Source organism: Castor canadensis, chromosome X, assembly GCF_047511655.1.
Source record: "Castor canadensis chromosome X, mCasCan1.hap1v2, whole genome shotgun sequence".
In the NCBI taxonomy this organism is placed as follows: domain Eukaryota; kingdom Metazoa; phylum Chordata; class Mammalia; order Rodentia; family Castoridae; genus Castor; species Castor canadensis.
The window spans coordinates 54,940,455-55,084,633 of NC_133405.1; the positions used below are offsets into that span (position 1 = coordinate 54,940,455).

The 144,179-nt window shown below is 34.0% G+C and overlaps 1 pseudogene; it reads right to left on the reverse strand.

Annotated features, from left to right (window-relative positions):
* Positions 1–598: 598 nt before the first annotated feature.
* On the reverse strand, positions 599–119,111 carry LOC141419446 (peptidyl-prolyl cis-trans isomerase G pseudogene; annotated as a pseudogene).
* Between the last annotated feature and the right edge of the window lie 25,068 nt (positions 119,112–144,179).

A 144,179-nucleotide genomic window follows, 5' to 3' on the forward strand; every position in this document is an offset into this window, starting at 1 on the left:
TTGCAAGATTTGCTTCATCTTTTCAATGAATTTCCACCAGCCCATTTTTGTGTTCTTGATGATACCTATTCTGACTTTGGGGAGGTGAGTTTTGATTTTTATTTCCCTGATAGTTAAATATGTTCAACATTTTTTCATACATTTATTATCCATTTGAATTTCTTCTTTTGAGAACTGTTTAATTCATTGCCTTCTCATTAATTGGATTGCTTGCTCTTTGCTGTTCATTTTTGAGTACTTTATATATTCTTGATATTAATCCTCTGGCAGATGAATAGCTGTCAAAGATTTTCTTCCAATCTGTAGACTCTCTTCATTCTGATAGTTTCCTTTGTTGTGGAGAAGCTTTGTAATTTGAAGCTTTTTAAGTCCTTCTTCCCCATTCTAGCTCCGATTTCCTATTAGCTGTTAGAGGCCTAGTCAGAAAATAATTGTTTACACCTAGATCTTGGAGTATTTTCTTCCAATAATTTCAAAGTTTCAGATCTTACAGTTTGTTCTTTGGTCCATCTTGAATTGATTTTTTGCACAGGGTTAGAGATAGGACTCTTGTTTTAGTCATCTGTACATGGATACCCAGTTTTCTCAGCATGAGTTCTTAGACTGTCTTTTTCTTTTTTTCCAAAGGATGTTTTATGGCAAACCGAGTAACTAATCAGTATTTCTGGTATGAAACAGACTGGGAGTTTAATGGGTTCCACATTCTCTCTTTTTCTGTTTTTCCTTTCATTGTCATCAGGTTTAGGAAGAGTTTTTCTCATTAGGAATATATTTTCTGGTATAAGAGGAATCTTTTTTGTATGTACAGTAGACTAGAGTTGTGTTTTAAGATCTTAAGTCTCACCTTCACTAGATTCACTTTTCTTTTGCTTGTTTCTTCTGTTTTTAGAATTTTTTCTGAGTTTGTTTTCTTTTCATTTTGATTTCTCTTCAAAAGCATATTCAGAATTAGAAGACTCTGAAGATTAAGAATTACTTTAGCTATCTCAATCACTAAATGATGAGGAAGTAGCTGATAATTTGTGCTTTTTCTTCTTTCTTCACTTTAGTTTTGGGAATTAGCTCTCCGCAACTGAGGGTTTTCATACTTCAGCAAATGGTTTGCTAGTTGACTCTGATTTGGGGTTTTCTAGTTCTCTTAGACCTTATTGACCAGAGGTCACTTGTCCCAAAAGAACATGATGCCCCTCTAAATGAGCAATTGATTTTGTTGTTATGAAGAACTATGGACCATTTGTATCCTTCCCTCTGTTGACCTTTAACAAGAGAAATTGTTTGCTGTATTTAACAGCAAAGCTCTAATCTTCAAAAAATCTTCCATAGATTCCTCTCCTTATCCTTTTCTTGCCCTGAAGTCACCATCCTGAGCCATGAAATTCTTGACAACTTTGATAATGTAATGACTTCTGAATTGGTTTCCCTGCTCCCTTTTCACTTGTGTAAAGACAGCAAAAGTTCTTCCATGTTTAGGGGCATAAGTTGGAAAATAATTCAAAGACAATTTTCCAGCAGGCTGATTGCTAATGATGATGTCAAAAAAATCACTGAGTGGAGGGGACACTGTTTTCTCACTCGCTTCCTTGCTACAGCAAGTTTTCTCTCTTGCTCCTGGTTATTACTGAACTTAACTTGACTTAACTAGGGGCTATTGGAGTTTCAGAAAAGACACAGGATAGGCAGGCAGACAGAAAGTGGGGTCAGGTGTGTTGGAGGCTCAGGTGGAGACACCCAACCCTCATTGCTTCTTTTCTCCATCTTTGTTCTTTAAGGCCTTACTCCTTGCAGTTCTTTAAAACTTTGCTTCTAAAGTCTTCTTTAAAACCTTGCTTAAAACCTCTTTCCTGAGACTCGCACTGTCCTATGTTTTCTCTTAGCTTATCTTTAGCTTAACTGCTCTTAAAATCTATTGGCCCAGGCTCGCAGCTTTTCTTTAGCATTCTCTCTTTAGCTTTCTTAAAGCCTCAGTGCTCTCTGTCCTCTATCTTGCATGGTCCCATGTTCTCTGGCTTTTCTTTAGCTTCTAAAGCCTGTGTTAAAGTTCTTTGTGTGGTTTAGCTTTCTAAGCCATATGTTAAAGTTCTCTGTGCAGACTTTCTATCAACGCCTCTTTAGCCATACTTTTCTCTTCAGTAATTTTTCTTTAGCAATTCTTTTCCCTTCAGTAATTCTTTTCCCTTCCAAAATCTTCCCATGCCAAAAAGCCCAAAGCAAAAGAATCAAGCCAAAACACCAAACACCCAAAGCCCCAAAACCCTCCAAAGCAAAACCCGTGAAAAATCCTCCAAAGCAAAAAGTCAAAGGCAAAAAACAAAAGCCTCAAGCCTTCCTTCAGTGGGACTTTTATAAACAACAACAGGGTGGAGCAGAGGCTCTTGGGGAGGGGTGTAACATTGTAAGGGAAGAAACCTGTATTCTTGCTTCTCTGAACACAAGCAACTTCAAAGAAACAGCTGTTCTGCTTCCTGGGCTGTGCCAATCTCAGAAAAGCAGGTGAGCTGTATCTAGACTTGCTTGTGTCCAGGTCTCATAGGCTTTAATCCACAACTGAGGACTCAGAACATTTATTCCCTTGGTTCCAATGCATCAATCTTTAAATGGACTAAAGCAAAAACACCCAATTCAACTACTCCAATCCTTTTGTTTGTGTACTGCTAGTTTCTTCTTCCTTGGGCTCAGTCCTTTAAAGCTCTTCAAATCTTTTTCTACATCAATAGATGTGATTTTTGTCTCTGGTTCAATTTATGTGCTGCATACATTTATTAATTTGTGTATTTTCAACTGAAATGAGACCTACTTGCTCATGGTTTATTAACTTTTTAAGGTGCTTTGAATGTAGTTCTCAAGTATTTTATTAAGATTTTTGTCTGTACTCATCAAGGAAATTGCTCCATAATTTCTGTCTGTTTTGTCCTTGTTTTTTGTATCAGGGTAATATTGGCTTCCTAGAATGGGTTTGGAAGTTTCCCTTCTCTTTTAGTTTTATGGAATAGTTTGAGAACCAATGGTGTTAGTTTTTCTTTAAAGATATGCTAGAATTCATACTGAATCCATCTTGACCTGGGCTTTTTTTGTTGTTGTTGGGAGATTATTATGGTTTCAATTCAATTGCTCATTATAGTTCTCTTTAAATTGTTTATATCCTCTTTATTCACTTTCCCTAAGTCATGTGTTGAGAAATGTATCTATTTCTTCTAAATTTTCCAATTTCTCAGAATGTTGTTTGTCAAGCTATTACTTAGTGATCCTCCAAATTTATTAGTGCCTATTATGCTATTACCTTTTTCATCTCTAATTTCATTAATTTGGGTCTTCTAATATCCTGCTTTTGGTTAGTTAGGCTAAGGATCTGATAATCCTGTTTTTCTTTTTAAAAACCAAATTTTTGCTCCATGGGATCTTTGTATTGTTATTTTAGTCTCGATTTCATTATCTGCACTGATTTTTATTATTACTTTCTATCTAATTGAGCTATCTTTGCTTTTCTAAGACATTAAGGTACAATGTTAGGTTATTTATTTGAGATCTCTCAGATTTTTTAGCATAGGTACTTAGAGATATAGCTATAAATGTTTCTTTTAAAACTGCTTTTGCTGTGTTCCAAAAGTTCTGGGAAACAGAATTTGATTCTAAGAATTTAGAAACAGTAAACTGGATGCCTAGGTGGAAAATGGGGATGAGAAAGTTCCTCTTGGACAAACCAGAGCAGCCACTGAATTCTGTGAATGTGGTTCATGTGCTCACTCTACAGGAATGAATATAGAAATCTTAAACTGACTGGGGCCACCATGGAAAGGGAACTAAAAAGGACTGAAGAGGACTAGAAGAGATGAACCAATTAGGGTTGTAATACACATGTATGCATAGAAACAACACAAGGAAACTCCCTGTGTAGCTACCTTTTTCTCAAACTAGCAAAAACGTCATGCTTCTCTTTTTATCTTTTATGTTTTTTCTTCTACAAAATCAGAGAACAGGAGGGTGGAACAGGTTCTTGGTAGGGGTAGTTTGGTCTGGTGGGAGGGGAAAGGTGACAGGGAAAGGTGTAGGAGGATGAATATGGTGGAAATAATGTATACATATGTATGTAAATGCAAAAAGTGAATTCTGTGAACAGGGAAAAGCACATGCTCTGAAAGTGGCAGAGTGCATTCCAACCCACTAGCTATACTCAATGAACCTACAACCAACCTGCAATGACCACCTCGCACACCTGGAAATGCCTGTTCTCACTCCAACAACTGCCCTAATCCAGAGTTCCCCTCCCCCTCCTCCTGATTATACCTGGGCAATCCAGGGCCCTGAGAGGACACATGAGTAAATATAACAGGAGAACTGCAGACAAAAGCCTGAGGACCAGAGATCAGGGAGGAGCACCTAGTGTACTGATAAAGCACAGAAGACAAATGTTCTTCTCAACAAAGAAGAAATACTGACTTAAAAATTGTTTTAAGTTTTAATTTGTCTATCCTTCTTATATTTCCATGTTTCTCCTTACTTTTATATTTCTTTTCCTTTTTTAAAAAAAATTTTCCTTCTCTTTATTTCCTTACTTTTCTTATCTTTTGTTGGCAAACCATTCAAACTCATGTTTTATTCTACCTCTTTCTTATATTACTATCAACATTTCTATTCTTATGCAATCCCTGACAACAGCATCCTTCTCCACAACCACTGAACTGAACACTTCACACACCTTTTCTCTTTCTCCTCATCTTCTTCCTTATCTCTTCTCCCACCCCTTTGTTTTTATTACCTTAGTTTTAACTCCTATGCAATTACTGTACCATACAAAAACACTGGTCCCCTTCACATAGAACATGACTGGGTATGTAGATAATATCACCAAAGTTATTTTACTTCATGTAAATGTCAGGTTTGGTGTTGAATTGTTAAATTTGTTATTGCTAAGTTATAAGCCAAGGCCAGTGATCAGAAAGGACACAACCTTGACAATAACCAATTCTGCCAGGACACAGAAATTAATTGAAGGGAAAGACTTTATTTGACTAAAACCCCCAACCAATTTTCTCATTGACTACAGATGAGAAAATCTCAAAATAGAGGCAAAAAAATAGGAAAAGGCAGGGTGATATAACTTCTAAAATGTCAACAATCACACAACAAAGGATCTGATGGATAGTGAAGGGGATGCCTTTTATTTCTTTCTCTTGCCTAATCATTCTGCCTAAAACTTTGAGCCATGAGAATGTCATCCTTGTCTTCTCCCATATTTTAGAAGAAATATATCTCAGCTTTTCTCTATCCCATGTGATACTGGCTATGCATTTCTCAGATATAGCCATTATTGTGTTGTGATACATTCCTTCTGTATTTAATTTATAGAGGTTTTCTATTATGAGGAGGTATAGAATTATATTGAATGCTTTATCTGCATGTATTGAATAATATAATTATGCATTGAATCATGTAATTATAACCATATAATTTTTAATATTCATTATGTTGATTTGGTGTATATTTAATTTATTGATTTGTGTATAATGAACCTCACTTTATTCTGGAGATAAATTCCACTGGACCATGGTGAATGAAGGTTTTCATATGCTCTTAGATTTGATTTGTTGGTATTTTGTTGAGGTTCTTTTTTCTTTCAAATCTGTTTTCATTAGGAATATTGTAATATACTTTTCTATTTTTGTTGTGTCCTCTAATTTTGGTATCAGGGTAATGCTGTCTTCATAGAATGTGTTTGGTAGAGTTGCCTCCCTTTTAATATTTTTGAATATAAGGAAAAGTTTTAGTTCCTCCTTCAACATTTGGTAAAAGTTATCAGTAAAGCCATGTGGTCCCAGGCTTTTTTGTTATGATATTTTTGTTACAGTTTTGATCTTATTGCCAATTATTAGTCTGCTCACAGTTTCTGTCTCTTCTCGGTTCATTTTTGTTAGGTTATATATGTCCCTAAATCTACCCATTCTTTTAGGTTTTTCCAGTTTTTTGAGAGTTCATGAGACTCTTTCATGATTGTGTTTCTGTTAGATCTGTTGCAATGTCTCCTTTTTTATCTCTGACTTTATTTGTATCATCTATGTTTTGCCCTAACTAATTTTGCTAAAGATTTGTAGATTTGTTCATTCTCTCAAAGAAAAAAATCTTCATTTATCTTTTATAAGTTTCTGTTTTCATTTATTTATGCTCTGCTCTTTGCTATTTTATTTCTTTTACTAATTTCAGGTTTGGCTTGTTCTTGCTGTTTTACTAGCCTGAGATGTATCATTAGGTTTTTTTATTTGAAATCTTTCTACTTTGTGATCAGATGATGATTGATGTAAACTTCTTTGTACTTACTTTGACATATATACATGAGAGAGAGAGAGAGAGAGAGAGAGAGATGTTATCATGTTATGTTTCCTTTGTTTTGGTAAATTTTCAAATATTTCTTGATTTCTTCTACTACCCATTGTTCATTAAATAGCATGTTGTTCTGTCCTCATGAATTTGTATAACTTCTAAAGTTTCCTTTATTGTTGATTTCGAGTTTTATTTCAGGAAGACACATGATATGATTTTGATATTTGAATTGTGAGATTTATTTTGTGGGTTAATATGTGGTCTATTCTGGAGAATGTTTGTGGTAATGAAAATAATGTGAATTCTACAGTTGTTAGGTGAAATATTCTGTAAATGTCTATTATGTCCATGTAATATATACAGTTTTCTTTAACCTTGTTGTTTCTTTCATGACTTTTTCTTGATGCTCTATCTATTGGTGAAAGTGGAATGTTATCCCCCCATGCACTATTATAGTATTGGAGACTATCTCTCTTTTTAGATCTAATAATGCATCTGAGTATTTTGGTTTGACACTGCCTTTGGTTCCAATTGGGTGTCATGGTATAGTCTCCCTGTAGGTTTTTTGTTTGTAATTGCTGGATTTGGGCATGATATATGCAGTAGCAAGGTCAGATACCCCTTTTGTTTCTGGGAACTATGCATGACAAAGAGTACTTTAGCATCCCAATTTGATGTGATACATACATATATATATAGGACTAAGGCTGTAGTAACAACAGTGTGGACTAGGCTCATCCACTTGTTTCAGAAAGCCAGTCAAAGAGAGAGTGGTGATAAAAACAGATAATAATTTTTATTTTCAGTGTGACCACACTGGGAAGAACAGAGTTCTAGTAACCTAATATATGTCTTCAAAGTACTTATAGCAGTCTTAAGGTTACACAATAAAAGGAAAAGTTACACAATAAAAGGCAAAGTTTCAGGGGTTCTCATGGTCAATATTCCAGGTGGAATATTGCCATGTCTGATTGCCATCTGATTGATTATTACCTCATGTCATGTGGAGCTTTGTTGACACCAAAACTATTGCCATTCTTTGGGGGGTAGTTTTGTTCATTTGTCATAAGGGGTTCATCAATTAGGCCTATTGTTCCTAATATCTAAGGTAACTATAAGGGCAAATGAATAAGTAGAACTCAAAATGAAAAAAAAAAGTTAAAAAACAAGACTGAGTAAAATGGAGTCAGACAATAAAAATAGAGTTAAGTCAGTGACTGGGCCTGCATTCATGTCCACTCCATCAATAGGAATGGTGGCACTGGAGACATGTACTATGCCACATGTTTCCTAAGCAGTGATAGTAATGGAGATAGCATAGTGAGTTAATGCTCAGGCTGAGCAGAAGCACTCAAAATGGTGCCATGCTATAGGAGCCTGGGCTCTGGAGGTGGAGGGAAAGACAATGTAAATTCTTTCTTTGCAACAAAACTATGGTATAGACTCCAGGTAACTTCCATAACTGTTCTCCAAGTCTACAATAACTGTGAAACTCTTATACAGTAGGGTTTCTATTATCTATGTTGATGGGGCTCACTGAGACTCTCTTACTCACTCTTTCCCTTGCATTGGGAAATCCCCCTGGCCAGTGAACTGGGGTTGAAAGTGCCTATGTGCTTTATTCCATTCTCTTCTGTCATTCCATTTCTTGTTGCCTAAAAAGGCTTTTCTGCCAGTTGTTGGGTTTCAGAGTTCTTCTTCTGCCACTTACATGGAAATGCAGCTATTTTTCCAGGAGATGGTGAGCCCTGGGCAATTCTAGTTGGCTATTTTGCCAGAGTACGATTTTGGTATTTCATTACTTCTTGGTATTGCTGAGCTTCCCGCATATGTGGATTTGTATATGTGATTAATTTGGGGATTTTTTTTTTACCACAATTTCTTGAAATATTTCTTCTACTTCATTCTTTTTCCCTTCTGCTATGGATTCCAGTTACTTTCAACTTAGATTAATTGGTAGTATTGCTCTACTCATGGATACTTGCTTCTGTTTTCTCACTTTTTTTCTTTTTTAGTGGGACTGGTGTTTGAACTCAGGGCTTTGCACTTGCAAAGCAGGCACTCTATGTCTTGAGCCACACTTCCAGTCCTTTCACTCTGTTTCTTTAGACTTATCTACAAGCTCACTGATTCATTCCTGTCGTTACCAAGTCTACAGAAGAATCCATTAAAGACTTTGCTCATCTTTGTAATGGTATTTTTTATTTCTATTACATTATATATTTTTTTTTAGTTTCCACTTCTCTGCCAAAATGACACTTCTAGTCTCATGTATTTTTCACATTTTAGCTAGAGCTTTTAGTGCTTTTAATATATTAATCATAGGTATTTAAAATTCCTTGTAAATTAAGCAAGATTTATGTCACGTCCAGTTCTAATTATATTTCCTTCTCTCTTGTGAGTATGTTGTTATTTCTTACCATTTCTTATGCTTTATAATTTTTTGAAAGCCAAATATTTTATGTTGAAAGGTAGAAACTGAGGTAAATAATTTTTATGTATGGAAATATGTATGCCTTTCCTTTTGAGAAGTGTCTAGTTCAGGGGTTCTTGTTAATATAATTAGGTATTGAATTGGGTTTGAAGCTTATTGTTGCTGTGTTTACTCTAAATGTATCATGGGATATAAATTCTTCTAGTTTTTAGAGTAGGAGCTGGTTTGAAAGAGAGATTTTATCAATACATGTTCCACCCTCAACCACTGTCTTTCCTTAGTGCTGTTTATGAGTCTCTCTTTCGCAAATTGCATGTTGCTCCACCCTTCTAAGAAATATAGTGGAGGCTGCAAGACTTCTCTGTTCTGATTAAATCTCACTTTTAGGGTGCAACATGTCCTTGGGTTCTAGAGATGTGGCTTTCTTGATGCTACCTATTCCTAAGGCTCAAATTCTAAACTCTACATGCAATTTGTACCCCTCCCCAGTGGTAGAGTTGCTTTTTTCTTATTTCCTTCACAGTACCCTAAGGATGATTGTGTTTGTTGCTCTCTTCCACTTTTACTTCATGCAGATGAAATCTTTTGCTCTCAGGGCTGATAAGGGGAAAGTTTCCCTATGGAGTTTTGTGCTGTTTCTTTAGATTTTGATAAGTCCCTTTCCCATTTCTAGTGCAAAGGAGACTTTGCACTAGTAAATCTCTAGTGGAAGAGTAAAAGGAAAGCCTACCAGAGGGTGTTTGTTCCTAAATTTAAGGCATCAGGGAATTTTACTTAATAGATCTCTACTTATACTCTATAAATCACCTTAGGTGAACTTTTGCTGTCCTGCATCTCACTCACTCCAATAACTCAGGGCCTCATCTGTCTCTCCATGTAGACAAATTTTTCTTTTGACTTTGGGTCAGCTTGCTGGACTCCAACGTTAGCATTCTGAAGGCTTTAAGAAAAGTAGTAAACTTACTGCTTTCTGGTGTTGCTTCCTTTAAAAATTGGGAAAAGGGCTCTTTCTAGTTCTCTATATACCTCTTTTAACCTCAGCAGAAACATAAAAGGTAAAAATTGCCACTTTGAAGAAATAAAATCTTTTTTTCCTTCTTTAGTGGCAGTGTCTATGGGATAGTTACTTTCCTAGATTTCATAGACAACTGCATCATAATCACTTTGAATGCTTGTAAAGATTATTGCTCCACTTGAAACAATGAATCAGAAGCTCTGAAAGTGAGTGCAAAGAATATAAGTTTTCAAAATTTTCTCTTGTGATTATGTACTCAGAAGTTTGAGAATCTTAGTATAGAGAGTAGATATCCAAACATCAAACAATCTACCTGTCACTATTTTCAAATTTCTAGAATTATTAGTCCTGTCTAATTTTCGTGAATGTCAATGCATTTCTAACCATTGGATTTCTGCTAGAAGAGAATGTTTAGAAGGCCCTTATCTTTTGCACTACCACAGAACCCCCATAGACAAACAGAGTATCTGACATTGAATGGGTACTCAATAAGTGACTATTGAAAGAAAAATGATTGAATAGTTGGATAATTTGTTGTTCAGAGTACTAGGGAATATGAATAGATTTCTTTTACTTTGGCATAAGGAATACTTTTTAAATATAGAGCTAAAATTAGAATTTAATCACAAAGTTTCATGAAAATTTTATGACTCCTTTTAGAAGTCATCCTGTATTGGCTAAAGACACATGTTTATATTTTGCTATAAAAGTAAAGGAGTTTTGCAAGGAGGAAAAGTTCCAAAAGAAACTAACTAAACTCCCATTATTATGATTTTCAGAAGATGCAGATAGATGATGATGATTATGATGATAGTAATGATGATGATTGATGGGACTTGGGTTTGAACTTAAGGCTTTCTGCTTGCAAAGCAGGTACCCTACCACTTTAGTCACACTTCTAGACCATTTTGCCCTGGTTATTTTGGAGATTGGATCATGTGAACTATTTGCCTCAGTGGGCCTCAAACACTGATCCTCCCAATCTCAGCCTCCCAAGTAGCTAGGATTACAGCCATGAGCCACTGGTACAAGGCAAAGCAGATTATATTTCACCATCAATTAAATTTGAATTCATTACAATAAACAAGAATTTCCTATATCTTTGCCTTAGTTATTAGAACATACCCATTTCCCACAAAAGCTGTGTGGTCATGTCAATACTCCAAATTTCATGTAATTATGCTTCATTACTCCATTTGCTGAGAGAATCTGGGATAAAAAAGGTAGAATTGAGGTGAAGTTAGTGGTCCTAAATATTTCTTGGGCCATGTACTCTTATGAAATGTTGATCTGTTATGCACTCTCTCTTCATTTACACATATAGCCATAGTTTCTATGCAATTTCAGATTAAGAAGCCCTCAGAGCATATTAGTGGGTGTTTGTATGACTGAATGACAAAGCATCACTTAGTTTGTTCTCAACTGAATGTTATTAATAATCCCATCCAAAAGGATTTACACAAAACAAATCATCAAAGAAAAGGCTATAGTTTTGCAAATGAACAATGATTTCTGTTGGTTTCTTCCTACTACAACATGGGCAAAAAATGATGAGTTTTTTGTGTTATATTTTGGCAAAATTTAGTTCAATACCTCAGCACATCCCTGTCCATGATTTAGTCCCAGGAAAGGGCAGCTATTGATCCTCTTCTCTCCTTTTGGATCTGTATAGGTCGTTCACTGTAAGGCACATCTATGAAAATTAATGTGCCATTTCTTTCAGGTTGTTGCTTGAATTGTACCACTAGGAGCTAAGACTTTTCATGTAGAAAATTTGCAGTTTGTGCAGAAATAAATAGTAAATGCACAGCAATGCAATAAAGAATATCTGCTGTTTAGAAAACAGGAATTGCCCTAACATTTAGAAAGCTTGTTTTTGTTTGAGACAGGACACTTTGGTTTAAATTTAGCAACCACTTCTTGCAGCTTATTATGAACCAGACATTAACATCAACATTACCTTATTTAACATTTTGTAATGTAATTTAATTTTTTATAGTTGTGGTACAGGGAGTTGACTTCAGGGCCTCTCAAAAGCACTTTACAACTTGAGCCATATCCTGGCACTTTTGTTTTTAGTGTGTTTTCCAGTAAGGATCTCATGCTTTTCTCTGGGTTGTCTTTAGACTATAATCCTCATATCTCTGACTCCTGAGTAGATGGGATTAAAAATGGTCACCGCAATGTCAGATTATTTCTGTTATTGGAATAAGTTAATTGTACAAAAGAGTTTAATTGTGATATATGTGAATATATTTTATTTTGATCACATTCACCCCATTACTCTTCCTTAACTACCTTCCCTCCCTTCCATCCTTTTAAATAGTTGTTAGTAGATTTCAGTATGCTATTTTCATACATATAGAAAATTTGCATATATATATAATATACTTTGATTATGTTCATCTAATCATCCACTCCATTTCCTCTTACTCTTCATAGGAGTTCCCTCTTCACAAGTTCCCTTTTACAATCATGTCTTCTTTTTATTTTTCCTCTCCTCTTATTCCTCTTCTTCCTCCTCTACTTCCTCCTCCTTTCTTCTTCTTCTTCTTCTTCTTCTTCTTCTTCTTCTTCTTCTTCTTCTTCTTCTTCTTCTTCTTCTTCCTTCTTCCTTCTTCCTTCTTCCTTCTTTCTTCTCCTTATATTTATTCTGCTTATTATTTTGGTTTAGATTCCACATATAAGCAAAAGCATGCAATATTTGTCCTTTCAAGCTTGGCTTATCTCACTTAGAATGTGATTTCCAGTTCCATGCATTTTACTATAAATGGCAAAATTTCATCCTTCTTTGTGACTGGATAATACTCCATTGTGTATATGTACCACATTTTTTTGTCTATTTGTGGGGAACAGATTATGAAAAGCCTATGAGGACTGGACATAAGCAAGGTGAGATTCAGCTTAATTGCTTTCATCTATAGGCCAAGATAGGCACAGCCCCAGTCACAAAACAGAAAAAGCAGAATAGCTGAGTCTCCTAAGCTTGCTTTCAGAGAAGCAGGAACACAGGTTTCTCCTGTTACAATGTCACATCCCTCCCTCAGAGCCTCTGCTCCACCCTGTTTGCTGCTGTTTATAAAAGGCATGCTAAAGAGGGCTTGGGGCTTTTTTCCTTTTTGCCTTGGGGCTTTTGGGGTTTGGGTTTTGGGGAGTTTGGCTTGGGATTTGGCTGAATTTTTTGCTTTGGGTTTTTAGGTGTGGGAAGCTTTTGGAAGGGAAAAGAATTACTGAAGGGAAAAGAATTGCTAAAGGAAAATTGCTGAAGGGAAAAGTATAGCTAAAGAGGAAGTTGGTAGAAAGTCTGCACAGAGAACTTAAACATAGAACTTAGAAAGCTAAGCCACAGAAAGAACTTTAACATAAGCTTTAGAAGCTAAAGAAAAGTCAAAGAGAACATGGGACAGTGCAAGATAGAGAACAGAGAGCACTGAGGCTTTAAGAAAGCTAAAGAGAGAATGCTAAAGAAAAGCCGCAAGCCTGGGGGCAAAAGATTTTAAGAGCAATTCAGCTAAAGATAAGCTAAGAGAAAATATGGGACAGTGTGAGTCTAAAGAACAAGGTTTGAAGCAAGGTTTTGAAGAAAACTTTAGAAGAAAAGTTTTAAAGAACTGCAAGGAGTAAGGCCTTAAAGAATAAAAAAGGAGAAAAGAAGCAATGAGGATTGGGTGTTTCCACCTGAGCCTTCAACCCACCTGACCCCACTTTCTGTCTGTCTGTCTATCCTGTGTCTTTTCTGAACCTCCAGTCACCCCCAATTAAGCCCAGTTAGGTTCAGTAGTAACCAGGAGTGAGAGAGAAAGTTCACTCCAACAAGGGAAGGAGAGAAAAAACAGTGCCCCTCCATTTATTCAGTTGTTGGGTAATTAGGTTGATTATATTCCATTGGTCTACAAAACTGTTTTGGTGCCAGCACCATGCTCTTTTTTGTTACTATGACTCTGTAGTACAATTTGAAATCAGATATTGTGAAACCTCCAATATTGCTTGTTTTGCTCATGATTGTTTTTGCTACTCCAGGTATTTTATGCTTCCATATGTATTTTAGAATTGATTTTTCTATTTCTGAGAAGAATGGCATTGGGATTTTGATGAGGATTGCATTGAATCTTCAGATTGCTCTCAGTACTCTGTCAATCCATTAACATCGAAGGTCTTACATTTTAGTGTTTTCTTCAATTTTTTTCCTCAATGTTTTCTCATTTTCCTTGTAAGGTCTTTTAACTTCTTAGTTAAGTTTATTCCTGGTATTTTAGTTTTTGGAGACTATTGAAAAGGGGAGAGTTTTTATAATTTCATTCTCGGCCTATTCATTGTTGGCACATAGAAAAGCTACTGACTTTTGTATGTTGATTTGTGTCCTACTTCACCAACAATCTTTATCAGATCTATGAGTTTTTGGTGGCTCCCTTAGGGTTTTTTAAGTATAGAATCATAAAGTTTGCAAATAGAGTTAATTTGTTTCTTCTTTTCCTATTGTATCCCTTTTATGTCTTTCTCTTGCCTTATTGATCTGGCTAGAAATTCAAGTCAAATATTTAGTAAGAGTGGAGAGAGTAAACACACTTGGCTCATTCCTGACTTTAAGAGAATAATCTCAGTTTCTGCCCATTTAGTACAATGTTGGCTATAGGTTTGTTGAATATAGCCTTCATTTTGTTGAAGTCTGTTCCTTCTATTGCTACTTTCCTCAAACCTTTTATCAGAGATGTTGAATTTTGTCAAGGGTTTTTTTTTCTCCTTTTATTTTATTGTTTTTACATTTACTTACATGTGTATACATTGCTTGTGACATTCCACCCCCCATCCCCTGCACCACTTCTGGGCAGAACCTGTTCTGCCCTCTTATTCTCCGATTTTGTTGAAGAGAAAACATAAGAGATAATAAGAAAGACATCATGTTTTTGCTAGTTCGAGATAAAGGTAGCTAGAGATTCCTAGCATTGCTTCCATGCACTTGTGTATTGCAACCCACATTGGCTCATCTCTACCAGACCTCTTTACTACTTCCTGGTCCCCTTCCCTGGTGGCCTTTGCCAGTTTAAAATTTCTTTATTTGCTCCTCTACAAGTGTCAAAGGTTTTATGTACATCATTTGGGACAATCATGTGATTTTTGTCCTTGATTCTGTTTATATGTTCTATGACATTTATTGAGTTACATGTGTTGGACCATCCTTGCATTCCTGGAATGAAATGAACTTGATCATGGTGTATGGCCTTTTTCAGGTATTTTTGAATAATGTTTGCCAGTATTTTATTGAGAATTTTTCATCTATGTTTCTCAAGGAAATTAATCTACAATTTTCTTTTCTTTTTTTTGTTGTTTATTTATTCACATGTACATACATTGTTTGGGTCATTTTTCCACCCTGCCCTCCCCTTCCCCCCCTCCCCTCCTCAGTTTCAGGCAGGTCCTGTTCTACCCTTATCATTGATTTTGTTGAAGAAAGGATATATGCATAATAAAGAAGACAAAACATTTTTGCTAGTTGAGTTAAAGACAGCTGTACAGAAAGACTCCTACTATTGCATTCATGTACCCATGTGTTATGACCCATGTTGATTCAACTCTAACTGATCTATACCTTGGTTCCTGATCCACTGCTCATAATAACCTGTTTTTTTAAGGTTTCTGTATTAGTTCCTCTGGAGTGGGGACATCAAATGCTTTCATGTTTTGGGTTTTCTACCTATTCCTATATCTCCTGTATGTGCTCTCCCCTTTTCTTGTGATCCAAGCCCAATAACATTGCTGCATTTGCCCTAGATCTAAAGTCCACATATGAGGGAGAACATATGATTTTTGGTCTTCTGAACCTGGCTGACCTCCCTCAGAATGATGTTCTCCAGTTCCATCAATTTACCTACAAATGATAAGATTTCATTCTTCTTCACGGCTGACTAAAATTCCACTGTGTACAAGTACCACATTTTCTTATCCATTCATCAGTAGTGGGGTATCTTGGTTGTTTCCATAACTTGGCTATAGTGAATAGTGCTGCAATAAACATGAGTGTGCAGGTGCCTCTGGAGTAACCTGTGTTGCATTCCTTTGGGAATATCCCCAGGAGTGGGATTGCTGGATCATATGGTAGTTCTATGTTTACATTTTTAAAGAGGCTCCAAATTTTTTCCAGCATGGTTGCACCAGCTTGCATTCCCACCAACAGTGGATTAGGGTTCCTTTTTTCCCACATCCTTGCCAGCACTTGTCGTTGGTGTTTAGGTCCTTGATCCATTTTGAGTTGATACTAGTACAGGTGATTGACATGGATCTAGTTTCAGTTTCTTGCAGATGGGTAACAACTTTTCCCAGCAACATTTGCTTAAGAGGCTGTCTTTTCTCTGTCATATATTTTTGGCACCTTTGTCAAAAATGAGGTGGGTATAGTTGTGTGGGTTCATATCTGGGTCCCCTGTTCTGTTCCACTGGTCTTCATGTCTGTTTATGTGCCAGTACCATGCTGTTTTTATTGCTACTGCTTTGTAATATAGTTTGAAGTCAGGTATTGTGATACCTCCAGCATTGCTCTTTTTGCTAAGTATTGCCTTGGCTATTCACAGTCTCTTATGTTTCCAAATGAACTTTAGGGTAGTTGTTTCAATCTTAGTGATGAAAGTCATTGGGATTTTGATGGGGATTGCATTAAACATGTAGATTGCTTTCAGCAGTATAGCCATTTTTACTATGTTGATTCTACTGATCCATGAGCATGGGAGATCTTTCCATCTTCTGTAATCTCCTTGATCTCTTTCTTCAGGAGTTTATAATTCTCCTTGTAGAGGTCATTCACATCCTTTGTTAAATTTACCCCTGGGTATTTGATTTTTTTTGAGGCTATGTGAATGGAATTGTTTCCATGTATTCCTTCTCAGTTTGTTCATTGTTGGTGTATAGAAAAGCTAATCATTTTTGTAAGTTGATTTTTTTATCCTTCTACCTTGCTATAGTTATTTATGGTGTCTAAGAGTTTTTGGGTAGAATTTTTTGGATCTTTAAAGTATAGGATCATATTGTCTGCCAATAAGGATATTTTGACAGTTTCTTTACCTGTTTGTATTCCTTTTATTTCTTCTTCTTGCCTAATTGCTCAGGCTAGAAATTCCAGTACTATGTTGAATAGGAGTGGGGAGAGTGGGCACCCTTGTCTTGTTCCTGATTTTAGGTGGAATGGTTTCAGTTTTTCACCGATAAGTATGATGTTGGCTGTAGGTTTGTCATATATACCCTTTACAATGTTGAGGTACATTCCATCTATTCCTAGTTTTCCTAGAGCTTTTATCATGAAGTGGTGTTGGATTTTGTCAAAGGCTTTTTCTAAATCTATTGAGATGATCAAGTGGTTTTTGTCTTTGCTTCTATTTATGTGCTATATTATAAATTTATTTATAGATTTGTATACGTTGAACCACCCCTGCATCCTTGGGATGAAGCCAACTTGGTTGTGGTAAATGATCTTTCTGATGTGTTGTTGGATTCGGTTTGCATTATTTTATTGAGGATTTTTGCATCTATGTTCATTATGGAAATTGGCCTGTAGTTCTCCTTTTTGGAGGTGTCTTTGTCTGGTTTGGTGATGAGAGTAATATTGGCTTCATAAAATGAGTTAGACAGTGTTCCTTCCCATTCTATTTCATGGAACAGTTTAAGGAGAGTTGGTATTAGTTCTTCTTTAAATGTCTGATAGAATTCAGCAGTGAATCTGTCAGGTCCTGGACTTTTCTTTTTTGGGAAGCTCTGGACGGCAGCTTCAATTTCTTTTTGTGTTATAGATCTATTCAGTTGATTAATATCCTCTTGGTTAAGTTTTGGGTGGTTGTAAGTTTCCAGAATTCTGTCCATTTATTCAAGATTTTCAAATTTATTTGAGTATAGGCTCTCAAAGTAGTCTCTGATGATTTCCTGGATTTCTGTGGTGTTTCTTGTTATCTCTCTTTTTGAATTTCTGATTTTACTTATTTGGGTCTTTTTCTCCACATTTTATTCATGTTTACTAGGGGTCTGTCAATCTTATTTATTTTTTCAAAAAACCAGCTTTATGTTGCATTGATTCTTTGTATTTTTTTTTGTTTCTATTTCATTGATGTCAGCCCTTATTTTAATTATTTCTTTCCTTCTGCTTGTTTTGGGGTTTGTTTGTTCTTGTTTTTCTAGGATTTGAGATGTAGAATTAGGTCATTGATTTCAGATCTTTCTGTCCTTTTGATATGTGCACTCATGGCTATAAACTTTCCTCTTAGGACTGCCTTGGCTGTGTCCTATAGGTTCTGGAGGGTCATGTTTTCATTTTCATTAATTTCCAGGAAACTTTTAATTTCCTCTTATATTTCATCAGTGACCCATTCATTGTTGAGTAATGTGTTGTTCAGCTTACAATTGTCTGCATGTTTTTACAGCTGTTTTTGTTGTTGATTTCTAGTTTTAATGCATTGTGGTCAGACAGAATGCATGGGATTTTTTCTATTTTCTTATATTTGCTGAGGCTTGGTTTGTGCCCTAAGATATGATCAATTTTGGAAAAGGTTCCATGGGCTGCTGAGATGGATGTATATTGTGCAGATGTTCAATGAAATATTCTGTATACATCAGCTAGGTCCATTTGATCTGTGGTGTGATGTAGTTCTAGGATTTCTTTATTTGTTTTTTGTTTGGATGACCTATCTATTGGTGATGGGGGGTATTAAAGTCTCCCACTACCACTGTTGTGGAGTTTATATATGTTTTTAGATCCTTCAGAGTAGTTTGATAAAATTTGGTGCATTGACATTTGGTGCATATAGGTTGATAATTGTTATTTCATTTTGGGTGTATTTCCCCTTTTATTAGTATGAAGTATCCTTCTTTATGTTGTTTGGTCAAAATAAGTTTGAAGTCTACTTTGTCCAGCATAAGTATTGCTACCCCTGCCTGTTTTCTGGGACCATTGGCTTGGTAAATGTTCTTCCAGCCTTTCACTCTCAGCCAGTGCTTATTTCTGTCGATGAGGTATGTCATCTGTGGGCAGCAGATTGTTGGATCTTCCTTTTTAATCCAGGTTGCCAATTGGTGTCTTTTGATGGGGGAATTTAGTCCATTAACATTCAGTGTTAGTATTAATATATAGGTGGTGATCCCTGTCATGTAGTTGTCTTTGTTGATTAAAGGTTTGATTGTCTGTAGCTGAATCAGTGTTACTCTTTGCTTTCTTGCCTTTTCTTCTCCTGTGGTTTGGTATTGCCTGCCCTTTCATGGTTTTGTTTGCTTTCATTTTCTGTGTGCAGAATTCCTTGGAGAATCTTTTGTAGTGGTGGCTTGGTGGTCATATATTGTTTTAGTTTCTCCTTATCATGGAATACTTTTATTGTTCTGAATATTTTGAATGATAGTCTTACTGGGTAGAGTATCCTAGGGATGAAGTTATTTTCATTCAGTGCTTGGAAGACCTCACTCCATGCTGTTCTTGTTTTTAATGTTTCTATTGAGAAGTCTGCTGTGATTTCGATGGGTTTGCCTTTGTGTATTGTTTGTTTTTTCTCTCTTACAGCTTTCAATATTCTTTCTCTAGTCTCTGTACTTGTTGTTTTAATGATAATATCTCTGGGGTAGTTCTATTTTGGTCAAGTCTGTTCGGTGTTCTGGAGGCTTCTTGTACCTGAATGGGCATAGTTTTCTCTAGATTTGGGAAGTTTTCTGTTATTGTATTGTTGAATATATTATGCATTCCTTTTGCTTGCACCTCTTCTCCTTCTTCAGTGCCCATGATTCTCAGGTTTAGTCTTTTGACGGAGTCAGTAATTTCTTGCATTTTCTTTTTACAGGTCTTGAGTTGTTAAGCTAATAGTTCTTCAGTTTTTCCTTTAATTGCCATTTCATCTTCAAGTTCTGAGATTCTCTCTTCTGTTTTTTCTATTCTGCTGGAATGGCCTTCCATTGTGTTTTGTATTTCTGTTTCATTCTTTTTTCTGAGGTTTTCCATATCATGGGTTACTTCCTCTTTAATATTGTCAATTTTTAACCTTAATTCGTTTATCTCTCTGTTTGTGGTGGTCTCAGTTTCAGTTTGGCATTTATTTAGGGCTTCTATGATTTCATTTATTTGTTTTTGTGTTTTCTCATATTCTTTATTTTTGTCCTCTTGGAATTTCTTGAGTGCATCCTGTATGTTTTGGTTGACCATGTCTTGTAACATCTCTATGAAAGTCTCATTATTTACTCGTAGGATTTCTTCTTTCAGAATGTTCTTGTGGGCTTCATCTGATTCCTTGGTATAGTTTATCTTTGTTTTGTTGGAGTCTGGTTCTGGGTATCTGTTTTCCTCATTTTGCTCTAAATCTTGTAGTACTTTATTTTGGGGGGAAAAATGGTTTCCTTCCCTTTTTCTTCTTCCCATATTTCCACTTGTTAACATTTCTATCCCTGCACAATGTGTAGTTTAGTATTAGCTGGGTAACAAACAATATTGATACTAACAAAACCAAGAAATAAGGATAAAAAAGAGAGATGGAAAGATAAAAGGAATAGAAAAGTGAGGAAAAGAGAAAAAAAATGGTAGAGATGGTGGATGATCAAACAGTAAACCAGGTAGCAAATCCCTTAAAGAAGGGAAAAAACTCATGTGACTTTTGTCCTTGATTCTGTTTATGTGTTCTATGACATTTACTGATTTACATGTGTTGGACCATCCTTGTATTCCTGGGATGAAATGAACTTAATCATGGTATATGGCCTTTTTTGTGTATTTTTGAATTTTCTTTGCCAATATTTTATTGAGAATTTTTCATCTATGTTTCTCAAGGAAATTAGTCTATAATTTTCTTTTCTTTTGTGTCCTTATCCAGCTTTTGTATAAGGATAATAATGGCTTCATAGAATCAGCTTGCTAACATTCTTTCACTCTTTATTTTATTGAATAGTTTTAGAAAACTAGGTTTTAGTTCTGCTATAAAGGTCTGGTATATTTTGCAGTGAAGCCATCTGTTCCTGGAATTTTTTTCAATTTAATTTTCATTACAAATCTCTTAAAATGGTTTATATTTTTGGGTCAATTTAATTAGACCTTATGCTTCCAGAAATAAATTTCTTTCCTCTAGATTTTCTAGTTTATTACAATATATGTTTTCAAAGTATATCCTAATTATCTGAATTTCATTGATATTTTTTGTCATATCCCTTTTTATATCTCTAACTTTATTACTTTGAGTTTCTTTCTCTTTCTTTTGGTTAGTTTACTTAAGAGTTTGTCAATCTTGTTTGTTTTTACAAAGAATGAACTTTTTGTTTCTTTGATTCTTTGTATTGTTTTTCAGTCTCTCTCTCTCTCTAGATAGATAGATAGATATAATTAGTTTCAATCCTTATCTTTATTATTTCTTTCCACCTACTAACTTTGGGTTTACCTTATTCTCGACTTTCTTAGAGTTTGAGGCATATAATTAAGTTATTAATTTCATTCTCTCTAACTTTTTAATATAAGCTCTTATAGCTATAAACTTTCCTCTTTGCATTGCCTTTTCCATGTCCCAAAAGTTCTGGTAAGTTGTAATTTCATATTAATTTATTCTAAGGTTTTAAAAAAATTTCTTTTATTTTTTCAATGTTCCAGTGATTATTCAACAGAATGTTGTTTAGTCTCTATGTGTTTGATTATTTTGTACTTTCTTTTCCTGTTGGTTTTAGTTTTATTCCATTCTGGTCTGATAGCATGCAGGAGTTTATTTCAGTTTTCTTATATTTGGTAGAACATGCTTTATGCCCTAAATTATGATTATGTTTAACAAAGTCTCATGGGCTGCTGAGAAGAATGTTTATTCTGTGGTTTTTGGGTGGAATATTCTGTAGATATCTGTTACGTTCATTTTATCTGCAGTGCACATTTAATTCTTAAATTTATTTGTGGTTTTTTTTCTGTATGATATATCTATTAGTGACAGTGGGGCATTGAAGTCATACACTACTATTGTGTGGTATTATATATGTGCTTTTAACTAGTGTTAATTTATGAGGTTGGATGCAATGGCATTTGGTGTGTATGTTTATAATTGTTATATCATCTTCATGGATTATTACCTTTATGAAAATGACATGCCCTTCTTTGCCTCTTCAGAATAGTTTTGGTTTGAAATCTACTTTCTCTAAGTGTAGCTACTGCTGCTTACATTCAGACTTCATTTCCTTGGCATATTTTTTCCATCCTGTTACTTTAAGCCTGTGTTTGTCTTTGCCAGCGAGGTATGTTTCTCATAGACAACAATCATTTGGATCTTCTTTATTAATCCAAACATGTTGCAGGTCTATGTCTTTTGATTGGAGAGCTAAGACCATTAATATTTATAGCTATTATTGAAATATTGTAATAATTCCTTTCATTTTATATTTATCTATTGTAGTTCTTGAATCTTTTCTAGTCCTCATTTGCTTTTCTGCTCATCTAGCGTTTTCATGGTTGTGTTAATCTTATCTCCCTATTTGTGTATATGGTTCCTTTCAGTAACTTCTTTAGTGCTGATTTAGTTATCATGAATTCCTTTAGTTTTTGCTTATCATAGGTTTTTATTTTTCCTTCATTTATGAAGGATAGCTTTTCTGGGTACAGTAATGTTAAGTTGATGGATATATTCTTTCAAGATTTGAAATACATTATACCATGACCCCTTGTATTTAGACTTACTCTTGAGAAATATGTGGCTATTTTGATGGATTTGCCATTATATATTACTTGGCTCTTATTTCTTTCAGCTTTCAGTATTCTGTCTTTGTTTTGTATATTTTCCTTATGAAGTTACTTTTCTCATCTTTTCTCTGTGCTGTTCTAAAATCCTCCACATACCTAGATGATCATCGTGTTCTCAAGACTGGGGAAATTTTCTGCTATTATCTTATTGAATATGTTTTCTAAGCCTTTAGATCATATCTGTTCTGTTTTTCTTTGCCAATAATTCACAAATTTGGTCTTTTAATGGTGTCCCAGAGATCTTGCATTTTTCACTATTTTTTCTTTGTCTTTATCTGAATATTCTAATTCCACAACCTTATCTTAAAGCCCTGATATTGTGGGTTGACCTTGATTCATTATGTTTTCTAGGCTCTCCACTGGCTTTCTTAATTGACTTTAGATATTTTTCATTTCCAGAATTTCAACTTGATTCTTTTTCAGGATTTCTTTATCTTTACTGAAATTCCTCTTCCCAACCTGCATTGCCTTTCTTATTTTGTTTAGTTATTGGTTTGTATTTTCTTTTAATTTATTTGTTTATTTGTATTCAAACTGAATTCATTTTCTCTCTCTCTGTCTGTCTGTCTCTCTCTCTCTCTCTCTCATTTAAGTCCTTTATTGTGAGATTGTTATCCTTTGAGGAGTTATATTGCCTTGTTTCTTCATATTTGTTCTATTTCCACATTGGGATATTCACTGAGATCAAGTCATATGAAAGTTCAATCACCTATAGTCTTTTGGTTATAGTATTCATCATTGTGCCACAGAGCTAGGTTCAATTAAAATACTCTCCATGTTCTGGCTGGAGTGGATAGTCACAGGCTTAATGAGCAGTTTCTCCCTATTGGACTTGGGGTATATGTCAACAACAAAATCAACAATTCAAAACCACACCAGGTATTTAAATGAAGAAAGGAACCATTGGAAACTTCATTTACAACCTTAATAAAGTTATATACAAATGGAAAAAAGTTTTTATAGGGCAGGTTACGGTTTTATAAAATGTTGATGACATAGCAGTTAAGAATGAAGAAACAAAAAGAAGAGTGTGTGAGGGACAGAAAAGAAGATGTGGAGAGAGGATTGAATTATATGACATAAAAATGTATGAAGTAACAGAGAGTATGTGTGTGTGTGTGTGTGTGTGTGTGCACATGTGTGTGTGTGTGTGTATACAGTGTAATTATTACAGAGAAAGTCAATTAATAGTCAAGGAATGAAAAAGTATAGAAATATTTTAAAATAACCAAAAATGAAATTAAATAAAATTTTTAAAAAATTGAAAAATAAAAATGAAATGAAATTGAAGTTGGTACTTCTTGCTTATTGAGAAGTAGAGTGATTACCAGTTGTGCTCAGTCAATGCAGAAGTTACTCTTCTCTAATCTCTGACACTTTGTATTCTGTGTTTCTCATCATGTGTTCACTAATGATTGCCTGTGACTCTCCTCTAGGTGCTCCCTTGTATGGTGGTTGTAGTTGTTTAAGCTCTGGGATGGGGCAACAGCTGGATTGGAGGTATGATTAGTCCTGTGGAGTAGCAGAGGTTCCACTGCAGTGCTGCTCTGAGGGTAAGGCTGCTACCATCTTGTGTAGAAATTTTGGTGGGGGTTGGACTGTTCCAACTTGTGTGGCAGCAATTGGGAGGAGGTCTCTTCCATGTGTTAGTTGTGGGTCAGTTTGTATTCTGCTAAATTTGACCCCTCCTTTGGCCAGTCACTGGGCCTACTCCTCACTCTAGGCTAGTGACCAGAGAGACTTGTAAAAAGCAATGATTGTCACTGAGCAATTTGGCAGTGGACCCAGAGTCCTTTGCTAGAGGAGTTTCACCCTTTATGGGGAAACTTAGTTTTTCAGCAGTTAGCTGGTTAGTTCTTTGTCATCTGCTTAAAGTTTGGTGGGTATTGTATTTGCAACTTGGCTATGTGGCTAGCTCTCTCCACCCTCACTGTGGGGTTGTGGGTCTAGGGATGGAGCAGTGACTTGAGTTGTCCTCCCTTGTATTTAGTCTTTCCTTCAGCTCAAGCTGGACCTGTGCTCTGTGTCCTAGGGTTTTTTTCAGGTCTGGTGACACAGCTCCACTCCTGTGGTTAGTTCATTAACTCCTGATCATCTGCAGCAATGTTTGCTAACTTCTCCCATCCTGACAGGGTGCTCTCTTTACACAGTGCCACTTGACCTATGGTCTTTTCTCAGCTCTATCTGAGTGAATGTTTCCCTTTGTTTCTTTTATAGATCCAAGTTCTATATTTCTTGATTTCTCCTGTTCTCTCACTGTCTGTGTTTTTACTGGTGTCCTCTCCTGCCTTATTAAATTACTGACCTTTCCTTATAGACACATTCCCAAGGTTTTGTTTCAGGTTCATGGAGGTGCTGGAGGTTCATGGTGGGTATTTCTAATCTGCCATCTTGCTGTCCCCCATGGACTGTTTTGAAGTGGGGTGTCACTAACTTTTGCCCAGGCTGAACTTGAACTGTAATTCTTCTGTCTCTGCTCTGGAGACAGAAGAATGTAGGGATTGCAGATGTGTACCACCATGCTCAGCTCTTAATATTAATAACTGCATAAGGAAGGTAAAATTTGTTCTCGTTATTAAAATGAGAAGATAGTAATTCAGGATGTTGGAGCAAGCTCTTCAAGGGTACTTTGATTCCAGAACTCATGCTTTTTATTTTGTCCTGTTCCATTCTAATAGATAAAAGCACATATATTGGGTTGTTTTATTCTCTAGGTATAATATAGTCTATAGAAACTCATTTCAAAGATGTGAAGTCACTGTGAGACAATCCTTTCTGCTGGCTTTGAGACTTTATGTTACATTCTATAAGTTGCTTGGTAAGGAATATATTCAGAGAACAAAATTAGCTAATCATCATAGGATCACCACTATAAAAGGTTGAAGTTATATTTACCATCATTAGTGTGGGGCTTTGTCTTACAGAAAGTCAAATAAGAGCATATTTGTTACAGTGAGCCTTCTAGGAGTCTTTAAGAATGGCTTGGCTACCCAATTTCTGAAGAACAAGAACAGCAGTTCCATTTAGATGACGAGTAGTATTGAATTCCAGACTGAACAGCACCTCTATGACAACATACAGGGAAAATACAACAAAATTACATATGCAATTTAATAATTTGCTAAAATACCTAACTTTTAAAGTCTTCTATTCCTTAATGCTAGGTAAACTGAAGTCCATCATAGTTGTGCCTTAGATTCTGAATTATGAGGAAGCCTGTAAGTATTCTTGTCAATCACTTTTGTAAGGAAACATACTACACTTCTGGTTTATTTTTTTGTCTGTACTGGGGATTGAACTCAGGGCCTAACACTTGCTATGCAGGCGCTCTACCACTTAAACCACTCCATCAGCTCCCCCACTACCCTTCATAACAAAATGAATTAAAATAACAAGACTTTGTAATGTTACAACATTTCTCCCTAACATCAGTTCTTCAGTTCCACTTGTATCAACTATGTTGGGTTGCTTATAGTCACAGACTTCACTTTCCACTTTCTTCCTGGCTCTTCCACATTCTAACTCTGCTTGGATTGAAGATAAGTATAATTGATTAGTTCCGTTCTTTCTGTTAACCTTCTTGAAGTGCTAGTTCCATTACAATTCTATTTTTTCCATTTGAGTTACTGCATATTAATTCTAAAAGACTTATGACTATAGTCTAATTTTTATAATCACCAGACCTTCATTCAGCCCTGCTAACACACCTAAATTTCAGGTTCTAATGGAATGTTATCCCTTCTTCTGATAGAATAATTTTGGTCATGAAGTTTTGCTCATAGCTTATCACTATATAATATATAAAACATTGGTGTTTGACTTTCACAACATCTATATTACTTTTTAGAAAGGGATGATATTTTATGATTTTTCTCAACAATTAGTGAATGGAGTAAATGTTCACAACGACACTTTACTTTTTCCCAGATATTTTCTAGAATTTACAGATATTTCTCTTTAGAGTGTTGATTAGTGACAACTATTTGGAACTACCTGGGCTAACAAGCATAAGACCAAAAGAAGAAAATGATTTTATGTAAATTTCTTATAAGACTTTACTGATTCCTTGCCTCTAAGTACCCAATTAGTAATGTCTTTGCTTCTAGTGCAAAAAGTGTTGTAGCCCACAAAGCTACCTTTATCATTTTATAGCATTATTTTCTTTGATACTGACAGACAGAAAAAACAGTTGCAAGGTATCATCTCAACCTTTTTCATTATTGCTAATTAGTTTGCTTCTTTTAGACTGATATTAATTCTAGCATTTTGTGTTGATTCAATAGAGCCTAGAAAATTCACTGCATAATAATACCTAATTTGAGGATGAAGCACATCTGGATTTCCATGTACAGATATTCTGTAACTTTCATATATGTTAGTAACATAGATTACAAAACAAGTGTTTTGAATTTAAATGATAGAACTGATTATAAGCTAATCAATTAAATTTCATTCTTAAAATAATAAAAATTGCATATTAGGATATCATAAATAATTGAAATGAATAATGGAAATAAGGAGCAGAATAACAACAATGATTTTTTTCTATAAAATATTTATTAGACTATGCCACTATCTGCTCACTTTTACTTGTACTATTCTACAGGAAAGACACATTTAACTTAGTATCTATACATTGTCCCTGAATAGTTCAAGAGTGTTTATAATGATGATAGCTTAAAGAAATTGAGGTATTCATGTTTGAAAAGAAAAACTTGATGGTGACTAAAATTATATTTTACAGAATTGTGAAGGAATTTGAAAATTTTGACTAAGAGATCAGTTATTTTGTTTACTGTTCAAAAGGAGGAAATATTAACCACTTCAAGTCATCAGCCACTAGGTTCTAACACTTGGTAAATGAAAAACTTCCCAACTTGTAATCTACTGGAACAACTTGCAGACATAGGAAAATATCTTGAGAAAAAAGGCACTTATAGAATTTGAATATCAAATATTAAAATAATTTGTTTGGACTTTTGATTCTGTGCACACATCACTGAATCATACATTACCATGCTGAATATTCATTGGCATTTATTATTAAGATTATCAAAAGTCCTAGCTCTCAGGGCATTCTCCTGGAATCTTTATTCTCTGCACTTTAGTCACTGGCTATAGCATTTCATTATAGTGATTTGGAAAGATGTACACTGATGGGACATTATGTACATTTCAAGCTTAATTCTTCCAATTAATAGCTGTGCAACTCTGGACAATTTATTCTTTCTACAAGTGAGGTCAAGAAGAGTATATACATCACAGTTTTGTGATGATCCAGTATGTTAATCCATCCGTATTGTCAGAGATTAGATTTTATTTGCTTTATTAACTATTATTAGGAGGAGAATGAAGGGGAAAGTATGTGCACGCTCCTTTAAATTTCATAATGGCTGAAAAAGTCCAAGGAGAGAAGTCAAAATCTGATGAGAGTATTATTTTGCTTGTGTTATCTATCTTGGTGTATGCTAGTTAGGATGAAACATGTATTTCTAATACCTTTACTAAAAGCAAAAAGAGGTAACAGAATAAAATTAACTCCAAACCTACTGAGTATTTTCAAGGAATATTGTATGTATAGGTATATACACATTTTTTTCTCTAAGTGAAAAAATCCTGCATAGCTTTCAAAAACCAGAATTGAATTCACTGTAAAGGTTTATTGAAGAAATAGTTATCAGTAATTTCATCAAAGTTTCAGATTCTGTTCTTCTTCCCTCTATTTTTCAGAGATGGAATTGAAAAATTGAGCTGTTAAACTGGAATCCTAAATGCAATGATTATGGACATATCCAGAGGGCTTTACAAGAGAGCCAAAGAAAAACTCCTCTTTAGGGCCCTTAGTTGGAGGAAAAATGAGAAAGAAATAGAAGTGATTATTTGTCTAAATGAGCAAAATTGCAAGAGAGAAGATAAAAGGTACTAATCTTGGAATGACTTTCTCTCTGCAACCATAAAAAGAAGGAAGAAATGAAGAAGGAACAGCTGTATGATTAATCAAGTAATGGGAATATACTTGGCTTTTTAAAAAATAGTTCTGGATACCCTATGGGTACCATGTATATGTTCAGATTTTCAGGGTTACTGTGGTAAAGAGAACACATTTAGTTAGCATTGTGAAGTGAGATGCTAGAATAATGATAAGGAACATTAGAAATACAAAAGACCAATTGCTATCTACATCAATCCTCAAGAATTTGTGAAAGATTGCTCCCTTCTGTATATCCCCTAGTGCTTTGGCCAGGCCGATTTTAAATAGCTCCAGCAATAAATTTCTGCCATTTCTTCTGGGAAACTATTCCACTGTCTAACTAAATCTCTAAGTTGACAACTTTTTCTGACATTCAGACTAAATTTTCCCATGTTCAATTTCAACCTGCTATTTCCATTTCTGCAACACATTCTTGTATCAGTACAAGTAACTCTCCTGCTTACTTAGTACCTACAATTCTCAATACCTCCTCTAAATTTCAGTAGCCCCTTGTGGGGAATTTCTTTGTCAAAAATAATCATTTCAAAATCAGTGAATGTATATTTTTCATTATCAATGAAAAGCTAGTTGGCTCTGAAAGAAAAAAAGAGGAGTTAGTGAGTAGAGGAGCATGGATGTTAACAAGACCTATGGTCATTAAAAAAATTGAAACTCAGGACAGAAACAAATCATAGACCTTCTGCTTTCCTTCAGGTCTGGAAGGTCACTGATAAAGCATTGCACCTTTCACAGGAGAGACAATACTCCTTTATGTCTTTCTCTGGTATTGCTCAGTCATTATGTCTTTCTCTGGTATTGCTCAGTATATATGCCTATACTTCGGTTTTATAACAACTGATAAAAGTAGAGAGATAATCTCCTCTTAAATCAAGGGCATGTATGGGCTTGCTTAGCCTATGTATGGCTAAGAATCTAACAAGCACAACCTGACGAACTATTTTAAATTAAAAAAGAAAAAGTCTATTCTTAGGAAAGAACTGAGTCTTGGAGTTGTCAATGTTAGAATAGAGAGATGGGAATCCAGAATTTCAACACTGCTTATAAATGTGGAAAAGATATATTGATATTGTTTAGTTTTGATTTGTTATTTCCAAAATAGGCCAGTTGTGATATGATTCATGTATGAGTTGCATTTTAGGGATGAGTAAGGAATCATACTGTCCTTAAGTGGAATATCTTGGGTAATTTTTAAGCAATAAGATAATTTCTGAAAAAATATATGCAAACTCCACACTGTTTGGCAGAATGTGGGCAGACAGATTTCTTACCATTATGGAAAATTGCTTGGTAGGCAAGACATAGTAAAGTTAGAATATATAAAATTTCAGAGTGAAAATGGTTGTTAAATTTTGAAACTATGAAAAAGTAGGCATGAAAGTGATTCTAAATATTAATTTGGCAAAGCACTTGTGTTAGGTAATTTTTCCAAAATTTATCAGCATCATAATTATGTTAGTATATGTTAGAAAGTGTAAGTCGTTTGAAGAAAAGCACTGTAATAGTTATTATTATTAACATTTCAGAAAATTCTTTACAGACAAATAAGCTTTACCTCAGGCAATGTCTATTTTTCTTTATTATCTTGCAGATATATGTTGAATTAAAGAGTTAATCTGAATGTCCCACATGGAAATGTCAGTTATTACCCTTAAGAAACTTACGTTAGTGATATAGCAGTCAGAAATTGAAATTTCTAATAAGAAAAATGGTAATTAATCCTCTAAGCTATATAATTTTTAAGACATCTAACTCAAATTGTATGATTTTCATTAGTTGTTTCAAATATTCAATAAAATAAAAAACCAGAAAATATAAAACTGAAGAAAAATATTCTGCAGAAATAGTAGTATAATAGAGAAAGGAGGGTGATGAAAGTGACATATAAATATACTCACTCTGTAAGGGTGATACAAGCATTGTAGCTGACATATAAATGCTTAGCAAAAGATAGCAGCAATATTACCCAGGTAATTACAGAGGTACAAATCAGTGAGTGAAAATAAATCAGGAAATAGATGAGAGGGGCCTGAAATAGTTTAGAAGTTAAATATCACAGGTGTTAATCACTTAGTTATGGTTGTTATATCAGTAATATAAAAGTACATTTTATAAGTAGAATAGAACTTCCCCCTCTTAAATTATGTGAGATAGCAACTATTCTAAATATTGTTGGGGGGAGGAAGAAGAATGAAGCAATTGTGATTAAAATTTTAAAATTTGCATTATCTAGCATAAAGAGGGTGTGAGCATAAGATAAGAAATGCAACATCCTGTCATTTTGCAGAAGGTGACTTTGGGGCAGATATTGGTCGGTCTTTAGGCTTTGTAATTAATTGCATAATTATTTCTGTAATATTATGCAAAGAAATTTGAAACTTTAAAGAATATAAAGATTTCAGTGAAACAGAATGTAATTAAATGTAAAGATGGGATGGAGCAAAAGAGGCAAATATGATTAAGTAGGAATGCAAAGAGTTGTGTCAGCAACACACAGATGGATTTTAAAAATATATCTGTTAGAAAGGAAAATCAGAAGATCTATAAAAAGCAGAAGGAAGCAAAAGCAGAGAAAAACACATACATATTATATATACATATATAGAGACACATTCACACATCTGAACACTAAACTTCAGAGAATATTTAAACATTTATCAAATATATTTCCAAGGTGAATGTTTGTCAAAAGTAAAAATGAAAAATTAAGATTAAGAAGGTATCAACAGAGTTCACATAAAGCAGAGAGTTCACTTTTTATGAAAACTTAAGTTTAGTCATTAAAAAACTTTAAGGACAACTTAAAATTATCTTTTTCTTACATTTTAGTGTCAGTATTATCAGACTATGACTATAATGCATATATTCCTTAAGAATAACCAAGGACTTCTCTTCAGTGATGAAATATATATTTGAAAGTTTCTTAAAATGTTTCTCTGCTCCTACAGATAGCCAAGGGTACAAAGATAGTATGAGCTACTAATTATAACTATTGTTGGTTAATTATATCTAATTTTAAAGACACAAGGCTGACTTAGGTGAACTTATCTACTTGAAGATAGAAATTGTTGCAGGCACAATTTTCTTCTGCTCTTCCCATATCCAACAATCATTGCATTTCCTTTATTAATATATATAAACTATTATTCATAGGAAACTTTTAGAAAATTATTCCAAACTTAATGATATAGGGATGCTAATAGTGGAAGAAAAATATAGCATGTAAACTATATTCATAACAAGTCTGTGGTGATAATATTAATATCAGATAAAGTATACTTAATAAATAAAATTAGTAGGGATAAGAACAAATGGTTATTACATAAAAACAAAAAGGATAAGTCCATCAATAAGGCATAGAAATTTTAAATGTGTATGCATCAAACAACAGAGCTTCAAAATATATGAAGGAAATACAGTCAGAACTAAAAGGAGAAATAGACAAATTTATATCTGTGGTTGAAGACTTCAATACTCCTTTCAATGATTTAACAAGCAGAGAAAAAAATAGCAAGGATACAGAAGAATTAAATAACACCATCAACCAAAATAATCAAACTGAATTTTATAGATACTTCCACTAAATAAAGGGCCAAATACATATTATTTTCAAGAACACACGAAACAATAACCAAGACAGATTATATTCTGATTTATAAAATAAACCTTAACCAATTTTAGAAAATTGATGTAATATTGAAGTAATTATCTGTTAAAATGGAGTAAATCATGACATTAATAACAAAAACATCATAGGAGAATCTCAAAACACTTGGAAATTAAGCAGCATAACTTTTTAATCCATTTGTCAATACGTAATGCTCAAGAATTTGGAATGTTCAAAATTTGAAAATATTTTAAGCTGAATGAAAATGAAAACACAAAATGTCAAAATTTGTGAGGCAGCCAAAGTGGTACTTAGAGAGAAATTTATAGCAATAAATATTTTTATTTCAAAAAGAAGAAAAGTCTAAAACTAAAATCTAGCTTTTAATTTAAGCAAGCAGAAAAATAAGAAGAAATAAAGTCAAGGTAGGTAAGAAGAAGAAAATACTAACAGTAGATATTAATTAAATTGAAACCTGGAAATTGAAGAATTTTGTCTTTGTCCATTTTGTGCTACTATTAAAAGTACAACAAAGTAGTTATTTCATGAAGGAAATTTATTTCTCTTAGTTCTGGAGGCTGAAAAACCCAAGATCAAGTCACTAGCTGATGTGTTATCTGGTGTAGTCTTCTCTCTGCTTCCAAAACTGTTTCCTTGACTGCTGCATTCTCTTCAGGGCAGGTATGTTACATCCTAACATGGAAGAAGGTGTAAGAGCAAAAAAGGAACATGAATTAAAAATGTCTCAAAAGACCTCACCTCTCAATACTGTTGCATTGGGTATTAAGTTTCAACACATTAACTTTATAGTATATATTCAGACCACACCATTCCACCCATGTGTGCCACTATTCGTGTCTTCTCACATTCAAATTACCTTCATTACATCCAAATATCTTGACTCTAGCATCAACTCAAAAGTTTAAAGCCCAGTCTCATCTTAATATCATCAAAATCAGATACGGTTGAGACTGAAAGGTGAGTTTCATAATGAGAAACATTGTTCTCAAGCTGTGAACTGGTAGAATCAAACAGGTTATGTATTTACAAAATGCATTGGTGAGACAGACAATGAAAAGGGATATTAGGTCCAAAGTAAGTGCAAAATGCAACAGGGCAGACATTAGATTCTGAGGCTTAAGAATAATTTTTGGCTCCATGTCTTGCCTTCCAGATACGCTGGGAAGGAAGTTGTGTTCCTAAGGTCCCAGAGAATTCTACCTTCTTGACTTTGCTGGGCACAGCTCACTACATGTATTTCACAGGTTGGAGTCAGGTGCTTGTGGCTCTCCCAGGTTGATGTTGCAACATGAAGGTTCGAGAAGTCTGGAGTCTCAAGGGAGGCCCTACTTCCACAGCTGCACTAAACACTGCTCTGTGTGTGTGTGTGTGTGTGAGTGTGTGTGTATGTGTACAAATACTCACACAGAGGGGGAGAATTTTTTGTAGTGGCCTCAACCTAATTCCACATTTCTGCTGGTTCTGCTAGAAATTGCTACAGTGAAGAATTTCCACAGTAGTCTCACTCCAGTGCAAATTTTCTTCTTTGGCCCTGCAGCTCTCTGAAGCATCTTAGAAGTTTAGGTAGAGGTAACCATGCCTAGGCAGCTTGTACACTCCGTGTGCCTACAGAGATTGCACCACATAGATACCACCAAAGCTCATGGCTTGTGCCCTCTGAAGCAATGGTCTGAGTCATACCTGGGCTTACTGAACCATAGCCAAGGTGGCTGAGAAGTGCTATGTCAGAATGTTGGGAGAAGAGACCAAAGATGGCCCTGTTTATGGAGCCCTTGAGTCCAATGGGCAAGCCATGGCTCTTCATTTAATTTGTTCTGCTCTCAAGACCCTAGGTCTCTGGACCTGGGATAGGGATGGCAGCCTTAAGGATCTCTGAGATCAATCTTCAGTTGTCTTGATGAATAGAACCTTGTTTCTTTCTATCTATACTAACCTCCTCATCAAAGGGACTCTTGGCCGCACCCTTTCATTTCTTTCCTAAGCATGCACTATTATTCTTATGTGATAAGGCTGAGAATTTTTAAAATATTTACATTTTTTCCATTTTAATTATGAATTCCATCATTACATTGTTTGTCTTCTACATTTTACTGTATGCAGTTATAAGCAGCTGTGCTCCTTAGACATTTCTTCTGCCACATATCCTAGTTCATCACTCTTAAATTCTGCTTCTTACAAAGTCTTAGGACATGGACATAATTCATCCAAGTTCTTTCCCAATCTGTAAGAAGGATTGTCATTCTATCAGTTTCCAACAAAATAACCCTTATTTCCATCTAAGACCTTGCTAGAATGACCACTGTAGTCCATATTTTTATCAACATTCTGTTGATGACTACTTAAGTAATCTCTAAGTAGTTTCATCAGAATTGCTTTAATGTTCCATTCATGGTGTTATGGTTTGAATATAGACTATCCCTCAAAGTCTCATGCATTAAAGACTTGGTGCCCAACTTAGTAGTATTCAGAGGTGGGGTTTTGGAGAAGTGATTGAGGGATCTGACCTCATTGATATTTTGATACATCGATGCATTTATAACTTAATGAACTATTGGGAAGTGATGGAAACTTAGGAGGTAGAACCTAGTTGAAGGGGTGGTTTTGTGGAAGTGTGCCCTTGAGTGACAGCCTCCTCTCTCTCTGCTTCCTTATTAGATTTGAAAGAAAAGAAATTGACATTTCAAAAAAGCAAAGCAATATATATGTATCATGTATAAGAACTAAGTTTTCTTACCACAGAAATAAATGTATTAGCTGCTATTTCTCCAACTAATATGTTTATTTACAGGGAAAGTAAGATATGCATTTTGTTAGAAATATCTATTGAAGGCTTTTTACTTTTAATTGGTCTTTAATACTTTTCTACATACTTCATGGAATTCCAATATTCTATTAAAATACAGAATGAACATCTCTAACTCAAAATTTTAAACTCTGAAATGCTTCAAAATCTGAAACTTTTGGAGTGTTGACATTATGACAGGAGAGGAAATTCCACTCCTGATCTCATGTGATGTGTTGTAGACCCACTAAATACATTACATAAGATTACTTTTGGACTATTTTTATAAGGTGTGGTAGTCAGTTTCCCATCACTGGGACAAAATACCTGATAAAATATGTAAAAGGAGGAGAGTTTTTTCTGGATCATAGTTTCAGAGGTTTCAGTCTTTGGTCAGTTGACTCAATTATTTGGAGGCCTGTAGTTAGGCAGAATGTCATGGCAGGGAGTATGTAGTGAAGAAAGCTTCTCAACTCATGGCTGCTGAGAAGTCAAAATAGAGAAAGGAAGAGGCCAGAGTCCCAATATCACCTTCAAAGGCCTGACTTCCAACAGGTGTTACCTTCAAAGGCTCCACCACTTCCCAATAGCAACACAGCAGGTGACCAAGTCTTTAGGATATGGGCCTTTGGTTGATGCTTAAGATAAAAACCATAACTTCATGTATGTGAAACATAAATGAATTTCATGTGTGGATGCGGGTCCCATTTCCAAGATATCGTGTTTCTTATATGCAGTATTCCAAAGTTTAAAAAATATGCAAAACCCAAAAGCACTTCTCATTCCAAGCATTCAAACAGAGGATACTAATCATGTGTAATCTTCAGGAAGAAAAACAAAACAAAACAAGACACCTCTTCTGAAAATATAGAATGAATACATTACTATTTATTTTGTAAATGTGGAAACTTTGAGACAGTGAAGTTAGTTCAAAGTTTACTGAATAACAGGGGTTATATAATTCACTAGAAAAAGAACTCTGAAATGTTTGGTGAATTAGAAACAAGACCAGTAATTGACTACAGGGCAATAAAACAAGACCTTTGCTCTTATTTTTCTTAGCAGACAGAAATTTATTTTAATAAGTGACTTCATAGAGTCTGGACTGTAATCAAATAGTAAACTGCAATGTAAAACACAAGTACGTTGGCCTAAATAATTAAATAATATCAGAAATGTCCTAAATAATTTGTGAAAATATGCTACTTATACCATTCCTACTTATTTTCCACGTTTTAGATAATTTTTCTTAACCATACTGAAACTTGAGACAAAATATATAATTATAATTATCAAGTAATTGTAAGTTCAGTCTTTCATAAATTTCAACAAATTCGCTTTTAAATATAGTGGAACTTTTAAATACAATGAGAAACCCTAATATATTATGGGAAATACTAGAGCTACATATTGACACTGTAAATAACTTCTTGTTTCTTTATGCCTTTAAACAAAAATTCATAAAACAACTGAAACGTGAAAGAAAAATAAATGGTAAACAAGGACAGATATTAAGTTACCTTGCAAGTAAGTTATTCCTTGTCTTTTTTTCTATCTTATGAATAAAATGAAATGTGAATGCTGTCAAAACTTATATGCAACTGGATCATTCCAGATTTTTTAACAATTTAAAAATATTTTCTCTGGTAAATATTTTTATTTATTCCTTGTCAGTGTTTGAATTCACACTTTCCTCAAGTCTTTTTCCACAGGTATTTTGTAGAGAAGGATTCATTCATTGGTTTGCAACTTCCTTTGAACTCCTATCTTTGATACTGTATGACAAATATTTCTATAAGCAAGACTGCAACTGTGGCGTTTACAAAAGGTGACAAAGTTTATGGCCTTTGAAAGGAAATAGGGTAATTAGACATATTCAGCTGTTCAACATTATGACCTTATCAGCCAGATTTCTCTATTCTTTTCCTTTTTTACATGTAAGTGCTCATTCACTACTAATGGTGTTACAACTATTTTTTAACTATTGAATTGACCTTTGTTTTTATAAACATCAGTAAATCAACCATTAAAATGCAATGAAAATTTGTAGCTGCAATTCATCTTGAAACTTACAGGGACAGTGTGCAGAGTAGCACATTATTAATCACATTTGCAATCAGATTTTTTTATGGCATCATGTCTGCTGACAGTAGGGAGGCACTCTGAAACTTTTGTATCTCAGAGGCGAAAATTTCAAAGTTCTAAACTCACCAGTCCTCTCCCCCCCAAAAAAACCACAGTTATCACAAGAAGGAAGTGCAGCTAAGCAAATGAGTTATATATTCTCCTAAAATATACATTTTATCATATTTAAGGGTTATTTTTTAAGGAACTGGATATTCTTCTTTAGTGATACTGGAGTTTGAACTCAAGGCCTCATGATTGCTAGGCAGGCACTATACCACTTCAGCCATGCTCCTTTTGCTTTAGTTATTTTTCAAGTATGGTCTGCGTTTGTTGCCTGAGCCAGCCTGGATTGCCATTCTCTTATTTACGCCTCTTATGTAGCTGGGGTGACAGGCATGCACCACCACACAGCCCACACTAGCTTTTCCCTTGGCTGGCCTGGAGCCATAATTCTTCTAATCTCTACTCCCTGAGTAGCTGGGATTATAGATTGAACCACTGAGACCAGCCCAGAAACTGAATACTTCAGATTTGTTAATATTTCTCCCTTATCATGCTTAGTTCTGTGTTGACTGTAAACTAACCTCAGATAATGCAAGAATTCAAGCAGGAACTTACTAAAAACATTAGTAATTATATTCCATTTGAAACAACTGGATTTTTTCCCTCTTTTATTTATTTTTAACACTTTCAGAAAACTTTATTCAATTTCAAAAATATTTATTCTTATGTGTTCACCACTGTTGTATTTGGGTTAGACTCTATATAAGATGTTCATTATTTGCAGTATCATATCATTAATAATGTCCAGTATGAGCAACAGTATATATTTTTGATATGGCTATTATCTAGACAAAGTACCTGATTCTAAGTAGTAAGCAAAAACATGACTTATAGTATATTAATTTATAACCATTAATAAATCAACCATTAAATGCATTGCCAAGCTTGAAGAAACATTCCTGGTGCTGTATTGAGTCCTATCAGCAACTATCCGATTTCTGAAAATGTCACAAGAAGAACAATTGCCTTTTGTCCCTTCATTGCTCCTTTATACTTTATTTGTCATGCTTTCTCTTCCATCCCTCTCATATCCACTTACAAAAACCACCTGAAAACTACAATTAATTAATGGGTCTTTTTAAGTAATAGCTACTATATACACTATGTGTCAGCCACTGAACTAGACCTTTCATTCATTGTCTCATTTGATATATATTTTAAAGATATCAAACCCTGATATGCCAGTTTCCAAAACCAGTGCATTTTATACTAAATTGAGTTCTTGGTGATAAGGGACATTTTTTCTTTCTTTTTCCCTTTTATCCCTTTTTATTATTTGCTTTCTTAAATATCAGGAGAGGCTTCTATTAGGAATGAAAAAGTATGAAACTTATCTATATGGTAAAATAAATGCAACATCCCTTTGTTCACTGTGGTTGTTATGTTCATCTCTGCTTAAAAATAAATTTAAATGAATACTAAAAAGTTGGTGTTCAGATACAAAGTTTAACATGTGTCTTTAATTTTCATTTTTATTAGCATATAACAGCTATACAGGGGAGATACATTGTGACACTTACATATGCGATTACAATACATCTTAATTAGATTCACCCTCTCCACCATTCTCCCTCAACCCTCTCACCCCTTTCTTAGAACAGTTTCAACAGGTTTCATTGTTGTGTTTTCATACATGAATACGAAATACACCTACCATTTTCCTCCCCCTTCACCCTCTCCTTTTGCCTTCCCACTGGTACCCACCACCTGTTTTATCTTCCTGTCCTTCATTTTTAAGTGACTATTATTTGTTCAACAGGGTTTCACCTTGGTAATTCAGACATGTATATTTACATGGGAATAAGAGAGCAAATCAGGTTTTCATGGAAATATACATTAGTCAATCCCAATGGCAGAAAAATATAGAAAGTAACAATATAGAATACTTTGGCCTTAACATATTTTTCATCACAGCATTCCCAAATACAGAGAGAGAGAGGAGGGAGAGAGAGAGAGAGAGAGAGAGAGAGAGAGAGAGAGCGAGCTAGAGAGAGAAGAATGACCAATGACTCTCTATGCAGTCACATACAGCAGTACAGGAACTATAAGTCTTACTTTGCCTATTTAGAAGCTCTATTTATAAAAAACCAAAATGGTATGGTTGTGACTAATTGGAAATGAAATTAAAATTGCACTGATTTCATGTTCACTTTTCTGACTAACAAAGAAGCAAAGGTTTTTCATGTCTTTTTTTCCCTTGTAATGTTGTCACCTCAGGCAAGGCTCCATGGAATCAGTCACAAAAATCCTCCATCTCCGTGTGTTCACAGCCTCCATAATTCAATACATCTTGAGTGCCAATAATAGAAATAACTCTTTACATCATTATAATGATTATCTTTCTCATGGTCTTCGATGAACTTCTCTTACTATCTTTCATAGTTTTTTTTTCACATATTTTGTGATATGTAGTCCAGGTGGTACTTGAGCTCACTGTGTAGCCCAGGATGACCTTGAACTCATGATCCTCCTGCCTCAGATTCCCATGTCCATGTTGGGACTTCATAGTTTTGGTTTTTTTTAACCTTGAATGGACTTTAGAGATGATGTCATGTATCCCTCTTTTTGCCAGATAGAAAAACTGAAGAAGGATAGGATATTTCTTACATAAGGAATAGCTTTGCAAAAATTCTTTTCTGCACATTATATGGCATTTAATTCTTTCTCAACACCTTAAACATAATGAATAGAAGTTATGAATTTCCATTCATTCAAAAAATTTTGTGATATAAATTAAAATTATATTCTCAGTTTTACTTAGATTGTAATCATTCATGAAGGCATGTGGAATTTTCTTGCATACATTTTTTTGCTTATATATTTCTTATTGTTTTCTGAGGCATTTGTTTTAAAACTAGTACATACTCTTTCAGATTTCAGATTAAACATCAACGTGTTCATTTAATTTGGAAGGTGATTGTCTATATTATCATGGCAACTTTTAGCCTCTTAAGGCACATTATATCCCATCTTTCTAAGCTTCTTGACCACAGATTCTGACCCTTGAATAACTATGTGTCCTTTGTAGCATCCATCACAGCACATTGCATTGAATGGTTGAAAAATAAATATTTGTAGAATGAATTAATATATAAATGAATTAATTACTGGGAATTATCAGGGGTTCTTTGTACTTATTTTATGTGATGTCAGTATGCTCACATACTTAGAACATATGGATGAGTGACATCAAACAGTAAAAGATATGCATGATTAACAGAATTTCCTTACATTTTATCTGCATGCTTTGGCAGAAAGAAAAATTCTTTCAAAACCATACTATTACTTTGGTATTAGTTAAAGTATTTTTTCTTTGATTAAATAAAGAGCTTCAATTCAGAAAACTGAAACCTTAAAAACCTAATTTAAGGCATATCTATTAAAACAACATGAGTATTTTTCTTTTACAAATAGCATCAATCAAATCTAAGTAATGAATATAGCTATGTGTATGCATCTGTGAATATTCCCTTCCTATCTGTTGAAACTTTTGGCACTCATTGCTATGAAGCCCTATGCACATTTTGTGATTTTTTTCTTTTTATTATAATGCTCAGATGGGTTATGCATCAACCATCAACAATCTGTTTATGAAAGAGGGAACACTCTGGGAATTGTCAGTGAGATCATCTTCATATCAGTGCATACTAATGAACATTTGCTGTTCAATAAAACTGCTGGGATCTGCAAAAGTAGATACTTGATAATATATTTATTTTCCTTTTTAAAAAGGATTTGTAGTTACAAGAAATAGTAGAGGGAATAGATAATCATATTTTATACTACTCTGGGTAAATATTTGGAGAGAAAAAAGCATATAAAAGGGAAAGAAAGATTGCACGTCAAAAACATACTCTAATAATACATAAAGTATTATGATATATTGGAAAAGTAAAATATTAACAACTTTTCATGTTGCACATCATAAAACCCCTTCAGCAACTCTCTTTATTCAAAACTGCATTTTTCTTTATGGCTACTTAAGCTTATACATTGCTATAATTTCTTTAAAATATATTTCTAGTCTTTTAACTCTTTTGTGCGAAAATTTATAAGGTATGCTTACATTGTTAAAATTATAATGAGTATTTACCACAGATTTCTGTTTTGGTTCATATTAACAAGGGAGAATTTATGCCAAGGCTACAGTGCTTGAAACTTATATCACAAGGGAAGAATAAGTTTTTATTTGTGTGTGTACACATGTGTGTGTGTGTATAAAATTTACTTCATTCTGTCCCAAGTCTCCTTTGTAAGTGTTGACCATTGGTCCAAATTAGAGTTAATCCATAGCAAGATTCATACGGGCGTGTAACTTGTATTTTTTGTAAACGGCTAAATGACAAGTTCAATATAGATAGATTATGTACAATGCAGGATGAAATAGTGAACAAACTGTGCAGCAAGACCCCATCTCTGGTCACTTTGAAAATATCAAGAGTTTCCTAACCTGGTGATTGCATGGCATAAATCATAAGATAAAATAACATAACATAGCCCCCACAGTTACAAAGCTATGGCTGCTCTGCTTTTAAAATTTTGTTTCTTTCTTTATTTCATTTTTATTAACAGGAAATTACTGTACATTTTTATTGGATTCAGTGCAACATTTTGACACATGTACATAACATGTATTGACCAAATCATGACAATTAGCATTTCATTCTCCTTATCATTTCTTCATGTTTGGAGCCTTCAAGCACCTCTCTTCCAGTTCTCAAATATATATATATATGTATAAAATAGGTTATTGTGAGCTATAGCCTCCCCCTCTGTACTTTAAAAAAGTAGAACTTATTCCTTCCATATAACTGTGTTTTAGTACTGGTTATTCCATCTATTCTCCGCCTCTAGACTTTATTCACCACTGTTTTAGAATAAAATCAATCTGTACAGATCCCACATGTGAGAAAAACATATGGTAAAATTTATCCTTGTGCATCTTGTTTATTTCACTTAACATAATGTCCTCTAGTTCCATGCATTTTGGTGCAATTGACAGAATTTCATTCGTTTTTTGTGGTTGAATAATAGTTCAGCATGCATATAAACTATTTTGTCTTTATGCATTCATCCACTGATGAGCACTGAGGTTGATTCTATATCATGACTATTGTACATTATTTACATCGCCCCCATCGTCTCTCCCCCTCAACAATAATGTACAATATAAGTCTAATCGGAATTATCACTATGAATCTCCCCCGTATAACGAATATATCCTAACAAACATTTATTTAAAAAATTCTCTTTTCTCCTACATAGAATTTAATACGTTTTGAATTGTTTTTCTGCTGCAAACTTAAAAGTAGTAGTGCATCATAAAATTTAGATGTTTTCAAATCACTATTGTTGAAAATTTGTGCCTAATTTCTGGATCCTTGTAATACTCTTCTAGTTACATCCAAGAATGATACTAATGCACAAACACAGAGGTATATTCTGAAAGAAAATAATTGCCTGGTTTTCTTTTTCAAAAGCTTCAATTTTCAATTTTGTAAGTAAAACATTTTCAGCCTCAACAGGAACATGTATTTGAGCCTGACTTTGGATATTAGTTTTGCTAACATTAAATTTCCCAGTTTCTGATCCTTTACTGTTTCATGAGCATAACATTCAGTATTTCCTGTGTATGATATGTTATAGTTCTAATTCTCAGTTTTTATCTAAGATTTTACCATTTATTTAAGGCCTACTCCATGCAGACCTATTGGTATTAACTGAAAATTCATTGTAGTTTTACGTATATTTTCTAAATAAGCCATATGATAACACTGATTATATGAAACATCATTATCAACTTTTTACAGAAATATGCATATAATAATCCTGTTCTCCACTTCTACTTTTTATTCTTATTTACATGCTTAGTGTAATATGATAGGTTTCTAAAAATATGCACACAATTTTTCTGCAACTAAACATAGCATTTCTTTCATCAGCTGAAACACGACTTATAACCACTTTCATTGTTAATGCTTCTTGTTCCTGATTTTTAACATGATGAAATAATCACCAGACTTGATCAATTAACAGATGCATCATCTCACATAGTTTATCTTCTGTGTGTGTGTGTGCACATGCATGCACACAAGGGCCTCTGTACAGTCAGAACACTTAACATCTACTCTATTGGCAAATTTTAAGTACATTAGTGTAATATTTTAAGTACATTAGTATAATATGGTTATTAATATTAATCATGTTATACATTAGATCTCTGGAATGCATTCATCTTCCAAAACTGAAACTATGCATGCTTTGACTAACATTTTCTTCTTCTATTTCTTTTTCCTTTTCCCACCTATAAGGAAAGACAGCCTATTAAATTTCTGGAAAAATATTTTTTTCAATGATTTTATAACTGTATAATAGTTGTACAGGGGGTTTTGTTGTGACAGTTCCATATATGTGTACAATGTACCACAGCTTAGTTCATTCCCTCCATTAATCTCCCTCTTCCCTTTCCCCTTTGTAAAATGACTTTGACAGGTTTCAATGTTCCATTTCCATACATGTGTGGAAAATACATCAGCTTTATTCACCATCTTTTACCTTCCCCTTTCCACTAGTGCCCTCCCCTTAACATGACCTGTTTTACATTTCTGTTCGTTCAATGTTTAAGTGTTTGTTCATTGTTCAGTGAGGTTTTGCCTTGGTATTTTACCTATGAATATGCTGTAATTTAATCAGTCTAACCCCCTTTATAACTCATCTTTACCCTTTTTCTCTGTCCAGTATTGTTCAACAGTTTTCAGTGCATTTCCTTGTGTCTTATTCCTACACATATGCAATGTATTTCAGTATCATTCACATGCTTATTCTCTTCCTTACCTTCTCCCCCAGTCTCCTCTAACAGTCCCACTATTTGAAACATAAACGTGTGTGTGTGTGTGTGTGTGTGTGTGTGATAATGCTTGTATTTGTATTTGAAGCTATCTGCCTGGCATTCTTTTTTTTAAAATCTTCTTTTAAAATTGTGTCTTAATTTATTCATATATGCATACATTGTTTGGGCTATCTCTACCCCTTGCTCCCTACACTCCCCTGACTCCCCCTGTACCAAGCAGAACCTGTTCTGTCCTCTTCTCTAATTTTGTTGAAGAGAAGACATCAGTAATAATAAGAAAGGCATAGTGTTTTGCTAGCTTGAGATAAAGATAGCTATACGGAGAGATTCCTAGCATTGCTTCCATGCACATATGTATTACAACCCACATAGGTTCATCTCTACCAGATATTTTCACTACTTCCCGGGCCACCTTCCCATGTCTTCTGTCAGTTTAAGATTACTGTATTAGCTTTTCTAAATAAGTTTTGGGTTTCCTCCCTTTTCCTATTCCTCCTGTATGCATTGTACACTTGCGTGTGATCCATGTCCAACAATATTACTGCATTTGTTTTAGGTCTAAAGTCCGCATATGAGGGAGTACATACAATTTTTGACCTTCTGAGCCTGGCTAACTTTGCTTAAGATGATGTTCTCTAGTTCCATCCACTTACATGTGAATGACAAAATTTCATTCTTCTTTGTGGCTGAGTAAAATTCCATTGTGTATAAATACCACATTTTCTTAATCCATTCATCAGTAGTGGGGCATCTTTGCTGTTTCCATAACTTGGCTATTGTGAATAGTGCTGCAATAAACATGAGTGTGCAGATGTCTTTGGAATAACCTGATTCATGTTCCTTTGGGTATATCCCTAGGAGTGGTATTGCTGGATTATACGGTAGATCTATGTTTAGTTTTTTAAGAAGCCTCCATATTGTTTTCCAAAGTTGTTGTACTAGTTTACATTCCCACCAGCAGTGTATGAAGGTTCCTTTTCCCCCATATCCTTGCTAACATTTGTTGTTGGTGTTGTTTTTGATGGTAGCTATTCTAACAGGAGTGAGGTGGAATCTTAGTGTGGTTTTGATTTACATTTCCTTTATGGCCAGAAATGGTGAGTATTTTTTCATGTGTTTTTGGTCATTTGGATTTCTTCCTTTGAAAAAAAGTTTTGTTTCATTCAGTTGCCCATTTCTTTATTGGTTCATTGATTTTGGGGGAGTTTAATTTTTTGAGCTCCCTGTATATTCTGGTTATCAGTCCTTTGTCTGATGTACAGCTGGCAAATATTTTCTTAGCACCACTTGTTGAAGAGGCTGTCTTTTCTCTGTCATATGTTTTGGGCTCCTTTGTGAAAAATTGGGTGGCTATAGCTTCATGGATTTGTGCCTGGGTCTTCTATTCTGTTTCGTTGGTATTCATGTCTGCTTTTTTCCATTACCATGCTGCTTTTATTCATATGGCTATCTAGTCTGGTTTGAAGTCAGGTATTATGATACCTACAACACAGCTCTTTTTGCTGAGGATTGCTTTTGGTACATGGAGTCTTTTATATTTCCTCCTTACATTAGAGAAAATGGTTTCAATTTTTCCCCATTTAGTATGATGTTGGCTAGATGTTTTTCATATATAGCCCTTATTGTGTTGAGATACATTCATTCTATTACTTGTTTTCAGAGATTTTAATCAAAGAACATATTGAATTTTGTTAGTTTTTTCTGATCAATTAAGATGATCATGTGATCTTTGTCCTTTATTCTGCTCATGTGCTATAATACATTTATTGATTTACATATGTTGGACAATCCTTGCATCCCTGGAATAAAATCAACTTAATCATGGTACATGATCTTTTTAATGTGTCACTGAATTAGATTTGCAAGTACTTTATTGACTTTTTTGTGTCTACGTTCATCAAATTCATTGGTCTATAATTCTCTTTTTTGTCGTGTCATTGACAGGTTTTGGAATCAATGTAATACTAGCTTTATAGAATGAGTTTAGTATGTTTCTTCCCTTTCTATTTCATGGAAAAGGTTGTAAGTATTGCTATTACTTCTTTAAAAGTAGAATTTCACAGTGAATCATTTGGTTCCTGGGCTTTTCTTTGTTGGGACCCTCTTTATTACTATAATACATCTATTTAAATGGTTTATATTCTCTTGGTTCAGTTTTAATAGGTCAAATATAGCTATAACTTTATCTGTTTGTTCTATAATTTCCAGCTTACTTGAATATAGCTTTTCAATATATTTTCTTATGATCCTCTGGATTTCATTGGTATTTGTTGTGTTATTCCCTTTTTCATCTCCAATTTTATTAATTTTTGTTCTTTTCCTTCCTCCTTTGGTCAGATTAGCTAAGGGTTTGTCAATCTTATTTATCTTTTCCAAGACTAACCTTTTGTTTCATTGGTTCTTTGTACATTGTTTTTAATCTCCATTCCACTAGTTTTGGCCCAAATATTTATGTATTAGTTCTTTACATCTGATTATTTTTGAATGGGGTTATTTTTGTTTTCTTAGAAGCCTTGGGTGCATCATTAAGCTATTTATTTCAGATCTTGCTGTGGTTATTTACATAGTCACTTTCAATGAATCTTCCACTTAGCACTGCCTTTGCTATATCTCTAATGTTCTAGTAGTTTGTGTTTTCATTTTCAATAGATTTTAGGAAATTTTGATAACCCTATTATTTCTTTAATGAAAATTACTGAAATAATGAAAATGAAATATATTGTCGTTCAACAATATATTGTTCAATTTCCATGTGCTTAATTTTTTTCTATAGATTCTTTTGCTGTCGAGTTCTAGTTTTATTCCATTACATTCTTATAGAATGCAAGGCATTTATGTCAATTTTCTTATATTTGCTAAGACTGGCCTTATATTCTAAAGTAGTACAATTTTGGAGAAATTTCCTTGGATTGATGAGAAGAATGTATACTTTGTAGCTGCTAGATGAAATATTCTGTAGATATCTATTTAAGCCCCTTGGTTTCATTATTTCTGAGGTTCCTTTGTTGATTTTTTTCTGAATGTATATCTATGGTGAGAGTCTCACACTATCATTGGGTTGGTGTTAACCTGTGCTTTTAAGTCCAGTAGTGTTTCTTAAATGAATTTGGGTGCACTAACATTTGGTACAGATATGTTAACAACTGTTATTTCCTCTTGATGGATTGTTCCCTATATTAATGTGAATTGACCTTCTTTGTCTCTTCTAATTAATTTTGGTATGAAGTCTACATTATCAGATATGAGTACAGCTACTTCTGTATCCTTTTGGTATTCATTTACTTGGAAGATATTTTTCTACCTTTTCACCCTAACCTAATGTTTATCTTTGTTAATAAGATGTGTTTTTTATATGCAACAAATGGTCTACTCTTGCTTTTTAATCCAATTTGCCATTCTGTGTCTTTTTATTGGAGAACTGAGACCATTAATAGTATTAATGTTGAAAGGTATGTCATATATTATGTCATTTTGTTGTTTTTGTGATGTTTGCTATTTTCTTATTTTTCATTTTCTAATCTACTCACCATGTGGGGTGGGGTTTATATTTTCATGTATTTTCTTGGTTGTGTTTATGTACCTCTTATTTTTCCTTCAAGTATCTTCTTGCAGTGTTGGTTTGGTGGTCATGAGTTTCTTTAGTTTTTGTTTATCATAGAAGGTTTTTAATTTTCCTTCAGTTATGAAGGATAGTTTTGTTAGATACACTAATCTAGGCTGACAGTTGTTTCCTTTAAGGACTTGAAATATATCACTCAATGTCCTTCTCACATTTAGAATTTGTGTTGAGAAATATGGTGTTACTTTCAGAGACTTGCCTTTATACATGGCTTGCTGCTTCTCTTGAGCAATTTTTCAATATTTTTCTTTTTGCATATATTTAGTGCTTTAATATAATATATAATGGGGTGTATCTTTTTTTGATTTTTGTCTGTTTACTATTATGAAAGACTCCTGTACCTAGGGTCCTCTTCTTATCAAGATTGGGGAAGATTTCTGCATTTTTGCTTTTTTTTGTATATGTGATACTTGAGTTTGAACTCAGGGCCTATATGTCTAGCCAATCCACCAGCCCTTTTTTGTGATTTTTTTTTTTTTTTTGAGAAAGGGTTGCATTAACTATTTGCCTGGGCTTGTTTCAAACCATGATCCTCCTGATACGTGCCTCCTGAATAACTAGGATTATAGGAGTGAGCCCCTGGTGCCTGACATTTTTGTATTTAATTGAGTAAGTTCTCTATGCCTTCGGTTTGTTCTTCTTCTTCTAATCTAGATTCATATGTTTGATTTTTTTTTTTTTGGTGTTACTGGAGTTTGAAATCAGGGATTTATGCTTGCTAGTCAGGTACTCTTCTGATGGCATCCCAGAAGTCTTGCACATTCCATTCATATTTTCTTAGTAGTTTTTATTGTATTTGATTGATTGGTCTAATTCCTCCAGGCTATCTTCAATTCTTGATATTCTGTTTTTAACTTGTGCTGTTCTATTAGTTAGATTTTCAAATAAGTTTTTAATTTTGGTTATTGAGCTTTTCATATTCAAGATTTCAACTTGCCTTATTTCAAGATTTCTAAATCTTTATTAAATTTTTCTTTTTCTCTCTTGTATTATCTTCTTTATCTTAGTAAATTGTTTGTTTGAATTTGCTTTGAGCTCAGTTAGTTGTTTACTTGCATCCTCTTTGAATTCATTCAGCTGCTTATATATGTCTCTTTAAATTCATTGACAATTCTTGTTATTATTATTATCATTTTAGAGTTCATTGTTTGAATTTTCTTCCTCTTCACTATCATTTAAGTCCTTTATTGTGGAATCATTGTCTTTTGAAGGAGAATGGTTGCCTTGTTTCTTCATGTTATTTTTGTTTCTATAGGATCTGAGCTTTTAGTTGGGAGTTCCAATCTCCTGTGTCCCTTTAATTAGGGATTTCTCAAAGATTTATATAAGACTAGGTAGGGACTGGGTTGTGGTGTATTTTTGCATCAGTAACCTTAGGATTTGTAACTTAGTAGTTCAACATTCAATTTCAATGCATAAAACAATGGGTATAGTCCACTACTCTACTTGAGAAGAAGCTTAACTGCAGAAGCTCTCACATTTGATAAACCACAACCTTGAGATTATGGCAATCCCTAATGAATACCCACCCATCACTTCTATTGCTTTAATATCTTTAGATGAATAAAGGAGCAAAGATGAATCCCTGTGATCTAGGTAGGCCTTAGTTAATGAGGGTGATAATAGGAAGGAGATAGCAGGGAAAACATTAATGAATATTACAAGATGTATGTTCATTATTCTGACTTTAAATTTGACATGTTAAATTGAATACAGTATTTTTGTCTTCTAAGTCAAAATATGTAGTATTGCATAGCATTCAGTTGGAAATTTTCTCTATGTAGTTCAAGACTTAGAGCTAAGAATTAGTGTTCAAATTTGAAACTAAAATATCAATTTCATTTCCTGCTATAATGTGCCAAAATAAATATTTGGGGGGTCTCTAAGCAGCTCAGTAAAATAGTGTTAGTTATACTATCTTTCCCCCATTCTCTGGATAAAATTTCATCTTACAGTAATTAAATCTATTACTTTCTAGAGTAACCAAAGAAATCCTTCTTCAAAGATTGATTTAAGGTTTTAGATGCATAGCATATTTAATCTCAGAAGTAGATCAATACAAACTACTATGAGTTAAGAAGATACTGAAAATTTGTAGAAAACCCCAAAAATACCATTTAAAGTGCTAACACTTTCAACCGCAGAAACCAAGTCATAATAAAGAAAGAACTCCCTTATATCCTTGACTTAGATGCACAAAATGTACAAGGACTGGAATTTTCTGCTATTGTTTTTGTTGTTGAGTTCTAGTTTTAGTGCATTGTGATAAGCTAGAATGCATGAGATTATTTCTACTTTCTTATATTTGCTGAGGCTTACTTTGTGCCCTAAGATGTGATCAATTTTGGAGAAAGTTCCATGGGCTGCTGAGAAGAATGTGTATTGTGCAGATGTTGGATGAGATATTCTGTAGACATCAGCAAGGTCCATTTGATCTATGGTGTGATTTAGTTCTAGAATTTCTTTATTAACTTTTTGCTTGGAAGACCTATCTATTGGTGATAAGGGGGTATTAAAGTCTCCACCATCACTGTGTTGGAGTCTATAGGTGCTTTTAGGTACTTCAGAATATGTTTGATGAAATTGGGTGCATTGACGTTAGGTGCATCTAGGTTGATGATTGTTATTTCCTTTTGGTGTATTTCTCCTTTTATTAATAGGAATGTCCTTTATCTCAGTTGATCCATGTAAGTTTGAAGTCTACTTTGTCTGAGATAAGTATTGCTATTCCTGACTGTTTTCAGGAGCCAATGTCTTAGTAAATCTTTTTTGAGCCTTTCACCCTAAGCCAGTGCTTCTTTCTGTCAATGAGATGGGTCTTCTGTAAACAACAGATTGTTGGCTCTTCCTTTTTAATCCAGGTTGCCAAATGGTGTCTTTTGATGGGGGAGTTGAGTCCATTAATATTCAGGGTTAATATTAATAATATGTGGTGATTTCTGTCATTGAGTTATTTTTGTTGTTTAAGGGTTTGATTGTGTGCAGCTGAATCAATGTTGCTCTCTGATTCCTTGTCTTTTCTTCTCCTGTGATTTGGTACTGCCTGTCCTCTCATGGTTTTATTTGCTTTCATTTTCTTTGTACAGAATTCCTTGCAGAATCTACTGGTGTTTTTGTAGTCATATATTGTTTGTTTCTGCTTATCATGAAGACTTTTATTGCTCCATCTATTTTGAATAATAGTTTTGCAGGATAAAATATCCTAGGGTTGAAGTTATTTTCATTCAGTGCCTAGAATACCTCACTCCATGCCTTTTTTGCTTTTAAGGTTTCCATTGAGAATTCTGCTGTGATTTTGAAGGATTTACCTTTGTATGTGATTTGTTTTTTCTCTCTTATAGCCTTCAATATTCTTTCTCTATTCTCTGTGCTTGTTATTTTAATGATTATAAGTCATGGGGAAGTTCTATTTTAGTCAAGTCTGTTTGGTGTCCCGGAGGCTTCCTGTACCTGAATGGGCATAATTTTTTCTAAATTTGAGGAATTTTCTGTTATTATTTTATTGAATATATTATGAATTCCTTTTGCTTAGATCTTTTCTCCTTCTTCAATGTCCATGGTTCTCTGGTTTGGTCTTCTGATGGAGTTAGTGAGTTCTTGCATATTCTTTAAATGGGTCTTGAGTTGTTTGACTATCAGCTCTAGAGTTTTTCCTTTAATTTCCATTTTATCTTCAAGTTCTGAGATTCTGTCTTCTGCTTGTTCTAATCTGATGGAGTGACCTTCTACAGTGTTTTGTGTTTCTGCTTCATTCTTTTTTCTGAGGTTTTCCATATCATGGGTCACTTCCTCTTTAATACTGTCCATTTTCATCTTTAATTCATTTGTCTTTCTATTTATAGTGTTCTCTGTTTTACTTTAGTGTTTATTTTTGGCTCCCATGGGTTCATTTATTCATTTCTGTGTCTTCTCATATTCTTTATTTTTGTTGCCTTGAAATTTCTTGAGTGCCTCTTGTATGATTTGGTTAACCGTGTCTCGTATCATCTCCATGAAATTCTCAGTGATTACTTACAGAATTTCTTCTCTCAATTGGAAGCTGAACAACAGATTGCTCAATGATAAGTGGGTTATTGATTAAATAAAACAGGAAATTAAAAGGTTCCTGGAAGTCAATGAAAATAAAAGCATGACCTACCAGAACCTATGGGACACAGGAAAGGCAGTCCTAACAGGAAAGTTTATACCCCATGAGTGCATATATTAAAAGGACAGAAAGATCTCAAATCAATGACCTAATACAACAGCTCAAACTCATAGAAAAAGATGAATAAGCAAATCCCAAAACATGCAGCAGGAAAGAAATAATTAAAATAAGGCCAGAAATCAATTAAATAAAAACAAAGAAAAACATACAAAGAATCAATGAAACAAAAAGCTGGTTCATTGAAAAAATATATAAGATTGACAGACCCCTGGCAAACATGGCTATAATGAGAACAGAAAAAACCCAAATCAGAAAAATCAGAAATTTGAAAATCTTGAAGACATAGAGAAATTTCTAGATACATATGACCATCTAAAATTGAATCAAGAGAATATTAATCACCTGAATAGATCTATAACACAAAAGGAAATTGAAGCAGCAATAAAGAGTCTCCAAAAAAGAAAAGTCTATGACCTGACAGATTCTCTCCTGAATTCCATCAGGTCTTTAAAGAAGAACTAATACCAACATTCCTTAAACTGTTCCATGAAATAGAAAGGGAAGGAAAACTGCCTAACTCATTTTATGAAGCCAGTGTTACACCATCCCAAAACCTGACAAAGACACCTCCAAAACAGAGAACTATAGGCCAATCTCCTTAATGAACATCAATGCAAAAATCCTCAATAAAATAATGACAAACTGAATCTAGCAATACACCAGAAAGATCATTCAACACAACCAAGTCAGCTTCATCCCAGGGATACAGGGGTGGTTCAACATATGCAAATCTATAAATGTAATACAGCACATTAATAGAAGCAAAGACAAAAACCACTTGATCATCTCAATACATGCAGAAAAAGCCTTCGACAAGATCCAACACCACTTCATGATAAAAGCTCTAAGAAAACGAGGAATAGAAAGTGCCTCAACATTGTAAAGGCTATATATGACAAACCTACAGCCAACATCATAGGTAATGGTGAAAAACTAAAACCATTTCCCCTAAAATCAGGAATGAGACAAGGGTGCCCACTATCTCCACTCCTATTCAACATAGTTTTGGAATTTCTAGCCAGAGCTATTAGACAAGAAGAAGAAATAAAAGGAATATAAATAGGTAAAGAAACTCTCAAAGTATCCCTATTTGCAGATGATATGATCCTATACCTTAAAGGCCCAAAAAACTCTACACCAAAACTCCTAGATACCATAAACTGCTACAGCAAGGCAGCAGGATACAAAATCAACTTATAGAAATCATTAGGTTTTCTATACACAAATAATGAATGAATTGAGAAAGAATATATGGAAACAATTCCATTTACAATAGCTTCAAAAAAAAATCAAATACCTAGGAGTAAACTTAACAAAGGATGTGAATGACCTCTACAAGGAGAACTGGAAACCCCTGAAGAAAGAGATTGTAGAGGACTACAGAAGGTGGAACAATCTCCTGTGCTCAGGGATTGGTAGAGTCAACACAGTAAAAATGTTTTTACTACCAAAATCAATCTACATGTTTAATGCAATTCCCATCAAAATCCCAATAACATTCATCACAGAGATTGAAAAATCTACCCTAAAGTTCATTTGGAAACACAAGAGACCGTGAATAGCCAAGGCAATACTCAGCAAAAAGAGCAATTCTTTATGTATCATAAAGCAATAGCAATAAAAACTGCATTACAAACTACATTACAACTTCAAAATATATTACAAAACAATAGCAATAAAAACTGCATGGTTCTGGCACAAAAACAGACATGTAGACAAGTGGAACAGAATAGAGGACACAAATATGAATTTATACAACTATACCCACCTCATTTTTCACAAAAGCACTAAAAATATATGATGGAGAAAAGACAGCCTCTTTAATAAATGTTGTTGGGAAAAGTGGTTATCCATCTGCAAAAAACTGAAACTAGATCCATGTTTATCACCCTGTACTAGTGTCAACTCAAAATGGATCAAGGACCTTAATATCAGACCCAAAACTCTAAAGTTGGTACAGAAAAGAGCAGGAAACACTCTGGAAGTAATAGGTATAGTCAAGGACTTCCTCAATAGAACCCCAGCAGCTCAGCAACTAAGAGAAAGGATGGACAAATAGGACTTCATTAAACTAAAAAGCTACTATACAACAAAAGAAATGTTCTCTAAACTGAAAAGACCACCCACAGAATGGGAGAAAATATTTGCCACCTATGCATCAAAGTACTGATAACAAGAATGTATAGGGAACTTAAAAAACTAAATTCTCCCAAAATCAATGAACCATTAAATAAATGGGCAACTGAACTAAAAAGAACTTTCTCTAAAGAATAAATTCAAATGGCCAAAAAACACATAAAAAAATGCTCACCATCTCTAGCCATAAAGGAAATGCAAATCAAAACCACACTAAGATTCCACCTCACCCCTGTTAGAATAGCCATAATTAAAAACACCACTAAGAACAGGTGTTGGTGAGGATGTGGGGAAAAAGAAACCCTTGTATACTGCTAGTGGGAATGCAAGCTAGTGCAACCACTCTGGAAATAAATTTGGAGGCTTCTTAAAAATCTAAAGATAGATCTGCCATATGATCCAGCAATCCCACTCCTGGGGATATACCCAAAGGAATGCAACTCAGGTTACTCCAGAGGCACCTGAACACCCATGTTTATTGCAGTGCTATTCACAGTAGACAAGTTATGGAAACAACCAAGATGCCCCACTACTGACAAATGGATTAAGAAAATGTAGTATTTATACACAATGGAATTTTACTCAGCCATGAAGAAGAATGAACTCTTATCATTCACAAGTGAATGGATGGAACTGGAGAACATCATTGTGAGCGAGGTTGTCCAGGCTCAGAAGATCAAAATTCATATGTTCTCCCTGATATGTGGACTTTAGATCTAGGGCAAATACAGCAATGTTGTTGGACTTGGGTCACAAGAAAAGGGGAGAGCACATATGGGAGGTATGGGGAGAGGTAAGAAACTCAAAACATAGAAGTGTTTGTTTTCCCCACTGCAGAGGAATTTATACAGAAACCTTAAGGTGACAGAGGTCAATATGAGAAGGGGATCAGAAACTCGTGAAAAGGTCAGTTTGAGATGAATCAACTTGGGCTGTAACACATTTGTACATGGAAGCAATGCTAGGAATCTCTCTGTATACCTATTCTTATCTCACCTAGCAAAAATGCTTTGTTTTTCTTTAAAAAAAAGAAGAAGAAGAAGTGAGTTCTAGTGTTCCATAGCACAAAAGTTGGTTTTACATAAATCAGCTTTATTTTATTCTTAGGTAGGTGGAATAATGCTCCAACCTAAAGTTATTCATGTCCAGTGGCCAAAACCTGTGACTACATTACCTTTCTTAAAAAGAACTTTGGAGATTTGATTAGTTGGGAATTTTAGATTGGGAGATGAACCTGGATTATCTGGGTAAACCCTATATGTAATCACAGGATCTTTATAAGTGAAAAAGGAGGACAAGAAATTCAGGTACAGAAAGAGATTTGAAGATGATACACAGTTGACTTTGAAGATGAAGAAAGAGTGCATGAGCTAAAGAGTGCTGGTGATTTCTAGGAGCTGGAAAATGAAAGAGAATAAGCAGTTCTTACACTATCCAGAAGGGTTAGCACCCTTACCAACATCTATTTCTTGCCCAGCAAGATGTGTGATGGTTTGCTTCCCTACAGAATTGGAAGATAAAAATTGGTATTGTCTTAAGACACTAAGTTTGTGCTAATAGGAAACTAATGCACTTTCTATAATATTTTTCTACATTAATTGTTTCTCTTTTACCAGTTGTGATTTCTCAATTGGAAAAATTTAACAGTCTTTTACTTTTATTAGTACTGGGCTTTGAACTCAGGGCCTCATGCTTGCTTGGCAGGCCCTAGCAGTCTTTAAAGTAATGAATACAATGATCAAGCAATTTTTTTTAGTATGTCTGCAAATGTAGTCCTCATCTTTATCTAAATTTAGGGCTTATTGCATATTTCTCTCATTTGATACAGTTATAGTCCATTTTAAAAGGTTACTCAAATAATAGTAAATAGTATATTCACTAGCTTATAGTTCCACTACTAAAATTAACCTCTTTCTTATTTATGAATGTCTCACTAGAGGTTAGAAAATAATCTTTGTTCCCTAACCTATTTAGTTGTAATCCACCTTGGTGAATATTTGTTTGAGCCCATATTTTGAAGTGAATTGAAATTAATGAGGTAATGTTTAACAACATATGACTTAGAGAATATGACTAAGGAAATATTTATTTCCCAGAAAGCAGCAGTAGTACCAATGTCCTGAAGATTGGTCAAGGACTGTCATGTTGGTTTTAGCTTCCAACCAAAGGTACAAACTTCATTAGCTATTTTTCTTATTAGAAATAGAATACCTGAACTTTTTCTCTTAAAGTTGAGAAAGAAAATTGCCTCCAAGTAAAATACTATAAAAATTAAAATAAAATTTCCCTGTGAGGCATCATATATGCAGTTTTAATAATTTTATAGGCAGAGACAGGTGACCCAATGCTTAACTGATTAGGCACATAGAAGAACAGGCCTGCTCAATCTTGAAAAATACTCAACAAATAGAGGATATTAGAGAAATTTTGAATCACTTTAACCAATAAAGTATCATAAGTACCAATAGTAATATGAAAAATGGTGAGTATGAAATATAGACCCTTCTATGTTTAGTGCAATCATAACCTCATAATATATTATAGTAATGCTGCTAACCTCCATGTGTATCTGAAAAACAAGAGCAAGGACATAAGGATTTACCTTTCTTTCTCAACTGCATTAGCTGAGACCAGTAAACTTTAGCCAATTAACCGGCTAATGTATTTACTCTACCAAAATGAAAATAAGTTTTTGATCTAATAATAGAGTTCATTTGTTCAATACTTTATGGAATATCTATGTCTTGCAAGTAATAAGAGTTGATTTCTAAAAGCTTAAGTTTCCTTACAATCAGGGCATACTAAAAAGTAAGGCATAGAGAAATGTATCATTTGCGGTAAGAATTCATTGAATTTGATTTTATTTTAGAGTTATGATCTACAGTTGACACATAGGGAAGTTATCTGGGGTTCTTAATCTGGGGTCTTATTAACCCCCAAGGCTATTTATTAATATCTAGAGTGTTTTCATAAACATTGGAAATTACTACTGGCATTTAAATGATATGTTTGCAATGCCACATGCTATGGCAGTAATGCCTCTTAAGAAACATTTTTCCTGACCAATGAGAGCATCATCCCTTTATCTACTACTCTTACTCAGATGTTCTTCCAAAATAACCAAATTTATTATACAATTTTCTGTCCACATCTGAGGATGGGAATGAGAAAACAGAATCAAGAGTATAATGATGGTTAAAAAGCTTAAGGAATCAAGAGGCAAAGAATATCCTTAAGGAAGCACTGAAGAGAAAATCCAAATTAGAGAAGTTTGAGAGAAACAAAAATGAGGCCAAAAGTGTGGATGAATCCAAAATTCTTAAGATCTGTTATACCCCATCAGCTACCATATAGTGATACAAATAGACTAAAAACATCACTATTTCTTTTCTCTTTTTTTGACAGTATTGGGGTTTGAACTAAGGGCCTCACACTTGCTAGGCAGGAGCTCTGCCACTTGAGCTACTCCTCCAGCCCAAAATCACTGTTTTTTTATCCTGGAAGCTGAGTGGATGGTTAAGAAAAGATATATTTATATACCTTGTCAACTAGGTTCTCAAATGACTGGCTAAAAGTTGGACTTTTCAATAATATATTGTATCTTTATCTATGTTAAGGTCTAATAAGGAGATTATATTTAGATACTGTCATACTCTCCAGGTACTTTTGTTCAAATATTAGCAGTTGCCTTAAAATTTTATGACATCTAGAATAGAACCAGTGTGGAAAAAGTACATTTCAAATACTTTCATAAATGGACCTCCCCTCAAAAGCAGTATTTATACTTTTCTATATTAAACCAAAGCAAGAAATTCTCAGGATATATTTCAGTGTCTGTCTAGCTGATATTTTAGATGCATTCATTAATCTGGGCTTCAGGCAATCCAGATCCTCCTTGTTTCTCTTATGCTATTGCACATTGGAAACCAAGTTCACTGAAGCTGCTGTTTCTGGAGACTTTCTGCATCTATTTCGTAATTCTGCATAAGAAAATAAAATCATTATGTAAAACTTGCCATTTATATAATGCTATTACGGAATAAAATTTCATTCATAGAAACATAAATAACTCTTCTGTTTATGTATTTTCTGGTGGAGAAAATTATCTTTGGAAAACATAGACCCTAAATTAATTTTAAGGAACTTGGAAGAAGATAACTGCACTGGGTAAATTATCTTCTTTTTCATGTCTTCAAGTCTAAGAGAACTGCCTAATCTGTGCTATACTGGGTAGCTAAAATTCAGATAGATAATTTGTAGTTCTTATTGGCTTGAAAAATAGAATGCAGAGTTTGATACTAGCTTAGCAGGTGAAAAGTGAGGGGAGGAGTCCCATAAAGAGAGCCAGAGAAGAGTTCTCCAAATTCTGTACATGTAGATAAATGATAAAGATCAAAATTGTGATGACCAAGATGTTATAATTATCATGAAAGAATTTTATATAAGCTATTATAAATATACTACAGGTCTCAAAGGATAATAGGTATGTAATAAATAAAATGGTAGGAAGTATGAGTAGAGAAATTTAAAAAATATAAATTCTAGAACCAAAATATATAATATTACAATTGTTAAAAATCATTGGTGGGCTCAATAACAAATGAAAGGAAAAAATATTAATGAATCTGGTGATAAAGCAAGTAAATTATCCAATACAAAGAGCTAAGAAAAAAAGAACTGAAAAATCAATAAGGGACTTGAGGAATTGAGGGACAATGTCAATATTCTAACATGCATGCAATTAAAGACCTAGAAAGAGAACATTTAAGATGAAAGATATTTAATAATACAGTTTTGTCCAAATTTGTCAAACATATATAGATTCATGAATCTCAATGAACTTCAAGCAGAAAAAATACAAATATAACCACATAGGCATATTGTAGTCACAGTGGTAAAAATAAACCTAAAGAGCAAAGCATGAAATTCTAAAAAATGGAACACTGCATATTCAAAAAATTGATTCCAATGACTATAGACCTCTCCTCACAAATAATGAAGCCCAAAAACCAGTAGAATAACACCTTTCAAGAAATATCTAGCAATTAAAATTTAGTTAAGAATTCTATGTATATAACAAAAATGTACTTGAATAATGAAGGCAAAATAAAGATATCTTAAGATAAATGAAAAATAAAAATAATGTATTTCCATTTGACCTGCACTATATGAACTGCTAAGTGAATTTTTTTCTGGATGAAATAAGATACCAACTGGAAATTCAGAATAACAGGCAGGAATGAGAACCTGTAGAATGGAAACTATGTAGATAAATGTAAAAGAGCCATCTTTTTTCTTTAATTTCTTCAAAATATGTATAACTATTTAAAGCAAACTTTTAAAAACATTATATTGTGGGTGTTATAACTTATTTGGATGTTATTCACAAAGCAGTATTTGGCTAACTATGGCTCATGTACCATATCCAGCCTTCCATATAATTTTGTATAGCCTATAAGCTAAGAATGTTTTACATTTACATGAATTCCTGAAAAAGAATGCTATTTCATGACACATTAAAATTATATGAAATTTCAAATTTCAGTGTTCATTAGTAAGTTTTTATTGGAATGCAGCCACATTCATTTGTTTACATATTATGTATGGAATTCTGTTTAGCATTTCATATCATATCTAAAACTTAAGCTAATAATAAAGCAAAACATAATACTTGCATTCCACAATATCTGCAAAAAAAAGCAGTAATACATCTTTGTAACTGGGGTTGACAAAGGTTCATAATGCAAGGCAAAACCACAGTAATCATCAAAGAAAAATAGGCTTCATCACAATCTTAAAGATTCTATTCCTCAAAAGGAGAGAGTACAGGGAGCAGTTGGATAGGTGGAATAACTTCTAATGTTCTGTTACACAGCAGGAAAACTATGGTTAAAACAATTAATTGTATATTTCAAGTACTTGGTAGAGCAGATTTTGAATGTTCCAAATGCAAAGAACATTTGAGGTGATGGATATACCAATTGTTCTAAGCATTGCACATTATATTCAAGTATTAAAATATCACACCATTCCCCATGAATATGTTCAATTATTATGTGTGTTTATCACTTTCTCTACCTTAAAGGCCAGCAGTAAAACATCTTTAAACCAATCAGTCTCTCTGTCTCTTTCTTTCCCCCTCTACTTTCATGTCTGCCTCCATGGTCACATATTCTCTGACCCTGGTCCTCCTACCTCCATTATCAAGACCCTTATACCTGATTGACTACACTGGAGTAATCTAGAATGATCTCTTCATCTTAAGGTCTTTAAGCTAATCATATCTGAAAAGTTCTTTTCCATGAAAAATATTAGTTTGGGGTGATTAAGATGTAGACATTTTAGAGGGGCATTATTGTCTCCCACAAAAATAAACATTCCAATATTTTAAAAGACAATTGTTTCAACAGACACCTTACAAATGAAGATGTATTTTGAATGGACAATAAGCATGTGAATAGATACTAAATATTTTCACTAATTAGGAAATGTCTAATAAAAAGTACAATTAGATACCATTTCTCACAGACTAGAATGCTTAAAAATTAAATGTGTGACAACACAAAGTAGTAGTGAAGATATGTAAGAAATGGAAGCCTCATATATTGTTGTCATGTAAAGTTGTCCAGCCATTTTGGTAAATAGTTTAAAAATTCTTATTATATGATTAACAGCCTACTGTTAGGCCCATACTGAAGGAAATGAAAACATGTGTTCACCAAAAGAAAAAAACCTTCTACATGAATGTTCACAGCACCGTTCATCATAATATTCCCAAACGGGAAGGGCTCAGCTGTGGTACATTCTACAATGTGAAAATACTCAGCAATAAAGGAAACAGGCCACTGATAAATGTAATCACATGAAAGAGTCTCAGAAACTGTTATACCGAACAAAAGAAGTAATATATAGAAGAGTATGTACTGCATTTTAAGTTCTAGAAAGAATAAAATTCATCTGTGGTAATAGAAATTCTATGACTTCTCACCTATGTAGGCATAAGTACAATCTATTTCAAAGATCTCTGTTTGGCTTGGTGTTTATACAAATGCATACATTTGTAAAAATACATCCAACTTCACAATGAAAATGGCTGAATTATCTTATAATTATACTTCAATAAACTTGAAAAGTATATTTATGGTGTTTTAAGTGTTAAGAATAAAGAATAATGAATATAACTGAAGGTAAATGATCATTTGTCAATTTGAGTTTGACTAGAATTTAATGAACAAAAATGCAATATTGAGTACTTTGTACCTCATTATAGTGCATGATTCTCATTTTTTTTGTTATTCATTTATTCACATGTACACACATTGTTTGGGTCATTTCTCCCTTCTGCCCCCCGCCTCCACCCTTTCTCCCCCTCCCCCATCATGTATCAGACATGTCCTAATGCTCAGTATATAAAAAATAGATACAGCCCTAACTCTCATGTTGTAGTGGAAAACAATAGATGATAAATATATAAATAGAGTCGTTCAGAATGTGATAAGCACAATAGGGGAAATGAAATAAGAAATAAAATAAAGATGGGGTTCTTCACAACTTGAGCTACAATGGTCAGGGAAGCATCTTTGAGGAAATAATATTTAAACTCAGATTTATGTTTTGAGCAGTAGTCTGTCCAAAACACAGTACAAGGCAATGTTTGTTGGCAAATGATTGCTAAAGATAGCATAAAAGAGTGATTAAAAGGCTAGATTTTGTTTTCATGGTACCAGAGTTTGAACTCATGGCCTTGTACTTTCTAACCATGCACTCTATCACTTGAACAACATCTCCACCCACAAAAAGGCTTGATTTTTAAAGAAAGTATAACTTTAGCTGGGCCCTAAAACTTTGGTAGAATCACTAAACAGGGAAAAATGGGGAACCATTTCATAACATCTACTTTAACCTTCTCAAGTTTAACATACTTCAGTTCAGTTAATCTCTCTTTTAAATTGTCATGGTACTTGTTGCCCTATATGTTACTTCAAGTATTTATTGTCTTATCTAACTCTCCAGTTGGAAAATGTTATCTCCAAAACATAACTTGTATTGATCAGCACCTGGTGCCATAACTCAAAAAGTCTCTGAGTGTTTAAGTTAATGACCATTACGGTAGTCACCATACTGACCTTTGCTTTCTATCTTTGTCCCATCTACATCCCTTCTGAAGAAAACAACAAAATTCAACTTTTTAAAACCAAACAACCCAGAAAATTTCATGTGCATATACTATGCAGGGCCTCCAAAACGTGGGCTCCAAGAAAACATCTTTGCATATACTTCCCCATTGTTTCAAGTATTCACCAGAAAACAATGGGCAAATACTTTGAAACTTGAGAGGCATAATATCTAATGGTCATCTCCACTGTCCCTGGGTCCATTCTGTCTTTGTTCAAATCCTGATCTAGATTCAAGTTCCAACTTTACTAGCTGGGCAGATTGCTTAACTTTTCTATGCCTCAATTTTTATATCTATAAAATTAGGACAATTATACTATCTATCTAATAAGATTAAATAAATTAACACCTTAAAATGATTAGAATACTGTTTGGGATATTAAATGTTCATATTAAAATGTAGCTATCATTGCTATTCTTATGCTCTGATCACTAAAGAGAAATTCTGTAAAATGGAGCTTTATAGGTTGAGATAAAAACAAATGAAGAAAATAAGTTACATTTCTATAAAAATGAACATTAGCTTGCTTTATATGGCTACACTCTTTTTTCTAGTCATGCCACTGAATCACTTCCTCTGTTTATGTTAATTTTTAAATTTCCTAATTTAGCATTTCTTTTATGACTGAGTCTCACTGTGAATTTGAGTTATAATATGCTATATTAGATAGTGCTAGTATGAAAATAATTTGAATTGTTTTGTTTCCCACTTAAATCTATATCTAGGTAAATAGTTTTTTCCTTAATGTTCAAAAGATATTGTGAGCTTCAAATTGCCTTAGTTCTATATTCATAATTAGAACTTGATTTTTAAAGTAAGATCTACATTTTAAAGAGATTCTTTTATTTGAATATTTTTAAAACATTCTTGAATGCTTGGTTTTGAAAAATTAGTCTACATTCAAATATAATGAGCAGAACAAGCTTTTGAAGGAACAAAAGAGCATAACCCTTATGATAACCATTTGATTTTATAGTCTTCAAGTGTATTTCAAACCAGTATCTTATGAATGTTTATAAACAAAATTTTATATTTCAGTAGATGATTTTTCATTGACTTGCCTGGAGCAAATCTAAATGCTCAGCTAAAAATATGATGAAAAATTAATTTAAGCTGTAAAAACTTAATAAGTTTGCATCCATTGAAAAGAATGACCTTAAGAAATAGTTGAAATTGCTGAAAATCTAATGTTTTTTGTAATGATAATATGTTAAATATAGTTTTTGACGCATTAATATTATTTACAATGACATAACAGCAGAGAAGAAATTTGCTAAATCATTATTATAAACAGGTAAAAGACAAGTTTTTGATTTTTAATAATGTATTTCAATGCATTCTATGGTGTCTTTATAGACTTTCCAAATAATCATGCACTTTGTTAGCAAATATAAAATAATAGACCTTCATCTACAAACCCTTTAAATCAAGGCCTCATTAAGAATATGGATTTTCATTGTACTCTTCATAAAAAGCATATTGTATTCTAAAGTTCACATATTTGCTCCTAATCCAACTCATACTAACAATATGGACTTGAATATTAGCACTGCCTGAAGAAGCAACCATTGGTATATAGAAAAAGGCCAGTCTTTGAGAAAACCAACTCCCACAGAAAAAGAGCTTTCTTGTAGGTTAAAATGAATACCTTGGATTGCAGGTGATGACAAAAATTGAGAACAAAGATAATAAAAGTGATCCACAAAGCTAATATTATTAAATACTTTTAAATACTTTGTGGTGACATTCTGTTTGGTCTTGCAAACATAAAGTTTTCATTAACCCATCCTAAATCATAATTTCAGTGTTTTAATCTAAATATTAATTTTTCTTATCTTTATGAACTTTCTAAGTAACAAGGAAAATTACTACACACTATTCTTATCCCAGTGCTCTGTACAGGTTTTGTTTACATATTTGGTGCTTAAACAATCCATGTTGATAATTTTTCCTGCAGCAATATTTCAATTATTAAACATTTTGTTCTTAAGACATGGTGTGTTCTGCTGTACTATTCTACCAGCAGTATGTAAAAGGACATTATTTAAGCAACTATTAGAAACAGTGTTTATTTCTGTGTATACAGAACTATGCTTTTATATCTCAATCAATTTAATTTTATGATTATGGTAGATTAGTCTAAAGCTTAGCGAGGCAATATTTGATCATTCTCATGGTCAAAGCCAAAGCTCTATTGGAATCCGTATGTTTACATAAATTGAAGTCACAGCACAAAATGTTTAGCAACATACCAATCATGGCAAACATTTTTGAGCTATCAGTTTAGTTTATATAACTGTACATATATGTGTATATGCATATCAGATATATATGTAATCTCAGTGACAAGCAGTAAAAAGAATTGAATAATTTTAATTTATGGTAGTTTTAAAAGCTTTCACTAAAAATGTACTGTGTTCTATATCCTACATGAGCTATTATTTTAACAAATTTAAATACAATTTTCATAGTAGCTTATAATTGCTCCCAAATGGTTAACCTATTCAAAAACACTTTGTAATATTTTGCAACAGTAAACCTTTATCCACAGTTACATTTTCCTTTCTTAACATTATCTCTTAATTCTATTATGTGAACAATCAACACATAAAACGTTTTCTCCATATTGTTCTTGTTCTAAATTAAATCAACATGAAATGTACAGCACTTAATTTTTATCAGAAAATAAAAGCTTATGCAAAGCAATAAAAAGTGCAACCCAGAGTTAAGTAATTAAAGTTTCAGCTCACACTACTTTGACCAATCACCTGTAAATAGTGATATTTGGCAGAAGTCAATTAGTATATCCTTAATAGACTAATTACTATGTATTTAATTATCATATCAATAATACCAACAGACTCCTACAGCTAACTTGGTAGTTATTATACCAACTAATTAAAACCAAAGTTAAAAGGCAATTTGATAAGTGTTCTGTTCTTGAAATGGAAATAAATAGAACAAAATTGATTTAGATAGTTCATTTTTGAAAATTTTGCTTTCTTGCAAGACTAACATATCATGTCACTGTCTTTAGATGTGAATAATCTAGAAAAAGAAGTGAATTTCATCAATTTACATATTTATAGATAATACAAAAGTAAGTACATGCTATTAACTATGAATAAAAGAATAAACATCCCTTAAGCTCTTGGGTTTTGATTAAAATTTATTCATTTAACAAAAACTTATGACTCTGAAATGATGGAGACAAAGCTGAATAAGTTCTCTGCTTCAGAAAGTCCACAATATAGTGGAGGGAACAACCTAAAATCAAACAGATGTTAGGTTGTAAATGCTATAAGAAAGGCATGGGCAAAATTCTGTGCCACAACTAAAAAGGAAGAAATAGCATTGTGGGTAAGTTTGAGAAAGCTTCCTGGCGGAGGCAATTATAAGGGTTTTCCTAAGATAAGGAAGGAAGAAAAGACATTCTATAAAAGTACAAAAGCATAGAGGTATAAAAGTGGATGGATAATTCAAGAAAGTTCATTCCAACTGGAATTCAAGTTGCTCAAGAGGAAAAAAGTAAGAGGATTTTGAGGTAGAAACGACTCTGCAGACAGACTAGGTAAAGTTGTGAAACTCTAGTTGCCACACTAGAGTTGTACTTCATTATATGGGCAGTTGGGAGTCATTACCATTGGAAGTTATTAAGCACAAGAATGATGGAGTCATAATTGTTTTAGAAAGATATCTTTCATCAGTCTAAAGAATTGTCTTAGTGGCATTATTGAAGAGACAGAAGACAGGGGATCTTTTACGAATTTGTTTACCAGAATATGTAAAGTGATAGGGGCTCAAATGAGGTTATGATAATGGAAATGAAAACGGATTAATAGTGTAAATACTGTGTATACATGTATATAATTGGAAAAATGATACCTGCTGAAACTCTTCCAGGAATGGATGCAGGGAGGGATAAAGGAGGATGATGGAGGGGGTGAATTCAAATATGATATATTTTACATATTGTAAGAACTTTTGCAAATACCACAGTATACCTCTACCCAGCATAACAAAAATAAATAAAATATAAAAAGAAACATACAATTTTTGGTCTTCTGAGCAATCTAGAGCCAATGCAGCAATGTTGTTGGACTTGGGTCACACGCTAAGGGGCAAGAACATACGGGAGGTATGGGGATAGATAAGAATCCCAAAACTTGAAAGTGTTTGATATCCCCACTGCAGAGGAGGTAATACAGAAACCATAAAGTGACAGAGGTAAATATGGGATGGTGTTTAGGAACTAGTAAAAAGGTCAGGTAGACAATCAACTTGGGTTGTAACACACTTGTGCATAGAAGTAATGTTAGGAATCTCTCTGTATAGCAATCGTTATCTCACCTAGCAAAAACTCTTCATCTTTCTTATTATTGCTTATATTTTCCCCTCAACAAAATTGGAAAAAAGGGCAGAACAAGTTCTGCCTGGAAGCAACGGGGGGTGGGGGGGAGAAATGGCCCAAACAACATGTGCACATAAGAATAAATGAATACAAAAATAAATAAAATTTTAAAAAAATTTTAAAAAGAAACCAACCCCCCCCCAAAGAAAGAAACGTATCATAGACTATGAATGAACAGTTTGGATTTGGGGATTGAAAGGAATGAAAAAATAAAGATTAAGTCAAAGTCTTTGGTTATGGAAATTAGATGCAAAATTATAAAGCTAATAGTTGTAGGAGGAAGTTTAGGAGACTCATGAGGGAAAGCATGAGTGGTAATACTTTGGTTAAATGCTAATTGGAAATACATCAGAAATATTTTTAAAGGGAGTTAAAAATACAGGGTAGGTACTCAGGATGAAATTGGATGAGATATATGAATTTTAAAGTGATCAGCATATATGTATTGTTAAAGGTGTGGATGACAGCACACATGCAAACAGCACAGAAGAGAGCAGGGGACAGTACACTGGAGAACAATATAAGAAATATATGGAAGAGAAACAAGATATCAAATAAAAATATACAGCAGAATGATAGGTAAGAACTTCATCATGTTTAAAATTTAAATTACCTAAACAATAAAGATTTTGTAATGACCATGGTAATCTGTATTTGTCTTTACAAACTGTATTTTGGTCAGTTACCATAACAAATAACTTGCCTAAAGATTTTTCTTGAGTCTATAAAATGCAATTTGATAACATACTCAATGGCACATATACCAATGCCCATTTCCTAGTACTGGTCATATTAGATGCTGCCACTGGAGGAAGCTGACTGAAGGGTACATAGACTGTGAACTGCACAACACTGTTTTCTGGATACAGACCTTTATCCCCTATTTTAAAGGTAGTTTGATTTGATCCCCTATCACTTTTTATTTATTCTATTAAACAATTCTGTGGAACAATTTTATTTATGTTTTACCATAATGATGCACTCTGCTGAGTTATCATTCAATTTCCATGGTAGACAATCAAATGAGATTATGACAATGGATAGAGGGAGAGATGAAGGAGAATGATGGAAGGGGGTGAATTGATAATTGTTAAAATGGCCATATTTCTAAAAGTGCTCTTCAGGTTCAATGATATCCCCAGCAATGACGGGAACTTCAGCTGTAAGTGATCTCTGATGAGACCTTACTTCCTGTTTAAGTCCCATGCTTTGTGACCTGTTTCATGTTACATTCTAAGTTCTAAGTCATAAAGGATGATGTGATATGCTAAAAGGAAATATTGATATCCTTCTTATTTTGAAGAGCACAACTTTTGTTTTCTAACTTCTGAACTTCCTAAGTGTCCTTTTACAATTATAAGTTTTATAATTTTGCATCTAATTCATTTTCATCTCATATTTCATCAGTCAAAATTAAGAATTTGCTGACATATGTCTTTGGAGATTGAATTCACAGGAAAGCTCAAAATGAGCATGTCAATTTGAAAAAAATGAAGTGCCCCAGGAGCATGGCAAAAAAGTACACATTCTTCACGAGGGAAAACATAAGTGATAATACTTTGGTTAAATGCTAATTGGAAATATATCTAATTTCCATAACTAAGAACTTTAACCTAATCTTTCAATCCCCATATCAAAGCTGGTCATTCATAGTCTGTGATATGTTTCTTTATATATATATTTTTTATTTTTCTTACTTTACAAATTACTTGGAAGTAATGATATGAAATTCTTCTTCTTCCCGGAATAAAGGGTAAAGCAAATCCCCAGATGTAGTTACAAAGAAGACAAAGTCTCAATGAAAACAAATTACTGAATACCTGAAAAAATAAGCCACAAAAAGGATAATCAGCAAAAATAATAAACAAGTGAAGCAATAATAATTAGAGATATTGAAGTATTCATATGCTGCAGATAAAATAGGTTCATATATAATACTTAACAAAATCAGTGGAAATTAAAATAAGAAACAAGCTTTACATTATGGTATTTGGTCCATTTCAAAGGTTTTTTTACATGGTGAATGAGGGGCATAGTTATAGTCTTCTGCATTTGGATATCCAGTTTTCTAAAGCACTACCTGTTAAAGAGGGTATCTTTTCTTCAACGTATGTTTTCAGCACTTTGTCAAGAAACAGATTATTTCTGGAAATTCTATTCTACTACATTGGTCTATAGGTCTGTTTTGTGCTCATAACATGTTATTTTTATTATTATGGCACATAATATGTTTAAAATCAGATATTATGATACCTCCAGCATTGCTCTTTTTGGTAAGGATTGATTCATGTTTCCATATGAACTTTGGGGTTTTTTTTCTATTTATGTGAAAAACATCATTGAAATGTTGCTGGAGATATCAATAAATCTGAAGAGCACTTTTAGTAATATGGCCATTTTAACAAAATCAATTCTGATTATCCATGAACATGGAAAGTTTTTTGATCTTATAGTATCTTCTACAATTTCTTTCCTCAGTGCTTTTTTGTTTTCATTGTACAGGATTTTAGCATCTTTGGCTAAGTTTATGGTTATGTAATTTATTTAACATTGGAAAAACACTTCAACATCTAGATATTGGCAATGGGTTTCTGGATAGTATTCCAGTGGCCAGGAGATAGGAACAGTAATTGAAAAATAGAATTGCATCAAATTGAAAAGCTTCTGCATAGCAAAAGGAGCTATCAATGGAGCAAAGAGGCAGCCTACAGAATGGGAGAATACACTTATTAGATATTTGTCTGATAAGGAACCAATATCCAGAATCTATAAAGACTCAAAAAATTAAATACCAAAAGAATAAATAATCCAATTAATAAATGGACAAGTAAATTGAACAGACAGTTATCAAAAAAAGTACACATAGTCAATAAATACATGAAAAATTTTTCAACAATTTGAATGATTAGGGAAATTGAAATCAAAACTACATGGAGCTAGCACTAACGGCTCTTGCCTGTAATCCTAGCTACATGGGAAGCCAAGATCAGGAGGATTATGGGTGGAGGCCAGCCCAGGCGAATAGTTCACAATACTCCATCTCCAAAATAACCAGAGAAAAATGAACTGGAGGTGTGTCTTAAGCAGTACAGAGCCAGTCTTGCAAGTGCAAATCCCTGAGGACAAACACCAGTCCCACTAAGTACATATATACATACTTAAATATATTGGGTTCCATCTTACCCCAGTCAGAATAAGCCGTACATTTGTAGGTATATAGCCAAATAAATCAACACCAGCTTACTGTAGAGATAAATGTACACCCATGTTTATCATGGCATTGTTCACAAGACACAAATTACACAATTGGCCTAGGTGACCTTTAATCAATGAATGAGCAAAGAAAATGTGATTATATATATGTATATGTATATATATGTATATGTGTGTATATATGTATATGCATTTATATATGTGTATATGTATGTATATGTATTTATGTATGTGTATATATATATATATATATATGTCCTGGAGTTTTACTCAGCAATAACAAAGAATGAAATTATGTCATTTGTGCAAATGACATGCTATGTGAAATAAGTCAGTCTTCAAAATTAAGTACCACATGTTTTCTCTCATATGTGGAATTGGGATGGGGAGGACATGAAAGTAAAAGGAGAATTACTTGATCCAAGATGGTGACTAGAGTGCAGAAGCAGACAGTGTGAGCTCCATAAATCAAAAATCTTGCTGAGATGCTGGAGACACAAATGAGAGAATGAAAGCGCCATGAAGAATCAAAATGTTGACACCCTGAACCCCCAGCCTATATAAAACTTCTCCATGCCACATTACACTGAGAAAACAAGAGGGCTCTCGTGCCACCAGAGGATGGCTCCAAACCTGCTTGGGAGACATTTGGCAGACCAATAAGTAAGCAAATAAGCATCACATAGTATTTCCACAGCCACCCCTGGGATAAACCAGCATAGCCCCATGGACAGACTGACACCCTGCCCTGCAAAAAAAAAATTGAATAATAAGCAAGGAACTGAAAAGGAACATGCAGCAGAAGGGCTGGGGGGCTGTAAGCACACTGGAGAATGGGGGAGGTGAAAGGAGCTGCTCTCCACGGGAACCTTCTGTAAACAAAGACTGGAAATGCAGAAGGGCTGACAGTGAGAATGTGATAAGTTGCTGCCTGAAATAGGGCAGATAGCAGTCCTCAAAGCTCATCTCCTGTGCCAGTGAGCAACATCCAACGTCAAACAATGCTACAAAATTGAAAAGCAATCAGCAAACCATCACAACATGCTGAAGCAGAGGACAAGCTTACAGATTTCTGACCTTGCCCCAGAGAAAGGGGGAGAGGCAAAGAAACAAGCCCCCAATAAACAAACACACCAAAAACCCAACACCAAAACTGGATGGCTGGTGTGCTACAGAACTGTTTTGTGGAACCTGAGGACAATATACAAACTCAAACTGCCACACCTTACTGAGGGAGTAGCTGACTAAACAGCTGCCTCTCAAACACAGGGAAAAAACCTGGCAATCCCCCCTTAGCACCTGGCAAGTCTAAGACAGAGCTTCTGCTTAAATACCAACACCAGGACTGGATACTGAAGAAGTAACACCAGAACTACTAAGACTGGAATTCTATTGCTCCTGAACCTGGAATTTTTTGTTGTGTTTGTTTGTTTGTTTGTTTTGTTCTCTTTTGTTTGTCTGTGTGTGTTTGTCCACATCTCTCTGTTTATGTCTTTGTTTTTCTTTCTTTGTTTTATTCTGTTTTGTTAGTTTCACTATTGTGAGTTAGCTAATATGAAATACACACAAACCAGGGAAAGAAATAGCACACATAAACTAACTAAAAACCCAACATACCAACAAAACAAAATTAAATCCAGGGAAAGAAAACAGGTGACTGAAACTACCAATAACATATGAAGAACATAGTTGCACAGTACCAAGTGAGTAATGGGAAGACAAAAAAGAAAAGGAAATCATTTTGCCTCCAAAAATAATTTCATACAGGATTCAGAAGTAAATGAAGAAAACGGATACCCAGCTCCAGACGCCAACAAAAGAAAGATAAAGTACTCCAAGGAACCCAGCATAGTCCACAAGAACACTCTGAAAGAAGAAATCCTGCAAGTAATCACTGAGAATTTTGGGGAGATATTACTAGACATGGTCAACCAAAATGTACAAGAAGTACTCAAGAAATTCCAAGACAACAAAAATAAAGAATATGAGAAGAAACAGAAACAAATAAATGAACTCATAGGAGCCCTAAATAAACACCAAAGTGAAACAGAGAACACTATAAATAGAGAGATAAATGAATTAAAGCCAAAAATTGACAATATTAAAGGGGAAGTGACCCATGATATGGAAAACCTCAGAAGAAAGAATGAAACAGAAATACAAAAGACAATGGAAGGCCACTCCAGCAGACTAGAACAGGCAGAAGACAGAATTTCAGAACCTGAAGATGAAATGGAAATTAAAGGAAAAACTGAAGAGCTATTAGTCAAAAACTCAGGACCTGGGAAAGGAATATGCAAGAAGTCACTGACTCCATGAAAAGACCAAACCTGAGAATCATGGGCATTGAAGAAGGAGAAGAGGTGCAAGAAAAAGGAATTCATAATATATTCAACAAAATACTAACAAAAAATTTCCCAAGTCTAGAGAAAGCTATGCATATTCAGGTACAGGAAGCTTCCAGGACACCAAACAGACTTGACAAAATAGAACTACCCAAGACATATTATCATTAAAACAACAAGCACAGAGAATAGAGAAAGAATATTGAAGGAAGTAAGAGAGAAAAAACAAATAACATAGAAAGGTAAACTCATCAAAATCACAACAGATTTTTCAACTGAAACCTTAAAAGCAAGAAGAGCATGGAGTAAGGTATTCCAGTCACTGAATGAAAGTAACATCAACCCTAGGATACTCTACCCAGAATAACTATCATTCAAAATAGATGGAGCAATAAAAGTCTTCCATGAAAAGCAGAAACTAAAACAATATATGACCACCAAGCCACTACTACAAAATATTCTTCAAGGAATTCTGCACACAGAAAATGAAAGCGAAGAAAACCATGAAAGGAAAGGCAGTACCAAACCACAGGAGAAGAAAAGACAAGGAAGTAGAGAGTAACATTGATTCAGGTGTGCACAATCAAATCCTTAAACAACAAAAACAACTAAATGGCAGGAATCACCACATCCCTATCAATACTAACACTCAATGTTAATGGACTTAATTCCCCCATCAAAAGACACCTTTTGGCAAACTGGATTAAAAAGGATGATCAAACAATCTCTTGTTTACAGGAGACCTATCTCATCTACAGAAACAAGCACTGGCTTAGGGTGAAAGGTTGGAAGAAGATTTACCAAGCCAACTGCTCCCAAAAAACAGGCAAGAGAAGCAATACTTATCTCAGACAAAGTAGACTTCAAACTTACATTGATCAAATAAGATAAAGAAAGATACTCCATACTAATAAAAGGGGAAATACACCAACAGGAAATAATAATTATCAACTTATATGCACTGAATGTCAAATGCACCCAATTTCATCAAACATACTCTGAAGGACCTAAAAACATATATAGGCTCCAATGAAGTGGTAGTGGCAGACTTTAATAACCCCCTATCACCAATAGATAGGTCATCAAGACAAAATATCAATAAAGAAATACTACTAATAAATCACACCATAGATTAAATGGACCTAGCTTATGTCTACAGAATATTTCATACAACTTCACTACAATGTACATTTTTCTCAGCAGCCTATAGAACCTTCTCCAAAATTGATCATATCTTTGGGAACAAAGCAAGACTCAGCAAATATAAGAAAATAGAAATAATACCATGCATTCTATAAGATCACAATGCATTAAAACTAGAAATCAACAACAAAAACAACAGTAGAAGAAATGTAAATAATTGGAAGCTGAACAACACCTTGCTCAATGATCAATGGGTACTTGATGAAATAAAAGAGGAAATTAAAAGGTTCCTGGAAGTGAATGAAAATGAAAACATGACCTACCAGCACCTATGGGACACAGCAAAGGCTGTCCTACAAGGAAAGTTTATAACCATGAGTGCACATATTAAAAGGACAGAAAGATCTCAAATCAATGACCTAATTCTACATCTCAAACTCCTAGAAAAACAAGAACAAGCAAATCCTAATACAAGTAGAAGGAGAGAAATAGTAACAATAACAGCCAAAATATATGAAATAGAACCAAAAAAAATTACAAAGAATCAATGAAACAAAAATCTGGTTATTCAAAAAAATAAATAATATTGACAGACCTCTGGCAAACCTGACTAAAATGAGAAGAGAAAAAAACCTCAAAACAGTAAAATCAGAAATGCAAAAGGTGAGATAACAACAAATACCACAGAAATCCAGAAAATCATCAGAGACTACTTTGAGAACCTATATTCCAATAAATTGGAAAATCTTGAATTAATAGATAAATTTCTAGATACTTATGACTATCCAAAATTGAACCAAGAGAATATTAATCACCCTAATAGATCTATAACACAAAATGAAATTGAAGCAGCAATAAAGAGTCTCCAAAAAAGAAAAGTCTGGGACCTGACAGATTTTCTGCTGAATTCTATCAGCTCTTTAAGGAAGAACTAATACTAACATTTCTTAAATGTTCCATGAAATAGAAAGGGAAAGAAAACTGCCTAACTCATTTTATGAAGCCAGTATTACACTCATCCCAAAACCTGACAAAGACACCTCCAAACAGGAGAACTATAGGCCAATCTCCTTAATGAACATCATTGCAAAAATCCTCAACAAAATAATGGCAAACTGAATCCAACAACACATCAGAAAGAATCTTCACCAAGACCAAGTCAGCTTCATCCCAGGGATGCAGGGGTGGTTCAACATATGCAAATCTATAAATGTAATAAGCACATAAATAGAAGCAAAGACAAAAACCACTTGATCCTGGCAATACATGCAGAAAAATCCTTTGAAAAGATTCAACACCACTTCATGATGAAAGCTCTAAGAAAACTAGGAATACGAGGAAAGTACGTCAACATTGTAAAGGCTATATATAGCAAACCTACAGCCAACATCATACTTAATGGAGAAAAATTGAAATCCTTTCCCCTAAAATCAGGAACAAGACAAAGGTGCCCACTCTCCCCACTTCTATTCAACATAGGACTGGAATTCCTAGCCAGAGCAATCAGACAAGAAAAAGAAATAAAAGGAATACAAATGGGTAAAGAAACTGTCAAAATATCCCTATTTGCAGATGACATGATTCTTTACGTTTAAGACCCAGAAAACCCTACCCCAAAACTCCTAGACACCATAAACTGCTACAGCAAGGTGGCAGGACACAAAATCAACTTACAAAAATCATTAGGTTTTCTATACATCAATAATGCACAAACTGAGAAAGAATATATGAAAACAATTCCATTTATAATAGCCTCAAAAAAATCAAATACTTAAGAATAAACTTAAGATGTGAAAGACCTCTACAAGGAAAGCTACAAACCCCTGAAGAAAGAGATCATGAAGGACTATAGAAAGTGGAAAGATCTCCTGTGCTCATGGATTGGTAGAATCAACCTAGTAAAAATGGCCATACTACTAAAAGCAATTTACATGTTCAATGCAGTTCCCATCAAAAACCCAATGACATTCACCACAGAGGTTGAAAAATCTACCTTAAAATTCATTTGGAAACATAAAAGACCATGAATACACAATGCAATACTGAGCAAAAAGAGCAATGTTGGAGGTATCACAATACCCAATTTCAAACTATATTACAAAGCAATAGCAACAAAAACAGTGTGGTACTGGCAGAAGAATAGACATGAAGACCAGTGGAACTGAATAGAGGATCCAGATATGAATCCACACAGCTATGCCCACCTTATTTTTGAAAAACATATCAAAAATATACGATGGAGAAAAGACAGCCTCTTCAACAAATGTTGCTGGGAAAAGTGGTTATCCATCTGCAAAAAACTGAAACTAGATCCATGTTTATCACCCTATACCAATATTAACTCCAAATGGATCAAGGACTTTAATATCATACCCAAAACTCTGATGTTAGTACAGGAAAGAGCAAGGAATGGTCTGGAACTAATAAGTATAGGCAAGGACTTCCTCAATAGACCCCCAGCAGACAAATAGGGCTTCATAAAACTAAAAAGCTCTTACACAACAAAAGAAATGGTCTCTAAACTGAAGAGACCACACAGAATGGGAGAAAATATTTGCCACCTATGCATCAGACAAAGGACTGATAACCAGAATATATAGGGAACTTAAAAAACTAAAATCTCCCAAAATCAATGAACCAATAAAGAAATGGGCAACTAAACTAAAGAGAACTTTCTAAAAAGAAGAAATTCAAATGGCAAAAAAGCACATCAAAACATGGTCACCATCTCTAGCCATAAAGGAAATGCAAATCAAAACCACACTAAGATTCCACCTCAACCCTGTTAGCATAGCCATCATCAAAAACACCACCAACATTAGGTGTTGGCAAGGGTGTGGGGTAAAAGGAACCCTCATACACTGCTGGTGGGGATGCAAACTAGTGCAACCCCTCTGGAAAAATATATGGAGACTTCTTAAAAATCTAAACATAGATCTGCCATATGATCCAGCAATCCCACTCCTGGGGATATACCCAAAGGTACATGACACAGGTTACTCCAGAGGCACCTGCACATCCCTGTTTAGTGCAACACTGTTCACAATAGCCAAGTTATGGAAGCAACCAAGATGCCCCACTACTGATGAATGTATTAAGAAAATGTGCTATTTATACACAATGGAATTTTACTCAGCCATGAAGAAGAATGAAATCTTATCCTGAGCGAGGTTAGTCAGGCTCAGAAGACCAAAAATCATATGTTCTCCCTCATATGCAGACTTTAGATCTAGGGCAAATACAGCAATGTTGTTGGACTTGGGTCACATGCTAAGGACAGATCACATACAGTAGGTATGGGGATAGGTAGGAAACCCAAAACATGAAAGTGTCTGATGTCCCCACTGCATAGGACCTAATGCAGAAACCTTAAAGCGACAGAGGTCAATATGGGAAGGTAATCAGGAACTAGTGAAAAGGTCAGGTAGAGATGAATCAACTTGTGTTGTAACACATTTGTACATGGAAACAATGCTAGGAATCTTTCTGTATAGCTATCCTTATCTCAACTAGCAAAAATGCTTTGTCTTTCTTATTATTGCTTATGTCTTCCATTCAATAAAATTGGAGAAAAAGGCAGAACAGATTCTCCCTGGAAGCAAGTGAGGCCTGGGGGAGAGAGGGAGGGAGTGCGGGGCAGCGGGGAGAAATGGCCAAAACAATGTATGCATATATGAATAAATGAATAAAATATCAAAACATAAAAAAAGGGAATTACTAAGGTTGTGGAATGGGAAGGAAAAAATGGGTAAAAGGGAGAGGATAAAAAGAAAGAATAATGGTGGGTCAAACACAAAATACATCATATGTATGTATAAAAATGTTATAATGAAAGTCTTTACTTTGTGCAATGAATTTACACTAATAAAAACAAAAAAGAAACAAGAGAAAATGAACCAAATAGAAGAAATGATAGAAATAAAAATTATATGATCACTGAAATAAAACCTAAAGAGATAACATAATGAGACTAGAACACCATTTGATTATAAAATAATTGACAAAGTATTAAGAAAAAATGACAGTCAAGAATTTGATTTTCATTGAAATAAACTTAAAGACAAATTAAGGGAAGACAAATAGAATGAAATCCAAGAAAGCAGAAGAGAGTATATGATAAGAAAATACTGAGAAACTGGTGAAATAGAAAATAAAGGTACAATAATGAATATTAATAAAGACAAAAGGTGATACTCTGAAAACACTAATAATATCAAGCAAACACCTTAGTGAAGGAGAAAAAGGAAAGAAACTACATATAAACAACATGAGGAAATGAAGAAGGAGCATAACTACATATAAAACAGAGATTTGTAGTAGAAGACATTATTCTAAAGAACTTGTTCCAACATATTTGAAACTTTGGTAAAATAGGAAAAAATCTAGAAATTTAAATTACTATTGCTAATTAAGAATTGAAAATATGAATGATCAAATGGTGATATAGACAAATTACCACAAACACTCAAAGAACAAATAATTTCATACTTAAAACTTTCAGAAAAGTTTAAAAGCAGAATAGTCCCTACATCCCTTTACAAAAATAGTATAAACATTACAACTGAACCAGAAAACAATAGTATTAGAAACAAAATTTGCAGGCAAAACATACTTCTAAGCATAGAGAGACAATATTCCTGAATAATATATTAACAAATCAAATGCTATAATGTATTAATAAATAATACATAATGTTTAAATTAGGTTTTCTCCAGGGATACAAGGTCAGTTCAATATCTATTAATGTAATTTATCTCATAAAGGGATTAAAGAATAAAAAACTCATAATCATCTTTTAAAATGCAAGAAAGTCATTTAATAAAATGATCATTTGTGATCAAAGGAAAGTTCTTAGCAACTTATAAGTAGAAGTAGATTCCCTTATATTGATAAAAGACATCTTTTATTTTTTTGAGAATTCCAAGCACACATACCACATATATTTAGAGATAAGTTTTCTAGCTTGTCATGTATATCATAACCTGAAAATCATTGAAATTGGCATTATATATATATGCACACATATATACATATTTTATTTTCTAATGTGCATTTAAATGGTTGCTGGCTAAGCCCCTCTAACGAGACACATTAACAAAACAAACCACTTAAAACATTTAATATGTTTAACATTTAATATGTTTTAAGTAAAATGGTAATCTCCTGGGAGAAACTTAGCAAGGTCTGTTTGCTCAAATTCTTCTTAGTGATCCTTTATCTTTAGAGGTCATGATGTCTCCTTCCTGCAGGTACAAGGAAGCTCCTCAAACTTAGTGCTAGCAAAATCATCATGAGATCTTACATGCATTCCCCTTAAAACCAAAAGCAATTCCTCACTATATTTTCCAAAATCATTTTAGAGATTCTGGCCAGTGCACTTCAAATTAAAATGAAATAAATTCTGGAAGAAATAGATGGTTATACCAAGCCCACACATAAGCCCATGCATCTATAGCCAACTGATCTTCAACAAAGGAGCCCAAAACACACGATGGAGAAAGTACAACAAATGTTGCTGGAAAAACTGATATCTACATGTAGAAGATTGAAATTAGATCCCTGTCTTTCATCCTATACCAAAATCAAATCAGCATGTATCAAAGACCTTAATATAAGGCCTGAAACTTCAAAATAACTCCAGAAAGTAGTAGAATATACACTGGAACAACTAGGTATAGGGAACAACTTTCTAAGTAGAACTCAAAAGGCTCAGCATCTAAGAGGACGAATGAACAAATGGGACTGCCTCAGACTAAAGGACTTCTGCACAGCAAAAGAAATGGTCACCAGACTCAAGAGACAGCACACAGAATGGGAGAAAATATTTTCCAACTATTCATCTGATAAGGGACTAATAGCACAAATCTACAGGGAACTCAAAAAACTCAACCCCCAAAGTATCAAATCCCAATGAAGAAATGGACACATGAATTAAACAGGGAATTCTCAAAAGAAGCGGTACAAATGGCCAGTGAATACATGAAGAAGTGTTCAACTTCCCTGGTTATAAAAGAGATGCAAATCAAAACAACGCTTGGATTTCATCTCTCTCCAGTTAGAATGGCCATATTCAAGGGCAATAATAACAAATGCTGGAGAGGATGCAGCCCTTATATACCATTGGTGGGAATGCAAATTAGTAAAACCACTATGGAAAGCAGTATGGAGATTTCTCAAAAAGCTAAAGATAGAACTGTCATATGATCCAGTGATACCTCTTCCTGACATCTACCCAAAGGAAAATAAATCAGGATACAATAGAGACCTGCACACCAATGTTCATCATAGTACTATTCACAATAGCCAAGCTATGGAAACAACCTAGATGTCCTACAACTGATGAACAGATCAAGAAAATGTGGTATATATATACACAAAGGAGTTTTATTCAGCCACAGGGAATAATGATGTATGGTTTGAAGGTAAATAGATGCAATTGGAGGACATCATGTTGAGTGAAGTGAGCTGGGCTCTGAAAGTCCAAGCTGCATGTTTTCTCTCATATGTGGAAGATAGATAAACATACACAAAAACAAGCATGATCATATACAAACTCATATGTAGAACATGTTTGTAATAGTGTAACTATATGGAACTTGGGGAAAAAGGGAAAAGAAAAGAGAATGATAGAGCATCAGTAATATCATAAAATGCAACATCTGTGGAGGTAGAGGATATAGGGATGTGTATTGAAAGCTGTTGAAAAATGGAGGGTGGGAGATAAAGGCAAAAGGGAGAGTAATGGAAAGGGTTGAACTGACCAAAGTAAAGTACACCCACAGTGGGGATTCATTGAGAAACCCCTTTGAACATCAACTTAAATATTAATAATGGAAGACATGACTATCAAATAGACACAATGTGTGTGGGAGAGGATACTAGTTGGAGGGTGAATGAAGGGGATTAAGGTGAGGGTATATGGTTGATGGACTTCATATACTTACATGAAATGGAACAAAGAAATCTCTTGCAGTTGCTTTAGGTGGAGTGGAGAAGGGATTGAGGGGTAGAGAAGATAGGGTGATTTAAACAATGTACAATATAAGCCTAATTGGAATTATCATTATAAATGCCCTTCGTATAATGAATGTATCCTAATAAAATTTTTTATAATAAAAATATGGTTATGCCATTCCCTACATAAAACTTCAAAAGAATCTATAAATTATTAAAATTAATAAGAGGTATTTGTGAAGTTACCATGTATATGATTACTATACAAAAAGTCGTATCATTTTGACAACAGATATTTAGAAGATTATTTTAAAATGTGAAATTGACCATTGTGCTTCTTTGTAAATCAAAGCAGCTTGAGAGAGATCAGTTATAAAAATTGGATCATCCAACAAGTTCATTGGAAATCTGCTAAAGCAATGAAGACTATAGGGGCTAAGATTCAGAAGAATAGAGAATCTTTGAGAGGTGAGCTAAGTTCAGCACTTTTCCCCTGGGGACATTTGACAATACTGGATGCACATAAGAGGCTGGAAATCTGGGCTTATCCTGAAAAAAAAAGCCATTGTTGGAAAATCAAAATCTATAGATACAATATGATCCTACACGTCCAGTCCTAGATAATCATCACAGAGAAATGAAAACTTGTGTTCATGTAAAACTCACACAGAGATTTTCATATGAGCTTTATTTGTTATAATCCCAAATTTTAGTCTTATATTAAATACATCAATGGTTTTCTTGAGGAGGAAATTAGTAGGGAGTGGAGAGATCAGGTTTGCAATGTGAAAGGTGGAGTTACAAAGAAAAGTGATAGATATGTTAGTCTTGATTGTAGGAATAGTTAAATGAGAGCATACATATGTGAAAACTTGTCAAATTATACAACCTAAATATGTAGTTTATTATAAATCAATCATTCCTCAACAAAGCTGTTATAAAGTTTGAGAATAAGGCAGGTTGTACATGTATGCTTTTAAATATTTCTGTTATAGTTAAAGTTTTAAAGTAACTTTGTATAATCTTTTGAAACTGAGGATATTTATTTAAATTTAAAGCCACATATGATCCAAATTTTAAATATGAATGACAGATTCTGTCAATAAACTTTAATGTTAAAAATTGTGTAAAATTATCTAGTTATTGCAGTCAAATTAAACTCTTTCTTTTATGCCATAATCTGGAATGCTATTTTATTCGAAATGTAAAAATGTTAACATTGAAAACTCACCATGTCTCTCTATAAGCCAGCTTTTTTTTTATTGGCCATCTATTCTTTCACCCTAATAAGTGGGCATGTGGTTCTTCTTCCCCTTGCATAATGTTTCCGTAAGACATTGATAATATATAAAGATTATTTAACATATATACAATATTGTGTGACATTTTCATTTGGAAGTGAACTTGCTTTTTACTCATAAAATTTAGTGGGAAGAGAGCTTTGTGTGAATCAAAGTTCAAAACTCTATAGTCTGCCCAACTTTATATGATTGGAATATGTTTTTTTCCCATTTAAAACTCATGTTGAAATTTAATTCTCATTATGGGATATTTAAAGGTAGGACTAGGTGGGACATTTAAGAGGTGACTAAGGCTCTGCCCCAAAGGATAATTAATGGATTATGTTGAAGGTATCAAAGTGTTTTTTTGCTCTAAAAGTTTGACTAGGTCTCTCATGCTCATTGTCTCTTATTATGTAATGCCCTGCACCACTTCAGGATCCTGCCATCAGAAGGGTGAGTCAAAATAAACCTCTTTTTCTTTATGTTATCCAGTGTGTGGTATTATGCTGTTAGCAACAGCAAAGAGACAAGGCAATCTCTCCTTACCATTCTTTTACTCTGAAATTATAAGTTTAATTTTATAAGCTTGTGGTATTTTGTCTAGGGAAAGTTAGAACTACCTTTCTAATGCAGTATTTCTCAACCATCTTATCCATTATAAAGTACATAGGGATAATATTTACTTTAGACACACATTTCTTTATATTGAGACTAAGTATCACTTCAATTCCATTATTTAGGACAACTTATTAGAATTATTAGGGGGCAACCTGGGTGGAAAGGGTATCTGCAAAGGAAGGCTGTTTGGCACAAGTTAACCAAGTCCAAGAAGAAGATAACATTCACATATGGAATCATAGCCTAAGTAGAATGATAGAGGAGGAGGAGGAGGAGGGCAGGTGGCTGTGCATGGTTGTCAGCCAAAGCAAGGTAAAGAGGTCATTATGTGGCAGGGCAGCCTGATGCTGAATGTCAGAACCTGAGCTGGGGAGTAGGCATCTCAGCAAAGTGAGAGCCTGGAATGGAGTGCCAGAGCCTGAGCAAGCCAAGGAGGTCATCCATGGGGGAATGGGACTAGGCCAGAATGGGATCTGAACAGTGTATAAAGGGCATCCATGCAGGGAAGACATAGAAGAACAAGGAGATAGGAGATGTCAGAGTCAAAAGACGGTGAGCAGTGTGTTCCAAGGAAGAGGAGGACAGGGAGAGCAAGTCAAAATCTAAGTGGGATGAGAAAGATACGACATTTGAATTTTAGTGACCATGTATAAAGTTTTATTGGAACACAGCTACACTGGTTCATTTCTATATAGTCTATAGATGTTTATGTGATGCCACAAAGGTGTCAAGAAGCTCATCAGAGGACAGATGGCCTGAAAAACCTAAATGTTCTCTATTTGACCCTTTACAGTAAAATTTTTCAGACCTCTGTCTTAGTGTTTTGGTATCAAAGTGTTTGGGTATTAAAATGTTGCTGGATTCATAAAAAAACTTGGGAAATATTCTCTATTTTTATTCTGTGAAAGAGTTTTTGCAAGATTGATGCTATTTCTTCTGAAGTGTTTGACTCATTGGTGAAGCCATCTGGATGAGGAGATTTCAATGTGATAAGCTTTAGATTAATAGAATTTCTTTTTCAAAAATTTATTTTTATTATTGTTTTACTGGGGGTACATTGCGATGTTTACAAAAGTTCTTACAATATATCACAGTTGAATTCACCTCCTCAATCATTATCCTTTATCCTCCCTCCCCCAGTTCCTGAAATAATTTCAAAAGGTCTTGTATTTCCATTTACATACATATGGACTTAATATTTCCACCATATTCACCCTCTTATACTCTTCCCTTATATCCTCCCCTCTCCCACTGTAACTACTCACCCCCAGACAACACCTGTTTAGCTTTCCTGTTCTCTGTTTTTGTAAAAAAAAATGACATTTTTGTTTAAGATAGCTATTCAGTGTGTTTTATTGTGACATTTCCATGTATATATGTATTATAACCTGAATTGATTCATCCCCTCTATTTTCCTCCTTTATACCTTAGTCTCCTTTTATGGTGACATCAACAGGTTTAAAAATTCTGTATTTGTTCTCATATTGGAAGTACATCAGCCATATTCACCTATATCCCTCTCTCATGTGTGACTTCCCCTTAGTGTAACCTGTTTTTCATAATATTGCTTATATTTGCATTGTGTCTATATTCTACATATGAGAGAAAACATGCAGCTTTTGGCTTTCTGAGCCTGGCAAACTTCACCTAAGATGATGTTCTCCAATTACATCCATTTACTGACAACATTTCATTCTTTTTTATGCCCAAATATAATTCATTGTATATAATTATCACATTTTCTTAATCCATTCATCAGTAGTGGGATATCTTGGCTTTTGGAAATGCAAATCAAAACCATGTTAAGATTTTACCTCATTCCTGTTAGAATAGCTATCATCGAGAACACCACCAATAACAAATGTTGCCAAGGATGCAGGGGGAAAAGGAACCCTCATAAACTGGTGGTGTGAATGTAAGCAAGTACAACCACTATGGAAAACAGTATGGAGGCTCCTCAAAAAACTAAAAATAGAATTGCTGTATGATTCAACAATGCCACTGCTAGGGATATACCCAAAGGAATGTAAGTCAGATTATAAAAAAGGCACCTGCACATCCATGTTTATTGCAGCATTATTCACAACAGCTAAGCTATGGAAATAGAATGAATTTCTTGTATCTAGAATTTTCAAAGTCTGGTTCTGGTAAGCTCAAAAATCTCTGAAGCTTCCCAAATAGTTGGGAATATTCTAGTGAGGCTTTTGTTATTTTTTCTAACTCTTTCCTAGTGCAGCTAGATAATATTTGGAATAATTTCAGTCCTTAATAGGATTTAAAAATTTGTTGAGACTTCTTTTAATACTCAGCACATGATCAATTTTGGTATGTATCTTGTTCATGCTTGAAAAGTATGTGTACTCTGTCATTATTATGTATAGGTTTTTATATAAATTACCATTAGCAAAAGTTTAATTATATTTTTACATTCTCTCTACTATTGCTGATTTTCTGTCTGCTTGCTTTCACAGTTATTAATGCAAGTATGTTAAACTCTCCCACTAATATTATGAGCTTATCTCTTTCTCCTTCTGGCTATCTCAATTTTTGTCAATAGATTTTGAAGTTATGTTTAAGTAAACAAAATAGCATTGTAATATCTCTCTGATAGATTATCTCTTTTTTCTTTATGAAATGTTTCTGTTTATGTTAAGTAATTCTTGCCTATATTGTTTGCTATGAGAATAATTGTGCCAGGTTTCTTTGAGTTTGTGTTTGCATATATTTTTCATTCTTTCATATTAAACATTCAATTTCCTTCATGTGTGTCTATTGTAGCAATTGTATAATTTTTATCAAATTTAACCATCTTTTCATTTAATTGACATAGTCTATTTGCATTTGTCTGGGTTTATATCGACTTTCTTATTCATTTACTCAGTTCAGTAAGTTCTTTGTAATCTGTTCTTACTTTCATTTAATTAGTCAAGAATTTTTTAGCTTAAATTTATTTTTAACTGATATTTTTATTATACATTTTTATTAGGATACATTCATTATATGGGGGAATTCATAGTGACTATTCCTATTAAACTTATATTGTACATTATATACATTGCCCCCATATCATCTCTCCCCTTCAGGCTCCCCCCCACATAAAGCAATTGCAAGAGGTTTTTAATTGTTTCATATAGATATATGAAGTCCATCAACCATATACCATCACCTTAATCTCCTTCCTTCACCCCACCCCCTCTTTCTATTACGGCCCCCCTCCACACACACTGTGCCTATTTCTCAGTCCTATTTTTTGTTATTAATATTTATGTTGACATTCAAATGGGTGTTTCAATGTATTCCCACTATGAGTGTGCTTTACTTTGGTCTGTTCAATCCCTTTAAGTACTCCCACTTACCACTTTACCTCCCACACCCTGTTTTTCAACAGTTTTCAATACACAACCTTATATCCTTGACCTGTATATCTTATGATATGTGATATTACTGATGCTCTATCATTCTTTTCCCTCTTTCCCCAAGTTCCCTAGAGTAGTTCCACTATCACAAACATGTTCTACATCTGAGTTTGTATATGATCATGCTTGTTTTTGTATATGTGTTTATCTTTGGATCAATTTTCCATGTATGAGAGAAAATATGCATCTTTTGTGCTTCTGATCCTGGCTAACTTGACTTACCATGATGTCCTCCAATTGCATCCACTTACCTTTGTCATTATTCTTTGTGGCTGAGTAGTACTCCATTGTGTATATGTACCACAATTTCATGATCCATTAATCAGTTGTAGGACATCTGGGTTATTTCCAGAGCCTGGCTATTGTGAATAGTGCTGTGATGATCATCGGTGTACAGGTGTCTCTACTGTATCCTCTCTTACATTCTTTTGGGTAGATGCCCAGAATAGTATCGCTGGATCATATGGAAGTTCTATCTCTAGTTTTTTGAGGAATCTCCATACTGCTTTCCATAGTGGTTTTACTAACGTGCATTCCCACCAGCAGTATATAAGTGTTCCTGCATCCTCCCCGGCAATTGTTATTGTTATTACCATTGATTGGGGCCATTCTAACTGGGATGAGATTAAATCTAAGTGGTGTTTTGAGTTGCATCTCTTTTATAACCAGGGAAGTTGAACACTTCTTCTTCCTTTGTACCTATTCTTTTGAAAATTCCCTGTTTAATTCATGTGTCCATTTCTTCATTGGAGTGTTGATTCTGTGAGGGTTGAGTTTTTTGAGTTCCCTGTAGATTCTGGATACTAGTCCCTTATCAGATGAGTAGCTGGCAAAGAGTTTCTCCCATTCTGTGGGCTGTCCCTTGAGTCTGGTGACTGTTTCCTCTGCTGTGCAGAAGTGCTTTAATTTGATGCAATCCTATTTGTTCATTGCCTTTTGAGTTTTGTTTAGGAAGTTGTTCCCTACACCTATCTGATCCAGTGTACTTCCTACTGCTTCTGAAGTTGTTTGAGAGTTTCAGGCCTTATATTAAGGTCTTTGTTCCACTTTGAGTTGATTTTGGTACAGGGTGAAAAACTGGGATCTAGTTTAGTCTTCTGCATGTGGATATCAGTTTTTTCAGCAACATTTGTTGAAGAAGTTGTGTTTTCTCCATCGTGTGTTTTGGGCTCCTTTGTCAGAAATAAATTGGCTATAGATGCATGGGTTTATGTCTGGATCTTCTATTCTAATCCATTTTTGTCTGTTTTTGTGCCAATATCATGCTATTTTTATTGTTATCTCTCTGTAGTATAGTTTAAAGTCTGGTATTGTGATGCCTCCAGCATTGGGCTTTTTTCTTAGAATTGCTTTGAATTGCTTTTTTCTCAGAATTGCTATTTGAAGTCATTTGTGTTTACATATATATTTCACAATTGTTTTTTCTCTTTCTGTGCAGAATGTCATTGGAATTTTTATAGGGTTTGCATTGAACATATAGATTGCTTTTGGTACTATGGCCATTTTCACAATGTTGATTCTACACGCATGGAATGTCTTTCCATCTTCTGATGTCTTTTTTGATTTCTTTCTTCAGTGTTTTATAGTTTTCATTTAAAAGGTCTTTGATTTCTTTTGTCAAATTTATTCCAAGGTACTTTATTGTTTTTGAGGCTGTTGTAATATTGTTTCCTGATTTCTTTCTCAGTCTGTGCATTGTTGGTATATAGAAAAGCTCCTGATTTCTCTATGTTATTTTTGTATCCTGCTACTTTTCCAAAAGAGTTTATGATCTCTAGTAGGTTTTTAGTAGAGTTTTGAGGGTCTCTTAAGTATAGGATCTTGTCATCTGCAAATAGGGTTACTTTGACTTCTTCCTTTCCTATTTGAAGCCCTTTTATTTCTTGCTCTTGTCTTATTGTTCTGGCTAGGAATTCCAAAACCATATTGAATAGGAATGGAGAAAGTGGACAGCACTGTCTTGTTCTGAATTTAAGGGGAATGGTTTCAGTTGTCATTCATTTAGTATGTGGTTGGCTCTATGTTTGTCATATATAGCCTTTATTGTGTTGGGGAACATTCCTTCTATTCCTAGTTTTCTTATGTGCTTTTATCATGAAAGGGTGTTGAATTTTGTCAAAGGCTTTTTCTGTGTCTATTGAGAGAATCATGTGGTTTTTGTCCTTGCTTCTATTTATAATGCTGTATTATGTTTATTGATTTACAAATATTGAGCCACCCTTTCATCCCTGAATGAAACCGACTTGGTCATGGTGTATGATCTTTTTGATGTGTTGTTTAATTGTTTGGCAGTATTTTGTTGAGAATCTTTGCATCTATATTCAATAAAGATATTTATCTATAATTCTCTGCCCTGGTTGCGTATTTGTTTGGTTTTGGAATGAGTGTAATACTGGCTTCATAGAATGAGTTTGTTAGTGTTCCTTACCTTTCTATTTCCTGGAAAAGTTTGAGGAGTATTGGTGTTAGTTTTTCTTTAAAATTTTGGTAAAATTTGACCATGAATCCATCAGGTCCTGGGCTCTTTGTAGAGAGACTTTTATTACTGCTTCGATTTCATTGCATATGATAAGACTACTTATGTGATTAATATTTTCTTGGTTCAATTTTGGTTGGTTATATGTGTCTAGGAATTTAGCTATTTCATCTAGATGTTCCAGTTTACTTGAATGTAAGTTTTCAAAGTACTTTCTAATGATTCTCTGGATTTCATGGGTATTTGTGGTTATTGTCCCTTTCTCAGCTCTGATTTTATTAATTTGGGTCTTCTCCCTCCTCTCTTTTGTCATGTTGGCTAAGAGTTTGTCAATCTTGTTAATATTTTCAAATAACCAACTTTTTGTTTCATTGATTCTTTGTATAGTTTGGTTTTGATCTCATTGATTTCAGTCCTGATCTTTATTATTTCTCTCCTTCTGCTGGTTTTGTGTTTGGTTGGTTCTTATTTTCCTAAGAGCTTAAGGTACATCATTAGATTGTTTATTTGAGAGGTCTCTGTTTCTTAATGTAGGCACTTATAGCTAAAAATTTTCCCCTTAGCATGTCCTTTGTTGTGTCCCACAGATTCTGGTAGGTGGTATTTTCATTTTCATTGGATTCTAGGAACTTTTTGATTTCTTCCCACTATCACTGTGTTAGCATCTATCTGTTCTCTTACAGCCATTAGAGTTTTTAAAATGTAGATGTGTGCTCCTGTATTTGGTGCATATATGTTAAGGATTAATATTTCCTCTTGATGAATTGTTCCTTTCATTAATATGAAGTGACCTTCATTGTTTCTTCTGATTGATTTCAGTCTAAAGTCTACTTTGTCAGATGAGTACAGCTACTCCTACTTGTTTATGGGGTCCATTTGCTTGGAAAACTTTTTTACAGCCTTTGATTCTAAACCAGTGTTTACCTTTTCAGTGAGATGAGTCTCTTGTAAGCAACATATGGTTAGGTCTTGTTTTTTAACCCAGTTTGCTACTCTATGTCTTTTGATTGGGGCATTGAGGCCATTTAAGTTCAGTGTTAATATTGAGAGGTGTCTATTGTTTCCAGTCATTCTTATTCCCCTGTTGTTTAGTTTTACCTATTCCTTGTTTCCTGGTCTGCTTGCTCTAAAGGTTTACTCATTCTTAAGTCTTCCTGACTCACTCTAGTTTCTTTTTCTATATGTAAAAGTCCTTAAAATATCTTCTATAGTGCTGGCATGGTGGTTGCAAATTCCTTTAGTTCTTCCTTGTTATGGAAGATTTTAAGTTCTCGTTCAATTAGGAAGTTTAGTTTTGCTGGGTATGCCAGTCTAGGTTGACAGTTGCTTTCTTTCAGGGCCTGAATTATGTCTCTCCATGACCTTGCATTCAGAGTTTGAGTTGAGAAATCTGCTGTTATTCTAACTGGTTTGCCCTTATATGTGACTTTTGCAGCTTTCAGAATTCTTTCTTTGTTCTGTGTCCTAAGTGTTTTGATTATGATGTGTCTGAAGAGTGTTTCTTTTTTGTTCCTGATGGTTTGGTTTTCTGTAAGCTTCCTGCACCTGGGTGACTCTCTCTTTCTTGAGGTTAGGGAATTTTTCTGCTATTAGTCTATTGAATATGCTGTCAATGCCTTTAGTTTATATCTCCTCTCCTTCTTTTATATCAATCATTCATAGGTTTGGTCTTTTCATGGTGTCCTAGATATCTTGCATGTTCCATTCCTATTTTCTTAACATTCTTTTTTAAACATATTTTAACATATTTTGTTAGAGCATGCTTCCCTCCATTAGCTTGGTAAGCATATGTTTCTTTCATATTCTTGTTGCTTTTTATCTAGTACCAAGCTTTTCCTTAATGACCTGCAGAGTAAGCATTTAAGCCTTGGGGACCATATAGTTACAACTCTGCCATAATACTCAAAAAGAGCATAGAATGAGTGTGGATTGTGCCAATAAAACTTATTTTAAAAGCTGGTGGCTGATCCAGGAGTTATATAGTTAACAGATTTCTGCCCTAGAAAATAAGATGTACATACATGACTTACTAAAGTTTAATGTGAACTAGACTGCTCTGATCCTTTCTCAAACAATAACAGAAATATAGAACATTTTAAATCTATTTACCATTCTCTTGGCTTTTTGTCATTGTTGTATCATACTTTAGTTTTGCTATTATATTCATTAGCTTTTTATTTTGAAATACTTATGTATTTACAAGAGAGTTGCAAAGAAAGGTACAGGGAGGCCTTATTCACTACTACCTCTAAAAAATTCATATCATGAATAACTATACTACAATATTGAAACCAAAAGCATGGATCCACAGAATCTATTTGGATCTCACAAGTTATACATGAACTCATTTGTGTATGTGTGTTATTGCATGTGATTTTATTATGTGGGTAGCTTTTTCTAACTGCCAGCTCAATCAAGATACATAACTCTTATATCACCATACAGAAACCTGCACCACCACTTTATAGTCACAGTCACTCTCACATCCCTATTCCAATACCTAATATTTGTTCCTTTTTTATTGTTATATAGTAACCCATGTTACCAGTTTAGCTTTTCACCTATTGTAAGCTTTTTGTTATTTACAGTTTAGAGCTATTATGAAAAAGATGTTCCAAACATTCATGAACAGGTTTTTGTGTGGACTGGATACAAGTTGTTATTTCTCTGAGATAAATGCCCAGGGGTACAATTGCTAAGATATAAAATAGTTGCATGTTTAGTATTTTAAGAAATTGTCAAAGTAGCTGTACCATTTTATAGTCCCACCAGTACCATATGAAACAATTTTTCTGCACACTTCAACATTTGGTGCTGTCACTAGTTTTTCTTTTTTTAATTTTAGTCATTCTGAGAGGTATAGAATGACCTCAATGTCATTGTAATTTTTGTTATATTAATGTCTTATGATGTTAAATAGCTTTTCATGGGTCTATTGACATCTGTATTTCCTCTTTAGCGAAATATTTATTTACATATCATCCCATTTTCTAATATGAATTATTTCATCTTGTTTTATTTTTAATGTTGAATGCTGAGAAAATTTTATATACTCTAGATATGAGTCATTTGTCATTTGTCAGGAAGTGATTTATAAATATACTCTCCCAGTCTGTAATTTTTCTTTTCATCTTGATAACAAGATGTTTCTCAGAATTTTTTAATTTTTATGAAATTCAATTGATTTTATATCTCTTTTCCTAGTTTTAGGTTGCAAAGATTTCCTCCTATACTTTATTATAAAAGTATTATACTTTAAAATTTTACATTTGTTTTAATGACATGAGTTAATTTTTCCATATTATGTGGCACTTAGGTCAAGTTTTATTACATATGAAAATGCAATTGCTTCACAACCATTTTTTGAGAATATTTTATTTCTCCACAAAAGGATATTTGAACATTTGTAGAAAGAAAAATGTACTGATCATGTTTGAATGTGTTTATTTCTGGTTTCTCTATTGTGTCCCATTGATATACATGCCAATATTTTCACCAACGTCACACAGTCTAGATTAGTATGGCTATATAATAAATCTTGAAATCACATAATAGTGATGACTATCATCTTATTATTCTTTTTAAAAATTGCATTAGTTATTCCAGTTCCTTTGATTTTCTATATGCATTTTAAAATAAACCTATGTATAACTTTAAAAGTCTTACTTGTAATTTGATAGAAACTGTATATCAATTTGGGATGAATTAATATCTTCACAATGTTAAATCTTCCAAGCATGAGCAGCTTGTCTCTCCGTTGTATAGATCTTTAGTTTGTTTCATCAGCATTGCAGAATTTTCCAAGAACAAATCCTGTACATATTTTGTTAAAATAACACCTAAGAATGTTTCCCCTTTTTTGATCAATTGAAAATAGTACTGCAATTTTAATTTTGGTATCCATGTGTTCACTACTAGTATATAAATATACAATTACCTTTTATAAAAATTGTATAATGTCCTTTGATCTTACAAATACACTTGTTTTTAGATTTAATTTTGTTCATTCCTTAGGATTTTTCTATGCAGACAATTGCATCATTTGCAAATAAGGATAGTTTTATTTATATTTTGTAATCGGTGTATCTTTTGTTTACTTTTAATGCCTTATTGTGGATAGTTAGAACTTTCAGCACTATGTTGAATGAGAATTGCGAAGTAGGCATTCTTACCTTGTTCATAATCTTAGGTAAAGCTATCAGTCTTTCACCATTAAGTATTATATTAGATGTATAGTTTTTGTTTTGTTATGTGTTTTATATTTATAATTATGTATGTATGTATAAATAGTATGAATGTATGTATTCACTTATATTAGTTGTACAGAATAATGAGCTTCTCTCACTTCCACACGTACATATATTATGCTTTGTTCCAATCCATCTTTCTCATTAACCACTCTTATCTCTTCCTCATTTCCTGATCCTCTTTCCTTTCCTCATTAGACTCTCTTCTACTTTCAGATCACTATGTTTTCTTTTTTTTATCTATTAATGTGAGGACAAGTACCTATGCTGACTCCATAATTTGGTTATATTGAATATTGCCACAAAAAACATTCATTTGCAGATATTTCTTGTGTATAGTGGCTTCATTTTCCTCACCTGTATAAGCAAGGATGAGATGGATATATCATTTGGAAGTTCTGTTTTTAGTTTTTAATGGAGCCATCAAACTGTTTTCTATAATACCCATATTAATTTACATTTCTACAGCACTGCATAAAGGTTCCTTTTTCCCACATCCTCTGAGCATATGTTGTTAATTAATTAGTTAATTAACTTCAATGTTATCTTTTCTGACTGGAGTGAGATAGAATCTAAGCATAGTTTTGATTTGTAGTTCCTTTATGGCTGCAGATGTTGAATATTTTTTCACATATTTATTGGACATTTGTAATTCTTCTTTTGAGATACGTCTGCTCAGTTCATTTAGCTATTATTGATGAGATATTTTTTGCTGTTGAATTTTAGAGTTCTTTATATATTCTGAACATTAATCCCATGTTGTATTAAGAGCAGAAAACATCTTCTCCCATTATGTGTTTTTTATTTTCACTTTGTTAATTGTTTCACTGTACAAAAGCTTTTAAGTTTCATATGTTTGCTTTTATTTCCTGAGCAATCAGAATCCTATTCAGGAAATCTTTGTCTTAGCCAGTATCTTAAAGTATTCCCTCTGCATTTTCTTGTAGTTCATTCAAAGTTTCAGACCTTACATTAAGGTCTTTGATCCATTTTGAATTGATTCTTGTCAAGGGGGAGAGAGATAAAGATTTACTTTCAATCTACTACACACTGTGGATAACCACTTTTCCTAGTTCCACTTGTTGATGAAGTGTGTGTTTTTGGCACCTTTGTTGAGAATTAGATGGCTATAGATGTGAGGGTTTATTTCTGAGTCCCCTATTCTATTCCATTGGTCTTTCTATATCTAATATTAATTTTATGCTGGTTTTTTTCTTGTGACTCCATAGTATATTTTGAAATCTAGAATTGTTTTGCCTACAAAATTGTTATTTTTACCCAGGATTTCTTTGACTATTTGTAATGTTTGGTGCTCACACACAAATTTTATATTATTTTTTCCATCTCCATGAAGAATGTCATTGGTATTTTGAGTGATATTGCATTGAATCTATAGATTTCTTTGGATAACATAGCCATTTTAATGATATTAATTCTTCTAATCTGTGAACATGAGTAGGATTAGTTTTCCTAATTTCCTTCTTAGCAGGTTTTTTTAATCAGTGTATATAAAAGTTGCTGATTTTGTATCCTGGTACTTTGCTGAATTTGCTTATCAGTTTTAAGTAATTGGTGAAGTAATCAGGGTCTTCTAAGTATAGGGTCTTACCATTTCTAAAGAGAGATTTGATTTCCTCCTTTAGTATTTGTATCACTTTTATTTCTTACTCTTGCTTAATTGCTATGGTTAAAATTCCAAGTACTACATTGAATAAGAGTAGTGTAAGGGGGCACCCTTTTCTTGTTGCTGATTTTAGATGAAACACTTTCACTTTTCCCCATTCAGTATGATATTTTCTCTATATACAGACCATGTATGTGTTAAGGTATGGTCCTTCTATACCGAGTTTCTTCAAAGTTTTTGTTATGGAGGGATGGTGAATTCTATCAAATACTTTTCTTCTCTACATCTATTGAAGTGATCATATGATTTTTGTCTTGCTTCTATTCAAGTGCTGCATTACATTTTTTGATTTCCATATGTTGATCCAGTCTTATAGTCCTAGAATGAAACTAACCTGATTATGGTGTGTGATCTTTTTAAGGTGTTATTGAATTTGATTAGCAAGTGTTTTAATGAGGAAAATTGTTGCATCTGTCTTCAATAAGTATATTAGTCTCTAGTTTTCATTTTTGGGGTGTGTCATTGACAGGTTTTGGTATCAAGGTAATGTTAGCTTCATAGAATGATTTTGCAGTATTCATTCTCTTTCTACTTTATGGACTATATTGAGAAGAAATGGTGTTTGTTCTCCTTTAAATGTCTGGTTAAATTCAGCATTGAATCCACTCAGCCCTGAGATTTTTGCTGTTTGGAGAATTTTCATTGCTGCTTCAATATTATGCACATTATTGATCTGTTTATGTTTTTTATATTCTCTTGATTCAATTATGGTGGGTCATATGTGTCTGAAAATTTGTCTGTCTCATAAATTTTTCACTTTATTAGAAAATGTTTTTTCAACAATCCCCTAATGATCATCTGAATTTCAGTAGTATCTCTTTTTTTTACTTGTACCATTGATTTTATTTTTAAAATATAATTTTTTGTTATTGTTGTACTAGGGGTACATTGTGACATTTACAGAATTTCTTACAATACGTCATAGATGAATTCATCCCCTCAGTAGTATCTTTTGCAATTTTTCCTGTTTTCATCTCTAATATTATTTATTTGGGTTTTCTCTATTTCTTTTGGTTGTTCAGCTAAAGGTTTGTCAATCTTGTTTATATTTTCAATGTACCATCTCTTTCATTGATCTTTGTATTGTTCTTTTAGACTCCATTTGATTAATTTCAGGTCTGAAATTTGTTCTATTTATTATTTCTTCCTTTCTGATTATTTTGAGTATTTTTTGTTATTGTTTTTATAGATCTTGAGATGCAACATTAAATTATCTATGTTCTTTATTTGTTTAATACAGGCAATGATTACTAGAAACTTCATTCTTAGTAGTACTTTCAATAAATCCCACAGATTCTAATATGTTCTGTTTTCTTTTTCATTTGATTCTAGAGAAAAATTAGGGCTCCCCTAATTTCTTCAATGGCATACTGCTCATTCAATGTGTATTTTTCAATCTCTATGTGTTTACATATTTTCTGTAGTTTCTCATGATGTTAGTTTCTGATTTCATTATATTGTCACCTTGTAAGGTGCAAGAACTTATTCCATTTTTTTCTATTTGATTAGAGTTACTTTAAGCCTTAAAATGTGTCTTATTTTGGAACATGTTCCATGTGCTAATGAAAAGAATGTGCATTCTGCCACTATTGAATAGAGTATTTTGTAGTCTATCCATGGTGTAGTTTTGCTCTGTTTATTTACTGGTGTTTTATCTGGTTGACCAATCTATTGGTGTGAGAGGGGAGTTGAAGATACCACTCTTATTGTATAGGGGCCTATCTCTCCCTTTATGTCCAGTGGTGTTTGTTTTATGGAATTGGGTCCACTATATATATTTCCAGTCATTATATCTTCTTTATGTATTATTCCCTTTATTAAATGAAGGGACCTTCTTTGTTTCTTCTGACTGATTTTGACTTGAAGATGGTTTTATCAGATATGAATGCAGCTACTCTTGCTTGTTCTTGAATTCTGTTTTCTTAGAATTCTTTTTTTCATCATTTCACTTTCATGTTGTGTATATCTTAGTAAGGCACATTTCTTTAAAAAACAAAGTGTTATGCTTTTTTTCTAGTTCATCAACCAATCTGCTGCTTCTTCTTTTTGATGAAGAATCTCACTATATAGCCCATACTGGTCTGAAATTCACTATGTAGTCCAGGCTATCCTCATGCTTGATATCCACCAGCCTCAACTTCTCCAAATGATAGGATTATAGATGTATACCACCATGAATCCATGACTGACCAGTCTGTGTCTTTTAATTGGAGAATTAAGACCATTTAGATGTACAGATATTATTGAAATATATGCAAAAATTCCTGTCCTTTTTTGTTTTTCTTTTTGTTGTCTCGAATAATCTGTCTTCATATACTTCTCCTTTAATCATCTTAGATGTTTAATGGTTTAATGAACTAATATTGTTTGACTTGTTCCTACTTTTTATTTTCTTATCCATTCATCTAATGAGATTTATTCTTTCTCATGTTCTCAGGATTTTTGTTTGTTTTGCTTCATCCTGGTTATAGGAGTCCTTCAAGTATCTTCCATAATGCTGTCTTAATGGTCATGATTTTCTCTGGTTTATGCTTATAGTGGAAGGTTTTTACTTTTCCTTCAGATCTGAGGGATAATTTTGCAGGAGTTAGTAATCTAGGTTAGCAGTTATTTTCTTTTAGGGCATGAAATACTTCATTCCATGTCCTGGCTTTTATGTTTTCTGCTAAGAAATCTGTTGTTTTTCTGATGGGTTTGCCTTTAAATGTGACTTGGTGTTTCTTCCATCATTTATTATTTTTTCATTGTTCTGTACTTAGGGGAGTTTCAATATAATGTGATATGGATGGGATCTTTTTTAGTCTTGTCTTTTTGGTGTTTTAAATGTCTTCTGTATGTGAATATCTATGATGTTTCCCAAGAGTTGGGAATTTTTCTCCTATTATTTCACCGAATAAGTTTTCTGGGCCTTTACCCTATAGTTCATGTGCTTAAGCTATTCCCATTATAGGTATGCTTTGGTTTCTAATACTGTCCCATAGATCTTGGATGTTCTGTCTATTTTTTTTTCATTTTTTTCCCCTTCATCACAACTGGAATGTGATAATTAATCAACATTGTCTTCAATACCTGCTAATTTTTTTTCTGCATGAGCTGCTTTGTTGATGCTGGTTTCCACTGTTTTATTTTAATTTGACCCACTCAGCCTGTATTTCCAAGATTTCTATGAAGTTCTTTTTCCAGATCTCTATGTCTTTGTTAAATTTCTTTTTCTTCTGTTGTCATCCTTAATTCACTTAACTATTTATTTGTGTCTTCTGCAAATTCATTGGCCATTTTAAAAATCACCTTTTAGAATTCTTCATCTTGAATTTCATATACTTTGTTATCTCTGGATTCAGTTTCTAGAAAGTTAATTAACTTTTGAATGAGTCGTGTTGCCTTTTCTAACATTTCTTCTGTTTCAATGTTGAGATTTCATCTCAACACTTTTATGTGAAGATCTTCTTATGAAGCCTTTCTTTACTTTTATGAGAGGTCTTCTTAGGAGCCTTCTCTTAATAATGTGCCTAGAGGAAGGTCCCAGCAAAGATTAAACATAGAAAAAAAATTTTAATAGAAAATGAGAAGGATGAGAAAGAAGAAAAAAGGGAGAGAAATGACATAATTAAATTGCTTTTTTTTTTCTTTTTTAGGTTGAGATGGTAAGATCATGGTTTGGAGCTAGCCCAGGGAAAAGTTTAATGAGATTCTATTCCCACAACAAGACAGGCATGGTGGTTCATGCCTGTAATCTCAGTTTCATAGAAGATGGAAATAGAAGGATCATGATTCAAGAGTGGCCCCATTAAAAATGTGAAATCTAATCTGAAAAATAAAGCAATAAGGCTGGGGGCATGGCTCAAGTGATAAAGTGTCTACCTAGCAAGCACAAGAATCTGAGTTCAAACTCTAGTACCATCAAAAATCCTTTTTTTTTTAAAGGAGGAGATTAAAAAGGAAAAAGAGAAAGAAAGAAAAGAAAATTAAAAGATAAATTTTATATGAAGAAGAATGGAGAAGGAAAAGAACATATACACACATATATATACATATATATATTCACATATTTATGTATTCATTCAATCCAAAAATGTCTAATTAGAAACTAGTACACCTTTCCTTTCCATAAAGGAAGTCAATTGTGTGAGCAGAACTGAAAATATATCAAATAGATCTTTTTTGTTACCCTTTGGCTGCATACATTTTGAAGACAGCATAGGCTATGTTCTGTTTGCCCTTTTCATCTTTTCTTTGTGTTGCTTACTTAGCAATTAGGATGACAGGTTTGCCAGCAAAGCCAGTTGTATTAACTCTCAGCTGCCCTACTCATCAGTTTGGGTTGGGGTGGAATGCATGGTTTCCATAGGCAGCATTTTACTCTGGTTTTATTTTTCTTCTGCCTTTGTAGGTCAGAACTGATGCTGGTCACTACAACAGACTCAGGTCTCTGGCTTCTTCTATGATACCGGCTCTCAGGGGAGAGGCAAGGAAATGCAGTAGGGTTGCAACCATCTGCTGAAGGGGGTCCTGCAATGGATCCAGTACATACTTCAGCTTCCATGATTCAAATGTTCCAAAACTTAGCTTCCACACATAATTACTCAGAACTGCTCATTCTGCTCTCCTTTCATTTTTGTAGCTAGCTATCTGAGTTGGCAGTCCAAAACAGAAAGTGATTTTCATTCCTTTATGTGTCACAGACACCACATTGAGCAACTAACAGTTTTAATTCAAAGGCCTTCCTCTGTAGCTAAATTAGCTCTAAGGACAATGTCCACTGGATCAGTGTGCAACACTTGTAGCAGGTTTCTGGAGATGGGAAAATGTAGGGACCTTTGTCTCCCAAAGCACTAAGCTCAGATAATACCTTCTCAAGGTGGTCCCTTACACTAACCTGGCATTAAATGCCAAGAAAAAGAAAGAATTTGCCCAGATCCTGTACGTTATATATATTCCAGGTCCCTTGTCTGTTTAGATTCCACTTTCAGCATGATGGTGAGACTTATGCAGTTGCATTTTCTGGGTCTCTTCCTCTTTCTTTCTTTTACCTCTTCTCCAATCTTTTGGCATGTGATACATGTTTGGTTTTGGGACACTATTTGTTGCTCTCTGTTCTGCTCACCAAAGACTGCATTTTTTTTCAAATCTCTGTTCACAAACTTCAGGAGCTTTCCACAATCACTCACCTCAAAGTATAACTACTCCCCATCTGTTTTGACTCTATCTCCTGGAGAAACTGTTGATCATTGGGTGCTTCTTGTCTACCATCTTGGAAAAGTTGAGAATATTCTTCTTTATTCCCAGATTGATGGGTTTTGATAATGAATGATTATTGAAAACTGCTTTTTATGAATCTGTTGGTAAAATCGTGTGACTTTTCTTGTTCAATCTATTGATTTGGTGGAATTAATTAATTGATTTTCAAATGATTAATCAGCCTTACTTTCCTGACACAGATTAGACTTGGTATTGACATATTATTCATTTGTTCATTGCTATAACTCATTGGCTAGTACTTCTTTTCCAGTACTGGGATTTGAACTCAGAACTTAGCACTTACAAGGCAGATACTCTATCATTTAAGTCATGCTGCCAGCCTTTTTTGCTTCAGTTATTTTAGAAATAGGGTCTTATTTTTGTGCCCAGGCCAGCCTGGACTGCAATCCTCCTATTTTAAGCTGGTCACCATTGTGGGATGACAAGCATGTGCTATCATGTCCAGCTATTGCTTGATATGGGGGTCTTGCTAACTTCTTGCCAAGCTGGTTTTGAACTGTGATTCTCCCAATCTCAGCTTCCCAAGCAGCTAGGATTACAGATTTGAGCCACTGGTGCCTGGCCAATTGGCTAGTATTTTAATTTATTTGCCTAAACTCACAAAGAATTTTAATCTGTAGTTTTCTTGTGTTTTACATTTTTTCTCTTGTTTTAATGTCAAGATAGTGTTGACTTCAAATGCATGGGAAGTGTTCCCTCCTCTTTTTCCCTGTATAAATGTGTATATTTGATGTCAATTCTTTAAATGTTTGCTAAAATCTTTCAATAAATTCATCTGGGCCTAGAGTTGTCTTTATGGGATGTTATATATATTGATTAGCCATGCACTTCAAGTTTTGTGTGAGAACATATATTTTATAATTTTCTGGCTTGTATTTTTGTGTCATCCATATGAAAAAAAAATTGCAAGCATAGGTTTTAGTGGAAGATTGACAGATTACCCATTTGTTTTCAACTGCTATATATGTATATTAACTGTCACTCTAAGAATACTTAGTGCTTAGTTATAACACAGGTTCTGCTTAGATTTGGACCATTAACCATATATTGAAGTAATGAACCTGAATTGTAGAATTAAAAAGTGATGTAAATTTCACAGAACTTCATATATCATGAATTTATGTTAAGTGACAGTTCTGAAACGAATTTCTTCAACAGGAATAGATTCTGGTAGCAATTTAGTCCTCCCTTCCAAATCCCCCATAATACCTTTAATTATGATGAAAAAAGTAGAATATAAGGTTAATATGAAATATTTTGCATTAAATAAGCATACTAATAAATAGATAAAAACCAAAAAAATTCATGAAGAGTGAAATTCTGTAAAACTTCTAGCAAAAATAATAAGTGAAGAAGAGAATAAATAAATGAGTGATCGAGCTATAGGAATCAAGTACTCTTAGTTAACAAGGATTCATACCTCACCTTTGGTATATTTACTCTCTTGTAAAGATTTAGTTTTCTTAAATGAATGCCAATTGGTCATAATATAGGACGTTTTAAATTAATATCTCATCTTGAGTTACAGAGAAATAGGTAGGATCAAAGATAGTAGACTATCATCCTGAAAATATGTAAATGTTTTGACTTAAATTTTGTCTCCTGTATCCATCTTCTCTACCAACTGCTTTGTTTTCAGCAAGAAATTCTGATCATATCATAAAATGTTTAATTGGTTAAATCTGCCTTCCACTACATAAATGTGAATAGATATATCTATGTATGTATTATGTGAAAAACACATGTTCTTCATAAGTGTATGCCACTTAACTATACATAGATTTCTATTTCTGGTAAACCTACTTAAGTAAAGTTAAGCTAAATCTTCCTAAATCAGTTACTTTTTATGACAGAACTATTATAGGAAAATAAACAATTTCATAGGTGAAAAGAATGTCAAGCTGCTTTTCAATTGACTAAAGAGCAACTGATGTCCTCAAAGATTCTAGCATATTATGACCCTGCCTGAAAATCTGTTTAGCTACTGAAGCTTCACCATATGGGGTCAGAGTGGTGATTTCTCACATAAGGCCAAATGACCTGGAAAAGCCTGTAGCGTTTGCATTGTGAACACGTGCTAAAGAATTAGGCACAGATAGGAAGGTTTTACTATGTTTGAATTTGTTGTCATTAAATTACTGAATATTACTTCAAAGTATACTCTGGCCATCATGTGGAAATCCATGGCATTGAGATTCTAATTTTTGTTAAGGTATTTCTCAGTGTGAAATGCTCCACTTTGGCTTGTATTTGGTAGTTTATAAAGCCGAGATGATTCTATAAATATAAGGGGAAAAAAAGACCTTGAGAGAATTATTGGCAATAAGTGTCCTAAGAAAACATTACTCTAAGAGGGAGAGAAACTTTGGGAGTTTGTTCGTTTGTTTTTGTTTTTTGTGAAAACCAAAAGGTTTCTCATAAATATTTATTAACAGTTTTTGTTAATTACAGAATCAAAGTTTACATCATACAAAATCAATTGATTTGAGGGTGATTAATAAAACACCACTCTTTTATCCCTAGAAGTGGTTAATTTGCTAATGAATTATGTTATACATCCTTAGCCTCAGATCCTGCAGTTTTCTTCCTAGCATCACATGTTATCTGCAAAACACTTTGTACTCCTTTAAAAGTATTACTACATAGAACAAGAAACTGCTTAACAGAATATACTGGGAGAGAGACTTTGGATATAAAAATGATAATGCAAAAAGAAACAAAGAATTTTACTGGTCTTAATAATTACTTTTCTACATACCTGCTCATATAAAATAGTTATTTTAGAATGCTATATGAAAAAGCATCTTAAATAAGGCAAATGATATAGAGAATGGCAATGGGCATGTGCAAGACATCATGATAAAGTAATTTTAGGATATTCACAGCATTCTCAGTGAGAACAATGTCAATCGACAGTGTGAACGCACCCGATCTCATCTGGTCTCGGAAGCTAAGCAGGGTCAGGCCTGGTTAGTACTTGGATAGGAGACAGTGTGAATGATATTTGACTTTATACACAAGGTAAAATGTTGAGTGCCATGCACAAAAAAAACAGATTCCTAATTTCAATGAAGAGAAACAGAAAGTGCCTATCTTTATAATACTACATATCATATTGAAAATGAGCATATTAAAAGCTAAAGAACAAAGTGTATTATTGCTGATATTAAGGAAGATTTTTTCTGAGGGTCAGAAAAGCCAAGAAAATGTGAATGGCAATTAACAGACATGAGCTGTAGTTTACTTTAATTAAAATAAAGGATGGGGAGGAAATGAGTGTCTCTGAATGGCACATGGGGGCAAGTAATTGACAGAGTCATAAGACATGTTATCTGGCTTTGATTGAGAACCCAGAGACATTTTTTCTCTACATTGTCCCATGTTCTCTTCTGTTGATTTTCTTTCTTTTTTATATTAGTTTGCTGATGAATGCATTTTGTTCCTCCTTTCATCATCTGTGTCTTAATGATGTACAACCACCTGACCTTGGACTCTCCTAATAAACAGACCACTACAACAACAAACATTCATAATAAAATTATAATCTTGCAAAATGTAACCTTCAGTGAAAGGTGACCTGTGTTCTTCATTTTCAAGAATCCTCAAATCTTTTCAGGATACAAGATTTGAAAAAGGAGGGGCTATCCTGAGCTATTTCACCCAGTTCAGAAACACTGCCAAATCCCCAGTGTTGAGTAAACTACCGTTTTATTTTCGAATAGTTTGGTGATATCTTGTTCTACATGATTTTGCATCTAGTGAGTCTGCAAAATACATGTGTTCCAGTTAAACACACGCTAAATCTTCTCATTCTGCTGTCTGATGGGTGATTGGGTAATTTGGTTTTGGCCTTGGATTAAGGTCTTACTTTCTTTCATTGATGAGAATATTATCTGTTGAATTCTGATTATGCACTAAATTCCCCCAAAGTTTTCCAACCAAGATTATAGTTAATCTTTAACTAGACCACTTTAGTATAAATAAAATAATATCGTAAAACTATCTTGTGGTAGCCATAATTAATGCAAACATTACAGAAGTCTAAATCAATGTTTATTTCTTTTCTGAAGTGAATTAAACCTTATGGGCATATACAACACTCAATGTCATCACACCCAAGAAACCATTGTATGTTGCCTTTTCTGGAGTTAAATACATTTGTGTTTTTTTCTAAGCTTGCTTGATGGTTTGTACTTTCCTTAGAATGCAGTATTTCCTTGATGCTTTCTTGGATGAAAGAAAGCACTTTATGTGAACGGCTAAATCGTCTTTAAATTTAAAAAAAGCTGCTTCAAGGAGCAAACTTCCTGTCAGAAACACTGCTCAGAAAAGGAAATATAGAAGATATTATGAGAAAGAGAAACCTGCCCAAGTGGAAATTGTTACTTGGGGAATTGGTGAGTTGTAGAAACAGGGGCAAAAGAAAAAACCGAAGGCATCCACTCATCCACTTTTAAATCACACAGCATGCCTCATAAAAGGAAGATGGGAAGGATAAGGGAAAAAAACAAAAGAGCCATACTGTATTTAGCAAATATATCACATATATATGATCCTGCGTGTTCTTTTATAATTGCTCACCAAGGATAAAAGTTATGTGTTTCCAGGGTGTACTTTTATGTAAATATTTTGGCATGTAGTATATGCTTAAAATTACAAATTTATATGCTAAGGAGACATCCATGTGCTTGTTGGCATGCAAAAGTACAAGCTGGAGTTGGAACAAAACATCTGTGTGCAAATTCTTAATTCTTGACTTAATGATACAGGATTTTAAGAAAACTCCTTTTTTCTAATACATCAGCCAACATTACAGTCCCTGGTCCCTGTGATTTATATTTACAAAAACTATTTTCTTTACAGTTTTGTTTATGTTTTTTTTTTCTTCCTGGTGCTGAGGATCGAATCCAGGACCTCACATGTGCTAGCTAAGTACTCTAACACTTCAGCCACTCAACAGCCCTTTTGTTATTGTATTTTAGTTTTGAGTAACAGTTGCTCAAACTTTGCCCAGAATTGGCCTCCAACTCTCAAGTAGCTAGGAATACAGACATTCACCATCACTCCCAGCACAAAAACTGCTTTTTACTCTATAGATATAGCAGACTCGTTGCACTTTGGTAAATGAAGTAGAGTCATCCTACATGCAGTCTTCTTCTGGTCCATGAGATACTCCAAGTAAAATGATTGCTGTATAACAAGATGCTTGTCTAGTGTGCACATGAGGACAGTAGAGAGCTTATTAAGAATGAATTGTGGCTTAAGATTTCTAGGTAAATATGAACCAATGGGGAAATTTTTGGTCAAGCAATTGGGTTATGAAGCCCAATAACCCTGTAAGTACATGTGTGTTTAATGCAAGGACATTCATTTAAATACTAATTCACAGAGCTTTTCTATATCATAATAATTTTATGACTGATCCATGAAGGCCTTTCCTCAGGTACTAATATTTAATTTAGGTTTTATGAATTGAGTCATATCTAGAGTGTTTGGGGGATGGTTATCAATCATGTAATTTGTCAATAAAGTACAAAAATGTATATTTCAAGAACACAAGCTTCTCAGATTATGGGTATATATCCATTTTTAGAATAAATCATTCAACAGAAGAAAGGCTTAAATAACTGATTTTCTTATACTTTGTGCCCTAATGTAGACAATTTAATCATTTGGAGCATATTTAAGCCACATATAGGCATATACATCTTTGTGCTTGAAGTGCTAAGAGAATTAATGTTGGTAAAGCATGCTGGGATTCTGAGATGAAAGGTTCTAAGGAAACACGAATTATTAAATATCCCAATAAACATGCTCACATGAAAGGATTAAGACTAATGAGCAGCATACAGTTTATTCCTTGAGGTCTTTCTCAGTTTTAGTTATTATTAAAGAAGAAACAAATGTTATTGGCAGAGTCAGGTACTTTAGAAGGCTAACTCACCCAGGTATAGTTATAATTGTTTACACACAAACAGACACATATAATAGGAAATAATTTATACCTTTCCTCAAGAAAGAATACTATGCCTCAAAATCAGGCCCCTTATTCTTATACAATCTCTAACTTAGGACTTGTTACACAATGCAGTGTTTTTACTTAATACTCCTTAGCGACGTTTAATTTTAAAATGCAGCAGTAGCAAATATTCCACCCTCTGAATGTCATTTTGAGAAATAGATAACTGACAAAATTTCCCTTGTATCCTGTGCAACTGCATAGTAATGAAAACAAAATGACTGAAATGGAGTTGTGTTTATTTTCAAGTCTTGGCTTTTAAAATCTGAAGGCACTGGAGCAAATGTCAGTTACAAGCTTGAGCACAAACCAATGTTTTTGATCTCTCATTTCCTCATCTGTAAAAGAAGATAAAAATAAGTATGTTTCAAAAGTATTGTGAAGATTAAAAGAGATAATTTATCTTAAACACCTACCATTGCACGTGGCCTGTAGTAAGTAGGGAAATGTTAGTGGTTTCTGTGTTTGGTATTGGCAGGGCCACTCCTACATTTACTGTTTCTTTTCCTGCTACTCCTACTATAGCTTACTACTATTACTATCATTAGTCTATATTATTTCTGCAGTTTGGGATTCTACTACTTCTCTATGACAACTAAACAGTAATACCTCAACAAAAGGTCATTTCAAAGAATCCTAACTAGTTTTCATATAAGCAATTCATGGGTTTCAAGCACAATTGCTTTCAAATTGCAATTGCTGTATAGTAGGTGCCAATCTCCCTTTTTTCCCTTGCAGGGAAGTGATTGTGTTCTTTTCTTCCTGGAACTACTTGAGCTTTCTGCCTGCAATACTGTCAGCACAAACCGCACAATGACATGGTAGACAGGTAGCAAGTCAAGCAGGAATACAAAAGGGCACGTAAGTTAACTATAACAACAACAACAAATATTCAAAACTGTCTGTCTTCTTTTCATGATATCAAAGCCACAAAGAATACTGTGTTAAGCTTTGTGAGAAAGCCACGTGTATAACCATAACATTCAGGCTGTTATCAGTCAAATAAACCTCTTTCATCAGCTTTTTGAGAAATATGCTGCAAACCTAAAGACACAATTTACTTTTGTGAAGTGAGTGAATGTTTTATTCTCTCATTTTGACAATGACATAGGAATTTCGCGCGAGAACAAGCCCTCCTATTAAAACTTGCTGTCTTACCAGATGTATGCTAGAGGAAGGGAACAGTGCAAGCTTTTTGTCAGTAAAGAAATGTGAATAAAGTTTGGCTTAGTTGGACCACAAAAAAAAAAAAAACTTTGTGTTTATGCTAAATTCCTTTGCCATTTGCATTAATTGTTCCTTAAAATTTGCATGTGTGCAGGCAGATGGAGAGTGGATTCTAGGGAACCATTTGTGTGGATAGTGGTTAATATTTAGAGAAGTCCAGCTTCTATGTCTTGATTTCTTAATTTCTAAAATGAAATAGCCATAACATTTAGCATTCATACATAATGTGGCTGATGGAATTATTGCATTAATAATTTAATGGGCTTTGAGATACTTGATTAAAAGTTATGATGGAAGGTAAAATATTGAGTGCATTTATGCTATAAAATAGAAAGAATTCCAATTTTCTTCCATACAATAAACCTACAATGTAAACCAGATTTTCAAAGGAAGGTGTAATAGGTATGCTTACCAAATTTTATGTACATGTGTTACACTCTCAGAAGCATATAATTTCATATGCAAAATGGATAATTGCATATGAACTTGCCCATTTGTGTGTGCAATTACCCATTTTATACACACAAATGCTTGTTTGAAAATCTGGCCCTGAAATTCTAGTTGTAGAGGAAAAATCAGCTTGCACATATGGCTTCTGAAACAGAAATTATGGCCTGCCTTGACTATATAACTGCTGTCAAGTATTTAGGTTGCCTTCTTCTCAGAGTTGATTCAGAATGTATTTCCAGACTGTGTAACATGACAATAATATGAAAGATGTTTCTTTAGATAAGCATAGAAATTTTTTATCTGGCTGCCATTGAAGATGCTGACATAGCTTCAAATGCCAGCATCCAACAATGAGTGTGTAATCACTGCTGGGTATAAGAGGTTATTGTACATAGTGGAAAAGGGAATCATATTGGGTCAAAACTGTGAGATCTTATATTTTAAAATATAAGATTAACCATTTTTCTATTGTGTAGGATTACTACGAATAACTCACTAAATATTGGTCTAAAGATTGCCTTTTCTTTTATTGTTAAGATCTGTTATATAACTTGGGATTCCTTCATTAGTAAAGACCAATCTGTGACCTAAGGAACCACTGTAGTAGAAGCACGTAAGAGGAAATTCAGAGTAGTAAAGGGATTGCTTAAAAAAGTAGCTTGTAAGTTTATAATGTGGATGTAGGCCATTATTTTAGTCTGTTTACTTAAAGAGAATAATAGTTTTTAAAGAAATTAATCACCAAAATTCCAGTCACTGGCCTTGTTATTTAATGGTGTGCTGCTATTTTTTTAAGGGCCAATCCATCCTCTTTGCCACTCTGTAGCATCTTTTCCTTGTTTTCTCTGCTGAGACCACACTTACTCTTTGTCTAAGCGTTTCCTTTCATGGTTTTCATTTTGCCTACTGTCTGAGCTCAGTCCATGTCAATCTTCCTGCTCCTTATATTCCGTTTTCTAACTTTTAGCTTCATGTGTTTAATTAGGAAATATCTATCATCAAAAGTCAGGACAGAAGTCTTCCTTCATTCCAAAAACCTGTACTATGACATTAAATTTCTCCAGATTAAAAAGAAGTGAGGAGACAATTATTCTTCCCTAACCTGTTGAATTGTGTAACTATAACTACATGCTTCATCTCACAAAAATCACAAACAAAAGTGATGTACCTTGTATCAGCATAGATCTTTGTCACTGAAGTATTTATCGTCTTAAGTTCAATTAGTGTTGTATTAAAGCAAACTTGTGTGGAGGAAGAAAGATGGGTAAATAGGTTGAACTAGTATCATATACTATACTGATCTTATTACCCATCTCAGGAAAATACTAATTTATATTTCAAAATGCTTTTACATTTATGTTTCTAAATATTTTCTCCCATTCACCCCTCCCAACAACTCCAGAGGAGTATAGATGAAGAGTAGTAATAGTGTAACTTTTAGAGATGGTAAACCAAATCCCAGCAATATTCTTACTTAAGTAAGAGAATATGCTTTGTTGGTGGTGGGGCCATAATTCCAAACCAGACTTATAAAATGCAGAAACCATGTTTTCCTCTCTACAATGCTATCAACAATTCAACAACTGAATATTTGCAGCAAATTGTTACCTAGCAAATTGTCATCCCCATCAGAATCACCATAAATTCCTGGTAAATAAAAATGCTAAAGTTGTAGGAATGTCTTGAAATGAATTAATATTTGATCTCTACAAAAAGTTTTACTCCAAAAAGATAATTATCCATACAAGTAGAGATTCGGACTCAATTTCACTAGGCTCTTTTATACTCAAAGTATAATTTTTTTTCAGTTAGAGAACAGATCTCCAACTTCTCTACACATAATCTTGCATGGAGCAAGAAATGTTGAGTGAATGCTAGGTCCTGTGAGGAGAGAGAAAATGTGCTTCTCTCTTGGTAACTTCAACTGTAGTTGAAATGGTATTTAAAGACAGAATAAAAATTGTTCGTGAGGAAACAGAAAATTTAATACCCCATCTGTGTAATATCAATCACACAATATATACACCATGACTGAGGAGTCATTTTTAAGTTGAAGACACAATTTGGAGCATGGACAAAACACCAAGTGTGTACAAAATAGAGCACTTAAGAGGTTGAGAATATCATCCAGTGGTATTTAAGCTCCAAAATTTTAATGACCATAAATCATAGATGATAGTTTTTGTATCTAAAATATGTTTGTTATAGATGAATGATTTATATACTGCAAATAAATTTATAAGAATTTCTGTTTAGATAAAAGAATATCAAATTTTTGGCATATCAATTACAATTAAGAAAAGCAAATAGACCATGTCTATATATTTTTTTAAATTGACAACAGAAATTGTTTTTAGATTTTGCATACAGCTTTTTAACCAGATTCTTTATGGAAACATTTATGCGTTTCCCAGTGGGTGTTAGGATAATTTGTGACAGCATGTAATATTTTCTTACTGCCACTTTTGAAAATTCTCAGATCTATAGAGAACACCTTTTTAAAGGAACAAACACTAAGAAAATAATTATTATTCAAATATTGTCATATTTATCTTTGAATTATCTGCTCATGAATCTTTTCTTTGGAATGAGGTAGTATACAAGTAAACAAACACTTTTAAACAGGGAGTAAAATATAGACATGAAAATTGCTGTTAATCTGTGATTAGGTGAAAAATGATCAATGTTTTAACAATTTGTAAATATAAGTAATACTAATTACACATAATGTCATTGTGCTACTTTGTAAAATATTATCCATAAATAATTGTAGCCTAAGTTTGTCTCTTTTGTATAAATATGCCCATTCACCAAGAAAAATAATACCAACCATTGCTCAAGAAAGTAATCTATGTGAGCTTGCTGAAACATCTTTTAACTAATTTTTATTTGGGGAGTTAAATTCGAAACCCAGCATATCAACTATAAGTCATAATGCTATAATCATTGACAAAAAATTGGAAGCCATGGTTCAAATGTAAGTGTAAGTAGTTATATTTTAATTAAAAACGAGTCTTGCTTAACTTCATTGCTGAAGACACAATACTAATATTGGCCAAGAGTCATTTCTCTTCTATTTCCATGACTAAAAACTCTCCTCATATGAGCAAATGTGAATGTAGAGTAAAAGAAGGGAGAATGATCTATGAAAATCCATTCTTACAACTGAAAACTTCATCTCAAAGCAAGCATCTTATCAATGGCTTATAAGCATTTCTTTATACACAACGCATCATGTTATTGTTTGAATAAACAACTAAACTGCTTCAGTTATAATTTTAGAAAAGCTATATTGGCTATTGAGACTTATTTTTATCATACCTGTTAGATAAATAACAATACCTACTATTCCTAATTTCAAGTGCTTCCCTTAATGGAAACTGTTATCCATAAAAGTAGACTCCAAATTGCTTAGCTTGTATTTCATGACCCATCCATGGTCATATATCATTGGATTAAGTAAAACCCAAGTTGAAGCACTCAGGTTATCACCCTATTCTACCCACCTACTTGAAATTAGAAATGAACTTTGCAGCTGTGGATTGTCATCTTCTGCCATGGTGATTGGGAAATGGAGAACTATTCTTAAGGGAGTGAGAAATAGAAGAGAACCTCAGACAAAATTTAGAGGTAAGAAATTACAAGAATATGCTCCCTACTTCCATACAGCTTCCACTTTTCTCTTTTCATTCTTGTCTCAGACCTTTCCAGGCATTAAGGTGTCATGAAACACTTGTGTCCTAATGATGAATATCCTTTTTCTTTGGTAATTTAGTTGAGGTTGATTTCAGTTATTCAAAATCAAAAAAATCCTGACAAATATGCCCACTCTTGTGTTGCAAACATACCAAAGCATTGAAAAATGCCTAGCAAGCTGTACATTAATTGTTATCTACTTTTACTTAGCCATTCCTGACCCTAAACTGAACCTATCTATTATTCTTATAGGCATCCTCAATGACATTACTTACTGCTAATATAGCTCATACTGGGCAAGTTCTTATACTGAGTTGTATCCAGATTTATTTAACACATCTTGACTTTCCCTACTGACCTATGCACTTTTAAAGGAGATGCACTTACTTTTCTTTCAAGTGGAGGTCCCTCAGAGCAAAAATCACTTTAGCTCTCACCTCTAAAGAGACCTTCTTCTTATCATCATATTAGCCACAATGATTATAATTACAGCTGTATCATTTGATAGACATAGACAAAAATACTTATTTTGTCTCTATAAAATGGGTTTAACAATATTATCCACTAAACAAATTGTGAAATTTCAAGATTAACATGAAAAATGATGGTCTTGAACAATTCTTTGACATTTAACTTGTTTGCCTTTAGAATTCCCTGGACCCTTCTGAGTCATTAAATATCCACCAACAAACTTAACACATGCCATTTCAAATACACTTCATCATTTGTTGGTAGTATTAATTAAAATCAAGAGATACTAACTTACTCATTTTGATTATTCCTGTTATTTATGTCTCTTTAATATTTATATAGATATTCTATTATTCTATACTACCTAATAAATTAGATATACATTTAGAATATTCTTGCAATAAAATATCTAGTCTTAACTATACCATAAATTTCTTAACATAAGAGCTATATCTGTTATTTGCTTACTCTTACAGCTATTAATATGTTCTATACTTGATTCACAAATATTTTCTCACCATTCATCTTAATATTTAAAAAATTATAATTTTGAGATAGTATATAATTTAGTCTTCATTGTTTTGATGTCACTGTGATGTCTTGAATCTGTATCATAAGGGAAAGAATAATGCCATGTGATATGTGTATTTATTTGTTTTATTTATTTGGGATACTTAGAGTTTATAAAAAAACCTCAGTAATTTTCTCATTTTTATCTTCATGTAGTATTCTTTAAACTGGACCAGATTTTACTGCATGTAATTAAAACTGTAGCACTAAAAACAAAATTCCCTAGAGGTTAGATCACAGTAACAGGAAATGCACACCATGGGATTTCCACTTCTTTAAATGCAGATATTTCTAGAAAATGTAATCTGTCATTATGTAGCTATTCAAATGAAATACCTTCTGTTAAAATCACCTTTTTAATGCTAAAGATGTGTTGGCCCAGTGTCAGATCACCTAGTAGTTTATATCTTTTTGTTCTAAAGGTATTTATAGTGCAATTAGTTTTTAGATCACTACAGATAAGGCCTAATTCTTTATTGATTAAGCATATATAAAAAAGTGGTTAGTACTTTAAAGAATATTGTCAGTTAGGCAAATTCTTTAAGCAGTTAAGAAAGGCCATCTCTTTCTGTTTCTGCCTTCTTAATGAAACTATATCTCTGTTGAATGGAACATCTGCATAAAGCAACTAATGGAAAAATGTTAGCTTTCCAATGCATTACATACAAATTTTGGTATTATATATAAATGCATTGTATTTGAATTTTATTTTTATATTATATTGAATAATGACATATATTACTATATGCTATTCTTTGTGTATTAATCATAATAAACCTCACCAGAATTTCAGGTGATTTTTAAGTAATTGTTATGTAGCAAGTAGACAAAAGTGAGCTCTTTCATACCCAAGTAAATAACCTTAGTAATTAACCTTATAGTTGTAGTACAACCTATTCATCCAAAATTGTACATAGCTATTCTTTCCAGATGTTCAGGGCTATGTTTTTTCAAACATCTGGCATTCAAACACCATACATCTACAATAATGTTACCTGATATATTATCCCAAATAAATATCACAGCTACACTTTTCTAGTACATTATAGACTTTTACCATCATTTATGTGTGTTTTTCCAATGGATTTTTAATTTAAAATTTTGATCTACAAGCTCTAGGCATAACAAGAAAGTAACTCAAAGAATTTGTTGGATACACAGAAAACTTGAATAATATGTACCTGTGTACTATAAAGTTTTCTGAAAAGCCACTTTTCTCATCCTACACAGTCATATTTCTGAAAGACTAGACATATCTTATATAAAATGTTTCATGTAATGTAGCACAAAAATAGAAACACATTTAATGATTAGAGGAAGATCTCTATTGAGGTGTTTCTTGAGATTAACTTAGTATATGTATCAGACTGATAGCAGTTCATCTAAGAATTTATTCTTACAATATAAGTAAGGATATGTAGCAAACTTCATAGAAGGATGTCCATTGCAAAACTATTTACAAAAGTGAAAAGTTGGACCTGGCATGGTGACTCACACATGTTTTCCTAGCTCCTCAGGAGACAGTTATTGGAAGGATTGTGGTTTAAGGCCAGCCAAGGCAAAAAAGTTAGTGAAACCCCAAATTGACCAAGAAAAGCTGGGCACAGTGGTGCATGCCTGTCATTCCAGCTATAACGGAGACATAAATAGGAGGTTTGCTGTGCATGCAGGAATGGGGGAAAGAAAGAAAAAAGAGACCCTATTTGAAAAATAACTACAAAAAGCTTAAATAGCTAGAGGCTCTGGCTCAAGTGCTAGAAAACCTGCCTTACAAGTATGTGACCATGAGTTCAAACCCCTATATCACCACACAAAAAAAAAAAAGAAAGAAAATATTTGGAAACAGATGAAAAGTTAGAAGACTACAGTATACCATGTCAATAGTGATTATCAGTGTTAGCTGGAATGTAAGGTCAATTTTATTTCCTTCTTTTTGCTTCTTGTATTGAAATAGTTTTCTACAATGAGTATTATTATCTTTATTACCAAAAAAAAACTATTCTTTCAAATTCATACTATTGTAGCTTTTCTGCTCCTGATTCCTGGTGGAAGTATTCATGGAACTTTGACATTCTCAAAATACAACTATTTAATAATTCTGAGCCCTGATTTCTAATTCCTAATTCCTAACAATAGCATATGGTATGTGTGTGTGTGTGTGTGTGTGTGTGTGTGTAATCATGACTACATCATATAAAACCCCTGAACCTCATTGCCTTAACAAGTAAATTGGCTAAAGGGTAAATCATATGACTATATGAAAATGCCTAGACTGACTGATATTTTGAGGTCCCTCCTAGCTGTATCATCTTGGATCACATGAAATCATGACAAAAAACACAATCTAAAGGACAAAAGTAGAGAGGATCCAAAATGGCAGCTAGGGTAGAGAATCAGAAATCCTAAGCTCCATGACCCCAGAAACCCACTTGAGACATTGGAGCTATACTTGGGTAATTCTGATTGCCTTTAGCCAAAATAATAACCACCATCACATTAGGTACAGATAAAATTCAAAGACTGACCCTTAAATCAACTTTTAACTGCACCTAACAGCCATGAAAATCCCATGGGGCACAACCAGCAACACATGTCTGGCTTATGGACCTGGTATAAAAGCCCCCTGACAATTTTATTTTTCTCCCAACAAGCAAAGACAGGGCATCAGTCAAAATCAAACTGCAGCACCCTGGACCCCTAGCCAGTGAAAAGCTTCCCTATGCCATGCTGCATTTGAAAAAGTCAGCCATTTCTCCCTGCCAGCTGGCTCCAAAATTGCTTGCATGAAACTGCAAAACAGGTGAGCATCACACACCATGCAAGGCTCCCCTACCCACTGCCCAGGAAAATAATTCAGCACAGCCCTGGGCAGACTGAACACCCTCCCAAGCAAAACTGAAAACCATAAAGAGTGAACTGTAATCTAACACTGAGAGTGGAGGTAGGGGTGGAAAACTGAATCTGCCCCAGATAATGGGAGTGGGGCAAGAAGTCAAACCCTGGGTGCTGAACTCTCAGGGGTGGAGCAAGGAGCTGAACTCTCAGTGCTGAACTCTCAGTGATCTAATGCTGATAAAGCAGCAAAGGCTGAGAGAGGGAATGGGGCAGCAAGCAAGTCAAAGGGATATGTAATATAGTCAATAAAATAATAACAGAAAATTTCCCAAATCTTGAGAAAGTTTTTCCTATTTAGGTATAGGAAGCCTCCAGGATGCTTAAAGACTTGACTGAAATAGATCTTCCCCATAGCATATTATCATTAAAACAACAAGCACAGAAATCAGAGAAAGAATATTAAAGGCTGTAAGAGAGAAAAAACAAATAACATTTAAAGATAAACCCATCAAAATAACAGCAGATTTCTTAATGGAAACATTAAAAGCAAAAAGGGCATGGAGTGAGATATTTTGGGCACTGAATGAAAATAACCTCACCCCTAGGATACTCTACCCAACAAAACTATCATTCAAAATAGAAGAAGCAATAAAAATCTTCCACAATAATCAGAAACTAAAACAATACATAACCACCAAGCAACCACTACAGATTCTACAAGGAATTTTGCACACAGAAGATGAAAGAAAACAAAACCATGAGAGTATGGGAAGTATCAAATGACAGGAGAAGAAAAGACAAGAAATCAGAGAGTAACATTAATTTGGCTGCACACAATCAAATCCTTAAACAACAACAATGAGTAAATGGCAGGAATCACAACATACTATGAATACTAACACCAGAAGTCAATGGACTCAACTCCCCATCAAAAGACATTGCTTGGGAAACTAGATTATAAAGGAATATATGACAATCTGTTGTTTACAAAAGACCCACATTATTGACAGAAATAAACACTGGTTTAGGGTGAAAGGCTGGAAGAAGATTTTCCAAGCCAATGGTCCCTGAAAATAGGCAGGAGTAGCAATACTTATTTCAGACAAAGTAGACTTCAAACTTACATTGGTCAAACAAGACAAAGGACACTTCATACAAATAGAAGGGGCAATATACATCAAGAGGAAATAACAATTATCAACCAATATGCACCCAATGATGGTGCACCCAACTTCATCAAACATACATTAAGGACTTAAAAGCACACATATACTCCAGCACAGTAGTCGTGGGACACTTTAATACCCTTCTATTACTGATAGGTCATCCAAGCAAAAAATCAACAAAGAAATCCTAGAACTAAATGACACCATAAACCAAATGGAACTAACTGATGTCTATAGAATATTTCATCCAACAATGGCATAATATATATTCTTCTCAGCAGCCCATGAAACTGTCTCCAAAATAGAGCATATATTAAGGGACAAAGAAAGTCTCAGCAAATATAAGAAAATGGAAATAACCCCCTGCATCCTATATGATCACAATACATTAAAACTAGCTCGACAACAAAACCACCATCAGAAAATACACAAATAATTGGAGGCTGAATAACACATTGCTCAATGATCAGTGGGTCATAGAAGAAATAGGGGAGGCAATCAGAAGTTTCCTAGAATCTACTGAAAATAAAAAACACCACCTACCAGAGCCCATGGGACACAGCAAAGACAGTCCAAACAGGAAAGGTTAAAGCCATGAATGCATATATTAAAAGGACAGAAAGATCTCAAATAAATGACCTAATGCTACATCTCAAATGCCTAGAAAAATAAAAACAAGCAGAAGGAAAGAAATAATAAAAATAAGGGCTAAAATTAATGAAATAGAAACAAACAAAAAAAACCAAAACAAGAATCAGTGAGACAAAACCTTGGTTCATTGAAAAAGTAAGCAAGATCTAAATCTTACATCTGATATATGAAATATATTTTTTAGAGGTTTCCCATGTTTGATAACAATCCTAAAATTTAAGTAGCCTTGTAATATTGACTTATGAAACTTAAATGAACTGCTCTAAATTGTCAAAATTTTAAAAGCTGGAATTAACATTATCCCAATAAAGACTAATTTATCTTATCTTCATGACAGAAATATTAAAAAACCATTTTCGTATTTGTAGGAGATTAATGATCATGCAAAAAACATAGAGAAAAGTTATGCATGTTTAAGACAGTTAATAAATAAAATGTTCTTCTTTTTCTTGAATTCTTTTAAAAATTTTTTGCTTTCATTTATTTCAGAAAAGTGTTAAAATTTCTGTATAGCCATAATTTTCTCTTTTGCTATATATGATTTCCCTCATCAGTTTTCATTGTTTTTTAAAAGTGCTTTCATACCTGCTTTAAATATCCTGCATTGCATTTTCCTAGGAGTGATTATTGCATGTTTCAAAAAAGAGAATTGATTCTTCTATGCATTCCAACAATGAAGAAAAGTAGCACAAGGTTTGACAATTATAGTCTCTCAGATTCTGTTCCACCAGAATGTTAGAGCAATATAAATATGAAGAAAAACTATTCTGTGTATGTGTTTGGATTTTTAATTAGCTCATCTCATCAAGACTTATCCCTATGTGCATTTGTGCAGACTTTTCGTTCAGTTATCTGCCACACTAGAGAAGACCACTCTAACTGAGCAATAACTTTGAAATAAATAGTGATAACTCAAATAGTTGAACATTTTACTTCTGGAGCAACTATGTGTCTTTGATTAAAGTGTGACTCTTCATTTGTATATTTAATATCTCTATTAAATAGCTATTACATTTTGGCCCACCACTAGCCTGGAGCTAAAGTAAATATAAAGTTCCATATGCCATATGTGTAAATATGTATAATAAAATCAAAACAAAAATATCATCATAGTGACAAAATTAAAAAAATTTGTGTAAACCCATGAATTTTACATGACTGAAAAATTTCAGAACAAATTATACCACATTTGTCATTATTCTGATGTTGAGTAAATAATATTTAGGTTAGTAATGTATGCATTTTTTTCCATAAAATGCATTTTTTTCATTTAGTTCAGTAAAAGTGTTCTGTTGTTATAATTGCTCCATAGTTGTTTTTATTAACACTTATGATCTAAGATTTCAAAAATTAAAATTAGCCAGGTGCAGTGACTCAAGCCTACAATCCTTGCTACTCAGGAGGCAGAGATGGGAAAGATCTTGATTAAAGGCCAGTTTGGTAAAAAAGTTGTTGAAACCCCACTTCAACCAATGGCAGCACATGATGGTATGTGCCTGTTATCTCAACTTTATGAGGAAACACAAATAGGAGGATTACAGCTTGAGCATAAAGCAAAACTCTATTTCAAAAGAATAACAAAATCAAACACAAACTAAATTAAAATTAATTTTAAAAATTAAAGTATAAAATATTGTATTTAGCTTCCAAAATTTGGTATTTCATCAAAATATAAGAAGTGAATATATAGAATTTTAAAATGAAATTTAATGTGTATATATTGTTGCACATAATTATTTCTTACTAAAAACCTTCAATTTATTATATTTAATGAATACCAAAATTTAAAATCAAATTTATATGAATAAAATAGAAATGTTACCCTACTTTTGCAAATATAAGTAATATTTATAACTTACCATTAATCCATAAGACAATTCACAATTCTATTATGCAATGTAAATCAATGTCACACTTCATATTTGTCATATCTATGCCTCCATAATTGCAAATCTAAAATTATAAGAATTATTTAATATTGCAAACTATTCTTCAGCAACCGTGTGTGAATACCACACTAATATATGAATATTTTCAAAACCATAAATTTGAGCATGAGCTGAATTAATAGAATGGGCACTCAGAACTACTGGGAATTTATACTTAATTTTGCAAGAATCTATTATATTTATGATATCTGTGAGGAAGGATTTTATAATCTATTTTTATTAAGTTTATTCGTATAAGAACAACACCAAGATTCTAATGGATACAACACTAGATACAAGCAAAAGACATAAAAGTACATTTTACTCAAAATGAAATAAATGATGCACAACCATATGGAAACTTGTTCATCTGACCAGCAATAAGAGTAATAATCATTATAATAAGAGCAAAATATGATTTTTATTACTATAAAATTAGAAAAGTGTTTAAATATATTTTAAAAGACTGATAATGGAGGAGCATGTAGAGAAACTGGCATAGTCACACTTTGCTAGTGGTGAGGGAAATTAGGATAATTATTCTGGATAGCAATTTGAAATTTTATCAACAGACATAAATTACTCATAATCTTTCTTTCAATAATCTCACTTAGGAATTAGCTGTAAGAAACCTATTTGAAAAAGAAGAAGAAAAGTCATATGCACGGACAGATCCAAGATGGCGACTGGGACACAGCCACAGACCAAGTGAGTTCTGTGAAATAGAGATTTTTCTGAGATGCTCCGGACATACTTGGCTGAGGTAAAGCACCAGGGAGAGCTAAAACATCAGCACTCTGAACCCTTAGCTCATGGAAGGCTTCTCCAAGCCACAACTTACTAAAAGAACAGCTGGCGCTGCATGCCAAGCCCAGCCACATAAGCCGGAAGTGCCGCTGCTCCACAGGCCATGTGATCTCTGATCCTCTGGCCCGCTTCTGAGTCCCACCTGGGATGAACTCCACAGGCCCCCCGGTTCTTCCCCAAACTCCCACCCATCAGGCCTGCACAATCTCCACTGGGCCTGCACCCCTCATACCTGCCAAGCCAGTGACCCACAGGCAGACACAATCTCTGCTGGGATCTTGCCCCTAAGGCCTGCCAAGCTGGTGATCCAGTCCCGCACTATCTCTGCTGGGTCCCACCCCTCATGCCTGCCAAACCGGTGATCCATAGGCATGCACATTTCTGATGGGTCATGCCCCTCAGGCCTGCCATGCCAGTGATCCACAGGCCTGCACAATATCCACCAGGACCGCACCACTCAGGCCTGCACAGCCTGACATGATATCCACCAGGCCACGCCCCTAAGGCCTGCCAAGCCAGCAATCCACAGGCACACATGATCTCCACTCCACCAGGCTGTGTACCTCATGCACGCCAGGCCCACGCTCCAAAGGCCCACTAGACAGGCCTCTACCCGCAGGCCTGTGGGAACCTACCCAACTGCCACCTGCCACAGGAGGGCTCCAAACCTGCCTAGGAGACACATACAGGTCTAGATGCTAAAGGAATAACAGAGAACTGCTAATACTGAAATTTCACTGTTCCTGAACCAGTGATTTTTAAATTTTTTTCTATTTTTTTTGTTTTTATTGCTTTTTATTTATTCTTTTTACTTTTTATTTGCCTTCCTTTAAAGGTTTGGCTGTCTGGTTTGCTCTTTGATTTTTCACCATCTCTCCCTGCTGTTTTCTTTGGTTCTCTCTTTTTTTTCTTCTTTTTTTCCCTTCTATTTCTCTTTCTTTCTCTTTATTCTCCTTCTTCCTTGGTTTTGTTAGTTTCACTATTGTAACTCAGCTAACACTAAATTACACATAGTCCAGGGACAGAAATGTTACCAAGTGGAAATATGAGAAGACAAAAAGGGGATGGAAACCATTCTCCCCACAAAAATAAGTTAGTACTGGATTCAGAGGGAAATGAAGAAAACAGATACCCAGATCCAGAAACCAACAAAACAAAGATAAACTATGCCAAAGAACCCAAGGAAGCCCACAAAAACACTCTGAAATAAGAAATCCTACAAGTAATCACTGAGAATTTCATGGAGATGTTACTAGACATGGCTAACCAAAACGTACAAGAGGCACTCAAGAAATTCCAAAAGCACAAAAATAAAGAATATAAGAAAACAAAAACAAATAAATGAAATCATAAGAGTCCTAAATAAAAACCAAAATGAAACAGAAAATACCATAAATAGAGAGATAAATGAATTAAGGATGAAAATTGACAACATTAAAGAGGAAATGACCCACAATATGGAAAACCTCAGAAAAAAGAATGGAACAGAAATACAAAACAAAATGGAAGGCCATTCTGGCAGAATAGAACAAACAGAAGACAGAACCTCAGAACTTGAAGATGAAATGGTAATTAATGGAAAAACTGAAGAACTATTAGTTAAACAACTCAAGACCTATGAAAGAAATATGCAAGAACTCACAGACTCCATTAAAGACCAAATCTGAGAATCATGGACATTGAAAAAGGAGAAGAGGTGCAAGCAAAATGAATGTGTAATACATACAACAAAATAATAACAGAATATTTCCCAAATCTAGAGAAAACTATGCCCTTCTAGGTACAGGAAGACTCCAGAACACCAAACAGATTGACCAAAATAGAACTACCCCATGACATATTATTATTAAAACAACAAGCACAGAGACTAGAGAAAGCATATTGAAGGCTGTAAGAGAGAAAAAACAAATAACATACAAAGGTAAATCCATCAAAATCACAGCAGATTTCTTCATGGAAACCTTCAAAACAAGAAGAGCATGGAGTGAGGTCTTCCAGGCACTAAATGAAAATAACTTCAACCCCAGGGTACTCTACCCAGCAAAACTATCATTCAAAATATAGATGGAGCAATAAAAGTCTTCCATGAAAAGCAGAAACTAAAACAATATATGAACACCAAGCCACCACTACAAAAGATTCTCCAAGGAACTCGGCACACAGAAAATGAAAGCAAACAAAACCATGAAAGGGCAGGCAATACCAAACCACAGGAGAAGAAAAAGCAAGAAAGTAAACCATAACATTCACTCAGCTACACACAATCAAACCCTTAATCAACAAAGACAACTACATGACAGGGATCACCACGTACTTATCAATACTAACACTGAATGTTAGTGGACTAAATTCCCCCATCAAAAGACACCGATTGGCAAGCTGGATTAAAAAGGGGTCATGATGAAATAAAACATGAAATTAAAGGTCCTAGAAGTTAATGAAAATGAAAACACAACTTACTAGAACATATGTGACACAGCAAAGGCAGTCCTAAGAGGACAGTTTATAGCCATGTGTGCATATATTAAAAGGTCAGAAAGATCTCAAATCAATGATCTAATACTACAGCTCAAACTCCTAAAAAAACAAGAACAACCAAACCCCCAAACAAGCAGAAGGAGAGAAATAATTAAAATAAGGGCTGAAATCAATAAAAAAGAGACAAACAAACAAACAAAAAAAAATACAAGGAATTAATGAACAAAACCCTGGTTCTTTGAAAAAAAAATAAGATTGACAGACCCCTGGCAAACCTGACTAAAATGAGGAAAGAAAAAACTCAAATCACTAAAATCAGAAATGCAAAAGGGGAGATAACAATAACCACCACGGAAATCCAGGAAATCATCCAAGACTACTTTGAGAGCTTATACTTTAATAAATTAGAAAAATTTGAAGAAATGGAAAGATTTCTAGATACTTATGACCATCTAAAACTGAACCAAGAGGATATTAAACACTTGATTAGATCTATAACACAAAACAAAATTGAAGCACCAACTAAGAGTCTCCCAAAAAAAAAAACATCCAGGACCTGATGGATTCACTGCTGAATTCTATCAGATATTTAAAGAAAACTAATACCAACCCTCTAAAACTTTTCCATGAAATAGAAAGGGAAGGAACACTGCTTAACTTATTTTATGAAGCCAGTATTACACTCATCCCAAAACCAGACAAGGACACATCCAAAAAAGAGAACGATAGGCCAATGTCTTTAATGAACATTGCTACAAAAATTCTCAATAAAATAATGGCAAACTGAATCCAACACCACCTCAGAAAGATCATACAACATGTTCAAGTTGGCTTCATCCCAGCGATGCAGGGGTGGTTCAACATACACAAATCTATAAATGTAATGTAGCACATTAATAGAAGCAAAGACAAAAACTACTTTATCATCTCAATAGATGCCAAAAAAGCTTCCAAAAGATCCAACACCACTTCATGAAAAAAATCTCTAAGAAAACTAGGAATAGAAGTAATGTACCTCAACATTGTAAAGGCTTTATATTACAAACCTACAACCAACATCATAATTAATGGTGAAAAACTGAAACCATTTCCCCTAAAATCACGAATGAAACAAGGGTGCCCACTATACCCACTCCTTTTCTACATAGTACTATAATTTCTAGCCAGAGTTATTAGACAACAAGAAAAAATAAAAGGAATACAAATAGGTAAGAAACTGTCAAAATATCCCTATTTGCAGATGATATGATGCTATACCTTAAAGACCCATAAAACTCTACCCAAAATCTCTTAGACATCATAAACAGGTATAGCAAGCTGGCAGGAAACAAAATCAACTTACAAAAATCATTAGCTTTTCTATACACCAATAATGAACAAACTGAGAAGGAATACATGGAAACAATTTCCATTTATAATAGCTTGAAAAAAAGATGTGAATGACCTCTACAAGGAGAATTACATACCCCTGAAGAAAGAGATCAAGGAATACTACAGAAGATGGAAAGATCTCCCATGCTCATGGATTGGAAGAATCAACATAGCAAAAATGGCTATACTACCAAAAGCAATCTGCATGTTTAGTTCAATTCCCATCAAAATCCCAATGACTTTTATCACAGAGATTGAAAAATCTACCCTAAAGTTCATTTGAAAACACTAGAGACCGTGAATAGCCAAGACAATACGCAGCAAAAAGAAGAATGCTGGCGGTATCACAATAGCTGACTTCAAACTATATTACAAAGCAATAGCAATAAAAACAGCATGGTACTGGCACAAAAACAGACATAAGAACCAGTGGAACAGAATAGAAGACCCAGATATGAATCCACACAACTGTACCCACCTTATTTTTGACAAAGGAGCCAAAAATGTACGATGGAGAAAAGACAGCCTCTTCAACAAATGCTGCTGGGAAAAGTGCTTATTCATGTGCAAGAAAGTAAAACTAGATCCATATCTATACCTTGTGCTAGTATCAACTCAAAATGCATCAAGGACCTAAATATCAAACCTGAAACTTTGAAGTTAATACAGGAAAGAGCAGGAAACACTCTGGAACTAATAGGTATAGGCAAAGACATCCTCAATAGAACCCAAGCAGGCCAGCAGCTAAGAGAAAGAATGGACAAATGGGACTTCATAAAACTAAAAAGCTTTTGCACAACAAAAGAAATGGTCTCTAAACTAAAGAGATCACCCACAGAATGGGAGAAAATATTTGCCAGCTATGCATCAGACATGGGACTGATAACAAGAATATACAGGAAGCTTGAGAAACTAAACTCTCCTAAAGTCAATGAACCAATTAAGAGATGAGCAACTAAACTTAACAGAGCTTTCTCAAAAGAAAATATTCAAATGGCCAAAAAACACATGAAAAAATGCTAACCATTTCTAGCCATAAAGGAAATGCAAATCAAAACCACACTAAGATTCCACTTCACCCCTGTTAGAATAGCCATCATTAGCAACACCACTAACAACAGGTGTTGGCAAGGTTGTGGGGAAAAAGGAATCCTAGTACACTGCTGGTGGGAATGCAACTGGTGCAACTACTCTGGTAATAAATTTGGAGGCTTCTTAAAAATCTAAACATAGACCTGCTGTATGATCCAGCAATCCCACTCCTGGGGATATACCCAAATGAATGAGAAAGAGATTACTACAAAGGCACCTGCACACCCATGTTTATTGCACCACTATTCACAACAGCCAAGTTATGGAAACGACCAAGATGCCCCACTACTGACGAATGTATCAAGAAAATGTGGTATTTATACACAGTGGAATTTTACTCAGTCATGAAGAAAAATGAAATCTTATGATTCGCAAGTAAATGGATGGAACTGGAGAACATCATTCTGAGTGAAGTTAGCCAGACTCAGAAGACCAAAAATCCTAAGTTCTCCCTCATATGAGGCCTTTAGATCTAGGGCAAATACAACAATGTTGTAGGACTTGGGTTACATGACAAGGGGAGAACATATACGGGAGGTGCGGTGTTAGATAGAAAACCCAAAACATGAAAGCATTTAATGTCCCCACTCTAGAGGAGTTAATACAGAAACCTTAAAGCGACAGAGGTCAACACAAGAAGGGGGTGGGGAACCAGTGTAAAGATCAGTTAGAGATGAATCAACCTGGGTTGTAACACATTTGTACATGAAAGCAATGCTAAGATTCTCTCTGTATAGCTGTCCTTATCTCAACTAGCAAAAATGCTATGTCTTTCTTATTACTGCTTATTTCTCCTCTTCAACATAACTGAAGAAAAACACAGAACAGGTTTTGCCTGGAAGCAAGGGGGGAGGAGATGAGAAGGTGGAGGCAGGGGGCAGAGGGCAGAAATGACCCAAACAATGTATGCACATGTGAGTAAATGAATAATAATAAAGAAAAGCCATATGCACAAAGGTATGTCTATGTGCATGCATATTAGATAATTTGAGACATAGTGGTTTCATGGTAGGGAAAAGGTTAAGTAGGTTATCCTATATCAAATGTTAAAATGCCCATTAAAATGGTAAACAAAAACTAGCAAATGAAAATGCTTCCTAAGTAAGTGAAGGAACAGCACAAAATCAAAGGCACAATATGCTTAAATGATGTAAAATATTCATACATGTGACTAAAAACTTTCCAGAGAACAGAAAATTAGAAATAGCTATAGGATTATGGGCATTTTTTCTTTTCTAATTTTCTTGACAATGTTAAGTGATTTCATCTTAACTTTTATGTATACTCAGCTTAAGTACCATTGCCTATTATTTCCATATGTCTGATGCCAATCCAGAAAACACGCTGCTTCTCTAACTTCTTTTCATAGCTTTTTAGCAAATTTCTAACCCTGAATTAAACCACAGAGGCACTATCCTTGTACCCTTACACAGACAGCTAGCTGATCACTGCTGGAGGAAAGACTATGATTATGATTTGAATGGGTTTCTAAATTAATGGTCTCCAATTTTAACTAGTTTCTGGTTACTGTAGTCATTTTGTCATCATAAATAATATTTTTCTGTTTGCCCTCTCGTGCCTCACAATGAGTGTTTTTCAATCAACTTTATTGTCTTTAAATATCTGACCTCTCCTCCTCACAGTGGATTTCTCAGAGAAAATAAAAAGTCATTTAACAGGAATTCTCTCAACTTCTATACATCTTATCTAAATCACTACCTGAATCTAAGATAATAACATAACACAATCATTAAGAAACATAAATTTTAATGTCAGACACCCTGTGTGAGAAGCCTAGCATTAATAATTCTTGCTATGCAATTTTGGGAAAGTTATCTAACTCCTTTAATTCTATCTCCTCAATGATAATATAGTACTAATAATAAACTCATACAGGATACTTAAAATAATACAAGAATATATTTTTGTGAATATGTGAGAATATCTGGCATACAAAAAGGATTTAATAAAGTGTAGCTGTTATTATCTGAACCAATCCTTTTTGCCTTTCATTATTACAATTTGTACATAACTCTCTACTTTGAATTCTATCACCTCATGACCACTGAAGATCATTATCCAGGGAAATTTCCCTGTTATCGTTATATTTTCAACCACTTCTTTAGTATAGACTGTTTTTCATCAGTATTTAAATATGCTTAGGCATCTTCTTTTCACAGGTAAACTTCTCAAAATAATTTTCTGTAATTTTTCAAACAACAGCACATATCAGAATCAGCTGCAGGGAATGGTAAAACACAGGTTTCTGAAGGTTGGGATGTTGCTCAGTGGTAGAACACTTACTTAGCATGCAGGAAAGCCATGAGTTCAATCCCTACCACTACAAAACAAAACATTACAAAAAAAGAAACAAAAACCAACAACCAAGCAAAAAAACCTGTAATATTGATTTCTAAGCAAATCCTAGAATTTCTGAGTAAGGGATTGTGTCATACAATTTGATTTCTGATAATACCCCAGGTAGTGTGTTTGCTGCTGGTCTAAGGAGTACACATTGAGAACTTCTAGTGGGAATACTTACCACTTACATATACTACCTCTCATAGATTTCATTTTGTGGAATCTTTATAAACGGTGTTTGTATGATCAGCAGTTATCTCGAAGTGGACTGTTGGGTACTTATTTTGTAGCAATCATCACTTCCTCTTTTTTCCCTAGAGAAAATATGTTAAGAATTTCCACCCTTCACTTTGTTGGACATGACTAAAAACAAGGCAATCATAACTAAAAATAATTATGACATTAAAAGTACAGAAATAACAACCATCTGCCAGGCCTCCAGATGCAAAGAAGCAATTAGAATGTGCAACAGTGACATGAAAAACATTAAAAATGGTGTAATTCTCAGTGAATTGCTCACCATCTCTATAGAGTAGGAAAAAGGCAGATTGATGATTTTGTGAAGTGTCTGTTCAAGGCTTTTGCCCATTTTTCCAATGCCTATCTTTTTCCTCATAAAATTATAGCAATTTTCTCATATTGTGGAGATGGAACAGGTTATCTTTTTACTTTTTTATAGATTCTTTTGATGAAGAGAAGATCTTGCTTTTAATATACATCAGTGTGTCATTTTTTTTCTTTCAAGGTTAGTACTTTTTATGTTAAGGAATACTTGCCTTCTTCAATGTCAAGAAGATATTCCATCTTTCCTTTAAAAATGATTTAATTTTATTATCCATTATTATATATTAAATCATTTGGAATAGATTTTGCAATATAATAGTGATTCTCATGTGTTTCAATTTCAAGAGTCCTTTAATATTCAGTCTTAAAAATTAGTAAAGACTGCAAAGAACTTTTGTTTATATGAGTTGTATCTCTTGATATTTAGTATAATAGAAAATAAAATGAGAAAAAAATCAAAATATTTATTAATTCTGTTAAAATAATAAAAATACCTGTTAATATAATTAATATGTTTTATGCAAGATAATTATAGTATACAAAACAAAAGAAGCCCATGTAGTGTAAGGAGTAATGTTTGTTTTTTACATTTTTGCAAAACTCTTAATAGAAATCAGCTGGATTCTCATATCTACTTCTCCATCATAATATGCTGTGCTTTTTGGTTGAAGTTTATAAAGAAAATGTAGTTTCACGTAGACTGTAGTAGGAAAGGGGAAGAATATTTTATTAACCTTTTAAAGTAACTGTGGTTAATATTTAGTATCACATTTTACAAGTGACAATTTATTTTTTCTTTTTTTAAATGTTGTTAAGTGTTTATTATAAACCAGTTTCATGGGTTGCATGAAATTAAAAGTTCTATGTATAACCTCATGGGAAACATGCACGTTGCTGAGGAAGACCAAAATGAGTCTAGGGCCTTGGTGGGTGTACTCTCCAGGAAATAGGTCCTGTAAGGGAAACCAGAAAATTCTATATATCTCTGAATAACAAACCAGCTTGTCTGTGTTAACATGGTACAGGCCTCTGCTGAGCTAGCTTAGGAATTCCCAGGGATCCATGAATTACATTTTGATAGTCAATATTGTCTTCCCAGATATTTTTTTCCATATGGATATCAATTGATCAAGCACAATCTACAAAAAAAAAAAAAAAAAGACCCTATTTCTCCATTGTATTACATCATCCCCTTTGTTATAAATCAGAAGGCCATGTATGTGTGGGTCAGTTTCCTGACATTTTTATCTGAACTATAAATCCATTTGATTATGCTTGGGCCAGTATAACTGCCTCAGTACCTATTGCTTTATAATGCATCAAGGTATCTAATAGTTTATGCTCTTAAGATACCCTTGGTTGTTCTTGTTTTGTGGCATTTGTATTTGAGTTTTAGCATAAGCTTTAAAATTTTCTCAAAAAGCTCTGTTAATATCTTATTGTGATTGCATAGAATTTATAGAACCATTTAGAAGACTTGAAACATTTACAGTATCTTAGAATTTTTCAATATAAGAGAATTTTCTATAGTTATTGCTTAGTTTTTGTCTAAAATACTTTAAAAATGTTCAGTGTAGAGGTCTTGCACATTGTTAGAATTTGAATATGAAGTGTCCCCCAAAAAGCTTATGTATTTAGGGGCTTGGTTATCAGCTGATGAGGTTTTGGGAAGTGAATGGATCGTGAGGACTCTGACTTAATCTATGAATTAATCCCTGAATGCATGTATAATATAATGACAATTTCGGGAGGTTAGGCTTGGAAATAGGTCACTTGAAGAATGCTCTGGAAAGATATACTCTGTTCCTGGCCACTTCTTGTCTCTCTCAGCTTCTATTCATCAATAGGTGACTGTCAAATGCTCCACCTATAGTCCTAAAAGCAAGGGAGCAACAAATTTTGTCCTTCCAAAATAGCCACTCTCTAGGAGAATCTTGACTACAAAAGGTTTGGGTGTGTTAGAATAGTGACATACAGAGCAGGCAACTCAACAAGGCACATAAAATAACAAAAGCAGTGTTTGACTTGCAAATTCCAGAAGAGGAAGGTTGCCTCTTAAACTCAACAGTAAGTCTTTCTGAAGCAAACATTGCTCAACTAGCAGGTGGGGAGCAAGAGAGTGAGAGATGGACCTATGAGCCAAATTTTTATTGAGGTATAAAGCATTACTCCAGCAAGTTTCCTGCAATAAGTCCTAATTGTTCAATTTAAAGCAAAATGAAACAAGTTCCCTGAATTCATGTTGTGGTAATTATATCATATCTGTGTAGTCCGTATGGGGTGTGGGAGTAGGTGGTCAAGTCAAGCATTTTGCACCTAATTTTTCCACAGGAAGACTGTCATGAGGAATTGCTTGTATAAGCTAAATATCTAGGTCAACCACTCTGAGGAAATGAGAGGAGATAGAGAACTAGAAACTCTTTCATGAAGGACTAAGCTCTGTTTCTGGTATGAAAAAGTTCAATTTATAATCAAAATAGATTCTGATGAAACAAAATTACAAGAATTCACTGTTCCCTGTGGTAGACATATGGTATCCCAATGATATCTGAGCTATAATCTTTGGATTCCTTGAGTATATTAAGTTATATGGAAACAGGTATATTACAAATTAATTTTAAGATATGGGTCTTAAAATATAGTTATTATTGTGGAGTATATGGATAGGCTCAATCTAATCACTTGAACCCTTATAGGAGAACACTTTCTCTGACTACAGTTAGACAGATGAGATTGAAGAGAAGGCAGGGGAAAAGCAGTTTAAAGAGATCTCAGCTAGATTCCAAGCATGAGAATTACTATATGCACCATTGCTATGAAGCCTTCTATAAGGACTAGACAGACAGAAAGGAAACAGAAACCTTAGTCTTACAATAGCAACAAAACTATATTCTTCCCAAAACCTGAATGAGACTGGAATCAGCTCTTTCCAAATCCCCCTTAGGTATGAAGCTGTGCTAGAGCCTTAATTCTAGCCAAATTCTGTTTTAAGCTGCTCAATTTGTGGAAATTCATTAAGGAAGTAGTAGATAACTAACAAGGGTTCTTTACCTGATTAAGATTTTTTTTCTATTTTTAATTTGCTTAGAATTTGATCATTAATAGATGATGAATTTTTCAAGTACTTTGTCTTTGATCATATGAATTGTCTAAGTATTTTTTTAGTTTTCTAATAGTAAACCACTCTGGGACAACTAAAGTAAACTTCAGTTGAATGTAATATGTTATTCTCTCAATGTATCAATGATTTCAATTTGATGATACTTTACTTTTTTTTTAATCTATGTAATTGAGAGAAGCTGTAATTTTCCTTTCGTTCCATACTCGTGTCAGATTAAATAATTGAGGTTATGCTATTCTTCTTTTTTTTTTTAGTACTGGGGTTTGAACTTGGGCCTTCACCTTGAGCCACTCTACCAGCCTGTTTTTGTAATGTGTATTTTCAAGATAGGGCTTCCTGAACTATTTGCCCTGGCTGGCTTCGAACTGTGATCCCATCTGGCTGCTATTCTTAAAAAAAATTCTTCTACTTAAAAAATATTCTTCTTCCTTATGAAAGCGTTTGTAGAAAATTAGTGCTATTTCTTTCCTAAATATTTATAAAATTTGTTAATGAAGCCACGTAAGACTAAGAGAACACGTCTGTGTGTGTGTGTGTATGTGTGCGTAAAAGATTTAACAACAGAAGATTAATTTTCTGAAAAAGAATCAGAGTATAAAGATTTTCAATATAATCTGTCAGGTTTGGTGGCCTATGTTTTTTAAGGAATACTCCATTTCTTGTACATTTTTAAAGGCATATACATAAGTCATTATAATAACCTTTGATTGTCTTATAATATCTATAGAATCCATAATGATGTCCCCTATGGTCCCTTTTATTTTCTTGATCAGTCATTCTAGAGGCTCATCATTCATATTAATGTTTTTAAAAAGTCAACTTTTGACGTTAGCAATTTTCTCTATTTTGTGTTTGCTTTGTAATTTATTTCCATTTATAGCATTGCTTTCTTTCTTCTACCTTCTTCAGTTTGATTTTTTTCCTAGCTTCTTGAAATAGAAGTTGAAATAATTTACTTTCTTCTTTTTTACTGTATGAATTCAGGGAAATCAATTTTCTTCTAAGCACTTAATTTAGCTGCATCCTAAAACTTTCGTTTTGTCATGTTACTATTATTTCTTTCAAAATATTTTATGTCTGTTTTGATTTTTTCCTTCATTCATGAATTACTTAGACATGTATGTTCCAAATTCTCCAATGTGGAATTTCTATAATAATTGCTTTTATGGACACTTACGTTTATTCAATTATGGCCTGAAAACTTACTCTGAGTGACTTGATACTTTGAAATATACCAAAATGAACTTTATGAAATAGACTATGGTCCTTTTAATCAGTGTTCTATCTATTGAAAAGAAAATTAAGTCTGTCATTGCTATGCAGTGTTCAATATATGTCAGTTATGTCAACTATATTAATCCTCTATCATTTCTGGCTGCTATGATAAAGACAGTATACTACTATGATTGTAGATTTTCTTGTTCTACTTTTATTTTTGTTAATTTTTCTTGTATACTCTAAAGATACATTGTTAGCTAAAGGAAGATTTAATTACATCATTTTCCCGTTAGAGATCTGTCTTTGCTTTTATAAATGCACCTGTTCATCCTGAGTAATATTTTTTATCTAATAGTTACTGTGTCTTATTTTGAAATGCATTTATTTCATATTCTTTAGTGTCTTCACTCTGAAGTCCTCATTACATCTCTGAGCATCATCCATGTTATTGTGTATAGATCTCATTCATTTATTTTGTTGCTTTTTTGTTTTTCATTATATAAATATACTGCAATGTATTCTATTGTAGTTGGACATTAGGGTTGTTGAAATTTTTGCTGTCACAGCATTACTATACAGGCATTTTTGTAAAAATAAATGTCTCTTTTGTGGACATCTGCTCAAGAATAGAATTGCTAGTCCATATGATAATTATATTTTTACCTTCTGTAGTTTTTGTCAAGCACTTTTCAAACATAGTTTTACAATCAACTTCCACCAGTAATTTATAAATGTTCAAGTTGCTCCACATTATTTTTATCACTTGGAATTTTTAAGTTTTTTAATTTCCTTTATTCTGGTGTATTTCTCTCTCTCTTTCTGTGTGTGTGTGTGTTATCTCATTTTAAGTTTCCCTTTACTAATGAGTAATAATGTTGACTGTCTTTTCATATTTTTTCTTGACAGTACTGGGGCTTGAACTCAGGGTCACACACTTGCAAATCAGGCATTCTACCATTTGAGCCACTTCAGCAACCAAGTTTTGTATTGGGTTTTCTCAAGATAGAGTCTCACAAACTATTTGCCCAGGCAGGTTTAGAACTGTAATCCTCCTAATCTCTTGCCTTCTGAGTAGTTAGGATTATAGATGTGAGTCCCTGATGCCCAGTTTTTCATATGTTTATAGGACTCTAAGACTTAATCTGTGGAATTTTCTAGAATTTTGTGCCACCCCTTCTGTCTTTTCACCCTTTGTTTCTCCATAGTTACACCTTATCTAGCTCCACGTATTTCTTTATTACTATGGACCAGTGACTCCCAATCCATACTTGCCTTCAAGACAATGCTACAGTGCTTTAAATCCTTATATCTAAGTGTTTACTCTATCCATGTCATTATTTCTTCGGCCCTTTTGTTTTGCCTGCTTGTACCAGGCCCTTCTTAACCAGAATATTGATGTGAAGCCTGGGTACACATCAGTTATCTTGTGACTGTAAACCAAGAGTATGAGCCAACATACCAAGAATCACAGAAGATAAAAATAGAAAGAACCTAGGTCACTGGTGGCATTGTGGACCTCCATTACTATCACTAAATTACATAAACCGGGGTATCTTATTTTATGAAACAAATAAACCACAATCTTTCAGAGCCTTGTAATATGATTTTCTTATATTTTAAGTAAAATGCAATGCTGGTACAAATAGCACCTCAACAAATGCTTTTGACAATTTGATTCTCTTATGTTTAAAAATGAAATCTGAATGATCTGAAAATCTGAGATTGTGAGAATAATGTAATGAGAATATTTTTTCTACTTTTTCATGTCATTATTCATAATGTACCAGTGTGCACATTTTTATTTTTGCATGCATATGCATATACACACATGGATATATGTGATTACATGTTTGTAGTTATAATATGTATATACATATGATGCATTATCAAGGAATTTTCAATTTCAAATGAAAGAATGCCAACTCAATTTTAAGGAGAATGAGATTTACAGATTCATAAATCTAGCAAAGTCATGCTTAGATCTGACCTCTGGAAGAACAATATTCAGAGGTACAAATAGTATTATTAATTTTCTGTTTCTCTCTTTTTTCTACTCCCCTTTTCTTTTCATTTAGTGTCTGTTTTTCTCTGTGTTCACCTCTTTCTCTTTGTGGAGGTCTTCTCTGTATGGATGAAGATATAATCAAAAGCAGCTTCAAGTATAGAACATGGTAGTTTATTGACCATGGAAGATGTCTCTCTCTCTGTCTCTCTCTCTCTCTCTCTCTCTCTTCCTCTCTCTCCCTTTCCTCTTACTTCAGAAAATAAGATTAAAGATAAGACACTATTTAACATACTTCATTTACTTGTTCAACTTTTTGATTCCTTTGCCCAGGAAGTATTATATTTGCCAGGCAGGTATGCCAAATGTTACATTTGTTAGAGTATTGGGCAACACCAAAGAAAATATGATGCATGGTGTTGTCTTAAGCAGTGAAGAGATGCTTAGCAATTAATTAGTATCTGTTAAGTTTACTTAATGTATATATGTTATCATATCTGTGTATTTGTATCTGTGTATCTGTGTCACTTTAAGAAGTATAAACATGGAGATTCCAAGATGGCAGTTAGAGGGAGGAAGCAGAAAGCATGCCTCCTGTAGTGAAATCTTGGAGAGACGCTGGAGACACACCTTGCAGGCAAAACCACCAAGAAGAGGCAAAACTTTGACCCCTCCACACATCCAGTCAGTGCAGAGAATCTCCACTTCACATCAAATGGAGAAACCAGGAGGGCCCCCAGGCTGCCAGTCACCCATGCCCAGACTGCTTAGGAAGACACAGACAAGGTGAGCTTAGCAGTACCGCAGTACTCCCACAGACAACCCTGGGTCAGATCAGCATAGCCCCCTGGACAGATCGACCTCCACATGGGGAAAAAAGAGAAACTGAGTAACAAGCAATAAGAACAATAAAGACATGTGGGAAAGAGGGTGGGGCACCCAGAGTGCCAAAGAGGGGGAGAAGGGAATCCTTCCCGGAACTGTAAATAAACAAGCCAGGCTGGGCCAGAGAGGCTCTGGCAGGAGCAGGGGTGTGCACCCAGCAACCAGGAATGGGAAAACTTGTAAAAGTGGCAGCGGGAGGAAAACTCCATAGGAAAGGGGGGAAGACCCACTTCCACGTGAGCTGCAAAAAAACACTCAAGCCTGAGAAAGTGGGTGCAGTGTCACCTCCCCCAGTGTGCTTGGAGAGGGGAAAGCTTGTAGCAGAGGCTCGCACACAGGAGAACTCTGAGTAAACAAAGCCTATGGGGCCAGGTGAGTGCTAAGTTCACCCCAGAGATCTGCATAAATAATGCCTCCAGAAACAGCAGGCTGACAGCAGTGGGCAGGCAAGCCACAGCCGCAGATACCATTCACAGAACTGTCTCCAGACTCTTTTTTTCCCCTCTCCCTACCTTTGATGAGAAAACAACCGAACTACACCTGCATGCTGAAAAACCTACTGAAACTGTATTGCATTTGAACTTGGGACACTTTGTGGGTTTTGTGTGTGTGTGTGTGTGTGTGTGTGCAGTTTTGTTCTACTTTATGTGTCCCCTTTGATGAGACAACTACAGAACAATATCTGAGGCACCATCTCCAGGATTGGAGACTGAGACAGACACCAAAATTATTAAGACTGAACTTTTATTGCATTTGAACTTGGAGGGCTTCTTTTTCTATTTTTCACTTTGTTTTATTTTATATATATATATATATATTTCTTTCATTTACTTATTTTTTATTTTTATTCTTATCGTTATTCTTTTTATTTTTTATTCTAAATCCTCTCTCTGTCTCTCTAATGCCTGTTCAGCTTACTGTCAATTAGTACACCAGTGGTCCCTGTTTATACCTTTGAAACTTCTTTGTTTGATTCCTTGTTTTGTTTTTTCCTACTTGGCTATTTGTTTTCCCTTTCTCTTTAATTTCTTCCTTTCCATTTCCTCTCACCCTTCCATTCTCAATGTTACCATTGTTATTATTGCAAGTTAGAAAATACTTAATTGCACACAGTACAGGGACAGTAACAACACCAAGGACAATGACAGGAAGACAGAAAAAACAGGGAAACCAGTTTCTGAACAGCAAAAACTTAGTACAGGACCCAGAGGGAAATGAAGAAAACAGATATTCAGATCCAGACTCCAACAAAATGAAGATAAACTATGCCAAAGAATCCAATGAAGCCCACAAGAATAACTTAAAAGAAGACATACTACAGGTACTCAATGAGAATTTTATAGAGATGATAGTGGATATGGTCAGCCAAAATGTACAGGAGACACTCAAGAAATTCCAAGACAACAAAAATAGAGAATTTGAAAAAGCAAAAGAAGAAATAAGGGAAACCATAGAAGCACTGCATAAACACCAAAGTGAAACAGAGAACACAATTAATAAACAGATAAATGAACTCAGGACAAAAATAGACAACATTAAAGAGGAAACCACCCAGGATATGGAAAACCTCAGAAAAAAGAATGAAACAGAACTGCAAAACAAAACGGAAGGCCAATCCAGCAGAATAGAACAAACAGAAGACAGAATCTCAGAACTTGAAGATGAAATGGTAATTGAAGGAAAAACCAAAGAACTATTAATTAAACAACTCAAGACCTGTGAAAAGAAAATGCAAGAACTCACCGATTCCATCAAAAGACCAAACTTGAGAATCATGGGCATCGAAGAAGGAGAAGAGGTGCAAGCGAAGGGAATGCGTAATATATTCAACAAAATAATAACAGAAAATTTCCCAAATCTAGAGAAAGATATTCCCATAGAGATACCAGCGGCCTCCAGGACACCAAACACACCAGATCAAAATAGAACTACCCCATGACATGTCATCATTAAAACAACAAGTACAGAAACTAGGGAAAGATATTAAAGGCTGTAAGAGAGAAAAAACAAGTAACATACAAAGGTAAACCCATCAAAATCACAGCAGACTTCTCAACAGAAATATTAAAAGCAAGAAGAGTGTGGGGTGAGATCTTCCGGGCACTGAATGAAAATAACTTCAACCCCAGGATACTCTACCCAGCAAAACTATCATTCAAAATAGATGGAGCAATAAAAGTCTTCCATGCTAAGCAGAAACTAAAACAATATGTGACCAGAAAGCCACCACTACAAAAGATTCTGCAAGGGATTCTGCACACAGAAAGTGAAATCCAACATAACCATGAAAGGACAGGCAGCACCAAACTACAGGAAAAGAAAAAGCAAGACAGTAGAGAGTAACCTCAACTTAGGTACACACAATCAAACCTTCAAACAACTAAGACAACTAAATGACAGGAATCACCACATACCTATCAGTACTAACACTTAATGTTAACAGACTTAATTCACCCATCAAAAGGCACCACTTGATGAAATGGATTAAAAAAGAAGATCCAACATTTTGTTGCTTACAGGAGACTCATCTCACAGACAGAAATAAGCATAGGCTTAGGATGAAAGGCTGGAAGAAGATTTACCAAGCCAATGGCCCCCGAAAACAGGCAGGAGTAGCAATACTTATCACTGACAAAGTAGACTTCAAACCTACATTGATCAAACGAGATAAAGAAGGACATTCCATACTAATAAAAGGGGAAATAGACCAAAAAAAAAAAATAATCATCAACCTGTATGCACCCAATGTCAACACACCCAATTTCATCAAACATAGCCTGAAAGACCTAAAAGCATACATTAACTCCAACACAATGGTTGTGGAAGACTTTAACACCCCATTATCATCAACAGATAGGTCATCCAAACAAAAAATCAATAAAGAAATCCAACACCTAAAATATACAATAGATCAAATGGACCTACTTGATGTCTACAAAACATTTTATCCAACTTCTATACAATATACATTCTTCTCAGCAGCCCATGGAGCCTTCTCCAAAATAGATCATATCCTAGGACACAAAGCAAGCCTCAGCAAATATAAGAAAATAGAAATTATACTGTGCATACTACGTGATCACAATTCAGTAAAAGTGGAACTCAACAACAAAAGTAAAGAAAAAAACATGCAAACAGCTGGAAACTAAATAACTCATTACTTAGTGAGCAATGGATTATTGATGAAATAAAAAAGGAAATTAAAAAGTTCCTGGAAGTCAACGAAAATGAAAACACAACCTACCGGAACCTATGGGACACAGCAAAGGCATTCCTGGGAGGAAAGTTTATAGCCATGAGTGCATATATTAAAAAGACTGAAAGATCCCAAATCAATGACCTAATGATACATCTCAAACTCCTAGAAAAACAAGAACAAGCAAATACCAAAACAAATAGAATGAGAGAAATAATTAAAAATAAGAGCTGAAATCAACGAAATAGAAACCAAAAAAACCATACAAAGAATTAATGAAAGAAAAAGTGGGTTCTTTAAAAAAATAAACAAGATTGATAGACCTCTGGCAAAGCTGACTAAAATGAGAGAAAAAACCCAAATTAGTAGAATCAGGAATGCAAAAGGAGAGATAACAACAAACACCATGGAAGTCCAGGAAATCATCAGAGACTACTTCAAGAACCTATATTCAAATAAATTTGAAAATCTTAATGAAATGGACAGATTTCTAGATACATATGATCATCCAAAACTGAACGAAGAGGAAATTAATCACCTGAATAGATCTATAACACAAAATGAAATTGAAGCAGCAATCAAGAGTCTCCCCAAAAAGAAAAGTCCAGGACCTGATGGATTCTCTGCAGAATTCTATCAAACCCTTAAAGAAGACCTGATACCAACCCTCTTTAAACTGTTCCACGAAATAGAAAGGGAAGGAAAACTGCCAAACACATTTTATGAAGCCAGTATTACTCTTATCCCAAAACCAGGGAAAGACACCTCCAAAAAGGAGAACTATAGGCCAATCTCCTTAATGAACATTGATGCAAAAATCCTCAACAAAATAATGGCAAACCGAATTCAACAACACATCAAAAAGATTATTCACCACAACCAAGTAGGCTTCATCCCATGAATGCAGGGGTGGTTCAACATACAAAAATCAATAAACGTAATAAACCACATTAACAGAAGCAAAGACAAAAACCACTTGATCATCTCAATAGATGCAGAAAAAGCCTTTGATAAGATCCAACACCATTTCATGATAAAAGCTCTAAGAAAACTAGGAATAGAAGGAAAGTACCTCAACATTATAAAAGCTATATATGACAAACCTAAAGCCAGCATTATACTTAACGGCGAAAAACTGAAACCATCCCCTCTAAAATCAGAAACAAGACAAGGATGCCCACTATCTCCACTCCTATTCAACATAGTATTGGAATTCCTAGCCAGAGCAATTAGGCAAGGAGAAGGAATAAGAGGAATACAAATAGGTAAAGAAACTGGCAAAATATCCCTAGTTGCAGATGATATGATCCTATACCTTAAAGACCCAAAAAACTCTACTCAGAAGCTTCTAGACATCAATAGCTACAGCAAAGTAGCAGGATATAAAATCAACATAGAAAAATCATTAGCATTTCTATACACTAACAATGAGCGAACTGAAAAAGACTGTATGAAAACAATTCCATTTACAATAGCCTCAAAAAAAATCAAATACCTAGGTGTAAACCTAACAAAAGACGTGAATGACCTCTACAAGGAAAACTATAAACTTCTGATGAAAGAGATTGAGGAAGGCTATAGAAAGTGGAGAGATCTCCCATGCTCATGGATTGGTAGAATCAACCTAGTAAAAATGTCTATACTCCCAAAAGTAATCTACATGTTTAATGCAATTCCCATCAAAATTCCAATGACATTCATTAAAGAGACTGAAAAACCTACTGTTAAATTTATATGGAAACACAAGAGGCCATGAATAGCCAAGGCAATACTCAGTCAAAAGAACAATGCAGGAGGTATCACGATGCCTGACTTCAAACTATATTACAAAGCTATAACAATAAAAACAGCATGGTACTGGCACAAAAACAGACATGAAGACCAGTGGAACAGAATAGAGGACCCAGATATGAAGCCACACAACTATAACCAACTTGTCTTTGACAAAGAAGCTAAAAATATATGATGGAGAAATAGCAGCCTCTTCAACAAAAACTGCTGGGAAAACTGGTTAGCAGTCTGCAAAAAACTGAAACTAGATCCATGTATATCACCCTATACCAAGATTAACTCAAAATGGATCAAGGATCTTAATATCAGACCACAGATACAGAAAAGAGTAGGAAATACTCTGGAGTTAGTAGGTATAGGTAAGAACTTTCTCAATGAAACCCCAGCAGCACAGCAACTAAGAGATAGCATAGATAAATGGGACCTCATAAAACTAAAAAGCTTCTGTTCGTCAAAAGAAATGGTCTCTAAACTGAAGAGAACACCCACAGAGTGGGAGAAAATATTTGCCAGCTACACATCAGACAAAGGTCTGATAACCAGAATATATAGGGAACTCAAAAAACTAAATTCTCCCAAACTAATGAACCAATAAAGAAATGGGCAAGTGAACTAAACAGAACTTTCTCTAAAGAAGAAATTCAAATGGCCAAAAAACCCATGGAGAGAATGCTCACCATCTCTAGGAATAAAGGAAATGCAAATTAAAACCACACTAAGATTCCACCTCACCCCTGTTAGAATAGCCATCATTAGCAACACCAGGAACAATAGGTGTTAGCGAGGATGCGGGGGGAAAAGGAACCCTCTTACACTGTTGGTGGGAATGTAAACTAGTACAACACTCTGGAAAAAAATTTGGAGGCTACTTAAAAAGCTAAACATTGATCTCCCATTTGATATAGCAATACCACTCTTGGGGATATACCCAAAAGACTGTGACACAGGTTACTCCAGAGGCACCTGCATACCCATGTTTATTCCAGCACTATTCACAATAGCCAAGTTATGGAAACAGCCAAGATGCCCCACCACTGACGAATGGATTAAGAAAATGTGGTATCTATACACAATGGAATTTTATGCAGCCATGAAGAAGAATAAGATGTTATCATTCTCTGGTAAATGGATGGAATTGGAGAACATCATTCTGAGTGAGGTTAGCCTGGCTCAAAAAACCAAAAATCGTATGTTCTCCCTCATATGTGGACATTAGATCAAGGGCAAACACAACAAGGGGACTGGACTATGAGCACATGATAAAAGCGAGAGCACACAAGGGAGGGGTGAGGATAGGTAAGACACCTAAAAAACTAGCTAGCATTTGTTGCCCTTAACGCAGAGAAACTAAAGCAGATACCTTAAAAGCAACTGAGGCCAATAGGAAAAGGGGACCAGGAACTAGAGAAAAGGTTAGATGAAAAAGAATTAACCTAGAAGGTAACACTCACGAACAGGAAATTAATGTGAGTCAACTCCCTGTATAGCTATCCTTATCTCAACCAGCAAAAACCCTTGTTCCTTCCTATTATTGCTTATACTCTCTCTTCAACAAAATTAGAGATGAGGGCAAAATAGTTTCTGCCGGGTATTGAGGGGGGTGAGAGGGAAGGGGCGGAGTGGGTGGTAAGGGAGGGGGTGGGGGCAGGGGGGGAGAAATGACCCAAGCCTTGTATGCACATATGAATAATAAAACAATAAAAAAAGAAAAAAAAAGAAGTATAAACATGAAAGAAAAGAAAGAGGGAGGGAGGAAGGAAGGAAGTAATCTTAATTTTCATCCTTCAAAGACAATATCATCATCTAAGATGTATAAATTTTAGAGGCCATATAATCACATGTAAAATAAGTAATCATTGGCCCAATAAAGCAGACAGTTAATAACAAATAAGGTTTCTCATTTTGAAAATTAATAAATTCACAACTCTTCAAAGAGAAAAAAATTAGAATTCTGGAATGACAGCATGAGATGATCTATGGACACATTCCCCAATGACAGAAACATAACTGGTAAAAAGAGAGATAAGTAGATAGATAGATAGGCATATGCTGGTTGATAGATAGATAAATAAAGACAGACAGAGAGAGTCTAGGTATTTACAGACAGAGGGGGAGTTTGATATAGATGAGTATATTATTTATCAATATTTATGCATAGATAGTAGGTAAGAAGGATGTGCAGAAATCTACTTATGACCACAGAGCAAACAAAGAAACATATCTTGAACAAAATCTACTAAAACTTGGTAATGGTAAGAGTCTATGACATTTCAACTACAGCCTACTATGTCTCTCCCCACTGTCAACTCAGCATGACAGAAACTTCATTCGAAATGGATATAGCCAAGAACACAGTGATCCCTCTCTTCTCAGCTCCCATATTAAAAGGCTGCTCCACCATCTAGGAAAGACATGCTGCCAGCATTTCTCATTTCCTCATGTTACTTGTTACAGAGGCTAAATTCTAGGTGAGTATAATGGAGAATGTACACTCATAAGAGATTCCAGAAGTTCCATACTGGGAAAAAATAAGCAGAGAAGACCAGAGATTATCAACATGTACAGCATCCACAGTCGTGATGCAGATTTTTTCCCCATGAAAAGAGAACTTTCATAAGGGCAGAGAGCTCTGAAATACCTACAGATTAACTGACTTTATTTGAAACAATGTGGGGAAGTTCAAGCCTAAGAACCCTCTTGAAAACAAATGAGACTGTGGTAGTAAGCAAATAAGAGGAGAATAGTCACTCCATGATACCAACAAGCTAAACCACAGTCTAGTTACTTTACCAGAAAGAATCAGAAAATGAAATAGCAAAGCGCTCTCTTAGATGTAAAAATCAGTCTGAAATATTTGCCTCAAAAATGACTTCTGTAACGTGGCCTAAATTTAATTGGAACATTCTGTGCGCAATTTAGAATCCAAGACATTATCAGAATAGAACAATGAGCCAGAAATTGATGAAGCTTAACAGCTGTGTATGATCATGAAAGGAAAAGTCAAACAGATGACTGCTGAAATGTCATGTTAATGACATATAGTTAAATTACTGCTAAAACTACTATCACTCTAGAGTACTTAAATGTGAAAGATAAATATACAACTCTTAGAAAAAAAACATGTAAATTTTCATGGCCTTATATGATTCCTATAGCCCAAGCAACAAAACAAGAAAAGATAATTGGACTTGATCAAAATTAAAGACATCTGTGATTCAAAGGACACCATCAAGAAGGTAAAAAGATCGCATCATGGACAAAGGTAAAAAGATCTCATCCAACATATATGGAACTAAGTTCCTTATATCTGATAAGGAACTTAGTTCCAGAATATTCAAATAACTCATAATTCAATAATATAAAGACAACACCATTACAGAATAGGCACATAAAGAGTAATTTGTCTACAAAATATTTATGAATGGTTAACAAGCACATGATAAGGTACTCAGCATTATTAGTAATGATATGCAAATCAAAAGCACAGACATACCCACTTCACACTCACTAGGTAACATGTACTGACATGGATACAAAAAAATTGGAACTATCATACACTGACAGGGCAACTGCTGTGAAAATATGTTGGTGGTTCCTCAGAAGTTAAACCTAGGTTCTAGTTGATCCATTAAATGAAATCATATGTATACCCCAATTCTTCCACATGGATGTCCATAAACAGCATTATTCATAATAGCTAAAAAGTGAAAAACAACTCAAATGTCCATCAAATGTTGAATGGATAAAAAGTATGGTATATCCTTACAATAGAAATATTATTTGCCTAAAAAAGCAATAAAGTCATAATATAGGATTCAACATAGACAAACCTTGAAAATATCATGTTAAGTGAAAGAAGGTAATAAAAAAACTATATATGTATGATTTCCATATATGAAATACTCATAAAGGCAATTCTATAGAGACAAAAATTAGACTAATAGATGCCTATAACTGAGCACAGTGAAGGACCAAGGGCTAATGGCTAAATTTTTGCAGAGATTGGACAGGAAGGTGATGTGAAAATGTTCTATAATTAACTGTGGTGGTAGTTTTACAACTCATATATACTAAAAATACATTGAGCTATACACTTTAAATGGGGAAATTGTAAGTTATGTGAATAATATCTCAAAGTTATTAACAAAACAAAAATAGATGAGGTAAGTTTTAATTATGACAATGTTTTCTATAACACTGGCTTTTCATAAGATTTTATAATGATATTTCTTGAAAAAAAGAATGAAATCTACTTGTGTGAAAACTATTGTTGGCAGGCTATAAAGTAATAATTTTCACATATTCAGTGTGTGAGGGGGATTCTGTGCCTAATTCTAACTAGTATTCTTTAATGCCATGGTATATGATTATCTAAGCAAGTAGAAGTTGCATTGTAAAAGCTATTTGGCTATAAACAAAACTGAAAGTGCTTTGAAAGATTAATGTGTCTGAAACAAAGTCATTTTGTCATGTTGAGATCACCATGAGAAAAGAACTATGAATTTACTGATAAGTTTAATTACTAGATCTAAAATATTTGCTTTCTACATATAGTCCTTCAATTTTACAACTTCATATGTGTTCACATAATAAGAATTACATTTTAAAGCTGAAAATGATGAGATTTGATTGCCTGTATCAAAACAAAACTTTGAAATTAACAATCCTGAAACATGATGCCATGTTTATTTAAAGAATTTGTTGCCTTTTAGCTATGCCAATTTTGTTTTCCAAAGTTAACCTGGCTACCCTGAAGAGACTTTCAAAAGTATTTGCTTGAAGCAATCAGCTCTTAATCATGTTTCAGGTCAATCAATGTTTTTGAACTTGTCAAATAATAGGACACAACTTGTTTTGAAACCGAAAAGAAACTTACTTTTGGCTGCTCTTTTTCTTTAATTAATTACGTGTCACTTCAAATCTACCTTAGAAAAGTCTCTCTACATATCCCATATATGACTAGCTTAGGTTGCTTGCATTTTCACTTTTAATGATTCTGCTTCTTAACCATTTATGTACTTTCAAAATGGGTACAAAGTCTTAAAATGAGCAAGAGACAGGTACGAGTGGTAATACCTAGGAATGGGTATGTATGTGTGTGTATGTATGTGTCTGTTTCTTTACATTCCACAAGATTTTAAATATTTCATTAGGTACTGAAAGTAAGACATTGATTTTGCC